At 41.5% G+C, this 144179-nt stretch overlaps 2 protein-coding genes across 6 annotated transcripts; one reads left to right on the forward strand and one right to left on the reverse strand.

The window, feature by feature from the left end:
• Nucleotides 1-10300: 10300 nt before the first annotated feature.
• On the reverse strand, nt 10301-72458 carry BLNK (B cell linker). Of its 5 annotated transcripts, XM_063102766.1 has the most exons (17): nt 72421-72458; nt 63618-63692; nt 60086-60135; nt 49048-49088; nt 46576-46732; nt 45331-45494; nt 39634-39715; nt 38073-38144; nt 32067-32139; nt 30421-30448; nt 29581-29623; nt 27350-27434; nt 26865-26896; nt 23873-23949; nt 22945-23028; nt 14378-14533; nt 10301-10643 (listed from the first exon to the last, which is right to left on the reverse strand). In XM_063102766.1, the coding sequence occupies exons 1-17, from the start codon at nt 72456-72458 to the stop codon at nt 10524-10526; spliced, it is 1377 nt and encodes a 458-aa protein (XP_062958836.1). In that variant the 3' UTR covers nt 10301-10523. The 5 variants fall into 5 exon arrangements, with proteins under 5 accessions (XP_062958836.1, XP_062958837.1, XP_062958838.1 ...); XM_063102767.1 differs by lacking the exon at nt 38073-38144; XM_063102768.1 differs by lacking the exon at nt 14378-14533.
• Nucleotides 72459-112840: 40382 nt separating this feature from the next.
• On the forward strand, nt 112841-141904 carry DNTT (DNA nucleotidylexotransferase). The gene is made up of 11 exons (XM_063103258.1): nt 112841-113043; nt 124036-124210; nt 124917-125045; nt 126183-126353; nt 127434-127505; nt 128065-128188; nt 131394-131526; nt 132631-132736; nt 135785-136030; nt 139839-139922; nt 141818-141904. The coding sequence occupies exons 1-11, from the start codon at nt 112841-112843 to the stop codon at nt 141902-141904; spliced, it is 1530 nt and encodes a 509-aa protein (XP_062959328.1).
• The last annotated feature ends 2275 nt before the right edge of the window (nt 141905-144179 follow it).

Here is a 144179-nt window from a genome sequence, read left to right on the forward strand (position 1 = left end):
TAAATAACTTAGGTTTGTAGGCCATATATAGCCTCTGTTGTAACTACTCAACTCTCATAATGCAGAAGCAGCCATTTACCATATGTATATGAATACGTGTGGTTGTGTTTTAATACAGCTAATTTACGAAAACAGGCAGTGGGTTGGATTTGGTCCACCAGCTATAGTTTATCAACCAATGCTTGAGTTCCCTCAAGGGTCTGCTCATAGAATGGGATTTTTGTTAAAAAACACAGGTTTGATACAGTTTATGATGTACACCATCTGTGTAAAAGTTACAGAGTATAAAAACTAAAATTTATGTATGTAAAGTTGCCAGGGTAGATGTGTTTGTGTAAAAATGCAGATAATATAATGAAAATGATTAGTAGGTGAAGTAGATAGGTTATTTGTGTGCTAAGAGTAATGCAGTTTGTGGAGGGATTAAAAATGAGATAAAGCAGAAGAGCTGTGAGAAGTAAAAGTCTAGGTTAGATGGGAAATAGAGATTAGTTGTTTTAGTGATTTGAAATAGCTAAGGAAAAGTAATAGTTCTTGGGATGGGAGAGAATGAAGGTGAGATGAAAACAAAATATTATTTATTAATTCCATACAGGTAACCCTGTTTTTTAAAAAATAAGATTCCTTTTCATCATTGACATCTGCTTACTTAACTTGGGATATACCACATTTAGGTTATTGGCTCTATTCTTTGCCTTAGCAGCTTGTTAGGATCCTTGTTCTTAGCAAAGTATCTTGATTCCATAGGGGATGTCATCCAGCAAAACTTGCAGGGGAGATTTTTCAGGGCATCTTGTTATATTTGAGTGTGGCATTAGAAAATTTTCTGGAGAATAGAAATGGTTGATTTTGATCAAGTTCATTAATTTATATATAATTAGTATCTTGAAAGATAATTTGATGATGTCATCTTTGAGTCACTTTTTGACTAGTTCTCTAACAGGGCTTCTGTTAATCAATGCCTCTACATTTAAGAATCTTCTTTCTTTAAAAAGAGAATATAATTATTGCAACAGCATAAACTTTTGAGTAAATAGTATAGGAAAAATATACATCAGTTTTAAAAATCATGATTTCCTAAAATCTAAGATGTCAAGTACTTAATTTAAATGTTCTTTCTTAGTAAAGATGTTTTTTATGTGCTAAAAGAATTCTTCCATAATAATTCAGAGTACTTCAACCAAAAAGAAAGGGTTATGTTCAGGCTGCAGCTCTTGAAATGCTTCTTTCAGTTAAGGAGTGAAACATTGATACCTGCAATTTCATAAGTTATTGCTAATGTAAAAGGATTGGAAAGAAAAATGAAAGTGAAATTTAGGAGACACTGAAATGCTGCTTGCAGATGACTTGATTTCAATATCTTGAAAAATCCAAAGGAGTACACTGAAAATTAGCTTCCCTGAACAGTTAATACCAGTCAACTGGGAAACAATAAAAGAAGACCCAGAGCCACAAAATAATACGGGTTGTATGAAGCTACCAAAAGATCTAACCTAACTGGGAGATACCCAGTATTTCTGGGTGGAAGACTGTATACCCATTTGGCAGGATGCATTTTCCACAGCTTTGTTCCCCCCACTGGTACTCGTGCCTCCCAAAGCAGGGCTGCTCTGCAGGGAGGATCTGGCTGGGACATTCAACGGAGAGCTGATTCTCTATTAATCCTCCATTCTCTGCAACCTCCTGCCCCGTAGCACAAAGGCACAAAGGTTCTATTCAGGGGAGGATTGGGGTGAGCTTCAAAGACTTTCAACACATTGCTCATTACAAGGGGACTGTATTAGGATTCTCCAGAGAGACAGAACCTATAGGAGATACTGTGGATATAGATAGAGGTATAGATATAGATATATGAGAGGATTTATTAAGGGAATTGGCTTGTGTGATTATGGAGGCTGAGAAATCCCACAAGTTGTCTGCAAGCTGGGATGCTGGTGATGTGGCTCAGTCCAAGTCCAAAAGCCTCAGAACCAAGGAAGCCAACAGTGTAACTCTCAATCCCAGGCTGAAGGGCTGAGAATTTTGAGGGCCTCTGGTGCAAGTGCTAGAGTCCACAGGTCTGAGAGTTGGTGTTCTGATGTCCAAGGGCAGAAGAAGGGTGTCTCAGCTCCAGGAGTGAGAGGGAGAGGAAATTCACCTTTCCTCTGCCTTTTTGTATTATGCAGGCCCCTAGCGGATTGGATGGTGCCTCAATCACATTGAGGGCAGATCTTCCCCACTCGGTCCACCAAATCACACACCAGTATCCAATGGAAATACCCTCAAAGACACACCCAGAAATAATGCTTTACCATCTCTCTAGGTATTCCTTAATCTAGTCAAGTTGATGCCTAAAATTAACTGTCATAGCGGCTGATTTTATTTGGAACAGACTGAAGCAGTTTATACCCCAGAGTATTTTTGAAAACTAAAGAGCAATCAGCTAGCAATAAGTGGTGGCTGACAGTTGTGGTCACTTCAATAGATAACCAGCTAGAAGCTTAAAGACAGGATTACAGACAGAAAGAGCCTGGATAAAACCACAGACATCCCAAGTGTTCAGGAAGAGTATGTGCATGCTTAAAGCTACAATCTCAGGGAGTGACCAGAGAGGTAAGTTCTAAGCTGCAAGTCCTTGGATGAATGCAGAGCAAACTTGTAGAAATCCCTAAGTAGTGAAAGCACACAGATCCAGCGGTAAAAGGTATAAACCTTACTGATCTGGGGAGCTTAAGCACAACCTTTGACCAATCAGTGGCTGGCCACTAAATGCTGCTGACTTAGGAGCAACCCTAGGAAGTCTGACTTGCTAAAATATAGAAATGCAGGGGCAAAAAGTTAAGCAATAACATTAGAGACTGTACACTGGAAGAGATAGACTTCATGAATTAGTGCAGCCAAGTCACTAAATAAAAACAATGTCTGGGATGGGAGAGGAGGATAAGTACGCGGAGATCCTATAATATCTTACCTAAAATGCCCAGTTTCAACACATAAGATATCCAAAAGTCAGAAAAGTGACCCATAGACACAGAAAAAATAGGCAAAAGAAACTTCTTTTGAGGGGTACCAGATGTAGGATAAGTGTTCTAAATACATTCAAAGAACTAAAGGAAATCACATTTAAAGAATTGGAAAGTATGGCAGTGCCTCATCAAATAGAGCACATAAAGCAATAAAAATTATTAAAAAGAACCAAATGAAAATTCTGTAGTTAAAAAGCAAAAAAAAAAAAAAAAAAGGTTTATGACATGTAGAAGTAAAATGTATAATAGTAATACAAAGGCAGGGAGGGCGGAATGGAGGTATACTGTCTTGTTTGAGTATAGACTGCGATAAGTCAAAGATGTATACCCTAGAACAAACATTTTTTTAAAAAGTGTAGCTACTAAGTCAATATTGAAGATAGAATAGATTTTCAAACCTCAATCCTCCAGAAAGCACAAAGCAACAACAACAAAAACAGGTGGAAAAATATAGACAACAAATAGATGGTAGATTTAAATCCAGTTATGTGAAGGTACTTCAAAAGTTCACGGAAAGATTTGTATTATATATTTTTTTGTTTGCTTTTTTTTTGGTAGCTGGCCAGTATGGGGATCTGAACCCTTGACCTTGCTGTGATTTGCATTATCTTTCCATTCTAGTTGTCCCCAAATTTTCTGAGGTACCCTTGTATCAGTAATTATATTAAATGTAAACGGTATAAACACATCCACTAAGAGGCAGAAATTGAGAGGTTTAAAAATGTAAACTTCAGAACAAAATATACCAGGGATAAAGAGGAATATCTCAGTGATAAAGAGATCCATTCATAAAGAAGATATGACAATCATAAAGGTCTATGCATATAATAGAAAAGCTTCAAAATACATGAAGCAAAACTGACAGAACTACAGAGAGAAATCAACAAATCCACAATTATAGTTAGGCATTTTAACACTCTCAGTAGCTGACAGAACAACTAGGCAAAAAATCAGTAAAGACCTAGAAGACTTGAGCAATAGTATCAAACAACTTGAAGTAAATGACATTTATAGAATATTCCACCCAAGAATAGCAAATGTGCCTTTACAAAGTGCATAAGAAACATCCACTAGATTATTACAATTTTCAATAAATTTAAAAGGATTGAATTCATGCAGAGTATGTTTTCCATCCACAGGAGAATTCAATTAAAAATCAGTTTAAGAAAAGTATTTGGAAAATTCCCAAATATTTTCACATTAAACAGCACTCTTCTAATTAACCAATGTGGTAAAGAAGAAATCACAAAGGGAATTTGGAAATATTTTGAACTGACTGAAAATGAGAAAACTATAAAAATTTGTTGTATGTCACTAAAGCTATGCTTGGGGAGAAATTTTCAGCCTCGAATACTTATATTAGAAAATAATAAAGTTTTAAACTCAATTATGTAAGTTTCCATCTTAAGGAAGTATGTAAAGAAGAGCAAATTAAACCCAAAATAACTAGAAAGAAGGAAATAATAAAAGTATCTGTGGAAATCAGTGAGTAGAAAACAGATAGACAATAGAGAAAATTAATGAAACAAAAACCTGGCTGTTTGGAAACATCACGACAAATGATAAACCTTTAGCTAGGATGATCAAGAGAAAAAGAGGAAGTGAATACCAATATCAGGAGTGAAGGCAATATTACAACAAATCATGCAGCTCTTATAAGGTTTATATTACAATATTATCATCACTTTTATGGCAGTAAATTTGGTGTCCTAGTTGAAATAGACAAATTCCTTGAAAGACACAAATTAACAAAACACATAGAAGAAATAGAAAATCACAATAACCTATATCTATTAAAGAAATTGAATTCACAATTAAAAACCTTCACACAAAACTACAGCCCAGATGGCTTTGTTGGTAAAGTCTATCAAACATAGTAGGAAGAAATAGTATCAATATTACCCAAATTCTTTCAGAAAATAGAGAAGAGAGCCTTTCTCCTGTCATTTTATGAGTCCAGCATTATCCTGATACTAAAATCTGACAAAACAGACATTTCAAGAAAACTACAGCCCAGTGTCCCTTATAAATGTAAATGCAAAAATTCTTAACACTATATTAGCAAATCAAATTTAGCAGTATATAAAATGAATGACATATAGTTAAATAGGGTTTACTCAAGGAGAGCAAAATAAAGTATTTGTAATACATATATCTGTCAAAGGACTTGTATTTAGAAAATATATTCTTACCACTTAATAAAAAGAAGACAACCCACTTTTTTTAGATGGGCAAAAGATTTGAACAGACACTTCAAAAAAGAAGTGAAAGAAGACATGAAACGATGCTCAATATCATTAGTCATCAAGAAAATGCTAATTAAAACCACGAGATAGTCCTACATACCTGGTAGAATGACTAAAATTTAAAGACTGACAATGTCAAGTGCTGATTAGGATGTTTAGCAACTGAACTCTCATGCATTACTGGTGTCACTGTAAAATCTTTCATTCACTTTGGAAACATTTTAGCAGTTTCTTATAAAGTTAAACATGCAATTTCCAGGATTACCACTCCTAGGTATTTACCCAAGAGGAATGAAAACATAGGTCCACACAAAGACTTCTGCAGAAATGTTCATAACAGCTCATCCATTTAGCCCCAAACTTCCTGGAAAACAACCAAATTCCCATCAACAAGTGAGTGAAGAAACAAATTGATATCTGAGGGGTCTTCAAAAAATTGATGGAAACATTTGTATTATCCTTTAATTCTATTTTTCCATGAACTTTTTGAAGTGCCCTAATATATCCATATGATGGAATACTACTCAGCTATGAAAAGGAATAAACTAGTTATACACATAATGATACAGATGAATCTTAAAAACACGATGCTAACCTCCAAGTCCTGGAGTGTCCTTTTCTAGATTTTCTTCCTTTTCCCTTCTTGATGCCATCGTACTAGTCTACAGCCTCAGCACTCAGGCATGGATTAATCCAATGGCCACTCAGCCTCCAGCCTCTCCATTTTCAACTACATCCCTTTACTGTCAGAAAAATCTTCGTAAAACACTACTATTTTATGTCATCATGAAAACCAAACAAAAATGAAAATCAGTAGCCGTGTTAACATTTAATACATTCTTTTAATGCCCAGCCCTTCCCCCAGTCTCCAGAAGAATACTTTCTAAGATTTCTTACCAATTACAGTAACTTTTCCTCATATTAATGTCTGTATGTGAATGTAAGTTCTCTGGCTTGTTCTGACATTCTCTTCAAGGAATTGCCTTTGAGACTCTTGTCTTAGTAATACATGGCTAAGAATGTAAATAGGTCAACTCTTCAGACTTTTCTCCCTTAGTCAGAGGCACTTCCATTCTTAAAGTTAGCCGGGCTTGAAACAATGCAATTGGTATGGATTTATCTTTCTCCTCTGTCCCCCATATGCAGTCAATTAACTTTACCGTGTTTATCCTTAGACATTTCCCTTCTGTTTCTTTATAGGACCCTGGTCACTACCATAGTTTAAGCCCACATCTCACAGCAGATTTACTGTGATAATCTTCAAATTGTGTACTTTACCTGTAGACTTCCAGTGAGGCATTTGAGACTTCAGCTATATGGTCTTTACTATTTCTTGAGACCTACTTTGTCTGTGTATTTGTATATATTATTCTCACAAGAACTCTGCAAGGAAAATGAGAAAGCAAGCTCACTGAGTAACTTGTCCATGGTCATATAGCTAATAAGGGTCAGAGCCAGCAGGATTAAAACCTAGGCCTAAGTGGCCCATTTATAGGTAAGAGGCAGATAACAGATAAGATTTTTTTTTTTATTTCTACATTTGTTTGGGAGAAAAAGGGTGAGATATTGCAGTTGAGATAAGTTACGTACTTAGTAGTTAGTTACTTTTATTCTACTTACATTTTTTTTTCTTCAAGGATTTTTCTAATTGTAGGCCATTATTTTACAATAATTCCTAGATAAAATCCTGTTTGATATTTTTATAAAATGTCTGATTTTAAAAGATATTTGAGTGGCTATTTGAAATACCTTCAAGGACTTCAGATTCTTTATCTCTGCATTTCATGTGCCTGACATACATACTGACAAAAACACCACAGGGTCAATAAATGTTAGCTGGTTGAATAAAATAATAATGAACCCTTCTGAACTTTTTCAGTTTTTAATACACCCATTTAACAACCCATGGGGCAGGCTGCATTATCATCTCTGTTTTACAAATGGAGAAACCAAGACAAATAACGTGCCTAAATTCATACAACCTGTTACTGGTGACGCTGGGATTAGAACTGAGGCGACTTACTCCAAAGCCCCCGTGCTAAACTACAGAAATATCCCAATTCTCATCTAATGAAAGAATTGCTTTTAGGGTCATTCCTCGTTAGTAGAATAGTATGTTCATCTTGATACATCATAGTTTAAAAAGAATGTAGGGCAAAGGTCCTTAGCCTTGGATCTTTGGACCCTTGGTCCATGGATAAACCTTAAGGGCCCAGGAATCTCATGAAATTTGATGTGAGATTTTGTGTATATACATAATGCATTTTTTTCCTTGGGGCAAAGGCCCATAGCTCTCATCAGATTCTCAAAGAATTTTGCAACTATTAAAGATTAAGCACCACAGATGTAGAGAAAATATTTTGGGATTTTCCTGAGACACAATTAAAATGATTAAATGTTCAAAAATATTTATAAGTGGGTTTATTTGAGGAGTTATCCACAGATTGCTTTTTATCTCTGCAAAGAAGTTTTTGGTGAGGGGACTAGGAATTAATGTTCATTAGACACAATTAAATGTCTGGCACTTACCATATGCTAGCTTATTCTAACTCATATCATTACCAGAAAGATAGTTTTACAAATGTAGAAACTGAGGCTTAGAGTGGTAAGAAACATGCCCAATAACATACTGATAAATGGTAAATCTAGGATACCAAGACCTGTCTGAATCTGAATCCAGTACTGGCTTACCTTGTGGTTAGATACAACCACTAAGTTTCAAGGGCATTCTGTGCAACTAACCTTGCTGTGAGGCAGGTCTTTTAGCGGTTTCCATGCAACGTTACCTAGAAATAGAGGCTGAGTTATATTGAACGTTAAGATCATTTGAATGATAGGAATTTAGTGCTGTAAGATAATGTCTCATGGCTTTGTTTTACTTCACTGCAGTTTGTTCTCTGGGACTCCCTTTTAGACAAGCCTGTCCCAGTTGTAGTAAGAGTAGTTTAGCTCCCAGAGTGCAGGGTCTCTAAACCACTGTCCTGGCTAACCTGTAGCACAATTCAGGCTTCTGATGGCCACAGGCCTAGCCTTCCCATTGCTGTTGTCCACTTGAACAAACTTGGACAGTCTTTCTTCTCCCAGAATGGATCAGTCCATTCATAAGGGCACAGTCCTTACAAGCTAATCACCTCTAAAGGCCTCACCTTTCAAATACAATAATTGGATTTCCCACCCTCTTAACACTGTCACAATGGGGTCAAGTTTCCAATACATGAACTTTTGGGGGACACATTTGACCCTTTGCAGTTGGATTGGGTATTTCTGCAAACATTGGGGAAGAGAGGATCCCTCAGCAGAGAATAACTTATCTCCCAAAAGTTCTCCCAGCTTCTGCTCCAACAAATCTACCTCAGCAGCACTGAATATCAACTGACTGGATTAGTATAATCTTATGGCTATGCTCCTTCACCAAATAGGCCACCTGGGGGATAAGAGTGGGGATGGAGTGAAAGAGGTTGTTATGGAGCCAGAGTCACTGTGGTAGCAGAAGGAATTAATGAGGATTTACATAAGTAGAAAATAATTCCATAGAACACTGAGAAAAACTGATAGTTCTAGAGAGCTGATACTTCATACTACAAAGGGATGCTCTGCTTTACAAAAGATTATTCCCGTTGCCTTTAAATTGTGAAGTATCCTTTCTAGTACGTTCTAAATGATTCTATTGTTTTCCTAAAAGGCGAAAAAAGCTTTCCATATAAAATTTCCAAAATCTATATATACCTGATTTCATTGTTAAAAAAATATATTTACATAAAAATTATACTAGTTTCCTAGGACTGTCATAACAAAGTACCACAAACTGGGTGGCTTAGAAATTTATTGCCTCCCAGTTCTGGATGCTTTAAGTCCAAAATCAAGGTGTTAGAAGGGCAATGCTCCCTCTGAAATCTGCAGAGGAATTCGTCCTTGCCTCTCCCTAGCTTTTGATGGTTGGTTGGCAATCTTTGGCGCTCCTAGGCTTGTAGATGCCTCACTCCAGTCCCCCATCTTTACATGGCATTCTCCATGGGTGTCTCCCCACATAGTCTTCCCTCTGTGCCTGTCTGTGTCTGTGTCCAAATTTCCTCTTTTTATAAGGACACTAGTCACTGGATTAGGGCCCACCCTAATGACCTCATCTTAATTTGATTACATCTGTAAAGACTCCATTTCCAAATAAGTTCACATTCTGAGGTACAGGAGTTTAGGACTTCAACATATCTTTTTAGGGCGAGGAGACACAATTTAACCCATAACGTAGGTAGTAATCATGAAAGTACATGACATTTAAAAATACAATTATCTTTACAAGTGAGTTTGTGAGTTACTCTGAAGCGATTGCCTTCTAGCCTTTCAAAGTACATTCAGAGATTATCTTATTCAGTGATTAAGTGTGTTCCTCATTTAATCATTAGACTTAGCTACATTATCATTTCAGTGCTGTCTAAAGTACAGTGGGAAAAAAAGCTTTGATATGACAAAGTAGAATACATATTTGGGATGATCTAGGACCTTGGATATGGCTGCTTACAGTGGTATCTCTTTTATTCCCTAGTGTCATCAATGTCTGCTTTTCTGCCCTTTTTCTGTGGGATGTTTCCCTAGAAACTGGCTTTTAGTCTAGTTTTGCCTTCATCCCACTCTGAACCTCATATCAAGTTTAGGTTTCATTTAATAGCTTTGCAGATCAAAGAGGGTATATCTTTAATAAGCAAAGCTAACAACATAATCCCCAACAAGAACTTCTAGAAAGTTCATATCCATATACATTGCATGGTTGGGAGCACTCACAAAAAGAAGCCTTTACATCCCCCTTGTCTGTACTTGCAAATATCATGTGTTATCTATAATAGTTTATTTTCTACACATTAAAATTTTAACCAAGAAATAATTGTTAAGCATTGACATTAGTGCAACAGTGACCATTGTGGGGGCCTAAATTTCTAGCAGTATCGTTTTATCCAATAGTATTTTCTTATTTTGAAAATAGGGTGTTATTTTTTTACATGATTGAAAATACTTTACACCTGTTTCTTTTAAATAAAGACATTTATTTGGGGAATATTAATATCTCACCAGATATTAACAGCTCATTGGGTCACAAATAGGTAGAACAAGTCCATGTGAGCTTCTCATAAAGACATGGATGACCACCTCAATAGCTGCCTCCATCTTCTATTTTATTGCTGTGATTCATAATCCAAAATATGAAGCTTTGAGACTTTTCTCAAAAAGAGAAACTTGGGGAAAATGTCTGAAGCAATGATATTGACCTCCTTTTTTTTCTTTATGAAACTGTAACTGCATATTTCAGTCTTGTGGAATATTTTGTGTTATTCTGACTGTCAATAAGAACCAGGGGATTATGTTGATGATTCCTGATGATTTCAGCAACGCTTCCAAAGTACTAGAGGAAGAAAACAGATAAATTAAACATTGGTGTTTATGTTATATTCAATCTCCACTCCTCCTATCTTCTCCCACTTTCTCAAATTAGTAAAGGTTATTAGGTCCCAGATGACATTCTGCCCCTAAAAGTTTAGTTTAACAAAGGCTATAATCTTTGAGGTGGCAGATTCTGGACTTTCCTATATTCAGTAATATTAAAAACACACTGCCTCCATTATATAAAAACATATAAAAAACATAGCCTATAAAAAAACATAGCCTCCATTAGCATAACAACTTAGAGAAATTACTTCATTGAGTTATGATGTAATATTTTAATATTTGCTTTTTACTTAGTGTCAATGTGAAATATATAATAAATTTTTCTGCCTTCTTTACAAAACATAGATTATCCATTATGTTGCTCATATCTTAAATATAAGGACTAAGGTAATAAATTAGCCTTTATTCTTTATTAGTACCAGGAAGAAGTTATTTCCTAGACATATTTATGTTTTGGTTTTGGTTTTTGTTTTCTGCCTAATTAATAATAAAATTTCATGCTAGGCTCTCACTATACATATTTACTTTTCCATGTTTTAATCTATGTTGTCTTAATTAAAGGTTATGACAAATTTTGTTCTGAAAAATGATCAAAGTTTTAAATGAAAGATAAAATAAATGAAATAAAATACATTGAGTATACAAAAGTGCTACAAGTTTACAATGATAAAATAAGTGCATTTAGAATAATTTTTTAAAGTGATTGTTTTGCAACAGTGCCATGAATTTAGCAATCATTATCAATTATTTTATTATCTTTTAAAATTTTTCAGATAAAGACAAACATCTGGAACAAAAATTTTAAAAAGCCTTTATTAATTGTTTGGATGGCTTCCAAATATCTACAAATTGAATAAAACAAAATATTCAGAATATTGGCCAACTTTTTCAAATGAAATTCCAGTTTTCTTTTAGGCTATCTGAATATTAGGTCAGGAAGCAGAGGTGAGAGACAGGGACCTGAAAATACCTTTAGTCTATATTCCTTACTTTCTCTTCGATTATTCAGTCCTCTTTCAATTGCCAATGAAATTCTTTTAAGATAAATACCATAAGACATTCTGTTTGCCATAGCATGTTGTTAAACCAAATGCAGTTGGAAGTTAAATTTATAGACTAAAGACCCAGGAAATGAAATAGCACAACCTCACTGAAGTGGATTCCAACAAAAGAGTGTGTTTTGAACCCAGGAAGCATAGGAGATAGTTACTATACTTACACAAACAAATATCTCACTCTGTCCATCTACTTACTGAATTTTTTTTTTAGTATTACCTTGTTGTAGTGTTTGGGGATTGAAATATTTACAGTAGGGAGTGGTGTCGAAGCATAGTTATGATTTAATTGAAAGAAGAAATGGCATGTTAGTTGCAGTTTTCCTTTAGTTCTTTTTTTCTGCTTACATTAATTCAGTATATTTGAGATATTCATACATGGACAGAAAAAAACGTTTAATAACTCAAAATCTCATGGCCAATAAAATAAAGCAGATGGCTGTCCAAACAGTAAAATTACTCAATACTGTATCACACAATGCCAAAACAGCTGCATAGAAAGTTAAAAAGTTAATCAATTGGTTATTTTTTCTACCCATATACACACAAACACAAATATAGATACATGGACCTTAAAAGAAAATCCACATGGTTGACATCATGTAACCAAAATTTTCATTTTCCATTCAGATATTCAGAATATGGGAGACATAATTGTCTTATTATGGATAATTTAAGTATGAGTTTTAATTGACTGTCAGTACTTCCAGTTGGTATTATAATAATACACTGTACTACTTATTTTGATATCCATAGGCTGGATACGTTGGGAGTAGGGTAAAGTTCTGATTTATTAATTCTGAGAAAGGGATGAAGACTCATTAGGCCAAGAGGAATCCCTATTTATCAGAGTTTTCTTTAGCAAAACAAGGAAGTCCAAAGCCCTTCTGATAGCTCAGAATTGATGTAAGAAAATTTCAGGACCTCTAAATAGGACAGCTCCCTCACCCAACCTTTAACCTCTTATAGAAGAGCTAGAGAATTAGATCCCTGGGGAGGCTTCAGGATGAAACCATCCCTCCAGTGTCACTGTGTCCTACCAGTATCATCACCATCTTCGACCACTGATTACCACTGAGGAAGATTTTTTTTAAAAAGATAAAGCTTTCAGTGAGAATGAAGGTTTTTATGAGTAGGAAAAGCAGGCAGTTCTTGACCCACGTTTGGTCTGGATCAGTGTTCTCAGATTCATATGCCATCACATGGATGAGCCTTGAGGACATTATGCTAAGTGAAATAAGCCATTCATAAAGGACAAATACTGTATAATTCCACTTATATGAGGTACATAAGGTACTTAAAGTACCTAAAGTACTTGAATTCATAAAAATAGAAAGTAGAATGGTGGTTGCCAGGGGCTGGAGGGATGGGGGAAATGGAGCTGTTGTTCAATGGATATAGAGTTTCAGTTCTGCAAGATGATAAAGTTCTGGAGATCTGTTTCACAACAATGTAAGCATACTTAACCATTTTTAAGTGTACAGTTCAGTACTGTTACGATGGTAAGTTCTATACGTGTTTTTTCCACCACAATTTTTTTAAAAAGCAAAATAAAGAACATATAAGATCTTTTCAGTTTGTTTTACCAATACTATTCTCCTGCCTGTAATCACTCAATCAACAAATCAATTCATTCATTTAATAAGTATTTATTGAGTATCCACTAAAGCCAGCCATTGTGCTCTGGTTCTGGAAATACAGAGATGAACACAAGTCCCTGGCCTTATCCAAGGGAGAAAACAGACACTTCAACAATTATGACACTTTCTAGCAATTCAAACACTTTCTAGCAAGTGTTGGGTTAGGAATGGGTGTAGCTTTTTCTTAAGGAATCTTAAAAATAAGTATTTCTTAATGTGAACTTTGTCTATGCTATTTTCTCTGCTTAGATTGTTCTTTCTGCTTGTCCACTCATTCTCTCCAATTTTTGTCCTACCTATTCAAATTCAACCCATTGTTTAAGACCAGAACAAGTATCACTCCCTTTCTGACCATTCATGGATCACTCCAGCTCATATTTTGGGGTTCATTTATAGGAATAGGCTGGCTAAACTGAGATATGATAAGCATTGAGTTTGGTCAAGATTAAAGAGGCTTCAAAGTTAATATTTGGCTAATATTTAAGATCCAGGTGATGGTATTTGTTTGTTTTTTATTGCTGCAGTCCCATAAGCTCATTCTGGTCCAAGGGCTACAGTCTAATGTTTCAACTCAAGTTTCTGCATCTCTTCTGGGTCCTTCCCAGGCCACCTACCTTTGTACCTGAGTTGTGATTATAGGTCTTGACTTGGGGGCTCTGGGCCCTGACCTTGATTCGTACAATCTTAATTCTACTTGACATTTCAACCTGACTAATATGTACCCCTGGACTAAAATCCTGGGTCAGATGGATCCTATTAAGGAACAGATGAAGGAATTAGAATGTACATCACACCATTCTTTCCTCTTTTTTGTTTTCTCATAGGATATATTGCCCAAATATAATATTTTATCTTGTTCTCTATTTACGACATGTATGCAGCCTAGGACTGAGTACTCTTGTATCCTTTCCTTTCATCGCTAGCACCTAATACAGTATGACGTCATTGGGTTCAATACATAGTTATGGATTTAAATTAAAAGAGAAATTACTGACCTCTTCACCGTTTTTCTTTCTGCCCAAAGCGTACTGTTTTGTTGCTTCAATAAATCGCACAGGAATATTATATACTCTCTTATTAAAGGATACAACTAATGTATACGGCTGTTTGGAATCATGGCCAGAGCTTTTCCGAATAAGAAATGATCCATCCTGTTTAATAAAAGAAAAGCATAATTGTGGTTAGTATTACTTATATGTTTATAGGTTAGAAATCAGTTTATGAAGAATATATATTCAAAAGGTGATTATTTAGCTGCATGATTTTTATTATTGATTAGAGTTTGTTTTATTCTTTTTCAGCAAAATGTATACTCATAGAAAATTCTGAGTGAGGTCAATGCTAGCTTTTTGATGTGTTAAATAAGGTATTGTGTTTATAGGACTGAGAAATATGTAAAGGGACACACAAACCTAGAGGACACTCTTGAACTAGGAACCATGTCTACTAGTTGTCTATGAGTAAAAAAATGTATTAAACAAATTTCATTCAAAAGTCCTGTAAGAAGAAAATGGAGATTAGAAAAAACTTTTAGCTGAAGAAAATCCTCTCCCCAAACAACTTTAATTAAAGCAGGAAAAAAACCTGTAATATAAAACTCCAAATTTCATTAAATATTTTATAAAAATACTCTAGAATCATAAATTCAAAAATTATGGACAAAAAGCAGGAAGAACAAATGTGACAAATGTTGATCAAACTCAGGAAAGAAACTGAAGAAAAAGACTAACCAGGGAGGGTATAGAAAAATGGCCAACTAGAGGTGTCTAGTGCTTGTCCCCCACACAGAAAGAGACCAAAGCAATAGACCATAGAGAGCAGAGCAAGGCACCCTGCCTCTGACTTTCTCTCTCTCCCTCCAGGGACCAGCTTTGAGTGAAGCAGAGAAAAGGTAAGCTGGAAAAACCCAAGCTATTTCCACTGCCACCACAAACACCAGCAATCCGTGCCACAGAAGAGTCCCCCATCTTCATAAGCCCCAGCTGCATGGCCTCATAGTAGAAGCCCAAGGAAAGCAACTCCCACCCTCCCAACCTGAGTGCCTACAGTATAGTGCCATCTTGAAACTGATCCCCCTGCTAAAGTGTGTCTCCACATAGGCCTCTACAGAGCTGCCAGGCCTGGCTGATCCTTTGCAGTCTTACTCCAGACAACATCTGGGCTGGTGGCCCTCCATAGAGTTGCTAGTCCCTGCTGCACTGGTGCATGCGTACCCATTGCCTGACAGCAGACTAGATAGTGGTGTTGCCCCCATCTTGTCCTCTATGAGGTTGTTGGGCCCTCCTGCACCCCTTAAGTCCTGCTCCAGGCTAGAGAGCTGATCGGGTGGCCCTCCATGGAGCTGCCAGGCCCTGCTGCACCTGTGCATGCCTGATCTCTGCTTGAAAGTGGATCAGGTAGTAGCTCTGCCTCCACCTGGTGACCCTCCACAGAGCTGGTGGGACCTGCTACACCTGTGTGCACCTGCTTCCTGCTTGACAGCAGATCAGGTGGTGGCTTTGCCTCCTCGGGCAGGCCTCCATAGAGCCACCTGGCCCTGCTGCACCTGCACTGCCAGATCCTGCCCAGGCAGTGTCATCCACTCCTCTGACAGGCCTTAACAGAGCCACTTGACCCCCCCCAACCTGCACCTAGGCTCACCTGTATCCAGAACAAAAGCTGGTTAGGCAGTGCACCACCCCCTGGGAGAGAGAACCTCAGTGCTGCCTGCCTATACCTTGCCTGATACCTGGTTGGGCAGTGACTCTTGCCTCAGAGAGACTGCCAAACAGCCAGTTAGCCCTCTGCATCCACACATGCCTGGCCCAAAAATCTGCCTGGTGTTTCTGACTTAGCAATACAAAGTCAGTGTTGACACAAACTTCCACAGTCTAGGCCACAGGCATTTGCAGACATAGCCAAAGAGGATTATAACCAAAGAAACTGTACAGAGGTTATGCTACTGAGTCCACCCAAAACCAAACCCAATGCAACATATCCAACACTAGGACCAAATATAGGAAAAAGTCATTTCTACATAATTTACTCTATAATATTGGGAAAAGCAATTACTCCATTAGATGCACAGATATCAGTGTAGGGAAACAAGAAACATGCAAAAGCAAGGAAACATGACACACCCAAAGGAATACAATAAGTTTCTAGTAACATGTCAAAGAAAGGGATGCTTATGAAATGTCTGTAAAGGAATAACCATTTTAAGGAAACTCAACAAGATACAAGAGAACACAGACAAACAATTCAGTGAAATAAGGAAACAATTTGTGATCTGAGTGAGAAATTTAACAAAGAGGTAGATGTCAATATAAAAAAACCAAACAAACAGAAATCTTGGAGTTGAAGAATTCAATGAATGAAATAAAAAAATACAATTGAGAGCTTCAGCAAAAGACTAGATAAAGCAGAAGAGAGGCTTTTTGAACTTGAAGCAGATCTTTTGAAATTGCCTAGTCAGAGGGAAAAAAAGAAATAAGAATGAAGAAAGCCTATGAGACATATGGGATACCATTAAGCAAACACATTTTCAAATAATAGGTGTTCCAATGGGAGAAGAGATGAAGAAAAGCACAGAAACCCTATTTAATGAAATAATAGCTGGAAACTTCTGAAGTATTAGAAGAGATATGGACATTTGGATTCAGGAGCTGCAAAGGTCCCAATTAGGCTGAACCCAAAAAAATCATCTCCAAGGCACATCATAATCAAGTTGTCAAAAGTCTAGGACAAAGAGAGAATTCTAAAAGCTTCAAGAGAAAAGCATCAAGTCACATATTAGAGAATCCCCATTAGACTATCAGCAGATTTCTCAACAGAAACCTTGTAGGCCAGGAGAAAATGGGATTATATATTCGAAGTCCTGAAAGAAAATAACCATCAGCCAAGAATACTTTATCCAGCAAAGCTATCCTTCAGAAACAAGGGAGAAATAAAGACCTTTTCAGGCAAGCAACAGCTGAGGGAATTCATCACTACTAGACCAGACTTACAAGAAATGCTTAAGGAAGTGCAACAACCAGAAATGAAAAGGCAATAATTACTGTTGTTAAAACATGAAAAAATACAAAACTCACCTGTAGAGGTAAATCTGTAATTCTAATTCAGAACACCCCAATGAGGTAATAATGGTGCTATGTAAATCCTTCAATCCTCTAGTATGAAGATTTAAATCAAAATAGTCAAAAAAACAACAATAGCCACAATTAGTAGCTAAGGAACATACAATAGATATAAACATAAATTTAGGCAACAAAAATACAATTTGGGAGGGGTAAGTACAGAGTATTTTCATGAAACCAAAGTTAATTTGCTATTAGCGTAAATTTTTTGTTATAACTACAAGACTCTTTACATTAGCCCTAAGGTAATCACAAAAAAAGAAATTACAGCAGACACACAAATGAGAAAGAGAAAACAAAGCTTAGCACCACAGAAAACCACCAATCCACAGAGGTAAATAACAAGCAAAAAAGAAAGGAACTAAGGATATACAAAACCAAAAAATGGCAGGAACAAGTTCTCACATATCAGTAATAACCTTCAGTGTAAATGTATTAAACTCTCCAATTAAAAGATATAGAGTGGCTGAATAAATAAAGAAACAAGACTCAACAATCTGCTGCCTACAAGAGACTCACCTAACTATTACAGACAAAAATAGACTGAAAGTGAAGGGCTGGAGAAAGTTATTCCATGCGAACAGAAACCAAAAATAGCAGAGTAGCCATACTTATATCACATAAAATAGACTTTATACAAAAAACTATTAAAAAAAAGACAAAGATGGTCATTATATAATGATAAAGGAATCAATTCAGCAGTAGGATATAGCAATTGTTAATAGATATGCACCCAACACCAAAACACCCATATATATAAAGCAAACATTATTAGACCTAGTGGGAGAGAGAGATTGCAATTCAATAATAGTAGGGGACTTTAACATCCCACTTTCAGAATAAATAGATCAGCTAGACAGAAAATAAAGAAACATCTGGCTTAAACTGCACCATAGGCCAAATAGACCTTACAGACATTTACAGAACATTCCATCCAGCAGCTGCAGAATACACATTCTTCCCAACTGCACATGGAACATTCTCCAGGATATGCCAGGCCACAAAATGATTCTACACAAATTTTAAAAAATAGAGAACATATCAATTATCTTTTCAGACCCCAATGGTATAAAACTAGAAATCAGCTAAAAGAAAAACTTTGGAAACTTTCCAAATACATGGAAATTAAACAATATGCTCCAAAACAACCAATGGATTAATGAAAAAATTTAAAGGGAAATTTAAAAATTCCTTGACACAACAAAAATGGAAACACAGCACATCAAAAACCTATGGGATATGGCAAAAGCAATTCTAAGAGGAAGGTTTATAGCAATAAATGCTAATATCAGAAAAAAGAAAAATTTCTCATAAACAACCTAACAATGGACCTAAAAGAACTAGAAAAACAACAACAAACTAAACCCAAAATTGGCAGAAGGAAAGAAATTATAAAGCTCAGAGCAGAATAAATGAAATAGAAACTAAAACAAACAACAAAAAACAATTGAAAAGATTGGTGAAACAAAGAGTTGGTTTTTTGAAAAAAAACCAAATTGACAAACCCTTAGCTAGACTAACCAAGGAAGAGAAAGAGAAGATTCACATAAATAAAATCAAACATGAAAAAGGAGACATTACAACTGATGACACAGACATACAGAGGATCATAAGAGACTATTATGAACAGCTATAGACCAACAAATTTGATAACATAGAAGAAGTGGATAAATTCCCAGACAAATATAATCTACCAAGTTTAAATTATAAAGAAATAGAAAATCTGAACAGACCAATAACAAGTGAGGATATTGAATCAGTAATACAGAGTCTTCCATTAAGGAAAAGCCCAGGGCCTGATGGCTTTGCTGCTGAATTTTACCAAACATTTAATGAAGAACTAATACCATTTCTCTCCATATTATTTCAAAAAATTGAGACAGAGGGAATACTTCCCAATTCATTTTATGAGGCCAGCTTTCCTCTGATTGCAAAACCAGACAAAAACACAACAAAAAAGAAAATTACAGGCCAATATCCCTTATGAACATAAATGCAAAAATTCTCAACAAGATACTTGCAAACAGAATCCAACAGCACATTAAAAAGGTCATTCACTATGGTCAAGTGGGATTTATCCCAGGGATGCAGGGATGGTTTAACATACACAAATCAGTAAATGTATACACCACATTAACAGAAAGAAAGACAAAAACCATATCATCATTTCAATTGGTGCAGAAAAAGCATTTGACAAAATTCAACATTCCTTCATGATAAAAACTGTTAACAAACCAGGTATTGAACGTCTGTACCTCAATTTGATAAAGGCTGTATATGAGAAATCCACAGGTAACATCATACTGAATAGGAAAAAGCTGAAAGCTTTCCTTCTTAGATCAAGAACAAGACAAGATGCCCACTTCCACCACTTCTATTCAACACAGTATTGGAAGTCCTAGCCAGAGCAATTAGACAAGAGAAAGAAATAGAATGCATCCAAATTGAAAAAAAGGAAGTCAAACTGTCCGTTTGCAGATGACATGATCTTATGTATAGAAAACTCTGAAGACTCCACCAAAAAACTGTTCGAGCTAGTAAACAAATTCAGTAAAGTTGCAGGAAACAAAATAAAAAAGTCAGTAGCATTTCTATATCCTAATAGTGAACTATCTGAAAAAGAAGTCAAGAAAACAATTCCTTTTACAATGACTACAAAAACATTAGATACTTAGGAATGAACTTAACCAAGGAGGTGAAAGACCTCTGCAATGAAAAGTATAAAACTTTGAAGAAAGAAATTGAAGAGGACATAAATGGAAAGATATCCCATGTTTATGGATTGGAAGAGTAAAAGTGACCTACAGATTTAATGCAATCCCTATCAAAATGCCAATGACATTCTTCACTGAAATAGAAAAAAACCATCCTAAAATTCATATAAAACCAAAAAGACCCTGAATAGCCAAAGCATTCCTGAAAATAACAAAGCTGGAGGCATCATACTACCTGACTTCAAATTATAATACAAAGCTATAACCCAAACTGCATGGTATGGCAGAAAAACAGACACATAGACCAATGGAACAGAATAGAGAGCTCAGGAATAAATTCATGCACTTTCAGCTAATGATCTTTGACAAAGGTGCCACAAATAGATATTGGGGAAAAGACAGCCTCTTTCAGGAAACAATGCTGAGAAAACTGGATATCCACATGCAGAAGAATGAGACTAGGCCCCTACCTCTCACCATATACAAAAATCAAGTCAAATGGATTAAATATTTAAATGTAAAAACACCAAACTATGAAACTACTAGAAGAAAACATAGGGAAAATGATCCACAATATGGGGCTGGGAAAGGATTTTTAAATAAGACTTCAAAAGCACAAGTAGTAAAAGCAAAAATAGGCAAGTGGGATTGCATCAAACTAAAAAGCTTTTTGTGTATCAAAGGAAGCTGTTAACAGAGTAGTGACAACCTACAGAATGGTAGAAAATATTTGCAGACTATACATCTGACAAGGGGTTAATATCAAGAATATATAAGGAATTTAACAGCAAAAAAACACCCAGTTGAGAAATGGGCAAAGGATCATAACAGACAGTTCTGAAAAGAAGACATACAAATAGCCAACGGGCATGTGAAAAAATGCTCAACATCACTAAACATTAGGGAAATGCAAATCAATACAACAATGAGATACCACTTCACTCCTGTTAGAATGACTATTATCAAAATGACGAAAGCAAGCGTTGGCAAGGATGTGGAGAAAAGGGAACACTTGTACTCTCTTGGTGGGAGTGTAGACTAGCACAGCCATTATGGAAAGCAATATGGAGGCTCCTAGAAACATTAAAAATAGAACTATCATATGATCCAGTAATCCCACTACTAGGTGTATGCCCAAAGGAAATGAAGTCAGCATGTCAAAGAGATATCTGCACTCCCATGTTTATTGCAGCACAATTTACAATAGCCAAGATACAGAATCAACCAAAGTGTCCAACAATGAATGAATGGATAAAAAAATGTGGTATATCTACACAATGGAATACTATGCAGCCATAAAAAAGAGTAAAATCCTGTCATTTGCAGCAACATGGATGGACTTGGAGGTCATTATGGTAAGTGAAATAAGCCAGGCTCAGAAAGACATATACCACATCATCTCATTCATATGTGGAATCTTAAAAAAAAATTATATTATTGAAACAGAAAGTAGAACAGTGGTTACCAGGGACTAGGGAGGGGAGGGGGGAAAGGAAAACAGGGAGAGGTTGGCCAACAGGTACAAAGTTACAATTAGATAGGAGGAATAAGTTCTGATGTTCTATTGCACAGTAGCGTGACTATGGTTAGCAGTTAAGTTTTGTATATTACATAGGAGAGCTAAAAGAGAGGCTTTTGAATGTTTTCACCACAAAGAAATGATAAATGCACGAAGTGATGGCGACATTAACTACCCTGACCCAAACATCATACAACATAGGTAAGTATAAAAACATCAGATTTTTGCCCATAAGCATGTATAATACAACATGTCAATTAAAATATTTTTAAAAGGACCAATCTATCTTGGAAATGAAGAAACAAAAAGTCTGCAGAGCCTTCAGACTAAAGGATTGAATTACATATAAGGTCAGGAAAATAACATTAGCATCAGACTTCTCAAGAGCACCATACAGACAAGACAACACAGAGACACAACATTTTCAAAAACTCATGCTAAGGATTTGTATCTAGCCAAGGTTTCCTCCAAGTATCAGATTATGAAAAAACAGTTTTGAATTTGCAAGAAAGAACTCAAGGAATAATGTAAACACAGTCCTTCCTGAGCGTCTATTACAGTTAAGCTTCATCACGCAAAGCACACAACTGGGGAAGCCATCCAAAGGACTGATCGAAAACCTTAATATGTTTCATTAATAGCTAGGACTCAAATGGGGGTAGGGAAGAACACTATGTAAATGTTATATATTCTGACAAAATAGGGTGCTGCTAAAAACACAATGAGAAGAGAAGGGAGAAAAAAAGTGACAAGTGGCACTTTAATATTGGATTGTCCAAACTGTCCCCAGTGATTCCCTACATGATTGGGGTTGGGCTCTCCAAAAATTTATTTCCAGGTATTTTTTGCCCTCTCGATGCAAATCTTTAATCCCATGCATAGATCCGAAATAGCCTGTCACTGCTCACTCCTGGATGAAGCTCACGTGACACCACGCCTTCCAGAGATCTCCCCTCAAGCCTTCTCTCCCACTGTTTAGAGAGCAGTGGAGCCTGTGGATCCTTGCAGAGATGAAAGGACAAATAGAAATGAGATGGAGGAACAAAGAGGGAGATGCCTGAAGGAAAGTCGGAAATTAAAGTTTCTCCTGAGTAACTAAAGGAAAAATATCCCTGCAATAAATTGTTGCAACTATTTAATTAGCATGTTATCAGGATGACAACTGTGCCTATTATAGGCTGAGGGCAAAATATGGGATTTGGAAATGACCAGACCTTGTTTGATCTCTGCAAGGCCTCTTCAGCAGACTTTCGATCACAGGCACCAACATACCATGGCTTGCAGTGAAGGTCAGCTTCCTGTGAAATGGAGGGCACTGTTATGCATGAGTTGGTCCTTAAATGACTCTGTAACTTCTGTGCATTAGAAACAAAAGCCCATCTTCCATTACCAAGACAGGCCTAACTACATTGGGACCAATAATTTGGAAATAAGTTTATGCTTCCTTTGATCAACCACAAGGATTTATATTATTGACTTTTTTTCTTATTTGGCCTTAGCTGCTAAACTTAGTACTTGAATCTAACTAAGTCCTGCTAGGTTCCTGAACCATTTATTTATTTCTCCTAAATAAGTCATAATCTCCCTTTCCATTAGGCTTTTATTGTTGTTCTTTGTGGAGTGTTTTGTAATTTCCAAATTGTTTTTATGAATGTTATTTTGTTTGACTTTTGCAAATAAATGTACATGCCTTCCTTGAGGATACATTTCTATTTTACATTTTTACATATATTTTTACATAGCTTAGAGACACTTGCACACAGAGTCTCTTTTCAAACTGTGCTGTCTTATATTTTTTTTAATATCGTGAGCCTCCCCAGATCTATTCTGAGGAAATCACAGAGTTTAAGTAAAATATATGTAAGAGGAAGAACAATAAAAACAACACATTTCCTTGCTAGTTTTGAAGAAACACTAATTGTTATTCAAGGAATCTGGAATACAAATTGGAATAAACAAAGCAAGGTCTAAGTCAATGAAAAAAATTGGGCATACTATACCCATCAGTAAATGACAACCACAAACTGACTTAAAATACAGAGTCTATTTTTAGGCTTCCCTCCAAACTTTCTTCTCAGAAGACATGCCCTTTCCTGCAGTTTACTGGTAACAATTGAGTGACATCAAGAGTTCGTTTCATACCTGTTCTGAAATAGTGGAATTAGATGAAAACGTGGGTAAGGGTCCATTCACAGTTGGGCTTCCCCCTTCTGGAAATCCTAAAAGGGATTTGAAAAGTCAATTAATCTTTACTATTTCCTGAGCAGATACTATGCCTACACCAACACTGTGCTAGGTGCTACAGGGGACACACCCCCCAAAAAAATCCCTAAGGAAATGGTTTTCAAAGTGTGGTCCAAGGTCCAAGAATCCTCAAGATCCTTTCAGGGGTTTCAAGAGGACTTTTCTTTTCCAATAACCTATTTCTGTGAAGCCCAGTTTTCCTCACCTATTTTAACCAGAAAAAGATATTACAACAGAGTAATGTAGAAAGAGATATGAGAACCCAGCAGTCTCTGTTACTCTGGATATTAAAAAGATTTACGAAATGTAAAACAATGCCACTTTTCCCACTTAATTGTTTTTGTTTGGAAAATATAGTTATTTTTCATAAAAATGTTATTTATGTTAACATTTAATGAGTTTAGTGTTATTTTTAAATAGGCTAACAAATGTTTTAAATGTTTCAGTTTAAATTCTTAATACACTAAATATAAATAGAAAGAAACATATAAACCAAAGGTCTTTGGGTCTGCAGTGATTTTAAGAGTATGAGAGTGGTCCCAAGACCAAAACATTTGAGAATCATTGCCTTAAGGCATAAACACCCTCAAGGAATTTACAGTCTAAATGTGGAGACATGTGGAAAAAAGAGAACACTTAGGTCATTCATTCTTTCATTCTTGTGTGCCTGCGATGGATCAAGGCATTGGGGATAAACAGCAGTCCACAGAACAGCAAAATATTCTGCCCTCCGAAGCTTAAATTTTAATGGGCTGAGATAGGCAATAAAGAGATAAGTAAATATATATGTAATATTAGAGTCATAAATGCTGTGGAGAAAAATAAAGCGGGGAAGGAAGGTCTCAGTGAGGTGGCACTTGGGTAAGATCTGCAGGTGGAGAGGAAGGAGACATGTGGATAGCTCAGTGAAGAATGTTCCAAGTAGTGGGAACAGTGACAGCAAGGGCCTGGCATATTTGAGGAATAGCAAGGGGGCCATTGTGCCTGGACTACAGTGAGAAAAGGGGAGCAGAATAAGGGATGAAGTCAGACAGGAGGCAATGAGGGGACTAGATTTATAGGACCTGGTAGGCCATTAACATGACTTGAACTTGAACAAACATGATATGGGAAGCTTTGGGAGAATTTTGAACACAGGAGTAACATGATCTGCCTGTCTTTTAACAGGTTCACTCTGGCTGCTGGACTGGAAATAAAGGGGGCAAGATCAGAGAGGAGAGGCCAGTTCGGTGATCTTGCAGGAGATGATGGTGGAGGGACAAATCACAGCAGTGGAAGAAGTGAGAGTGGTTTGATTTCAGATATATTTTTTGTTTTGTTTTGGTGGCTGGCTGGTACGGGGATCTGAACCCTTGACCTTAGTGTTATCAGCACCCCGCTCTAACCAAGTGAGCTAACTGGCCAGCCCCGATTCCAGATATATTTAGAAGGAATAGCTGAAAGGTGTGTGAAGAAAGGAAGTGAGGAGTCAAGGGTGACTCGGAGGTGTTTGACCAGAGCAATCAGAGTTTCCCTTTACCAAGGCAGGGGAGTCTGCAGGAGACACAGGTTTGGACGAACTAAGTGCTTCAGATAATAGTGCCCTGGGTTTTCAAAGAAGGCAGCCACTGATGCCACAGAAGAGGGCAGCAAGGGCTTGTCAGGCCCAGCAAAGACGGTCCTAAAGCAGGGGTGTATTGTAACAGGTGAGCGTGGTGGTCAGGCTTTCCCAAAGCACACAACAATACAGGGTGGTTGGTGGTATCTGTAGTTTTGGTGGTCAGGGGAGTACCCATGGCTAACATGCTCTGAGCAATCAACATGTGCCAGGCCTGTTCTGTTTTCAACATGTTAGCTCATTTAGTCCTCACAGCAACTCCTTGTGGGAGGTGCTATTATACCCCAGTTTACAGATGAGACCTTCCCAGCCTTCCCCACCTAAAGTACTGCCGTCACTGCCTCCATGGCCCTCTGCCACACATCTCCCCCCAACCCTGCTTTATTTTCTTTTATAGCACTTTAGCATTTACCGGATATATGATATTTATCTCTGTGTTTATTTTTACTGCCTTCCCCAATAGAATACAAGCTTTGTGTGTTTTACTCATCCTTGTATCCCCTGTACCTGGAATAGTGCCTCGCACGTGGCCGAGGATCAATAACAATTAAAAGAATGACTTGGGTTGAAAAACAATAAAAGGTGTAATAAAGGTTTTTAAATAATGAAAAATAAATTTCTACAGCAAAATCATTTTTATTTTGTGTTGTCAGAATTAAAAAAACTATTCAGTAAAAGTTTAACTAAAGATGAATCAAAAATGTTATTAAAACCTAAAAAAGCAATTTATGTTCGTAAAAATGCACATACTTTTTTCACATATGACAATTATTCTGTTTATTTAAATGGATTTAACCTTGATTATTTTGGAATATGTTCCAAATTACCCATGTAAAGGAGAGTTTTTTCTTTTTCTTTTTTTTTTTTCTCCCCTAAATTGAGTAGAAAGCAAATTAAGATTTGGGCACTTATGTTCTGTGAGGCTGACTTAACTGATTCATATATTTTTAGGTTGACGTTTTTCCGGGGGAAAATTATCCAGATATTTGCCATATCTTCTTTTCAGGGTATTTTTTGTAGATATATTTTGTGATCATTAAAATATATTTTATAGTTAATTTAAATAGCTATCATTTATGGAGGATCTTCTATGTACCAAGCAGTATAACAGGTACTTCCCATATGTTGTTTTACTTAATGTTCTTGACCCCATTTTACAGATGAGAAAACAAGCAAGAGAGGATACTGAGATCATGCAGCTCGAAGTGACAGTGTCGTCGTATCAGAATCTAGGTCTATCAGACACTAAGATCCAGCCTTAACCACTACTCTTCATGACTTCATTGTACTTACTTGGCAGAGGTACAGGCTTTTGATGGATTTGTCTGAAAGGAAGAATTTCATATTAATTAAAGGACAAAGCACAATATGAATAAGTCTGACTTTTTGTTTACACTGAAGATGCTCTGAACAGGTGCATCACAAAGGAATCAATACGAATGGCCAATAAAACACATCTAAAGAAAGAAGAGGCACCAAAACCTTAAAGATAAGTAAGATCGTTCCCTTTAGTTTTGAAGAAGGAGATGCCTTGACTAAAGTGTTAAATCTTAGTTAAGTCCAATAATTAACCCAAAAGTAGGTCTCTGCAAAAGACCTAAAACTCTATGCAGTTCTTTTAAAGCTACTTGACATCTTTTTACATTTAATTGCAAAGCAATGAAATATTGAATTTTTACCAAATACTACAAGCCAGTATCACTGTGCAGTGTAACAATACATATGTTAATTCCTGCAGCAATAAGAAGAAACTTATTTTGAAAGGAAAAGATTCTTACTTCTGGGCAGGAGGAAACACTGGTGACTGTACGGATTCTTGTCTGTGACTAGACCCTCGGTGGCGTTCAGCAGGTATAGGTTTTTCTGGATTAGGAAAATTCTCATTTTAGGATAAGAGTGGAATGTCTGTCCTTACTCCAAAACCCAGCAACATTAGCCAAGAAGAACCAGTTTTGGTCAGACATCTCCCCAGGAACATGGCATTTACCAGGAAGTCATCGGTTTGTGCACTTGTCAGTCTGCTGATGTGATTGTGCTATTAGACCAGGACTCCCCACTCAGCAGTGTTACAGGTACACCCCACCACCTCTACATTCATCCTCTGGCAATGTACATATGGACTGAACCCATGGGGCCTGGATTTTTAAGTGTGTGAGGCCAGGTGGGAGCCACAAGATGAGCAAGGTTCAGCCACCCTCTGAACAATTCACCTCTACTTCCTATGAAGACTCCACACAGGTGTTATAATGCCCTGGTGTGTCTCGATGAGTCATAAGGCATGGTATAAGTAATTTCTTACTGATCAGGGTTTGTGAGTGATCTATTTTTTTTGAAAAATTATTTGGATCAAATTCAACATTATCCCCATGATAATGTTAATCTCACTTGCATTTCACAGAAAATAAGCATAAACCTGAAATGTTAGAAATTTATGTTGAAGCCCATCATGAATGAACTATACTGCTGAATCATTAATAAATATGATGACAAATTTGGTCTGGGGTATGCCCATGGGTGAGTCTACTGCATAGAAGAAAGGTTGAGATCCTAAAAGGAATAAAAGTAGTAAGAACTCAAAGATTTTAATGAATGGTAAGATAGACTTCAGGATTTTTTGTAGTTCCTTAACATTTGGAAGCCTTGAACCTCTAAAGATCATATTTCAAATTTGTGGCAAGTTACTTTGAGCTGCCATGTTAGCATTTCATTCATGACTTTGAACAAAAAAAACCCCTGGTAATTTCAGGAGAAACAATGAACACAGTATGTCCCAACAGCCTTTGAGCTCTGACCACACCTGCTTTGCCTCTGCTTCAAGGCTTCCTTCCTAGGTGAGAAGAAGAGGTCACTTTCTTGCTTTGGGTTGGATGGCATGAGTATAAAAGAGGAGGCATGCCATGTTCCTGCACTGGGAGCCCTTTGAGAAGGAGGACACCTGAGCAGCAGGAGACATGCAATAAGCTTCTTCTCAGCTGGTTTTTGGAGACTCCTGAAGCCAGGGAGTTTGCACAGGGTTGTACTTACTTCCTACAGAGGCTTGGAGGCCGTGAGGTTACTATCCCTCTATGCTCCCTGCTTAGCAGGCATGAGAGACTGCAAGGAATGGAAGGACAGGAAGACAACAGCATTGACGAAAAGACAGGAGAAAGCAAAATGGCAGTAAAGGAATAATGGCCTCAGAAATAGCCTGGGGGGAAAATGTGGGACTCAGGCTGGCAAACCTAATGGAGCAATTAAAGCAGAGGTGAGCTGTAGTGCACACACAGCAAAGATCCATCACCCTTTGTCAGAAAAACCAGAATGCTTTATGTAGCTATGCCCCCCATTAACTCATGAAATGCTGAGAAGAAGACTAAGTTTATAACACTGCCTACTTTCAAATGTGGAATTCGATGGGTGCAGGACCAGAGCTTCTATATATAATGTTTTAAGTGCTGATATTATGGATGATTCTTCTTTCTGATTTTTTTCCCCAGTGTTTTCCAAATACAATTTTTTTTTCTAAATGGAAAAGTTCTGAATATATGTAAGGTTTTGAAGTTCTAATAAGATAAGAGAAGAAGAGTATTTGAAGATGTACTAAGACAGACGTTTGAACTTTGAAAACTTAGCCAAAGAATTTGTTCAAATAAACAAATTTAAAAAATTTTTATTAACTTAAGAAAGCTATTAGTTCTAAGACATGTGAATGGCTCTAAATTAGTCTTTAGATCTATGCAGGGCCATGGCACCATGTCTTGGCAAGTCGCACCTGTCTACAAACAGGCAGACTTTTGGCATGTAGACTATAGCCTACTGCAAAGATACTACCCAGTGAGCTCAGGTTCTGAGCTCACCTGGCTACCCACTCCTCATTGTAAAGTGAAAGACTATTTTGTTTAGAAAACTGAGTTTCATATTACAATTGCCTTATAAATAATGAAGGAAATTTAGAAACATATTTATATACAAATCCTTAATTAAAATAACTTTTAGAGGATATGTGCATCCTTCAAAATAATAGATTTACCTTCACAAACACTTGATGCATTCTGTTGAGAGGCAACTGGAGTCTGTATAAAAAAAAAAAGGCAAGGATATTCAATAGAGCAAAATGTGGAAATAAAAGTCAAAGTAATATTATTAAAACAAATATTTTGGGAGAACTTTTCTTTGAAACTTAGCTACTCTTTCAAATACAACAATAATTAAAACACACAGACCCCAGCCCAACCTTTGCATCAAGTAACAACTGATTGGAAGTGCCTCATGGAAGGAGCAGTGTCATCTTGGTATGGGGACCTCCCTGCTCCATCAACAGGGTTGATGGATACTTTGACCCCCAGCAGCTGCAGGACAGTAGTGCTTGTGCAGTGGGCATTCAGCATCTGGCTTTGGTCTCATGGCTCCACCTTCTGTGTGTTTGCTAAGTGATTGTAAATGTCAGGCTCCAGAATAGGTACCAGGTCCAGGTGGGCTTCCCAGTGGGGTGTCCTGGCCAGAATCTGAGTTTGGTCAGGCCTGCAAGAATGTATGCCTGATACACAATGGTCTGCTATTAGCACCTGGGTCAGCAGGCAGGGAGTGGACACAGGGGCTTTCCCTGGGGAGTCAGGAAGCCTGGCCTCCCCTCTGATCTGCCAAACCCGGTCAGTAAAGTCGCCAGGGTCAAATGAGGCCGAGCTCTTCCTACACAGCGTCTTCCCAGCTACCTGAGGATTTGAAGTTTCTCTTGGACCATCTGGGTAGCAACTTCGGCTGCTAAGATTGCTGTGTTCACCATAGCTGGGAGCAATTTTAACTTTAAATAAGTGGATAAGAATAAGCATTGCAGGAAATATGAAGCACTTTAAATGCAAAATTAACTTACTGTCTTCAGTGGTGCAGCTGGTTTTTTCCTGGAGAATAAAAAGAGATTAGCTTTGTTAAAACAGAACAAAGACAAAGTGGAGCTATCATTTTACTCAAATTTAAACTAGAATAAAGCAAGTGATAGGTGTGCGCAGGAAGACTATCCTTGAAGGTGGAGAGGGATGGAAGTAGGATTTAGTTATGATCCTCCTAGCCTCAGATAAAGTCCACTGACAGATGGGGAAGGGTTAATTGGGGATGAACAGGAGCACCAGTTGCTAGGGAGTCAGCAGAACTGAGCTCTTGTTCCACTCTTGCTACTAATTACTCGGTGACCTTGGCCTCTTTCTCTTGGCTGTGAGGCAAGCCTGAGCTTTGGTTTCCTCATCTGTAAAATGAGGGCCAGAGTCAGTGTTTTCAAAGCATGTGTGTAGAGCCCTTCTCTTCCCCAGCAGCACCCTGGCTACTGCCTGGGGGCAGAGGGTGGAGATAAGAGGGCAGCTGCTGAGCAGGCTGCGCAGGTGACAGTGGTAGCTGGCATCTCTCCACGTCACCCTCTGCCCTGCTTCTAGGTGACTATTCTCTACTAGACTTCTGTGAAGGATTTCATTCAAACCAAGAGATCCAAGACCAAAACAAATTTGAAAACCATTGTGATTTGTGGTCCTGAAGGTGCTTGCCTGCACTATCATTAGGGTTTGTCTTGGCTCCGATAGACACTGGAATCTAATATTGCTAACGTTCTATGCTTCTCTCCTATGTTTATTTTAATGCTCTCTCTCTCTCTCTCTCTCTCTCTCTTTCTCTCTCTCTCGCTTTGTTTTTGTTTAGCGCTGAAGTATGGGTAAGATTACTAACAACTTCCCAGTGCCTATAAGATGCCTGGCATAGGATTAGGCTCTTCACAATTATTTAAACCTTACAGTGACCCTTCAAAATGACTATCATTATCACATGTTAGAGATGAGGAAACTGAGGCTCAGAGAGACTAAGTAACATACCCAAAGTGATAAAACTGAGCCACGAGAGAAGTGTGCAGAGTTTTGGTGACTAAGCCCGTGAGACTGGCTTCCTTTGATTTACACAGAGGCAGAATTAGCATTATAACAAGGCAGACCAACTTTAGATACATTTAAACATGTTTTTAAAATAGGCTATCAAGCCAACATAATTTTATGGGGTCACTGTTTGTAATACTAACACATTACAATACTCACTGGCAATTTACAAAGCCCTTTTTAAATTCAGTAAGAAAAAATAACTCTCACTTTTGAAAGGAACCTCAGAAGAGTTGCTTTGAGCACCCTAGTGTACGCTGCAAATGGTATATACATTTCTTTACAGGACACTAACTACTTGAAAGAGAAGCCAAGGAGTAGAAAGTAGAGATGAAACCTGCCTGAGGGTCTCAAAATTATTCAGATGCTGGAGCTTCTGAAAGTTGGGGTGTCTTGGGGAACCCGATGAACTCAACATTTAACTAAAACTTTATGGGAGGAAAGATTCCTAATTTTCAGTTTCAGCAGGGAACCTGCACTCCTGGTCCAACCTACAGCCTGCCATGGGGGTGGAGGAGAACTTTTGGTGACAGTCAACAGGGCAGTAGGAGTTTGTCATCCCATCCACTCGGATCTTGCAAAACTGCTTCCTACAACAGGTACTTACCCGGCCCTCGGCAGTGGGGATGGCGCGGCTGGGGAAGAAGGTGACTTGGATTCCCAGGCCCCGCTGTTTCGACCTGCACAAACATGCACAGGTCAGTCCCCAGGTCCTGAACGTGGGGCTGATGGTCACAGGGAGGCTGGCCTTTCTGGCAGGCTCAGAAATATGTGCACATATTTACATATTATTTTTGTTGCTTTCAGTTAAGTATATATAGGTAGTCATATTGAAGCTATTAGGGAAAATCCGTGGGCAAAGAGGATGACACATTTTTAAAATGTCAGTGTATAAGCTCATATCTAGGATGTGGATTAGGGATTTCATGTTACCATTTCCAAAGGACCTTCTCCTTATCCCCATGTGAGCCCCCTGATTCTGAGGGCTCAGTGAGAGCCCCACAAGGGTTCCTTTGGAAGGGAGACAAGAGCTCACACTTGCATCTCTGGACACCACACAAATGTGCACACCAGAGGGGCCTCAAGATAAAGGCTCAAACCTGCCACCCCTGACACATACCTGTACACACTGCTCATTCGGAACCACACTTAACTATAGTATATGCACCTGACTTCACATCCAAGGCTATTCACTCAGTCATCTCCCAGTTTGCAGAGCCTTTGCCCAGTGCATGAATGGACAAATTGGGACAAGTGGCAGGCTACTGCCTAGATCTCATCTACTGAAGATATAGAAGGGACCCAGAGGGTCTTGTCCCCTGCACCCAGTCTCCCCTCCCCCTACCTGAAGATAGGAGCCAGACAATCACTAAGAGGAGGAAGTGAGAGGGAGGCAGGATAGGTGTTCATGGCACAGGTAGAGGGTAGGCTTGGAGGGGAGGGGCCAGAGCTGAGCCAGCCCCCTCAGCATCCCTGGCTGCCTCTCAGGCAGAGGCTTGCCTGCTTGGACATTGTCACTCGGTGAGACCAAGGATCTCTTGATAAGGCTCTTTGTTGAATTAAACTGAACTGAATAAATATTTTATTAAGAACCTACTATGTTTATAAGTCCACAATTCGTAATGGACTTATAGGGGATACTCTTTAAGTATAGGTTGGACCTGCTGCCCTTGGTATATATTGTTTTAGATCGTGAGATAGAGCACACATAAGTAAGCAATGAAGTGATAATCAGTTGCCAAGAATTACTGACAACCTGGTACGTGCAAAGCATGTGAAGGCACCATGTTAGAGGTTGAGGATGAGGCAAAGAAGGACAGAAGCCTCTGCCCTCTCAAAATTGATAACAGGGAGGACGTGCACCCTCATGTCATCTCATCCAGACACAAACAGGAAAAGGGGCCTCAAAAAGTATTAAAACTAGAGATCATAAAGTTCATTCTCACGTGCTTTGCTAGAGAGAGAACCCCAGGCTTCCCCTCAGAGCCCTTTGACTGTGGAGGGTAAGTCTCCCTGAACACTAAATGAGAGAGTGGGAGGTATTGATTCCCTATGGCCACCTTCCCCAGCAATGCCACCTCCAAGGTAACTCCTACTTGCATGTCACCTGACCTAGATGTGATTTTTATGAACATCTTGGAAAAGAGACTACATTTGGAATGTTTACATTTCACCTGACAGTAAACTGGAATGTCATCTGAATATGGAGGATGAGTCCAGCTGTGTTTAATTAGCTAGTGTGTCAAATTGAATACTTAAGATTGACACTGTGGGCTGGCCTGAGCATAACATCTTTGTCAGAGCCACTGCCTGGCTTTTCTGCTAAGCTTTCCTTTCCTTCATATCGCCAAACAGTCTGCCAACTTCTTTCCTCTTTTCCTCCCCATAAATAACTTCTGGTGATCAGAGGAGAGAGATGGCATCCGAGCTCTCCTCTATGGTGGCACAGTACAAGTGCTGGTGGAAAAACCTATGGTCTTGCATCAGGAAGGACAGGATTCAAATTATTTCTCTGCCACCAAATTGGCTGGGTGACCTCTTACAAGCCACTGTGCCTCAGGTTCCCCTGTGTGAAATGGGGACACCACTACCTACCTTTCCTAACTCGATTATTGTAGTAAGATAATAGGGCAACTTCAAAAATGTAAAGAATTAGCCAAATATAAGATAATATTTCTGAGAAGAGATTAAAAGTATTTGAGGGTCAAAAACATTATGCTAAGTGAAAGGAGCCAGATGTAAAAGACTACATGTTGTATAATTCCATCTATAGGAAATATCTAGAAAAGGCAAGTTTACAACAACAGAATACTTATCAGTGGCTGCCTGGAGCTGGGGGTGGGAACAGCATGGACTACTAATGGGCTTAAGGAATCTTTTGGGGTTGGGTTGGGCATGGAAATTGTGTAAAACTGGATTGTAGTGATGGTTATATAATGTATTACTACAAATGTAATGGTTTTCAAAAATCATTGAATTGTACACATGGGGGGGTGAGTTTTATAATATGTAAATTATAATTCATTAAAGATCGCAGTAAGTATAATTATTATTGTCTTTGTTTTACTGTCTTGTTATCAACCACCACAGTATCTCTAGGTATCAGGCACTGTGCCAGGTCCTTTAAATGTGCCATCTCTAAGCCTCACATGATATCGACCAGAGCAAGCTGAGGCTCAGCGAGGCCAGATGGCAGGGCTGGGTTTAAACCAAGGTTATCTGAGTGTAGAGCCCAGGCAGGCACTTTCCTCTCCAGCCAGCACCTCGTAGTGTTACTTTGTTTGGGGGCATGGTTCACACGTCAGATTCACTTCCTGCTTCTCCTTTATGTGGGGCAGGTAAGCGAAACAGAGGGGTGATTTTGTGGATGCCCATGGGATAATGGAGAATTCCTCAGTTTCATGGGCCAGTAGCCCCCCAGCATCTCTGGGACCAAACCCAGACCCAGGGGCATGGCTGGGGTAGGACAACCCCAGCAGGGGCATACCTGGTCCTTACTGCCAGTTCCCTTGCTTTCTAAAAAGCTGAATTCTTGATTGAACTACTCCCAGAGAAATTGAGAATGTGATAGAAGAAAATGTATGCAAAGGCATAATAGTAAAAGAAAAATCAGCTTCATTTTAACTGTACTGAGCAGCACACTTGGTAGTGCTGGATTTAACACTGCCATTTTATAAGTGTGATTCATATATTTACTCATTTAATTCTCACAATACCCCAAGGTGTAGGTGCCATTTTCCTGAGATTTCAGAGGAAGAAACTAAGAAACAGAGAGATTACTCTTCTTGCTCAAAGTCTGGCACCTAAAAGGGTAAGGGCCAGGAAACCTGGGCTTTGGAGTGTGGCCTAAGTCCATGCTGCTGTTCTTCTTAGCATGAACCACGAAGGGGAGGGCAGAGTCTGCCACTCACCTGATTCACTATGGAATCCTTGGCAAGCACCTTACTGGCTACCAAAGAACCCAAAGCAATATTAACCAGAGGCAGTTGACTTGGTGGGGTACTTTGACAGAAACACAAACCAGAAACCTTGGCACTTTTTTGATGCCCATCGGGGGACTACCTGAAGACTTTAAAGCATCGTGGACAGTCATTCCAAGACCCAGGCAAGTAGTCTGATCATTCCTTTTATAAAAATCATCTCTGAAAATTCTGCTTGTACATTCAGAACAGTCCGACTGTTCAGGTGTGTCCCTCTCAAATTCTCACATCTTTCTTACTCCTGTACTTCCTCCCACTTGTGTGTAACTATCACATAACCAGAGCATTATTTTCCTGTTTAGATTTGGTTTCTTCATCTGATGCCTTTAGTATTAAAATACAGCTACGCTAGGTTAATAACAAACTAATGCAGTGGGCTAATGCTGTCATGATGATTCTTTAAATATAACCAGTGTTTGGGGTCCACCCGCCCTCTCAACCAACTGACCCATCCACAATCTCAGCACCTCTTCTGAGCCAGGTCCTGGGTTAGGCCCTGGAAACACAGCTGTGAGCAAGACATGGAGCTGAGAGTCTTATAGAGAAGACAGAAGTCTCAGGAGGAGTCAAGGAATAAAAAGCATGTGCAGAGCATTATAGGAGTGTATGCCGTGGGGATTTATCCCAGTGTGGGGTCAGCGAAGGCCTCCTGAGCAAGTGACATTGAAGGCATGGTCTTCAAGGAGCTTGCAATGCACTTAGGGAGATTAGATTGAGACACTGAAAGTAATTAGGGAATAGGTATGGGCTAAGTATAAGTGGGAAGAGACTTCTGGCAAAGGACAGTTCTTTGAGGGATGCAGAAACCAGAGGAGGCTTGCTGGAGGTGGAAGCCTCAAAGCTGGGGCTTGAAGGGTGAGTAGAATTTGGTGTCATAAAAGTGAGCATACAAAGACCAAAAAGCAGTACCAATGAGAAACAGGCTGATTGGAGTATTGGGTGTGTTTTAGGAAGAAGAGATCCTTGTAAGGCAGGCAGAGTTTTTAAAGATGCAAACATCAGAGATTATTAAACTATTTATCTGAAGGAGGGTTTAGGCCTTTATTGTTTGTTTCAAATGTTAAATGTTTTCTGTTCCAGTAATAACAGCCTATATGCTGAGTTATCATGAGTCAGGAGTCTCCATTTCAGCTGGGACCAAAGCAACCTTGCCATGACATTTTAGGTGGGTATGTTAAAAGGCGTTCCCAGGAGATAAAACGAGCTGGCTAAGGTGGCTCTGACCCCCACTCTCCAAATATAAAGAGCCTGTGGCTTCCAAGGGTGAAGATAAGTAACACAAGAACTTGTGAGGAAGGTGAACAGTTTCACAGGAAATGAGTCTAGGAAATGACTAAAAAATACTTTTCTTTCACTTTCTCTCTAGGCAGCCTGTCCCTAGAAGCAGAACACAGCCTGCGCACGCGGGTGCGCATATAGGGGTGTGTGTGTGTGTGTGTGTGTGTGTGTGCGTGTGCGTGTGCGTGTGCGTGTGTGTGTGTGTGTGTGTGTGTGTGTGTGCGCGTGTGTGTGCCAGTGAGAGACAGAGGGACACACTCAGGCCTCTCTGTGTTGTTAAGAGGGTGGTGGTGTGGGTCCCACTCACCATGTCTGGCCTCAGCCTGGGGGTTGCCAAAACCTACAGGAGACAAGTGGGAACCACTGGATGCCTATGGTTTGGGTAGGAGTGACATGGTAAAAACTCACTTTGTAAAAGGATGAAGCTGTCAACGTCTGGAGGAGTTCAGAAGCTTAGTCTTAGTTACTGAGGAGAGCGCAAGAGGTGGGGGTGTGGCTAACGAGTGCTGCTGACAAGACAGTGCTAAAATGAAGAAAGCCTGGGCCAGGGTGGTGGCAGCTAAAATGGAAGAGCAAAGGCTTTGGAAAGAGACATGTGGCTGGGAGGCTGACAGGCATAGAGGAATAGGGATGCCAGTAGGGTAGGGAGGTGATGAGCTTAGAGTTTGGTGATGGATGTATTGAACTCCAGGCAGTGGGAATGCCAAGGTGTTCAAAAGGGAAGTCAAGTCAGAGTTGGACATCAGGAGTTACCAGTTTAGACACGTGAAGTGAAGCCAGAAGAATAGATCCCCAAAGAAATGAAAAATAATTCTCTTTACTGAGCACTCGCTGCATGCCAGGCACTGTGTTCAGTTTCCCATTTGCAATTTCAGTATTCTCCTGTCACAGGGTAGGGGCTGTTATCTCCATTTACAGATGAGAAAATCTGATGCTTGGAGAGTGAAGTGCAAGCCCAAGGTGGTTCAGCTAGTAACTGGAGCACTGGGATTCCAACCCAGGTCAGTCTGGCTCAGACCCCAAGCTCTTAACCACCAAGAGATCCCCAAAGAAGGACTGAGGGCTGAGACCGGGGGACATGCTCAGTCAGGGAGGGGAGATGAAGGAGAGGCCAGCAAAATGCCCAGCTAGATAGGTTAAAGACCGGGATTTATTGCAGAGGCCAAAAGGCATGGAGGTGAGGGTCCCTTCAACACAGATGCCACTAGACAGTGGGTGAGGATGAGGTTAGGCCTTCTTTTCCCATTTATTAAGAAAATTGGAAATACAAGTGATTATTTCTTTATATTTGATCTGAATCATTTACCCTATTCGGAATAAATTAAAAACCAAACCAAATCAAGCATATACTTTACCTGAAGTTGTCCCTGGAGGAGAGGCCGGCTTTGAGGAGTTGTTTGGCTTGGTTGACCTATTCACCATGGGAGCTTAAACACACAATATATACACGTATAGGGATTACAGATACATTCCACGGAGGGAAATTCACACTTAGGGAAAAATGATGGATCAGACCAGAGAATTTGCAAAGAATGGGAGACATTAAACACACGAACCATGAAAAGGAGACTTCTCAGAAGAAACATCTTTAGAATGAAAATATAAATGATTAAAGGAATAATCAAATTATTTTTGACAGAGATTTTGTTAAAGTGAACACTGGCTTGGACTTTCACTTGCCAAATGAAGTCTAGGAGATGAAAGAGGTTTTTTTTTTTTTTTTTATCAGAAGCGTATTAAGCCTAATAGTGGAAGGACCGAATTAATAGCTCCACCTGCCCTGCTACATATAATGCACACAATTTCTCTTGGATTTTGTAGATACTTGGAGGGGTAAGGAGGAAATGTGTATTTGTTGTTTCATTGTAATGGGTGGCTTGGGAATTCGGGTGGGTCTTGACACTGTTGGTGTCAAGGGTGTTTAGGGAGTGCAGGAGAGAGTTGCTACACGATGGCAGAGTGAAAACTGAGTACTGCTGCCTTGGAGTTGAGTTTATTAAACGAGTGATGTCACCTGAATCCCCCTATCCAGAGTGAACATACACTGTTTCCATGCATGATCTGGCGGTATGTGGCACTGCCTTTTTTAGATAATTCATTTGTAATAGCATTTGTTATCCCATGAAGGGTTTACAAACAAAATGTTTCTCATAGGCCCGAGATACCACTAAATTTTAAGAACCAGGATGCAGAGCATACTTTACTCTTTTATTTTTTCAGTCCTCTGCAGAAATTGTTCCTGGTGCAATATCTGTGAGACCAACATACTGACTTTCTGAGTACAGTAGTCCCCCCCTATCTGTGAAGGATACGTTGCAAGATCCTCCACTGGATGCCTGCAACCATGGATAGTACCAAACCCTATGTACAGTATGTTTTTTCCTGTGCATACATACTGTACAGCATGGATACGCTGGACAAAGGGATGATTCACGTCCCGGGTGTGATGAAGCAGGACAGCACACGATTTCATCAAGCTATTCAGAATGGCATACAATTGAAAACTTATGAATTGTTTATTTCTAGAACTTTCCATTTAATAATTTCAGACTGTGGTTGACTTCAGGTAACTGAAACTGCAGAAAAATTAAACCATGGATAAAGGGGGACTACTGTTTTAGGTTTTATGAGAAATCCATTCTAAGCAAGGGCAGCTGCAGATAAGATCCCAGGGACTTTTGTAATTTCAGACAGTAGAATTAAATCACAGAAGAGGAAGTAGGAGGGGAAGGGCTGTGAGAAACAGGGATGGGTCGCTAACTGATGCTCTGGGCCAGAGAAGCCGATGCTGTGGCCACAGAGGAGAGAGTCCTGGGCACTGTTATGTGTGAGCACCTAGTGCACACTACCAAATAGTCGTGTATGTCCCGATCAACTGCTAGGAGTTTTCAGGTGCTTAAAACTGCAAACTCATACCTGTTTCCGATGGGAGTGAACTGCTTTCTGTGGGATGAATGTAGTTTTCATCATTTTCTTCTACAGGGACCACATAATCGGCCTAAAGGAAGTATAGAAATGAGTGAAGAGAATGCTGTACCTTTGTAGTTGACTGTATGAATGGAAGTGATTTTTTAGAAAAGCTTTATTAAGATATAATTAACATACCATTAAATAACACTGTATAAAGTATACAATTTGGTGGTGGTTAGTATATTCACAGAGTTGCACAACTATCACCACAATCTAATTTTAGAAAAATTTTATCACCCCGGAAAGGAACCTTGTACCTATTAGCCACTCACCCCCACCCATTCCCTCCCATGACTTAGTCAACCACTAATCTACTTTCTGTCTCTAGAGATTTGCCCATTCTGGACATTGCATATAAATGGAATCACACAATGTGTAATCTTTTGTGACTTCTTTCACTTAGCACAATGTTTTCAAAGTTCTTCCATGTTGTGGTATGTAGTATGTATCGCTACTTCATTCTTTTTTACAGCCAAATAATATTCCATTGCATGAATATACCACATTTTCTTTATCCATTTATCAGGTGATGGACATTTGGGTTGTTTTCATTTTTTGGCTGTTATGAATAAGGCTGCTATGATCATCCATGTACATGTTTTTGAGTAGACATACACTTTTGGGGGAATATACCTAGGGGTGGAATTGCTGGGTCATATTTTAGTTCTATATTTAACAGTTTGAGGAACTGCCAAACTGTTTTCCAAAGTGGCTGTAACATTTTTCATTCCCACCAGAGATGTATTAGGATTCCAGTTTCTCCACATGCTCACCAATACTTGTTATGGTCTGTCCTTTTTATTACAGCCATCCTGGCAAATATGAAGTGGTATCTCATTGGGTTTTGATTTGCATTTTCCTGATGGCTAATAATGTTGAGCATCTTTTCATGTGCTTATTGGCCATTTGTATACATTCTTTAGAGAGATATCTATTCAAATCCTTGCCCATTTTTAAGTTGTTTATATTTTTTATTGTTGAATTATAAGATTTCTTCATATGTTCTAGGTATAAGTCTCTTGTCGAACATTTTCTCCTATTCTATAGGTTGTCTTTTTACTTTCTTCACGGTACCATTTGTGGAAAAAAAAGTTTTAAATTTTGAAGTCCATTTTATCTGTTTTTTCTTCTGTTGCTTGTGCTTTTGGTGTTGTATCTGAGAAACCATTGCCTAATCCAAGGTATTGCCTAAATCCAGTAAAGATTTACCTATATTTCTTCTAAGATTTTTACAGTTTTAGCTCTTACATTTAGGTCTATGATCTGTTTTTAGTTAGTTTTTGTGTATGGTGTGAGATAGGGGTCCAATTTCATTCTTTTGAATGTGGATGTACAGTTTTCCCAGCATCATTTGTTTAAAAAAAAAAACCAAATGATTCTCTGTCGAACTGTCCTGGCACCTTTGTCAATAATCATTTAATCATAAATGTAGGGAGAGAGTTCCCAATAAGGTAGGTACCACCATCAGCTCCATTTTAAGATGAAGAAACTGAGACACACAGGCATTAAGAAGCTTGCTCAAGGTTTCACAATTAAAAAGTGGTAGAACCAGGACTTTAACCCAGACAGGTCAAGAATTCAACACCCATACCCTTACCCCCTGCATTCTAGTACCCTGCATCATTCCCCTTCTCTTTCTGTCCTATTTCTACTCTCTCTTTATTTAATTGCTATTTCTCACCTCTTTCTTTACCTCCAAACCTGGCCATGAGGCACCAGGTGGTTCTATTCACAAAATATCTCAATTTTGCTGTCATATTTAGAGATGATCTGGCTGAAGGGGATGATGCTTTAGAATCAGACAGACTGGGAGGACAATTTGCTTGGCTCTTTTCCAGTTGTATGAATTGGGATGGGGGTGTGGGGCAAATTGCTGGATCATCAGAAGTCTTCCAAGTACTTAGGAGATCAAGAGCCTCATTGAATTGAATTGAAATTGACTAACCCAATAACTGTGGCTGAGTTGAGGCTGACTTAGCAGCATTGGATAATGGGGATGTTGAGTGGCTGTGGTATCCCTGCAGGGCCCTTTTGGTTCCATAGGTCTGTCCCTCTGGCTTTTGGCCAGAGTGACACATTATCAGAGTCCAGCTTCTCATTTAGGGCCTAGTTCCTGTGAGTGGAGAGGCTGAGCCCCCAGGAGGCGTGCCCACCTCCTCAAAGCCTGTAGTTAAACAAAGTCCTCCAGTACCTTATATCTGAACACAGAACATTGTTATTGGCACTCAGCAATAATAACTGCATGGACATAGGGAAGTTGGAAGCACCATGACCCAACCAAAGCTTCCCTAGCCCTACTTCACCACTTCAGAATTTGTACTTTCCTCTGAATTCTCAAGTCTGTATTTGTTTTATTTTGCAGTAATTGATTACAGTAGATGTTTTATCTACGATGACTGGAATCTGACCTGTTTAGAATAACGATATTTCTGAAATTGAGATATTTTTATTCCAAGAGCAATGAAAGGAAAAAAAGACTTGAACCAATCACAACAAATTATATTTGTAGTGTCTGCTCTCCTCTCCCCATTAGAGGGTTTGAGGAGAGGGAATGCATAATGTTTATGTCCAGCATTGCAATTCAATTAAAGTTAAAGTTATCTGCCAAATAAGTAAATGATGAGGAGCCATCACAACTTATACCCTAGTAAGACGACCTTGGCACTGCTGCAATGCTTTAATATAAACCCCATTATCTATGAACAAATCACAAAAACTTGGCTGTAGTTACATCAATGACTGATCTTTTGAAGCCAGGTAGATTATTCTACTACCGTGACCTACACATATCAGAAAATCCTTCTTCAATTATAATAATTGAAAAATATAAATAAATGATTATTATAATAATCATATTAGATTAACTCCAGTGTCTAGATTTTTCAGTATTAAGGCACCTGTCATAGGTGTTTACATGGTTGCCTCCCCCCAGACCACAGATTTGAAAAATAGGAGTGCTAATGAATTAATCTTATTTTATTTTCCCATTGCCCCACACCCTGTTATTTGTCAAGAATCATATTAATTAGCTATTAAATGCTCACATATTTTCTTCTTCATTACAACCTGTGTGAACATTTAAAAGCTTTACATTCATTATTTTATTCTTACAATAATAACAATCCTCTAAATTAGGTATATTTACCCTGATTTTACTGATGAGGGATTTAAGGGAAGTTGACTAATCTATCCAAGGGTTACTTAAGACCCACAAGACTATAAGGACAGGTACCAGGTCTGCTTTGGGCACCACTGAAGCTCGGGGGCCCATGCAATGCCTGGCACATTTGTGTTGAATGAAGAGCTGGTCTCTCCTCACTGGATGCTGGAGAGGTGATGCAGGTTAGCCGTTTGGCACCCAAGTTCCAACATCTTATTATCTGGGTTCAAATGCTGGCTCTACTATTTACCTCTGTGACCTTGGACAAATTTTTCAACCCCTTTGCACCTTTGTTTCTTCATTTGTAAAATGGGGATGATAATAGTATATACTTCATAGGGTTGTTGTGAGGATTTGAGATAATACATACGAAGTGCTCAGCACACCAGCTGCCACACAGCATTCATCAGGTGTTAGCCACTCTCATCACTATAGCACAGATGTCCCTCCTACATGTCTTTGCCCCACCTTCAACTCTCTGCTTAGGCTATGCCTCAATATTTTGCCTACAACCCGTAGAGCAGAGCTAAGCATTTCTTACTTATGCTTGTACTTGACTTCTTTTTTTCCCATCTAGTGGTTCAGCCACATCTTAATGTCGGCCTCTGTTTTTTGTTTTTGTTTTTTAACCTTTCTTATCTTGACTCTCCATCTGCCTGTTCCAGAACGCGGCCTCCTCCGTATTTCCCCTTTCCCACTGGTGCAGATTGCCTGAGCCACCTCCATGGGCTGCTATTAGCAAAACTCTGCCTCGCCTCGCTGAGGTCTACTCAGTTCTTCACAGAAATGGAGAGCCTTACATAATCCACGGTATTCATTTGTATTCTGTGTCTGAATTTATATCTTCATATGGATTTGCCAAATGCTGATAGAATTTACAGTGAGGTCCTAGCAACTGATCTCCCCATCCTGTCCCCATTTAGCTTCTCCCTGCCACCTTATTCCCACCCATCACCTCTCAGACTGACAGAAGACTGAAGATTGACAGACCACACTTTCTCCCTCTAAATCTGCTGACTTTCTGAATTATATTGTCCCTAGAACAGGGGTCATAAATTCTAATGCATACAGGGGCAGGCAGTTGACAGTACTGGGGAGCATGTGCAGAGTAAGGGGTTGGGGGTATATGTATAGCATGAGTGCAGGGGCTATGACACATGGAAAAAGGAGCTAGGGATTTGCAGCTGAACTAGAGGGTTGCCATGAGGCTCAATTGCTTGGACTCCACAGCTGGCCCAGTGCTGCCAGGTCTTTAGTTTTCAGGAGAAACTAGAAAACTAAATTTTGTGAAAAATCTGCAATATGGTAGAAAGGAATCCAACATATGTTAATCCCTTCTGCGTGTCAGGCACTGTATTTAGTACTGTATAGATGATCTCTTATTAAATCCTCAAAATAACAGGAAGAAATGAAAATAGACTCAGAGAGGTTGTCTGGCTTGTCCAAAGTCACACAGCTAGAAGGATCAAAGCAGGGATTTGGGCCTAGATGCTCTATTTGCATTTAAAAGTCCCTCTTTTTCATCTCCCGCTGGGACACAAATTATACTAAAGTGGAAATGAAGATCATTTCACAACACGTACGTAAGCCATAGGTTTTTGTCACCTACAGGCATTTAGAAACAAGTTATTTCTTAGAGAAGCTGCAATCAGATTATGTCTGGTAATGGTTAAGAGTTGCCTTTAATGTTATTCTGTTTCTCCGACTGTTACACTTGTAGTATTATTCTAATAGCTATGCTTGAGGCCTTGTCTTTGTCCTCATTTAAAATGCAAGTACCTTTGGGAGCCATAACACATTAGGCTTTATCAGTCATGACTATAACAGTCTGAATGAGTTTACCTATTCATTCTCAAATAGAAGCAATACCATAGAAATTAGACTCATAAAAGCTAGGTGCTGACAGAGGGGAAATTGATGAGATAAGAGTTGGATCCCAGACAATCTAGGAAGGTGGGTCTCTGGATACCTTGGGGCTGGGAAAAGGGGGTGAGAAGCAAGAGCTGTCAGAAGTGAGGGGTCAGCTCCTCTACAGGCCGTGCAGGTTTCCATTTTATGTCTCGCTTCACCCTTCTGCATCTGAGAAGAGAAAAGTGGAGGAGCAGAGAGAAAAGAAGGTGGAGGAAAGAAAGCAGGTAGGAGCAGGGCAGAGAAGCAAAGAATCAAGATAGGGAAAGAGTGTCTTATGGAGGAAAGAAGAGTCACAGGAAACCAAGAGGAAGAGAAAGAGGGGATAAGGTGAGGGCACAGACCCAGTAATGACATCATACCATACATCTTGAGTAAATTACAATGCTTAAAATAAAGGCATAGATGCCATTTTTAGAGAAAATAAAATCCTTTCAGTGTAAGGGAGAGTCAGGGCAGTCAAGGAGCAGGGCATGGAAGAAGGAAGACTGGCCCTATATAGGCCGGAACATCCCAGTCCTTTACCCCTTCCCCTCTCTGTATCCTGGGATGCCTTCAGGTCAGATTTGCCTTACCTCATCCTCAGCGAGGTCTTTGGGTTTGGGTGGGACTTGCGGCTTCTGCAGAGAAGTGGGGGCCGGTAGAGTGGCGGCCAGCTTGGCTTTCACCGCAGGCCAGCTGGGCTTACAGGGAAGTGTCTTGCTGAAGGGTGGGGATGGCCTCTGGCTTGAGCGGTTGTCTTGAAAGGAACAAACAGAAAAACCCATAACCCAAAAGAGGTTCTGGATCATTCCCTGGATAGAGCCATGAGATCTAGAAAGTGTAAAACCACTGGCATCTAGGTAGCCACAAATGATCAGGGAATTCCTTAAAAGAACAAAGTGAAATGTTAGCAAAAAATTTCAATTGTCCATTGAGTTACATGATCAAAACCAGAAGAACGTCCCCATCAAAAACATCCTCCCAGGGGAGAGATGGAAATCCACAGGCTCAGGACGGCTGACGGCCCAACACTTCGCCAAACTAAGCGAAGGAAAGCAACGCGGGGTGTCAGGGGGGTGCTCCCAGATGGCAGTGAAAATGGGCCTAGAGACTTTGACGTGTAGGAACGCTCAGTCCTGATGCATCCACTAGCATCCCGGTGACCGTCAAGGACAAGCTTGCTCTCCTCACCTCTGGGGAACTTGGTCATGCGCTGAGACCAGAACTCAGACTTTCTGACAGACATTAAGGGGCACAGAGCCCTCGAGGCCAGACCTGAGCTGCGTGCATTTAACCTGTTGGCTAATTCCGGGTTCAGAGCTCCTGCGCCGCACCCCCGCCCCAGGTAAGAGCCCACAGTGTAGACCGGGCCCGGGGGCGGGGCTGTCTGGTGGGAGGAGCCGGGGGAGGGGCGTAGCCGCCCCTGGGGGCCTGGAAGGTCATCCTCGTCCTGCAGACTTCTCAAGGTTCCAGCACCTTGCGAACAGATGAGTCCCTAAGAGAAGTCGGTACTAATCTCAGGGCTGGCTTCCCATGGGACTCAGGGGTGCGGGGATGGGAGGGAGCGCAGCCATCAGAGGGTGCTCGTTTTATTAATTTCTGCCTGTTTTCAATGTTTCCGATTTAGGAAAGATACCTCTTCCCCTGGAGTGGGAACGCTTTGCAGCTCGGGCTCCATTACCTGTGAGTGCCCAGATGAGCGGTGGGAGGTGAGAGCGGGCAGGGGGCAGAGGGCCCTCGGCAGCGGCCGGGTTTGCCCCGCACCCTGCGGTCTCGGTCCGCCCCCCACGTCCCCGTGGGCCCGGAAGGCAGAGCCCCCGGGTGCGGGGCGGCCTCACCTGCGTACTCGCCCCTGGCCAAGGGCAGGGCCGGGTGCACCGTCCTCGTCTCCTGCTCGGCTGGAGGCGGCTCGTAGCTGTCGTCCCCGTTCTCCTCGGCGGGCATCACATACATCTCCGAGTCCGAGTGCTCGTCTGGGTTTTCATAGTCGCTGTCCTGCAAAGGCAGACACCCCGCTCAGCGACCCTGTCTGTGCTGCCCCAGGGGGTCGGAGCTGATCCCCCAGCGGAGTGGCGGGAAGCCCGGGCTCGGAGAGGCTGACTCCCAAGGGCAGGAGCTAGTAAGAGGAAAAGCTGGGGTGCCAAGGCCGGCCTTTCTGCCTCCAGAGTTCATCCCCTCCACGCGGCGCTGTCCTGCGGGAACCTGTGAGCTGTTCAACCCGAAGGCTGGCGAAAACTCTGGATGTGGACAAAGAACAATTGAAGGTAAAACATTTTTAAAAGACGGGAAAAGGATCCAATCAAATGGAATAACCGATAGGATTTATTTACCATGAATGCTGATGGTTAAGGAAAAACTAGGTTTAATAAGGAGAGGGCGAGGGATGCACAGGGATACCTAGATACCTTTGAGTTTTTTTTTTTTTTTTAAGCAGAGCTGGTAGGCCTCGGGGGGCTAGGCCTCAAAAGGACTCAGAGTTCATTCTTTCTTTTTGTTTTTTTAAATTTGAATTTTATTTAAGCTCATATTGAAAGTACACCGACGTGGTCTAAAGCTCAAGAAGTTTAGGAGGAAGTAAGGGGAAGGAAGTCTCCTTCCCAGCCTCTCCGCTCCCCTCCCCAAAGGCAGACAGTCACTAGCTGCTTGTACATGCTTTCCAGGGACAGTTGTGCACATAGTGTTCATGGGCACATGCATGTGGAGGAAGTATTTGACTCAGAGCAGGAGAGGTCTGCTGCCCCCACACGCTTCCTGCCACAAGGCAGGATCCATAAACGAATTTCCAGTGAATGGATGAGGCTCCTGCTTTTTGGCTTGTCGCTTTTCACTTGCAGTTTTATACAGGCAGGACTGGCAGCTTTAGTAACAAGCCTGGATTTCATTCCGTGTGCAGTGTGGATCCACTGGAGTAAACAATCGTGAGTGATGTTTATTCCAACTTTATTATAGCTGGTATCTTATTTTGGGTAGTTTGACTTTAGGGCAAGTCATTCCCTCCTCTCCACGCGGATTGCCTTTTGTGTTCTAAGTCTGCACTGTGTGCTCTTTTCATCCCACCAGCCAGCTCAATTTTCTTCTCTTCCTCTGGATGTGGACCAAATGGCTTCTTTTCTTTGGCTTCCGACGTGGCCCTATGCGTGTGGCCAGCAGGGGGCGCCGCTGCAGAGCTTCTAGAGGATCAGCGGCAGCTGGGCCCTGGGAGGAATTCGACGCCCAAGTGACTTCAGCCCTTCTCGTTTTTCTTTTTTTCTGGAGTTGAAGAAGGAGGAACTGCTGTCTCCTAAGACTGTATAAACTCCAGGTAGTGTACACAGGCTGGAGCTGGGCTCAGGCTCAATTCTTGGCACTGGACTGGGGGTCTGGGTTCTGCTGGCCACTGAGTAACCGAGTGGTGGTGGGTCAGTCATTTTCATTCTCTTGGCCTCAGTTTCCTTATCTGTGAAATGGGTGTGTGGTTGTAAGGAGGCCTTCTTGGATCTCTTCCAGATCTAAAACTCACAGATTGGAGCAGGCTGACATTCTGGATGAATTTGATGTAAGTGAGGAATAATTATTGTGAAGTGTTTAAGATGTCTTGTCCTTACCAGTCTCAGCCCAAGAGAGAAGTGACTGCAGGGGCCCTGCAAATTGCAGAGCCACGTTAAAGAGGTTGACAGTTAATTCTGATACATCAGCCCCTAATGTCATCATTCCAGGTCTCTCTCTTTCTCATCCTCCTGGATCCCAGAGCTTACTAATGTTCTCTTGGTCACAGCAAGCACCTTGGTGGTTAAGAGCCAGGTTCTGAGATCTGAGTGCCTGGGTTTGAATTTTGGAACTGCAAGTTACTTAAATGTTCCATGCCTTGGTCCTGAAGGACCCACAATGTGCCAGGCATGAACTCTTTAGTTGTTAGTTTGTTTAGAGCTTCTGGACAGGGGTCAGGCAGTGATAGGACACTGGGGAGTTTAGGGCAGAGGCATTTGCCAACTGATATAGAAATACTTAAACATTTTAACACCTGTTTTGGCTGTGCTGGTTAGTACTGTGAATACCAGCACTGAAAATGGGGATAAGAATATCTAATTTATAGGGCTGGGGTAAGGATTAAATGAGGTAATGTGTGTAAAGTGCTTGGCCTGGCCACATAGTGACTGCTGGGTCAAGCCAGCCATTATGAGATTGCTGCTTCCTTGTCTGTAGGTGGCCCAACCCTGCCCTCTCTCCTCTGTCATGTACAGCTGACCACCAGCATGTAATTCAGAAACAAGCTCTTAAAAAGGCCTTCCACGGGGCATGGTAACTTCCTGGTCCCGGGAGCAAATACTTACGAAGTCATCTGACCACTGCTCCTCTTCATCAGCAGGGCTCTCTGAAATGGCAGGTGGAAAACAATGTACAAGCATGAATCTCAGCTGGCCAGCTCCAGCCTGCCCACAGACACCCCACACCTGCCTTCCCTTCCTTTGGGCATCCTGGTGCCATTTACTTGACCTTGAATGGTTACGACAATCATATGTTCATTTACTTTTGATTCCTTTTTAAAAAAAAATTAATTCTCACAACATACAGAAAAGTTGCACTGGGCAGAGCAATCTGATCCATGTTTTTCTTTGTCAAGGAACATTTCTGAGACCTTATGGTAACCCAATAGGGGACCTGCAATTCATACCATGTGGCTTCTAAGGATTTCTTTGAACCAATATATAGATGGTGTAGTAGCACTGGACAGGGAGTCAGATAGACCTAAAGTCTCACCTAGCCTCTGTTCCTAATTAGTTGGAGAGCACGGGCAGGACACCTAACATCTCTGTTCCTCAGTTTCCAGATATATAACTTCTGTGATTCTCTTTGGCTCTACCTTTGACTTTTTTTTTTTTTTTCTTTTTTACTGAAATCAAACAAACAAACAAAAAACCATTTTATCCGGTGCTTTACTACATGCCTGGCAATATTATTAGAGCTTTGCACTCATTTAGCCATCTCAAAAGGCTTGTGAGGACACTGAGGCCTAGGGCAGGTGAGTCATGTGCCCAAGGGCAGATAGTAAATGGCAGAGCTGGGTGTTGAAGCCTGCAGGTTGGCTTCAAAGCTTATGCTCTGAATTCCAACTCCAAGCTGCCTCATTGTCTTTGAGCTCCAGGGGGCAGGCACTGTCCTAGGCTCTGCAGGGAATATAAAAATGGAAATGACAGGCCATGGTCCTTAAGTAGCTTACGAACTTAAAGAATAAAATAGGTCTGAATTATGATAGCCCAAGAGAATACTGACCTTTTCTCTTTCACAACACATTTAGAATATGAGAAGCTTGGCATCTATCCCATCATATAAACTGACCTTAGATGTTAAATGGGATTCACTCTGCTGTGTAGGAAATCAACCAGACACAGGCTACATGGCAGAGTGGCTCCTCCGACTCACCATAGAGGTTCCCAGCTCACCTGCCAGCCCACTAAGCAGCCCAGTGGATGGTCCCCCAATTCCCCAATTCCTCAGAACCTCAACAGAACTTTTTTTTTTTTTTTTACCATTTCTACCCCTGACCACTGACTCCAGCTCCAGGTAGGTTCCACAGAGACACCAGCAAAGGAATCATGGAGGTGGAATGGGGTTGGGAAGGAGGTCTTTGGATCACAGTGGCCACATTTTAGGCACTAACAGTGGTAGCGCCCTCTTGGGAAAAACATGATAGGTGCTAAGAAGGAGTCTTACTCTACAAGCCAAATACTGGTCAAACTTTGACACCAACAGACAGTAATTCTTAATGAATTATTCTTTGGGTTGATTTGTACTGAATTATAATGTGTTGGGGTTTGCCAAGAAACTAGAAGAGTGGGTAGATAAATCCTCTTCCCACTATGATTATCTGGCACAATGGGGAAGTGTTTCTAATACCTTAAGTTTGGTGATAATTGAAAGTCAACACTTAAGGTGGCAAGATGTTTTTGTTCCAACCACTGAAATAGAAACCTTTATGTAATGCCTTTATGAAACACACTTCCTGCCTTGGTAAACTGTATTTGCTGAGCCTTTCTCGGGGCTTACTTTATGATCAGTTACTAGTGAAAGTAGTTGCAGCAGTCATCTAACTAGTTTTTCTGTCTCCGTTATCTTCTCCAACTCACCTGACCTACTATGTCTAATTATCTTCTTCAAATAAAGGCTGGACATGCTGCTCCTTTACTGAAGAGTCACCAGTGACTCCATATGGAATAAAGTTGAGGTTCTCTGTCAACATGTTCAGATGTCCACCTTTGTCCGCCATCGACTCCTCCACTGCAGTCTCTCCTGCCCGCTTATAGTAATACTTAACAGGCTCTTTCTCCCTCTGTGCCCTGCTGGTAGTTCTCTGCTCTGCTCATACTGTTGCCCCTGCTCGCCACCCTTTGTCCATGGAAATCCCTGTGTCCCACCTCTGTAAAGTCTTCCCCAGTTCCTCTTGTCTTAATCAATCACCCCTTCCTCTGGGTCCTCTTAGATGCTGCCAGCACCTTGACGCCACATGTATTTCATTCTGTCAACTATGATTAAGTTGCTCGTGTCTGTCTGCACTGAAAAGCGAGGCCTGTATCATTTATATTTGCATCTGGATTGCGTTTTGCATTTGTCATCCATGCATTAGTAAAAGTATGAACTAATAAGTGAGTCGAGCAAATGAAAATCACTTCCTATGTGCTGAGTGCTACGTGTTATAAAAGTATATCCTTACCATAGCACTGTGAGGTAGGTGCTATTATCATGTCTATTGTACAGTCGAGAAAACTGGGCCTAAGAGAGGTTGCAAAACCTGCCTGAGGCCACACGGCTAGTGAGTACAGAGGCTGGACTGGAGGCCAGGCTGTCTGTGTTGGCTCCTGCATCTGAAATCTCAGGTGCCCTGCCTGGCCCTCCACTGAGCAATCAGATAAACCCAGGAGGACCGAGAACCACCCAATCCAGGCATCTTGGCACATGGAGGCAGAAAAGAGAAAAAGCATCATGTGGTAGAGGCTATTTGATGGTGCCTGACTCACCCCCAGCTAAATTCATCTTCTGGTCCCAAGGGCAAGTCACAGTGTCATACTCATAAAGTCACAACCTTGCAGGCAACCACCCAGACTGAGAAGCATGACAGTTCAAAGTACTAGATCCAAAGTAGTGGCTGGTTTTCCTGTATCTCAGGGAGTTTCTTAAAATGTGCAAGTAGAGTTTTCAGAAGTAGGCTCTCTGTGTTCAAACCCCGGCTCTGCTCTTTACTAGCTGCCTGGCTTTGGATCAACAATTTAATATTTAAAGCTTAATTTCCTCACCTATAAAACAAGGATAAGAATAATGCCTGCCTCATGTTTTTGTGAGAATAAAGTGATGTAATACACATGAATTTCTTAGCAAAGCCTGGCACACAGTAAATGCTTTATTAATGTTATTGTTATCTTGGACACAGCGAATGACTCAATAAACCCTCAGAACACCACCAATACTAATTCACTTCAACGGCAATCACACAGTATGGCTGCCACCAAGAAGTGGATCCAAAAAAGTCTCTATTGTGGTTGGTAAAATCCTGGGGAGGGTAAGTTCAAGTTTAATAATGGGCCAGGAGGTTTAGTTTGGTGTGTATGATTGTGAGGCCCCTAACAGGAAGCTGAGATCCAGGTCAGGCTTCCTTGTTAGGCAAAGCCTTTCCTGTGGTGTTGTTTCCCTGGTCTAGGCCTTATGCTCTATTTACCATGTCATAATCCCATGCCACACAGTAGAGGGACTCTCCCCTTGCCTGGCTCTGGCTTCAAGATCCATCCGGCCCTCCCCAACCTGTGGACACAGCACCCAGCACTAGGAGGCACATGAAAATAACCATGATGGCTCCAGCTCAGTGCCTGCTCCAGGCCAGGACTCACAGGGGTTTGAGCTTGGGCTCTGGGGTCAGCCTCCCTAACTCAGAATCCTGATTTGGCCATTTGCAAGCATTATGATCTTAGCCAAATAGCTTAACCTCTGGGCCTCAGTTTCCTCATCACTAAAATGGACATTATTGATAGAGTCTCATAGAGTTTTAAGAGAGTGAAAATGAAATTAGCTATGAAGTGCTTAGGAGAGTATCTGACGTAGCATAGGAGCTCAAAGAATGTTAGCTGTCACAGTTAATTTACATTCTCTGCAATTCTCAGAACAACCTAAGGGATAGGTATGAAGGTATTTCAAAAAGTTCATGGAAAATAGAATTAAAAGATAATACGGATCTTTTCATGAACTTTTAAAAGACCCTTGGTATTCTTATCTCCAGATCAGGAATCAGAGGCTCAGAGAACTGCTTTAAGTGCACACAGTGCTTGGGGGTCAAAGCCAGGATTCCAGCCCAGGCCTAAAGGACCCCAAAGTCCAAGGTCTCTTCACACAGCTATCCTATATAATGGAGATGAAGACCTAGGGACCAGAAGAACTAGATGTAGGACAATTCAGGGCAGTATAACATTTCTTGATAAATGTCCCTGCACCTGGGATTGTTGTCAGGTGCTGGGAAAGTTCAGAGAAGGGGGTTGCTCACAGAGAGCTGGAAGGTCGCATGATGCTGTGTGCTAGAGGTGGGACAGATGGGGCCTGCAGGAGGAGCAGGATTCTGGCAAGAGAATGAAGAAAGACAGCGTCCTCCATCAGCTGAGAGAGGGGCTTGTGTGTTGGCCCCAGAAGCAGGGCTTAGCCGAGGGACTGGAGGGTGGCCACAAGGAGGCAGATGTGCACAGAATGAACAAGCTGTGCTGGAGAGGGACAGGAGGCACCACTGATGGTCAAGCAAAGCTAGATGCACTGCGAGCCCGGGGGCTCCCCCCACAGTGGACACTGCAGGCTCCAGTGACAAGTAGAGAGAGGGGAGCTGATGAGGATGGTGTTTGAGGGACTTGGGCATGCAGAGATGTGGGCTGAACCAAACGGGGAGGGGTTTGAAAAGGGGAAGGGGTGGCTGGAAGAACAGCAATGGGCTCTGTGGTGACGGCTCGGGCAAAGGGGTGAAGGTGCAGGTGTAAATCCATCCCCTTGGGTCTGGGTCACCTGCAGTGCCAGAGGCCCTGGGGCAGATGTGGGTGGCGTCTCAGCGTGTGTGACACACAGCCTCAGTTGTGGCCCTGATTCTGCTGTGGGTCACCAGGCCCTGCCCATCTCTCCCATCACAGAGCTGGTAGTGGCACGCAGGGAGCCAGTGGGATGACCACAGGGGGACAAGGAAAGAGGAAAGGGGACAAGGAAAGAGGGAAGGTGGGCTGCTGCAGTGGTGGGAACAGATACAGGGAGGAGAGAAAGCAGAAATACAGAGGCTGCGGGGAGGGAGTGGGAGGCCAGTCCCACCAGGTACAGAGCAGGGAAGAGACAAGGACGTGATCTAGTGTGGGGAGCTGAGGACAAGGCCCAGATCCAAGCTCGCTGTAAGAGGTGTTTTGAGTCTAAATACTGAACACCTTAGAACCCTCTGTATGTTTATGTATCCCTTCAGAGGGTTATTAACAGACAGTAATATGGGACATAGTCCTGGCTCGGCCATCACTTCACTGTGTAACCTTGGGCAGTCACTTTGCCTTTCTGGTCTCTAGTTATCCCTTAAATGAGAAGCTTGGATTGGGCAAGTCTTTCCAAGCTTTAGAATACCTTCAAGTCCAAGTGTCATTTCCCTCTCCTTAGTTCCATGTGGCAGGACTGATGTTGAGCACAGCTTTCCCCATGTCAGCTTTGCCAGCACCATCAGGGTAGAGTGTAATCAGGAGCTAGGAAATCAGGTGCATGCTGGCTCCACCGAGGACACCAGGGCAAGGGCAAAAGCAATGTTGTATCTCACTTCTCTAGTGGACAAAGGATTGTTACGCACACCCTGTGCCTTTGTGGTAGGCATTTACTGAAGAATCCCTGTCCAAGTAACTTCCCCTGCCCTGGGGTCTTTTTTGTGTGAGTGAGTTGTCCCCACCCCTATAATTGCTCTGTTCTCCCTGCATGACAACAGTGACCAGAGGATAAGAGTGGAAGGTGGACCTCTGCGGGATATCACAACTGCCCCTGGATATCAGAACCCAAAGGTACAAAAAGAAAAGACTTGTTCAATTCCAACCCCTCAGGGGTTTATGGAGTGACCAGTGGGGCTTCTGCAATGACCTCAGCAGATCCTGGGGCGCCACGAGTGGTCTCCCTGTCTCCTCCATCTGGAGCCAGATCTTAAACTACAAAGATGCAGGAGGCTGTTCAACTGTGAAAGGTCAGGAACTGGGAAACAGATTCTGGTGTTAATTTTAGGGGTTCTGGTACCTTCAGAATGATAAGAAAAGGTCTCAGAAGTGTGTAAACATCTCGGCTTGGAGAAGTGTGTAAACATCTCAGCTCAGAAGTGTGTAAACATCTCAGCTTGGGTCCAGAGGAGGACCAGTGGAATGGGAGCCTGGGGTGGGTTTTCCTCTTAGTGGGCAGGTTGCTTAATGTCCTTGAGATGCATTTTCCTCATCTACACAGCAAGACAGTAATTTCTATATAATGGTGCTAATGGGAAGGTTAAATGAGATATATGTGTAAGGAGTTTAGCATAATGTCCAGCACAGAGTGAATACTCAAAAGGTTTTGGATAGCTTCCCTTCCTTCAGCAGTGCCAGCTGCTGGGGGTAATACACTCTGCTCAGTGGACCATGAGGTCCTTGTGGGCAATGTTGCCTCTTCAGAGATGAAGACAGAGTCGCTGGGCATGAACTGAAAGCACCAGGCTCCACCCTGGCCCCATCTGCATCCCTGGGGAGGTCCAGGCTTCCGTTCTTTGTGCAATGACAACCTCTGGGGTGTTGGCCCTTTTCATCCTCTGCTCTCTGAAGATCAACATCACCCAGGTCAACACACTCCTGGCTTAGAGGGTTTGGAGGAGCCATTTGCTTCCAGGACTGGAAAGAGGACATAATTCCAGCATCTGGGGGAAATGGGTCAGGCTTTTTCAGGAGCCTCGGGTGGCCCAAGTCCCCACAGGCCTCCAGAGAGCACTTGACTGGCCTCCCAGGCTCAGGAGGTCTGGTGGGCTCAGGTCTCCACACACTGGGATCTCTGTCCTTGAAGAATCAATGGTTTGGGGGGGGGAGGGGTGTGGGGGCTGACTTCTGAGGCCCTGGGCTTGCACAGGGACCTCAAGGCTCAGGGGAAGCATCTGGAAATGCTCCTGGGACACGAGTTGTTGGGGAGGGGGAGAAGAGCAGGGAGGATACTGACTGCAGGTAGTGATGGTGGTTTTGCCAAAAGGACCATTTCTGGGGATTGAGTATAAGAGCAGGGGAGACTGTGCCAGGTCCTATTGGTCTGGTGAAGCAATAGGGTGAGTTTCTGAGATACTGGAACTTCGGTGGATTTGGAGATCTACTTCTCTTTCAGTTCAGGAGAAGCAATGAGGACAGAGATGGTGGTTTATAGCAGGGTTTCTCAAACTTAATATACATGCAAATGCCCTGGAGCTCTTGTTGAATACAATTCTGATCCATTAGTCCTACAGTGGGGCCAAGATTCTGCATTGCTAACAGGCTCCCAGGTGATGCTGATGTTGCCAGGCTGGGGACCCCACTTTGAGCATCAAAGGCTTAGAAGACTCAGCTGGGCCATGTTTCTGTGTTCCAAGAGAGATTAAGTACAAGTGTATTGATGTCAAGACTATTTGAGGGCTTTCAGGGAAGAGAGCAGGTACCTGAGGTCAAGAAAGAAAACGCTTCTGAGCACTAGAGAGATTGGAAGATGCAAATTCCTAAAGCCAAGGAATGTTAGGAGAGGCTTGCTTCATCACTGAGCCCAGGCCTCCAAGGAGTGGAGAGTATTAGCATTGGAGGGGACCTAACCTATCCTGCAGTTCAGTTCGCATGACATAGACAGAGAGCAGAATGAGCTGTCCACAGTTACACAGCTAGTCAGTGGTTAGACATTAAAGGACCTTGTATGTGGGCTCAGTGGTTTGCAATTCCTCTAGTTGGCGATGTAGAGCCATGAAAACATTTAAACAAAGGAGTGGCACAAATAGGACTATATTTCAGAACAGTTCTCTGGTGGAGGTTGAGAGGACCGCATGTGATTAAGAATTAAGAAGACTAGTTAGAGGCTTCTGTGCTAGCACAAGCAAGAGATGATGAGGGCTTGAGCAAGTGGACAGTTGAGCATGAGGGGATGGTCCACAGAGGTGTCCATCCTAAAATCAGATTTGTCAGTGCACTTATGTTTCCAAAAATTGACTCTGAGCTCCTAGCATTTGTGTGCAGTGTCTCTAATGCTGTTGGCTCATCTACAAAGTGACAAATATTCCTGCACATTTGTCCCTGAGGACTTGAATTAAATGTCACCACCTCAGAGCCACTTTCTCTGACCACCTGTGTTGTCCCCACCTGTAGAGGGTTAGAAATCTTGGTTCTCATTTGCTTTTAGAATAGGGTTTTTAGGTAAATGCATACATAGGACAAAAGCCCTTGGGTAGGAGGCCACAGCCTACAGCCAGAGGGCAACAGCCCATCTAATCAACTGATCACTGCATAGGTATGGGATTGTATACTTTAATGATTTTAGAGCTAACAGGTGGATGTCATACCGATCCTGTTAAGAGATTTTAAGAATTGCTGAAGGGAAAGATGTGAAAAAAATGTTTTCTAGGGGCAAGCTGTCTGTTGGTGGAAACTTTAGAGATAATTAAACTTAGATTTTATCATAAGAATGCAACTTTTGCTTATATCATTTAAGGAGAGGTTATACTTTAGATAAAGAGGGCAGTTTGACCAACTTAGCTTTTCACTAATTGTACTTTGGAATGTCACATTGTTAATTTTACTGATGTTACTAGTTTCCATTGTTTAAGCTGTACTTAGCCATAGATAACTTTTGTAACACTGCCCATGTCTTTGTGTCCTTTGTAATAATTGAATCAACTGATTTTTCTGTGAAAATTCCTTAACAATAAAAAACAGAAGCTAACTTTGAATCAGGGCTGTACTCAGTTTCTCCTTCTAACAGAGGAGCTGCTGAGGTGCAGTCCCTTCGGGCTTCTCATCGCATTCATGGCGCTTTGAGTAATCCTTTTTTCGTCTCCGTTACACGGTGAGAAGTGTAACACCCACCCCACAGTGATTCTCTATCACTGCACATGGCCATTTTCCTTCATAGCAACTGCCATGCTTGGTAAGTTTACCTGTCTGCAATAACTCCTCACTAGTCATTAAGCACTTTAAGGCCAGGGACTATATTTTGTTCCCGCTCCATATCAAGCACAGTTAGAGTCACACAGGACACACCAGTGAAATAGTCATTCTTCAGTATCTGAGGAGGCCTGGTTCCAGGACCCCCCATGGATAGCAAAATCCACAGATGCTGAAGTCCCTGATATAAAATGATGTAGTATTTGCATATAACTTATGCACATCCTCCCTTATACTTTAAATCATCTCTAGATTACTTATAATACCTAATGCAATGTAAATGCTACATAAGTGGTTGTTATACTGTATTGTTTAGGGGGTGATGACAAGGAAAAAAGTCTGTCAATGTTCAGTGCAGCTGCAACCGTCCATTTTTTTCCCAGAATATTTTCTATCCACAGTTGGTTGAGTCCACAGAGATGGAACCTGCTGGTATAGAGAGCCAGTTGTAGTTGTTGAATGAATCAAAGAATGTGTGGAAAAAAGCACTTGGAAATTTTTTTTTTTTTTTTGGTGGCTGGCTGGTGCTGGAATCCATACCCACGACCTTGGTGTTAAACATTGCGCTCTAACCAACTGAACTAGCCAGCCAGCCCCACCTGGATATGTTTATCCTAGAGAAGAAACCACTCAAATGACCTAGTTTCTTAATTCTATCCTTTGGCATTGCACAGAACAACTCTATGTCTACTTTCTTTAATACTTAAAGACTTGTACTATGTGGCCAACAGGATAGATGTAGAAACCACAAGGAAATGGATTGTATCTATATCCAGTCAGTGCTGTCACTTGACCAGGCAGGCTTGGGAAACCACCACAGGAGGTGTCCAAGCAGAAACTGGGCTTCCTTTGTGCGGGTACATGGTGGTGGGGCAGGGTTTAAGCCCTGGATTGGGATGTTAGACTACAAGACCACTGGGCTTCCCTTTAAACCTGAGACTCCACGAGTCCATAATTTTCCCATCAAACCCATTTAGCTATATAATAGAATTAGTCTTCTTTTTCTTTCTTAGAACCTGGAAGGAAGAATGTTTTTGTTCTCATTTGTTAAATAAGCAGCTTTCCTGACTTATTGACTTATTGATTAGGTAAGTCTTTTTTAGTTCCAAACCAAACAGGAGTCCCCTGATCAACTATCTAAACTCGCTGACTGATTCACAGACTGAGGTCAATAAATACTCTGTAACTTAATGAGTTATAGAAAGTGGTCCAGTGGGTCTGGGAGCAGACTTGGGTATGTTGATTAACATTTCTTAGTGTGATAAGATTCTATTGGTGCCCAAGAGGGACTCAATTATCTGATTTATGACTATCTTTATCAGTGGCAGAAAAAGGAAAATAAAATAGTAATCATCATTTAAGATTATGATTTGGTTTTAGCTGTCGCCCTATAGAGGAAGAAACATCAACAATGTCTGTGGCCCTGTGGTTTTCATTGAGGGCTGTATAGATCAGCCCATGTTTGGGAAATCTTTATATACTTAATGCAATAGAGAGAGATTTTTGACTTATCCTCGCACAGTAGCTGCTCCAGAAAAAGCAAGTGTGCTGGATATTTTACTTTGTTGACCACTGCCATAAACACCACCAATCTCCCTCTCCCTGCCAAAGTTGGTTCTAGTTGGAGTGAAGTTGCAGGCTAAACTCAGAGAGGATTGAGTAACCATGTGCCATCAGTAATTTATTGCCCCCACCCCTTCAACAACCCTCAACTATCGATTTAAACAACTTTTTTTTTTATTGAGGAAGGCTTCCCTTTTCCACTTCCTCCACATCCTCCCACCTTGTATTAAATTAGGAAATGCTGCTGTGCATGTCTGTAAAACCCTGTGCTTCCCTTGCTGTACTGACTTGTAATTACTTTTTACATCATAAGTCTTCCCTTCTAGCCTATACATTCTGTGAGTGTGGAGACTATATCTAACTTGTTTAGCACTGTATTTCTACCTAAGACCTTGTATGTGCCCGCCTCACGAAGCTGTTTAATAAATGTTGGATAAGTAGATGGATAGACAGATGGATAGATAGATGGGTGACTCCTACACCCCCACTATAGTCATAAGCCTAATAGATTTGGTCATTCTTGAAATTAGGGTAGGCACCTTTCATTTTCAAATGAATAGAACATATATCTCTTTCCATGAACATGAACATGAATGAAAATATGAACATTAAATTAGTTGAGTCAGTTAAAGTATCTGAGAAATACTCTTACCTAAAGCATAGTCCCTTCGAGGAACGCTTGGAGGTGCTCTGACTTTTAGCCTATAAATAATAACCATTAGACATATGGTCAGTGGGTAGAACAACTCTTGTAAAGGCCAGTAATAAAAGCTGATATAGAGATAACAGACAGACAACTAATAGAATAATGGCTCCTTTTGGACCCGTCACATGGCGAGATTTAATGTGTTATAAATGTAGTGAAGACATCAGTCAGAGGTTCCCAACCTCTCCCCATCTCCCCAGTGCATGATGCAGCTATGACTTGGCAAAGACAAGTCAGGTGTTGAAGGGCTCCAAGAGGTCAGCATACTGGTGAGCACAGCATTCAAGGAAGATAAAGTGCTGATTGACTGATAGGAAGGTGAGAGAAGATGAACTACACTTTAATGATTTACAAGTGCTTTAAGTAACAGGAAAAAGATCAGCACTTTGGTCACAGGTTGGGCAGAAATTACTTTTGTACCATTTTACAAAATGTCAAATAACTGAGCAGTGAGTGTCTCAAGACTGAGGATTGTGATATTGAGTTTATTTAGAAGTCAAATTGTTTCAGGTGCTCTCAAAAAGACTTTAATATCTTTATGCACATATAAAATGTGCTGAATATTTACAGTCATTCTCCACTCATTAAAATAGTAAAATCAAAATTACATTTTAAAAAAGTATCCCAAATTTTATGCTTTTTCTGACAACACCTCCCCTTCCATTATTTGAAATGTGTAAGATTTACAGTAAATTATTATTTTAATAATAATGATCCATTTTATTTCAGAATGATTTACATAATGAAATTTAAAATATGTGTTAAACAAAACATATCCAATAGCCTTTATTTACTAAGATATCATTGTAAAGATTTATTTATTAAAATTTATTTATTAAGATTTATTTATTTATTTAGTAAGATATCATAGAAGCCATGTGTGGGGTAACCATTATAACCATTATACTTATTTCATTTCTTTAAAAAATTTGTCTGATTAAAACACTCATGCAAGAACCTTACAACCATAATCGTAATTCTGTAAAAAAAATAATACTTATACTTGTATAGAAATTCTGTGGTTTTTTTCCTATAAGCTGTTCTATCTATTGTTTCATTCAGATTTCATCACAAGCCAGCAGGGTGTTCTGGGAAGATATTACCATTAGATCTATGCCAAGGTCCAGAGAGAGAGATTGTCCAAGGTGTTGCAGGGAAGAAAAACCAAAACAAAACTGGATCTGGTGCCCAGGTCAGTTCATGGAACAGTAAAGTTTCAAAAAACACAAACCAGCTATTATCTACCATTACCATGATTTCATAAAAGAAAAGAAAGACTATTTTAACATCCTAAAATGTAAGAACATTATCTCAGAATAAAGGACAGATTCAGTAAAGGACTTTATTCCTGGTGAGTGTTCAGTGTTGGCCAGGAATAAAGGGTGTGGTTTGAGCTTTACTTAGTGCCCACCAATCCCCAGCACTTCAAGGTCCTCATTTTCTCATGCGGCCATGGACAGTGAAAGCTTAGTCATGGTCTTGTGTTAGGGAACCAGTGTGTTCTACTGTGTTTCCTCCTTTCAAGGTAGCACCTTTTGCCTGGCTTTGAGTGAGAGCTGAACTACAGGTTACTTTCAATGAAAAGGCCCTTGATGTCACCCAGGTTAATAACTATGGTGGTCATATTTTCCAGGCTGGGAAGAAACATGGTTTGTCAAGTAAAAGTGCTTTGGGGGACAAGGGAAGAATTTTTGAAAGAGAAATTGTCAGAAAAACTTTGAGCTCCATGGCAGCTGTAAATATGACTACCTGTAGAGTAGAGAGACATTTTATGCAGAGGCTGCATATCATTGAGAACCGGTGTATTATAAACTATAGAAATGATCCCTGAAAGTATAGTCTTAAGAACCGGTGTATTATAAAACTGGCAACTGTGGGATAATTAATCTAGAATTGCTAGTAATTGTAACAACGAGTTGCAGGGTTCCTTCATAGAGAATGATATTCTATATGTATCAGAAATAATAAATGACAATAATCACACACCTCTCCCAGTCATAGGATGGAACAAGCAGACAAATTCCCCTCTTTCTTAAGATGACTACTGCCCCACAAGCAGAAGACTATTTTAACTGTTTTATGATGATCTCTAATACAGAGACTCAATTACATTTTATAGTCTAAAAATACTACCCAAATTCATACTTGATTTCTCACTTTTAAGTTTAGCAAAGATCAAAAAGAATGAAGATACTGTTGTAAAGGCGTAGAGAAATACACTTTTATTCACTATTGTTAGTTCAAAATTTGGGGAGGGAAATTTGGTAGCAGCAATCAAAATTTCAAGGACATAACTCCTTTCTATTCAGAAATTTCATTTCAGGAATTTACTGGTTTACTCAGAGTCTACAAAAGATATTTATGGAGGTATTATTTGTGACATTTAAACTGAAAGAAATGGCCAGAGAATTTTGATAGATGTTACTGAATTTCCCTCCAAACATGTTGAACCAGTTTACACTCACACCACCTCCCCCCTTAAAAAATGTCCATCAATATATAGCTGGTTAATTGAATTATAAGACTTATAATATACTATTAATCAGCTGTTCAAAGAAGAATATAGTTTATTTTTACATACTAACAAAGAAAGATGTCCATAAAATAGCATTAAGTAAAACCCACAAAGCAAGTTGGTAGAATGGCATATGTAGCCAAATGAAAATGTATGTGTGCATATATGTGTGTATAGGTATGTACTATGTCAGTGTATGTATGTGTGTGTATAAACATATATGTGTACTCATAGATATACAGTATATACTGAACTCACTCATGACAGTGTCTGTTTCTGGGGAATATGTTAAGGTTGGTACATAAAGAAGTGGGAGATTCTGACTTCATACAATTCTGAACTCTTTGATCTTGCCTTTCCTGGTGAATCTGTATTACTTTCAAATGAAATTGTAACAGAATACTATTTCCCCTTTCCTCTTAGATTTTGAGTGGCAAATGCAGGTATGTACAATTTCTATTCTCTTTTTAAAAAAATAGTTTGAAAATTTTTGTTGTACAAGAAGTTTAGGATTCTAGCTTTTTCTTTCCAAGTGCCAATTGAAAACATCATTTTAAAGCAATAATTGGAAAAGTAGAAATCAAAATATGGAGAACAGATATGGCATCCTAAAGAACTAGGGCTGTGTTTTGTAGTTTCTCATTTGGATTTCTCTGAGCATATCCTGGTGCTTCTTAGCTAAATGGTTATAGAGCTGATTTTCCTGCTTTGGAGTTTGTTAGGCACCTTGAATGAGCATATCTCACCTTTCCTGCAGCGAGAAGGAAAATCAAAGTTCCCTGAGTACTGCACCATGTTCCCAGAATGTGGACCTAACCACCATGGATTCTGGTCATTAGTGAGAAAGGGCTGCATGCTAAAGAGGTTGCGACTTGCTGGGTAACAGAGCGCTTTACTGTTCTTTCACTTAGCACAGGCTGACTTATTTTATATAATTAAGTATCTAAACAGAGTCTAACTTACTTTTTGATTTTATTCATTATTCCACCTTCATTGTTCTTAATATCATGGACCATCTTTTGAAGCTGCCTATAAGAAAAAAAATTACACGCAAAATATTAATAACCAGGCTGATTTTTAAAAAAGTCTTCTACCCTTTTTGAATACAAAAAAGAAAGAAAAAACCCTACAACAAAACCTCCAAATAGCATGAGTTGTATTGTACTTAATTAAGTTGACCATCTGCTCCTTGAATAAAGGGAAAGCATGACTATTTCTATGAGGAATGTGGTCACTGGGCCATGTCCCCATCTGCTGGGGTGCCTGGGCCAGTCTTAGTCTGTGAAGAAAGGAATTTTGATTCCCGGATCTGTCTCTGAGGAGACATGAGAAGCAAAAGTCCTCTGATCCTATCATAAGCCTCACTGTTTGTCCTTTACTGTCCTTACAACATCCGTATTGCAAGGGTGGGTCTACTCTGAGGACACAGCATAGGCTGGTATCAGTCCCAAGATTTCTTTTACTTTACTAGAGAAAATCTAGAAAAATCATCATTTAAAAGTGATACATGCACAGAAGCCATAAAGAAAATGATTAATGAATCTGATTGCATAGATATTTGACATTTCTGTAGAATAAAAAGTAATATGTACAAAATCAAACGATAAATGACATGCTAGAGGGAATATTTGTAACACATAATAATAATAAAAAGGAATACATGTCTCGATTTATAAAATAATCTTATACTCCATAAGAAAAAGATGAACAATTCAATAGAAAAATGAGCAAAAGATATGAACACATAACTAACAGAAATAAATACAAGTGGAATAAATACCAATGGAAAGATATTTAATATCACTTATATTTAAACAAATCTAAATTAAAACAACATTGAGAGATCATTGTTTTGCCTATCAGACAGGTAAAATTTAACACATGTGATAATACCTAGTATTGGTAAGGGTTCAAGAAATACAGATATTGCTGGGATGGTAAATTGTTACAATCAATGTCTGTCAAAATTTAAAATGCCCATGCCTTTTGACCCAGCAATTCCACTGCTTTTTGTATTTGCCTTATGAACATGGTCACAAAACTATGCTATTATATACGTATAAGCAAGTCTGTTGTAGCATTATGTGTAAGAACTCTAATCCTCCCTGATTGCACCCCCCCAAAAACCCTGAAATCCTTTTTTAAAAAAAGAAATATACATCTGTATTGCTGATTAAAAAATACCCTGAGAGATATTGTTAAGTATTAAAAAATGAGGGAGGAGGAGAAAGAAAAGAAGGAGGAAGGAAAGTTCAAAATAGCGTGTATCACATGCTGTCTTTGTGGGGAAAGAAAGGATATATACATACATACACACATGTGCTGGTTATGTGCATAACTTTTTAGAAGGATATGCAAGAAAGTTTTTTTTTTTTTAAGATCTCATTTGGCTTTATTGAGATTCTAGAACTGGGCAACACTTTATTCCATAAAATAGAGTAAGTGTTCCTGCGAGAAGCTGTTAAAAGGCAGTTTTCAGAGCCAATAGAGTGTCTTTGGGCAAATTAGAAAAAGATGTCCCTGATTTTTGGGTGGATGCCGCCCAGTGCGAGGGAGCACCCTTGGTGAACAGAACAAGGATCAGTTTTAGCCCCCGCTTGTCCTCAGGGCTGGGCACCTTTGTGCAGGACACAGCCCAGTCAACTTCAGAGTGAGCATCTGGGGGCTGGGGGTGGGGGTGGGGCTTCTACTTTATAAAAAGGAGACTTTAACTTTTTAATTCTGATGAAGATTTTTTGATATTATTTAAATATTCAGAGCATGTGCATAATCACTTTTATTATCTGTATTATATACATACATTAAAAAAAACATTAACAGGGTGGGAATATAGGGCCATGTTTTATTTCTGACTTAAAAAACATATATAATAAAATTTCACATGGTTCTTCCTAAAAGAGTAGGATATTTGTATTCACCTTTCAGGCAAGCCTTTTCTTTGTTCTTAGAAAACTATTTGATTGGACCTGTTAGTAATGAAATGTGAAGCTTGTATATGGCCATTGTTCTTAGAGGAAAATAGTGATTTCCCCATAAACCTGAGAGCAGATTCTCTGACTCTGGGAGAGAGGCCTTCTGTTAGGTAATATGATTCATGGTGCATAGGTCTATGAAATTCTGTTGGTTGGGGGGATCTGGGAGAAATATTCCCTTGGCTCTGTATGGATTTAGAATGTATGCTGCAACGTATTGCTTTATGGTGTGGCTATGGAGAGGTTTAGCAGATGAGAGGACACTGATAGACGAACTCCACCTGCACTGGCCTGTCGGTGTCCTCCACTAAGTGTTAATTTAAGGCTAAATAATGCAACTATGCTGGGTTCTATTGTTATTGTTTTATTGAGGGCAGGCCATTGGGCATGTAGGGGCGGAGAGATATTTATTGGGTAGGGCATAGATGTTCCTACTCTCAGTCATCTTGGGAAATGGGAGATTCTCAAACATGAAATGGGAACTTAGATTGGGGGTTTGGGGGAGCCCCTTCTAGGTCTAGTGGCTGTTAGGAGCTAGAGTGCTGAAGAATGTGGGCAAACCGGAGGGACTTTCAATGGTGGGGGTGGGGAGATGGTGGGGTGGGCTGGTAGCCTCAAACCTGAGGCTGGGTCTCGGCCTCAGCTCTGAGAAGAGTCATACCCGGCACCATCGCTAGCTATTTTCAATGAGATAATTCCTCTCCACTCTCCTTGAATCTTCAGTCCTATTTGTCAGTGGTTGCAGCCCGCCATCGGTTGGGCTTTGGGGAAGGAGTGTTCCATTGGCATACAGGCTGGAGGGCAGAGGGGGGACAAGCTGCAGGGTGGAGTAGTAGGAGAAGAGAAACTTCTTTTAGGACATCCTTAAGGTTGCATTTTGGGGAGTTATCTACATAAGTAAGGGACCCAGTGAGGGGATCAAGTTCAAATGTGTGTGTCTGTGAGGAAGATCTGGTGCCAAGTCATTGTCATTTGGGTAATAAAGGAAATGCACCCACATTTTATATTACCCAGTTAGGGAGCTGGGCATATTGAATACATATGTGTAAGAGCTTGGCAAAGCTCAGAATTATGGGCTCAGTAGCAGAGCAAAAGGGACAGAATGAGAGAGCAGGGGGCCACCTCAGAGACACATGGAGGGTCCCTTGAATTGCCTCAGAACCCTACAATTTTCTGGAGTTTGCTCGTGTATATCTTATGCCAAACCCCTTTCTCCTCTTCCTGAGGAACTAGAGAATCTTTAAGATAGAGGAAAGAAGGGAATGAGAGATAAGGGGTCTGGGAGTGGGGAGAAAGAGATTGAGAGAGGTGAGACGGATTGGTTGGGAGGAAATTCAATAATACCAAAGGGAGAGAAGAGAGCGACCCTGGTTGTAAGCTAACTGCAACCAAACGGAGAGTCTTTAGCCTAAGTTAGTGCTTAACCAGGTTGTAGGGCAAAATGAGCCAGCAGTAAGGATGCGATCAGAAATTTGTCAAGAGGGGGATGGATACAAGCGGAGTAATAGGGAACCATGGGCAATTTATAGAAGTGACTTTGCTGTGGATGTAAACAGACAGATGTAAATTGTTGCAGAAGAGTTGCAATTTTGTCATTTGCTCAACTTGCCATTCGATGCTTCTTGGCATTTCCTAATTACTTTTTATTATAGATTATTATATAATAATTATACCATATAATTATATAATTACAGTAAATTGCTGAAGCATTTCATAAACTGTACTTTTTGTGTTTTCAAGTTTTCTTCTCTCTCAAAGTCTTGTTCACACAAATCCTGATGTCTGCAGACTGCTCCGTTACAGCTGCCAAACTTCTGCGACCTGGGAAAACACAATGACCTCCCCCCACCAAACCAGGAGGATGCTGTGATGCTCTTAGCTCATTTTATCACCTGTCACACACTGTGTGCTGCTGCTCTTTAGGACTGTCCATTTCATGTTGGAGCACTTTTTTTTTTCTCAATTACAACTTACAGTATATGCAATAGTAAAGGCATGTACAACTGTGCTGTTCCAGGAGAGGTTGCTGTTGATTTAAAGAGTAAGTGCTTTACTGAGACGAGCTGTGTGTAGGTAAAAGTAGGTAAGGCATAGAACAGCTTCACTGCGATTACCTCTTTCAGAGATATCCTTCTATGGTGGGGAGAAGGATAACAGGGTCACAATGTCCTAATATTTTAAAGTTGTAAAGAGACAGTCATGATCATGTAACAAAATAAAATGAAGAACAAAGTTTATCTAATACATGTTTTAAAAATCTATTAATACGTAATTTCTAACCAGTATGACATTTTGGCATTTAAAAATGGTAAGCAGGTGTATAAATAATTATAATAATTGTTATTATTTGTATAAACCAAATCAAATTTCATTTTCTCTCTTTTTTTTTAATGTTCAAGCTTTTGAATGAATGCCAATGAACTTAGTTATTTAACAATACTCCTAGTAGCATGACCCTGACTGAGCCTCAAAATCTAAATCTCTTAAGAGATTACATGATGTAGGGAGTGGAAAAATCATCACTTAAAAGTTACCAGCAGTTTTTTGCCTTCAAAGAAGTGGCTTACTTTAGAATCAGACCAGTGGTTCTCACATTTAACAGATCAAGGTCACCTGGAGGGGCCCCACTCCCAGAGTTTCTGATTGGGTAGTTGTGTGGTGGGGTTGGAGAATTTGCATTTCTAACAAGTTCCCAGGTGGTGCTGACACTACAGGTCAGGAGCATACCCTTTGAGCATAAGTGTGGTACATCGAACCTATTCCCACTGTGGGTTTTTTAGCTGTATCCGAGTAAAGCAAATACATATTTGGGAAAACTAACGTCCTTATGAACCCAAGTGCAAAGTTTTAGTCAAATAAGCTGAGTGGTCAGTTGGATAACATAATTTGGCCATGTGCTTTACTAGACTGTCATTCTTTATGGGACTCTTGGCTTTTCTCTGTATGAATTTAGACTACCCTGAGCCAGTATATTTTAATTTACATGCTTTCTTCTTGAGCCATAGTGTGCAAAAGCTGTGAGTGGAGATGAAGGAACTGCAGGCAAAGCATGAACCTCATATTTCGCAACAAGGCAGAATGGGACGGCACCTGCTTGGAGCAGAGGGCCCTGGCTGGGACCATTTTGCCTCTCCTAATAAGGTGCTGTAGCACTGACTAGCACGGGATGTAGGGTGTTGGCAGTAGTAAAAGCCCACATCCCTGCTGGCAGGGGATAGGCTGCCCTTGCTGTCAGTCTTCCTGCAAAGACTCCAACCTAGAAACAGGATGTAAGGAAAATGAGGATGTGATACCCAGGCCTTGGGCTTGGTACTGTGATGTTTCCTGTCTTTCTGGGGCCTCCTGGTTCTTGGTTCCTGGACTACAGGTTGAGTAGGCCTCTAGAAAAATTCCCATAAAGCAGAGGTGAGCTGGCACTTGATATGGTCTATGGTTGGGAGCAAAGCAGAGAGGGCCTGAAGAAGGGCCTAGCACGCTGGGCATAACCTTGTCTAGTAGCAAATATAAATCACTCTCTATGTTGTACTTCCCTTCCCTAAATTTATGTTCCCCAAATTTCAGTAAAGCCTTATTAATACTAAGTCTCCATTAGGACTATGGAGAAATAAGGGAAGGATCTGTGGCCAAAGGTGGAAGGAGCCCAAGAAATCCATATGGAGCCTAGAAGATGCCATCTGCACCACAGTGAGGAAGAAATGGCCCCAGAAAGAGTGGAATGTGGATCCAGAGGTAAGCAAGAGCCGGTGTGGAGCTATGGGATGTAAGCAGCCTCTGGGACTTCCAGAATCCCAGGGGTGGCAAATCTGGTAAGAGTGGGATGGAGTACTGCAATTTGAATGGCAAAAAATAACGTAACCCTTTTTCTTTTCTTTTTTGGAATCACAGATTAATAGTGGCTGCTTGCATACAGCTTTTGACTTTATAACTTTATTTTTGATTAATGTAATGTGAAAGAAGCCAATCTGACAAGGCTACATACTGTATTATCCCAACTCTATGACATTCTGGAAAAAGCAAAACTATGGAGATGGTAAAAAGAGCAGTGTTCGCCACAGGTTTGGGGGGAAGGAGGGATGAATGGGTGGAGGATAGGGGATTTTTAGGGCAACGAAACTATTTTGTATGATACCGTAATGGTGGGTACCTATAATACATGTTCATTGCATCACAATTTGAAAAGAAAAATACTAAAAATGTTACTCTTAATTCCACCCCCCCACTAATAATATTTAATTGAACAGCCTTCCAAATTTTTACTACCCACGTATAATATGTATAGATTTTACACAATTAAGGTGACCCTTGGCGTTTTGTAGTCTTCATTTTCCACTGCATATATCTCAAGCATTTTCATAGGTGAGCACTATCCTTAGGCTTTATGTATATCTTTCTTCCCCTTGCAAGCTGAGGGGCTTGTAAATAGCTGAAACTCTAATCCAGGTGGGTGTGACAGGAAGTGGTGGAACATCAGGACCCCGAAGCTTGAAGGAGGGAAGGGAGAAAGCCAGATCAGACCTGAGGAGACCAGGAGAGGCAAGTGCTGTGTGTGAATCAGTGTTGAATGCCTGGTTTCTGGAGCCTTGGACCAGGAGGCTTGTGCCTGAGGGACAGATGGTTCGAGATATTTCAGGTATTTTAGAGATCTTCAGGGCTTCCTCTTCCATCACAGGCCTAGAGGCCTGTTGAGACAGAATGGTCTCTGGTAACAGGCCTGAGGTGCCCTCCACAGGCTCGCTGCCCAGGGCCACGTCAGGATGCTGGTCCCTGCACCAGCACCCTGGCGGCTTTGGCTGCTCTAGCTGTGGCTAAGTTGGCCCCAGGTGTGACTGGACCTGCAGCTTTGGAAAATACAAGCAAAAAGCCTTGGTGGCATCTGTGTGATGTTAGATCTGCAGACTCACAGAATGCCAGAGCTGTGGAGGCTTGGGAGCCTCCACCCCAATGTCAAAGGATGTATGGAAAAGCCTAGGGACCCAGGAAGAGATCTGTCACACGAGTGGATTCACCACATAGAGTCTTCGCTAGAGCAACACCAAAAGCAAATGCGGGGTTGGAGTTGCAGCAGAGAAACCCCACCAGCATCATGTCTAGTGAAGCCATGAGAGAAGGACCACCATGGAGACCCCAGAATTGTAGAGCTACTGGTATGGAGCACCAGTCTGTGAGAGCTGAAGGATGGCTTCAGACCAGGAAAGCCATAGAAGTGGAGCTGCCCAAGGACTTGGCCACCCAACCCCTGCACCATCATGAAGAGAACATTGAACATGGAGTCAAGGTATGTGATTCTTCAGCTTTAAGATTTGATGCCTGTCCTGCTGGATTTCAGATTTGTTTAAGACCTGTTACCCCTTTCTTTTGGTCTATTTCTCCCTTTTCATATGGGAATATGTACCCTATGTTTGTGCCATTGTATCTTGAAAGTAGTAACTTGTTTTGATTTCACAGATGGGACTTGGGACTTTGGACTTTGGACCTTTGAGTTGAAACAAGTTAAGACCTTAGGGATAGAACGAATGTATTTACCTGTGAGAAGAACATGAATATTGGGGGCCAGGCATGGAGTGATATGGATTGAATTATGTCCCCCAAAGTCACTGAAGCTTAATCCCCACTGTAACTATTGAGGGTGGGAAATCCTATTATGATCATTGAAAGGTGGGGCCTTGAAGAGGTGATTAGATTGTAAGGCTCATGCCCTAGTTCATGGGTATAGTTCTGAGGGCTTTAAAAGGAGAGCGTATGAGAGTCTCTCTCTCTGCTCCACCATTTTCTGCCATGTGAGACCCCTGCATTGCTGTAAAGCCACCACCAAAGAACTCTCTCACTAGATGTGTTCCCTGGACTTTGGACTCCCAGCCTCGAAAACTAAACAATAAATATCATTTTCTTACAAAGTACCTGGTTCTAAGAATTTTGTTATAAGCAACAGAAATGGACTAATACAGGAACACTGGCAGGTGGGAGACCAGTATAGAGGCAACTCTGCCAGGCCCAAGCCCAAGGCTACGACAGTGGGGTACAAAGCAGTGGAATAAACTTAGGAGTGCCCTCAGGGCCTCAGCTGGGCAGAAGGAAAACTTGGTGGCTGCAGTGCCAACAGCTCTCAAAGAGGACATTGCTGAGACAAAGTGCCATGCTGGCCATATTGGAGCCTGAGGCAAAATAAATCAACAGTACTGATTCTGTCTTCATTTAAAATTTCAACATTTTGTTCATTTGGCATTAATTTTGATTTTAAAAATATTATATTAAATATTATTTATCTCGACTAATTTTGGGGAGTTCTTCCTTAAAGCTTAATGTCATGATTTCTTGTTTTATACATTTATTTGCCTTATTTATTCCACAGATATTGAGTGAGTGCACACTGACAAGTTGCATGCAGGATACAGCTCAACTGAATGCAAATCCTGCCTCTGGTAGAGCAGGAAAGAGGCCCCTTCCCCCACCTACCACACAACACATGGCCTGTGAGCAGCTAGAGGACAGATAGAGACAGACTGGAGGATTCTCTGAGTCACACAAAATATTTTCATTTTGGATAATTTCTGTTTTAAAGCTGAAGTCTTTGGCTACCAACCTGTCACTTTGAAACAAAACCCCACTTTGTAGTGACTTTTCCATTATTTGCATGCAGCAGAATTCCTCCACCCTTTCCACAGCCTCATCCAATTCTGGCCCCAGCTTCCTCATGCCTGCTCCTCCAGCCTGGGCTTCCTGTGGCGGTACTGATGTTATATTTAGATTTGCGAATTCAGCACCCGAGGCAGCTTCCTTCTAGATAGTGAGCTCATGGTGAAGCAGGCACAGAAGTTTTGACAATCTTTTCCATAGTGTGATAACCTGAGTAAGTCCCCCAAGGTTGAGTCTGCACCCTCCACCCCATTTTACAGATGTAGATACTGAGGCCCAGAAAGACCACAATGCATGTCTTAGACCATAGAGCTTTGAAATCCAGACTCCTAATTTTGCCTCTAATGAAGATAGTCACAGAAATTTGGAAGTGAGAGAGACTTTAGTTATATCTGGGCCAACCTCCTCTTGTACCAAGGGAGGAAATTAAATTATAGGGGAATTTTGCAATTGCCCAAGGTTCATTTAGTTGAGGACTCCCCCAGCTCTTTTTATCATTGCTTGTTCCTTCCCTTTCCACACATGGCTTGAGTCTCCTGCTAGAGGAGAAGCTTTTCTGTGGCAGGGAGGCAGCTTCCACATTCTTATGATGCAGCCCAGAGCCGTGATCATAACACAAGCCCATGAAGCCATTGCTGAAAGACTGTGTTGTACAAGCCAGTGGTCGGGCTGGGACAATCAACAACAACAGTAAAAGCCAGCATTTACTGAGCATGTATTACGTGCCAGACGCTTTGCATGCCTCATCTCATTGATCCCTCACAACCACCCTATGAGGTAGTCCTACTATTAGTCCCATTTTTTGGTGTATGATTAAAAAACACATAGCCTGAAATTTACCATCTTAACCATTTTTAACGGTACAGTTTAGTAGTTTGAAGTATATTCATAGTGTTGTGGTTATCCTCATTTTTATAGATAAGAAAATTTAGCTCAGAGAGGATAAGAGGATAAGTAATTTGCCCTGTCCTACAGCTAGTAAATGACAGAGATGGGATCCCAAATCAGCTCCAACTCCAGAGCCGTGTTCTCTACCCCCTCCGTTTAATAACGTCTGGGCACCTTCCTCTCTGTCCCTGGAATGGCTTCCAGTCCCTCTACTAGCCCAGCAGTCTATACTGGGGACACATGTGTCTTACCCCTGCCCTGCTTTTGGTCCCCAAAGTTAGACTTTGTGCTAGAGGGGAGAATGGGCTCTTAAGAGCCTGTTTCAGTCTTTAGGGAGGCAGAGAATAAAAAGAACGGAAGGTGGGGTGTGGTGAGGGGAGAGGTAGTGCATGCAGGTGGCAGGAAGGAATGTTGCAGGGACTCTCTGGGATCTGGAACATGCTCAGAAGGAGGGTGGCTGAGCAGAGCAGCTGGAGGGAGACCAGCACTATGTCCTCATGTGTCCTTCTCAACACCTGCAAGTCCGGCAGTAGAGGAACTGTGTACCTTATTCACAAGCATCTCACTACCAGTGTTGTTTCTTACTAACCACCTATTACCCATAGAAAGTAATTTGCAAGTTTCTTCAGGCCCTTCACACCCTACCATTGCTTTCTTTCTTTTTTCCTACCGAGATCTGCAAATATTTTTGTGGTAGTCTTTGGCACGTCTGAACTGCTGAGCTGGGTTAAAAGCAGACAGAAATTAGGCTGACTTGCACAAGCAGGAGAAGGGATGATTCCACTAATACCCTGTATCCTTGTAAAAATCCTGATGGGATTTACCCTCTCAGAGGCAGTTAGGTGTGGGACACATCATCCTGAGACTGATGAGATGGCAAGGAAACTATGCTACAGATCACCCAGTTCCAGGTATTTTGTTATCAGCAACAGAAATGGACTAATACAGTATTTTATGGTTATAAAGTTTTCTTTTCTGTAACTAAGCAAAGGCAACTCTCAGAAGATAAGGCCAGATCAGCTACAGCTGGGAATTCTATATTGACCTTCAGCAAGTCCACCTGGTGCCAGCCACCAACTGTGGCTTCAATTAGACAGAAAACAGACTCTGAGGACATTTTTCTCCCTCTTCTGCTATGAGAGGCCACATCAAAACCAGCCATGGCCAGTCTATGGTGTCTATGCAATACTAACACTTTTGTGCCTTATGATGGTACCTGTGGTTACTCACTGTGCACCTCCCCCATTAATAGTCATAGCATTTTTCTAGGTCCACTGAATATGTATGTAAACCCGATCCTAGGAGGCATAAATGCCAGCCTCCTGCCCTTCCTGGGAGGAGTGTTTATCATTGGCCCTGCTGAGGTCTGTGATCCCCGATCTGCAGATTGTTTTTTCTGGAAAATAAAGTCTCCCTTTTCTCTTTAGTGGATCCTGTCATCCTCTTTTGTTAACAAGAGCAAGTATTCAAACCCAGGTCTGCTTGATTCTAAAGTTCATATTCTTTCCAGTACAGCAAAAACACCTTTCAGGGACACCTCTTAAATTATACCACATTGGTGCTGTTTGCTTGGTCTATATGAAGCCCAACTCTGCTCTTTATAATTATAACTCACTCTCAGATGACATGAACTATTGTGGGAGCATTCTTTGAAAAATACATAGCAGCGTGATACCAAACATGCCTGAGTCAGCGTGGAATTCAAGTTTGGGCCTGGAAACATGCAACAGTCTGAAATACTGACAGCAGGAATTGTGTAGGCCTTCACTAGGGTTTCTGACTAGTAAGCTGGCTGCCTTTTAGTTTTGAAAAAAAGCTTAGAAAAAGCATAGAACACAGACTAAATAGAATGTTACATTAGTCAGTAAATTACACAGGGAGGGAGTAGAAAGGCGGCATGGCCTACTCTTCCTCCTTCCTCACAGGTGGATACAGAGGTCTAGGTCTAGAGTCAGCTCTGCTGGCGTGAGCTCCAATAGGTGATTTCACCTCTCTGGGCCTCTGCTGTCTTACCTGAGAAATAAAGGGGCTGGAGAGGTGGCCTAGCAGGTCCATGCAGGATGAACCTCCACACTTCTCTAGTGATGCCAGAGTCTCTACACATTGCAGGGGAAGCTGGCATGGCTGGGGTTGCTTGTGGAACCCGTGGCCAGCACTGGCTATGTAATTTCTGGATACCAATATAAAATGAAAATGCAGAGCCTCCTGTTCAAATTAAGAATTTTGGGACTACAACGGCAGAACATTCAACCAAGCGTGGGGCTCTTCTGAGCACAGAACCCTGTGTGACTTAATGGCCACATGCTAGGAAATGCAGAAGCCTGTGCTGTGCATACCCTATGTTGTGTGAAGGGATGAAATCTGGAGTAGGTCTGCAGTCCCCAGCCACCCTGCTGGGAGGCAGGGATGCCCCTGGGGTAATAACATCCTTCCTCAGAAAAGTGACCTGCAGAGAAGTGTGGCTCAGCAAGGGGACACCTCATGTCCCTTAGGCTAGCTTCCTTCCCCTCCTTTTGAAGAAAGCATTGACACAGCCGTGCTGGACTGAGGGAAGGGGTCTGTTTGGGGATGGCCTAGACCATAGTGCTGTAAAGGTATGTGAAAATATCATAGTAAGCAATCAGCCTGCAGGAGAAGCTGCCTGTGGACTTTCTTTCAGAAGGGAGGTGAAGGCAGGACAGGTAGGAGAAGGTGAGTCGGAGGAGGAGGAGCTGGGGCTTGTGGGAGGAGCTCTTTGGGGAGGAGATAGACTCAGCAGTGGAACAGAGTACGGGGAGGAAGGAAGGGCGGAAGGAAGACAAGCTTGCTCTGGACAGGCAGGGAACAGGGGATGGGAAAACAGGTGAGCCAGGAATAAGGAGGCTCGACACACAGTGAAGAGCTGTAACTCCCCCGGAGAGGGTCTGGCAACCCCGGGTCCCCAAATCAGCCCTGCACAAACACTCCTTCCCTAGAGCAGTGCTGGGGAGCCCTGAGGTCATGTGGAACCCAGAGGTCAGCAGCCAGTGTCACACTTCAGAGTCCCGGCTCCCTTGATCTGTAGGCAGAGACCTGGATGGGGGCTGGGATTCCACCCAATCAGCAAGTGGGGCCCATTTCTGGAGCAACAGGAGAGTCATCCTCTTCTCCCCTAATGGTGTGCTTGGTCCCTGGAGGCCTATGAAGCCCAGCTAGAATGTGGAATAAGGAAACTAAGACTGTCCCTGAGATCTTAAACATCAGCATCTCACAGAACACACACAGAGAAGCCAGGTCACCTTAAAGAAGCTGAATGGCTCCAGGTCTGTGAAATTTAAGGGGTAGCTGATGGAATGTAATCACAAATCTGGAGAAACAGTGTGTCTGTCCAATAGGGGGGCAGTGGCAGAGCCTCTGACCACTGTCCTGCAGAGGCAGAGTCTTGCACAAGTGGACTTAAAAGTTTTCCTGGCAAGGCTATATCTACCGTGGGCAAGAGCACCGCAGCCCCGTTACCTCAGAAGGATCTAGGATCACCTACAAGCCTTGAGCATCAGACTTTACAACAGACAGCAGCCCCATGCTGGCCTGGATCCCTTACTTACAAGGGTACTTCAAAAAGTTCATGGAAAAATGGGATTAAAAGATAATACAAATCCTTCCATGAATTTTTTGAAGTACCCTTGTATACCTCCTGTCGCCCTTCCTAATATGCATAAGAGAATCAGACAAACCGTTTTCTGAAATCTGGATAAGATCAAAACCAAGTTAAAGAGTCATTGGGTGGGGGGAAGGATAGATTGCTTCACATTAAAGCTGGAATAAACTCTTTAAAAGAAAGATTGCACCCTCAAAACCCACCTATCAGTTTCAAAAAAATATACACCATGGTGGAAGAATTGTTCCAGATCTGTGCCTCAAACACTGCCACAGAATTTTCAGATATGACTGGGAAGATGTTAAAGAATGGACAACAAATGCATATCATCTTCCTCTACCTCCTGCCTTGTATTTTATCCAGTGTCCTCAGGTAATGGACTCCCCGTGGACCTTGGATCAGACCCACAAGCCCATGGACTTCTTAACAGCTGTGTTATCACCTAATTTGCTTTTCTACTTGCAAAGGTAGAAACAGACTATTGCAAGATGACTTTATGTCTGGAAATCTTTTCCTGCTCTCATTTCTCTGTCCAGGGAGGAACAACATATACCTCAAAGACGCATGTGGTTTATAGAATCTAGTTTTGTTTGACACTAAAAATTTTTGTAGAAACCAACTCATTGAAACATAAGGCCAAGAACCTCTAGCCCTACCCTTTGGCAACCCCTCCCCCGAACCATCCCAGACAGAGGAAAATCAGTGTGATGCAAGTGGAAGCCACATCAATTGCAAAGGTATATATTATATATTCTACACTGTGCATAAATATTGTCACTATATGTACAAGGAAATGAATACGGTATGTGCTTCTTGTGCTAGAGAGAATTCATTCCACTTGGTCTGAGTGAGGGTTTCTCAACAGTGGCACTGTTGATATTTTGGGCCAGATAATTCTTTGCTGTGGGGACAGCACTGTACAGTGTAGGATGCTTAGCAGCATTCCTGGCATCTACCTACTAGATGTCAGTAACACCCTCCTCCCCAGTTGTGACAATCAAATTTTCCCACAGGAGCAAAATTGTCCCTAGTGGAAAATCACTCATCTAAATGATGTAACTATGTTTTGGTGGAGGCCAGGAAAGAATACTTTTATGGGGGGTTTGTTAAGCCAAAGAAAACCACCTAGTGTTTCAATTTTCCTATAATAAGCTATCTTTTAATTTCTTTTCTTTTTTCTTGCTCATGTTCTTTAACAGGCCCAGGTTCCTTGATATCATTACATGAGTGCGATAGTGAGGTCCTCTTTGAAAATGAACCAAACTAGTAAATTCTCCACAGAACAGATAAGGTTAAATTCATCTGTGAGGGGAAAATCCAAGAGGTTATTTGCAAATGTGTGCCCAGAGCCTTTGGTACCGGCCCGGTCTCCTCCAATTCACTGATCGAGGAGACAGGGCTGAAATGTAATTGTGATGCAGTTCTTGGGAACCTAATTAATTGTATCACAGTCCATTTGGAGACGGGTTGCATGACAAAGAAGGAGCTGTTCAGCCATGGTACACAGATGACCACTGGATCAACCAGGAGAGAGGGTACCTCAGACATGGATGCTGGCTTACGGTTTTCCTGGCATAGCCATGCCCAGAGCTGGGGAGAGAGTTTCTTTGAGTTTTCTTGGCTGATGACCCTGAAGTCCACTCTCATTAAGCAAATAATGTGATAATGTGGCACCTCTGTAGCTTGCTCACAAGGAGAAAGAGCCCTTGTTCAGCTGCTCTGAGTATTCCATTCATCGGTGTGACAGAAGATGGCCCAGTTGAGCAGATTCCCAGCTGGCATAACACAGGTAGGTGTTGTGAAGACAATGGGAAAGTAGACTGCCTGGGGACATCTACCTTATCTCTACCATTTGATGCTGTGCCCCTGTTTGCAGCTCCCTGCTCTTCTTGCCATTCCGGTTAAAGGGAGTTGGATCCATTAACGTGAGGAAGAAGAGAGACCGTAAATTGTCACTCATAATAGGTGAGTTGAGGTACTAGTTATTGTGTTTACTTCTTATTTACTTGTAATGACCAAGTGACAAATACCATTCTGGGTACTTCATCCCATGTTGTCTTACTTGGTCTTCACAAGAAGCCTGTGGGGAAGACATCTGTCATGTCACTTGAGGAAACCAAAGCTTAGAGAAGTTGAATGACTTCATGACCCTTAGCTAGTAACTGGCAATTGGACTTGGTCCCTTTGGGTTCTAATTGCATTCTAAATACATAAAGAAATATTTCCTGAGGGTAATGCAATTAAATGGTAGCCTTAGAGAATGTCACATATGTCAAACATGGTCTCTGTGCTTAATGGAACACTCAGCATCAGAGCTGAGAGGGGCTTTGGGAATAGTCTGGTCCAGACTCCTCATCAACAAAATGAGGAGTTTGGACCAGACAAACATAAGAAACATAGGGGAGATGAGGACCTATCCAGAATGGTGTAGAAGAAAGGGAAAGAAAAGGGCGTATATGGACGTGCCATAGAGGAACGCCTACAGGGTGTGGTAGGTGAGTGGGTATGAGTGGAGGTGCTGAGAGAAGGATGAGTCAGAGTTAGGTGATGACATCACTGACTGAAACAGGGAGGACCAGAGAGGAAGCTAGTGACAGAAAGGTGAAAAAAAGGTGAATTCATTTCTGAAGAATCGAATGTGAAAAGTCAAGGAACTGGAAGCTCCTCATGAAAATTTCAAGACTTGAGAAGGCAAGGCATATCCCAGAATATGTCAAATAATATCTCAGAGTGAAAGCCCTAGCAGTGGGACTGAGACACCCATGGCAGGTCTCTGTCATGCTCAACAGTTTTAATAGCACATAGATGAAGGCAGAGAAGGGATGTTTGCCATGTCAACAGTCCCTTCAAAGCTAAGTGCCACAGACGTCAGAATCAATAGACAAAATAGTCAAAATAGCTGGGAAGAATAAATGAAACTAACATGAAATTTATCAGAGATCAATGTAAAGTCCTCTGTTCATGTTCAGAAAATCAAACGCACAACTATAGAATTAACAGAGAATAACAACAGTAGTGATATTAATAACTACTCTTTAAAAAATCTACTGCGTGCCACGATCACTATGTGTCAGTTGCATCACAAAACAATTTATTTAATACTTACAGTAACCTTATGACATTGGTACTGTTTTTATTGTCTATGTCTTACAGTTGAAAAAACTGGGACCATGGAGATTAAGTCAACTTGCCTAAAGTCACACAAATTTTGGTTTGTCTAACGGAAAAATACCACACTCTTTAAACAATAAGATAAGAATTGGGAAGACCTGATTTGATCACACTTGTGTTAAAGACTTTTTTCTATTTGTAAAAATATATATGTGTTTGTGTGTGCTACAAAGAAAAATACACCTCCTGGTCCTTCTTTCTTCCTTCAGTCTCTTTTCAGCCCTGGGGATCTACACCCTGGATCAGCGTCATCCCGTTTAACTCTCTTGATAGATACTTCACTGTCTCTTTTTTTGTGACTAAGAATTTGAGCAAATATAAGCTTTGATAAGACTGAGAGTATAAGCATAGCTCTCCACTTATACTGTCATCTGGTGCCAAATAATTGCACAGTTAGGGAACCTTCTCAATTGGTGACAAACAGCCAGGAGAAGGGACACGAATCACAGGGGGCAAGTATTTCATCTATGTATTCCTCACCATCCCACCTAATTTCAGAAAAGATTTTAAATGATATTTGAACTCCGTTGTGTTTGCAATTTCATTTCTTTGAAAAGTTCCACATCAACAGTGTACATTTTACCAAAGCAGGCCAATTCTGTAAAGACAGCTGAGTAACCAAATGGGAAAAAAAAGAGTTACTTTTGTCTGAGCAGATGAGTGTAGTGTATGATTATCCATAATATAATTTTGGTTTTCTGTCCTGTAATCTATGATGGTATATTACCTATCAACTGCTCTGTGATTAAGCTGGACTTTGTCCCAGAGAGAGGGATCATAAAATAAATTAAGTTCTATTGCCTTTCTTTATTCAAATTCCCACCTGAATTTCCTGAAAGAGGTTCTAAGGCTTAGTCTAGCTCTAGGTTATGAAATATGTCTGAAAAGGACCTTTGAACCCTCTTGCTCATTTGAGAGAAGCCCTGATATCCATGCCTTGTTAGTTTCTTTGCCATGTTTCTCCTACCTCTCCTTCCCCTTCCCTTCTCACTGCTGTGCCCCAAGTCTAGGCCCACACCTCTAGATGCTTGAGTTACTTGAGTTATTTGAGTATCCCTGCCTCCAAGGTTCCCTCCCCCTCCAATCCATCTTGCCCACCTCCTGTAAGCCTGGTGGCATGACATCCTAACAGGGTGCCACCCATTCTGCAGCATCCTGTGGTTAGAGCCCTCACCGCCCTTTGTGATCTGGCCCCACCCTACACGTCCAACCTTCTGGTTGGAACTTCTGGTCCCACATCCCCCACTCTGCAGCTTCTGTTGGGCAGAAAACTATCCTCATCATCTCACAGATGGATCGAGCTCATACTCAGCTCTGCGTGTCAGTTTCTATATTTCCTCCCTCCCAGCACATAATGCTTTTCCTCCAATCCTCCAACTACTGTTACCTTATCTGCCTCTCAAAGCCCAGCTCTTGCAGCATCTTCTCCAGCTCTTCCAATTTTCTTCCTATACTCATTTAGTCACCTACTACTTCCATTGTTTTGTCCCTGCCACCCATGAGGTTGCAGCAACTTGAGACCAAGGGCAAGACCTTGGTGCCTTCTTGTCCCCCTCAGTGCCGATCACACGGCTGCACTCAAGAGCATGCTCTGGCAATGGCTGACTGCAGCCGATGGTGCCTACCAATCCCAGGTCATACTAGGTACAAACCCGTATTCTGACTGTGAATGGCTGTCTCTCCACCAATTCGAGACTAATTTCTCTTCGATTTTGTCTCAAAAACTATTATTCTCTAACTTCTGGTTATTTGTGATTACTTATCTGCTACATGTGTCACATCAGCCAATGAGAAATGGGTAAAGTTACAATATATAGTTGGAATATAAAACACTCCCTAAACATTTGAAAGTTCCAATCTGCGAAAGCCATGATGACGTTACAATGAAACAAAAAGACCTTAGAAAACAAAATTTGGGAAGTTGCCTTTTCCATAGCTCCTTGACTCACACCCCTGGGCCGCCCACTTCTGGTTTATTCTTTCTATGAGTTTTTTTTTATAGATAATTGTTACACTGACATGAAGGCATTGGAAATAAGTATATAATCCCCTCAATGCCCTTGTAATATACACACACAAAATAAACAAGACCATAAAACTACAATGAATGCAAATAATTACAACTATCCTCGAAATTGAATAGTAATTCATAACAAAATGTGCCCAGACTCCGTTTAGACAAACCGTTCCTTAGAAAAGTTTGTTGTGGTCAGACTCTGAAAGCTGGCTTTGGTAAAATCTAAGCCCTTGACTTTTCTGTTTTATTGTCTCTCCAGAGCTTTACACTTTGCTCTATCACTGGCAAAAGCCAGTTAGAACCGGCCCACTTGTTCTTACACATTGCTTTAAAAACTCAATCCACTTCCCTATAGCAAGTTCCACCCACTGCCTTAGAACTAGCAAAGTGTTCCAGGATTTCAGTATTTCTGAAACGCAGTAAGAGCATTGGGAGGAAAAAAGGAAAAGAAGGCAATGGATAAGTATTGGATGGGGAAAGTCTTACCTCAGCTTCTGACTGGCGGGGACAGTTATTTTATTAAGCTTGTCCATTCTTTTTGGTAATTGTAAGTGACACGAGTAACCATCCAGCCGTACCGTCAGTAGTTTCCGGCCCTCCTAGGGAGCAGCATGGTCAGCCTCGGCTCTCAAGGGTTCCAGTCACTCCAGTCTCATTTCTGAGAGCGCAGGCTGCTTGCAAACACCCTGCACTAGGGAGAAGTAAAACTCGCTCGAGCACATAATTCAAGTTTCATGTTTCTATGTAATCATGTGATCTGGGTAGCCAGCCAGCTTGGCTGATTATTCCACATTGTGTAAACTTTAATAGTGAAACCTATTGGGCATGCAAATTTCTGTCCAGCTGCTTTCTTTTATAATCGGATTTGTAACCAGGTCTGGACAAGCTTCTGGCTGGTCACTACTTCCTGTTTGTCCCAAACGCATATAGTCCCAGTTTTCACCAGGTGTCACTGGCAACTTCCTGGGTGCCAGGAAAAGAAGAATAATCAATTCCATCGGCATGTCTCTTGGGGACTTTCTGCTCATTTACATAAAGTCATGGATAAGCTTTTTCCACTTGTAGAAACATTATATGAAAGTGGCTTTTTCATACTGTCCTTCCCATATGTTTTTAAATAAAGATCAGGGTGGCAGTGACACAGTGGTAAGAGTTTACTCAGAGAATTAGAGACTCTCTTTTTCTGGTGCTCTGTTTAAAATAGGATAAGTATGGGCTGGCCGGTTAGTTGGTTAGGGCGTGGTGCTGATAACACTAGGGTCCCAGCCAGCCACCAGAAAAGGCGGGGGTGATGGGTGATTCCCTATGCAAGGTCACTTAGGTGTAGAGACAGGTGACCCAGGAAAGGGGAGAGATCTCCACCACAAAATGTGTGCCCTCTTCATTGGTGGTAGTCAGGAGTTACCTTGCTGATAGCCAGATGCTGTCAAACAAAACCAGGCTGTACCCAAAAGTCCACTGAGAACAAATCTAACAACTTCCCAGCAAAGCAATTCTGACATCAGGCCATTCTGAAGTCCTCCTAAAAATTGAGTGACTCCCCCCTCCCTGCCTTGTCCCCTCCTGCCTTGTGCACTACTCAGTTCAACCCCTCATCGGACCTGTGACATACCAGACATGGGTCATGCCAAGCAGGTGTGGGGGGGCTGGTGGGAGGGTACCACAGCTGCAGGGGCTGAATTCATCCAGAGAGGTCTACTTCCCTCCTGGAAGACTTTGCATTTCCTTCTACCTGATATGAAAAACGCTGATTTGTTTGTCATTTAGACAGCAGAAGGCAGTTTAGGGTCAGGGAAGAAGACAACGAGAGAAAGAAAAGAAATCCTTTTACCTGAATGTACTTTCCTGCAGTGTGCAGGAATACCCTGCTCACCTTTGTGAAGTAAAGTGCACATTTCCCACATTTATCAAGGGGACCAGTCCTCTCCTGGGTCAGATAACAGAGGGACAAAATCAGGGCTCCCAGTTAACTCTCCTGTTACAGACCTAAAGTCTGGCTGAAGATAGAGGGGAAAAGAGGAGTAGATGAGGGGAGGGAGGAGGAGGAAAAGGAGGAGTTGGAGGGGGAAAGCGGGAGGTGGCAGTGGCAATGGTAGAGGTGGAAACCGTAGATGGATTTCTTTCCTCCTGTGCCTCTTTGTACAAACAGAGGCTCTGTATTTCTCTAGGTAGCCTGGATTATTCACATTCAAGTGCTGCTTCTGAATTTCTGGTTGGACCAGATGTTCAGGAGCAGAATCTTCAGGGCTATTGAGGGGTGGGGCCCTTCTGCTTGGCCAGACCAGCAAGACAGCAGACAATCATTCATGAGAAGAAATGGGAGTGCTTGCCTCCTCCGATCATGCATTTTCCCCAACCTCACAGCTCAGTTTTCTTGCAGTATATCCTGAAGGAGCTCTAGACTCCTGACCCACCTCTCCCATAGTTTCTGACTGAAAGAAACAAGTAGACCAGGATGGTAAAGGCACATACAATGGTATCAAAGATCAGGAAAATCAGGCTCCGCTGAGTGGGAGGATGAGAGTCAGCTTGTTCCTTCTGAATTAGTGTAAAGTGCACCCCACTGGCCACTGACTTTTCTCTCCACCAACAACTGTGTTCAGCACCTGGGCCGGCAAATTATTTCCCCAGAGAAAAAGAGCAGGGGCAAGGGTTGCACTTCTGCTTTTTCTTTTTACAGCCGCTTGTCTTTCTTCTTTGTACTGCATTTAGCCTGACATGATGAAAACGAGAGTCCGCTTTTCCAGACTGGATGTTTTGCCCTATGTGGTGTGTAGCGTGTCAGCCTCATGTTCCAGGCAGGCCTGCCACAACAGCTTGGCAGCTGCCACTGGCTTACCAAGAAGGTCAACGCAAGGTTGGAAACTGACAACACGAAGTCTCAGCTGAAACTTGGTGTAAGAAATGAGACCACATAGCATGGCTCCTCAGCACATTCAGAGCAACAGACTGTGACAAGTGCTCAAGCTCAGCCACATGGCACAGTGGAAATTCATTAATCACTAGATTAACAGATGAGAAATGGACAATCCCAACCTTAAAGAAAATTTGGAATGCCCATACACTGCTGATAAAAGTATAAAGTGCAATCACTTTGGAAACAGTTTGGTATTATCTAATAAATTTGATGATATATATACCTGTGGCACAGCTTAGGACACAGATGTGGTAGATCACTCCTAATCATGTGTACCAAGGTCATGGGCAAGAGTTTTCATTGAAATGCTATTTCTAACAGAAACAAACAAACAATAACAACAAAAATCCAGCTCTGGAAATAACCCGATTTTTCATCAACAGGAGAATGAATGAATTAGTTGTGACATTCACCCAATGGTGTATTATTCAAAAGTGAAAATGGGTGAACTCCAACTGCATCAGAACAGATGCAGAACAAAACTAATTTGAGCAATAAAGGCAAGCTGAAGAAGCTCACAGAGCATGAGTAATCTAGACAATATGCTATTTAGGATACATACATACACGGTGAAACAAAGGAAGGAAGTGATAAAGGTAAAATTCAGGTGAGTGGTTACCAGGGAGCAAGACTGGAGTTAAGGGGCACACAGGGCTTCTAAGCAATGGCAGTATTTTATTTCTTAAGTTGAGTGGGGGGTATGAGTGTTCATTTTATTGTTATTATTTATGTCTTACACATATTATAGGGACTAATAGTTAACAAAAATAAATGAAAAAAGATCTGGTCTAGAATTATGGAACAAAGTCAAGACAGCCTCCCAAATCTAAGCTCTGTGAGATGATGGGCTTGAGAACAAGAAGACAGAATACCCTGGAGCTTGGGGACGAGACCCAGCCATCCCTGGTTTCTCTTGGGCTCTTTTCCTTGCATCTGTGGATGACAGTTACAACAATATGCCTGTTGAATGTCTTCTGAGTTTCCTGTACTGTGATGACATTCATTTTACATGTGAAAAAACTGATTCCTAAAAACATTAAGTAACTAGTCCAATGTTATTCCACTCATCAATGGAAGAGCTGGGATTCAAACCCAAGTCTGTCTCTGTCTGAGAGTGGACCAAGGGCAGAATGTCCACCAAACTAGAAATGTCTCTTGAGACCAAGCAATGAAACAGGCCATTCCATGCAGTAAAGCAAAGAATTTTATTAGAGGGTAACTTAAAGACAGGGTGATGGGTTGAGCAGATGATGACCCAAAGGCATATGCTAAGCTTCTCTGCACTATCTCCTAGCTGAGCTCAGGTTTATGTAAGCGGTTAGTAAACAGGCTTAATGTATCTAACTCCAAATGTTGATGCAGGTGGCCAGCACAGTTTAGTGCCAAAGCGGTACTTAATCATTCTGTTTTTAGAGTCCAGAAGGTTGTTCCTATCTATTGTTCTAACTCTCTTGCCCTTAATCACTGTACACTTAACAGGCAAAGCTCTCACAAAGACATAAATGGAAAGGGCTCAAGATGGAATCAGTTATGCTTACAGTCCCACAGTTGCCATAGTCTAAGCTGATAGTTCTGCATTGCAAGAGAGATCTTCTGTGATTCAGCAGACCGCCCTGCCCTGGCATCAAGGCATCAACTTAACCATGACCTTGGATGAGTCACTTAGTCTCTCCGTCAACTTCTCACCTTTAGAGGACAGGAGAAGGGATTTAAGGAGGGCTCAGGCTCCTTCTAACTTGGAATGTGGACACTGCCACTGTGCACAGAAATTGGGTAGCACCAGTAGGAACAGTCTCGGCGTTTCCAGAAAAGCAGTCTCTGCTTTTCCTTGTTAGACTGCTTTCCAAAGAGGGCCTCAGTGGCAGTGGCAGTTTACAGAGCCTTGGAGGTAGTCTAAGTCCTCACCAGGACTGGAGGTCAGCCACAGTTTACCCTGTCTGCTCTGCTACCCACCCTTGATTGCTCATCTCTTCCAGGGCCAGTTGAGGCAAACTGCCAAAGGCAGTCAGCAAGGTGTGACATTAGTACCATGCAGTCTGTGCAGGACTGTAACCTACTCCCATGATGCTCAGCCTCACACAACTCTGGGGGAGAGGCTACTATTGTCATTCTCTGAGATGTGAAGTCTGGGCCTCAGAAAAGTGACAAGACTTACTCAAGGCCACCCCATCTTCCTGACCCCTGAGCTAGGGCCCTTAACCCCCAAACCATTCACTTTCTTTTTATATTTTTTGAGCTGGCCCCTTTTCTTGGGGTGGGGGTGGGGTGGAGTGCATCCTGCAGCAGCAGCTGCCCTGGCAGCTTTCTAGTCCACGTGGACAAAGCAGCAAGAGATTTCTCTTGGTCAGGCCCCTGCCTGGTTTTCTCAGCCAGGACCAGTTAAGATCCTAGATCGAGGAAGGTTTGGGAGGAAGCTAAGGAGCTTGTGTAATCCAGGGGAGGAAAACATCAGAAGAGGCCAGGGAAAGGCAAAGACAGAAAAGGAAGTGTGGCAGATGCTGGTCGTGGTCTGTCTATTCTGCTCCTTCGTGGGGAGGAGGGGCAGGAAGGGAGAAAGAAGGAAGAAGAGAAGACATTTGTGGCTTGAGCACATAAGCAAAGCCCCTTTTAAGCTCAAGGCTTCACTTTCTGTGAGACAAATTAGTTCCCTATTTTATCTGTTCAATAGACTCAACAGTCTGCATGTCAAATTAATCTGGAGTGGGGGATCTGTGTTATTAGGAGAACGGCTCAGAAGAAAACAGTCTTTACTCACTGTATCAGCCCAAGCCCTGTAGGCAAGAACATTACAATAGCTTAATGCTGGGACAGATAACTCCTGGCCTATGCATCATCATCTCCTTCTCTCTAGCCTTCAGCTCTCAGAACTAATCTGCTAACAAGATTCTCCTTTGAAATACTTCTGCCTTCACCCTGCTGTCACTCAGCGTAGATGCTCACCGGGATCACTGATCAGCCTCTTGCTGCTTCTCTATAGCTAGATCCACCCCTATTCTCACCCCTACTTCGTGCTTCCAACTGCTGACCGTCTTTGAGGACTTCAGAGGCTTTTCCTTTCTTTTAGAACCAAGTATTAATGTCATTCCTGCCCCTCTGTCACTGAGTCTCCTTGATGATCCATTTTATTCCTCACTAATTCTCAACAGGTGATCATCCCTTTGGTCAGACTTGTCATCAAACACCCACTTCTCATCACTCACACAGCCTGGCCACTAGACAGAGACAGCAACCCAGAAACAGAGTGGGGGGCAGATACATGGGCTCATGGGATCAGTCAGGGGCCGTGTAGTTCCCATCAGTGAGGGCATGAGGAAGCCAGAGAGCCAAGGATGGAGAGGGAGAGTTCTCCATCTAGGGAACAGGTGCATCAGAGATGTGGAGAGTTGAGATAAGGCTCATGGCCTCCAAGAGTTGAGGTTAAATCTGCAAGGAGAAGTCCACAGCAGCAGATGCAGTGGCTGCTGATTATAGTTTTCTGTTACCTTTTATCTGATGAAGATTGACTAGTCTCCTAGTCTTCCTACCCAGGCAGTCCTTCTAGATCAAAGGGTCCCCAAACAAAAGCAGACTGGAGCAAATGGGGAGATGTTTCATAATCTTGGGTGGGATGACACAATATCATAAAGATGTCCATTATCTCCAATTTAATACTTAAGTTTAATGTAATCCCAATAAAAATAGCAATAGGATCTTCTCTCTCATGCCAGAGCTAGACAAGTTGATTCTAAAGTTCCTGTATAAAAATAAAAAGATGAGAAGAGCCAGGAAGAGAGCAAAACCCAGGGTCCTAGGTAGGATCTGAGGACAGCATCCTCCACCCAGAAGCAGGCAAGAGAGCATGCTGAAAACACTACTTCCATGTGGGTGGCCCACCACAGCCACTGCCACAGCCATGGCTCTGCAAAAATGGCTTGACACCACAGCAGTAGCCACAGCCACCATGCAGGCAGCCCACCAGAGACTCAACTTCATTGGCACAAGGAGACTTACCAGTGGAGACCAGAAAAAGAAGAGGATGTCTCTCTCTTCAAGCCCACTTCTGAGTAATAGAAGAAGCAACTGCTCTGTAAGATGACCAAATATCAACCTAGAGCTACTAGAAATATGAAAACCCAAGAAAATGTGACACCACCTAAAGAATACAGTAATTCTCAAATACTAGCCCCTACAGAGCAGGAAACACTTGAAATGACTGAAAAGGAACTCTGAGCAACAATTTTAAGGAAACTCACTGAGATACGAGAAGACTCAGTTAGACAATATAATGAACTGGAAAAAAATCCAGGATCCCAAGGAGGAAATTTACAAAGAGATTAATACCTTAAAAAAGAATGTAGCAGAACTCAAGGAACTGAAAGATTCATTCAGTGAAATAAAAAACGCAACTAACAGCTTAAGCAGCAGACTAGAACAAGCAGAAGAAAGATAGTCTTTTAGAAATAACCCAGGAGGACAAAAAAAAGGAAAAAAGAATTTTAAACAATGAAGAAAATCTAAGACAGCTAGCAGAAAACTGTAAGCACACAAATGTTCAAATTATGGGTGTTACAGAAGGAGAGGAGAAAGGAAAAGGTATAGTGAACCTTGTTCTGGCCTGCTGCTTAAGCTATTAGTTGTAATGTATTCTAAGAATGAAAATAACTGCAGAAAAAAAAATCTCAAACTTCGCCATCTTTATTTTTAGTAGTAAAATATGTACTATGATTTTTAGGTGATTTTTTGTTTATGGTACAAAAATATTAATAGGAATCAAGATTTTTGGTATGAGAGAAAAAATACAAATATAAAATAACAGAAGAAAAAATTCAGGAATGTTAAATTTAATTGAAAATATCTGAGCTCATAAGTTTCTAGCATTTAACGTTGAAAAGGCCTAGAAGCAATGACATTCCAGATTTTAAACACATGAAAAGGTGCTCAATCATGATTATATTAGGAAAAAAGACAGATTACTCACTAAGGGGAAAAGGGTTGATTTCAGGTCTGGGGTAAGGAAAGTGGGTGAGCCTGGACCGTCTTGTGCCAGAAAGCAAGGAGATGCTCAAAAGGACATAGGAGCAGATCCTTCAAGGGGGTTCCAGTGGCCAATTTTGGGAAATTTGAGTGAGCATCAAAAACAATAATGACTGTAATTTATTTTAAAACATTGAACAAATAGAAATCCACTAGTCCCTAATAATAAAACCAAAAAAAGCAAAGTTGGAGATAACTATTCCATCAACTCCTTAACTGGAAATTTAAAAAATTAAGTTAGTTGGAAATGTAAAAAAGAATGAAATATTTACTCTGATATTTTTAGGAGGAAGAAGAGAGCTAGCTAATAAGTGTAGAAAGAATGATAGAATTAGAAAATCACCAATTTGCAAGCTCAAATAAATAATTGGTTAAGGCAAAAATCATCAATTATTGCTCAAACCAGTAGGTGAAATGTTGGGGAACATCATATCCCAATGACATCACAAGGTACCAAAGTCTCATTCCAAAGACTGCAAGCTGACCCTTATAGCACTGAGATCTGGCTGTCCCTACCTTAATCGTATGATCAAATTCAGCACTATTCATATTGCTTCCTGATGTGATGCAAGTACATCTCACCTAGAGAACTCTTGCCACAAGTGTTTAATCCCAGTTTAGTCAACTTTTAGACTTGATTTCCAGTTTCTATAGAGTGTAATTATATATATTTAATCATCCAAACTAGGCCACTTTGGGGAGTGAAAGGGGACTCAGTTAACAATTGTGCCAGGACTACAGGTATAAACAGGCAAGGCATTCCTACACAAACTGGAATATGAGGTCCTGCTAAATTTGCAGGAAATAAAGGAGGTAGAGGAACAAGTTAAACAGCATTAAGAGGAAACAATAATAATAAAAATAATCTAGGTGTGGAAATTCAACAAGACAACCACTTGATCTTCTAAAAAAAAGAAGAAAAAGTGGAGGAAATGTTCTAAATTAATCACTCTCAAGAGCCATAGCAACCAAATGCAATGTGTGAACCTAAATTGGATATTCATTTCAAGAAACCAACTGTAGAAGGCATTTGGGAACAATTGGAGAAATGTTAGTATGCTCTGGATATTTGGTGGCATTAGGGAGTTGTTGTTCATGTTCTTAGGTATTATAATGGTATTGCAGTAATGTAGGAGAAAATCCTTATTAGGACGTTTTTGAGAGTTGCATGCTGATAGATTTAAGGTTTTAGTGTCATGATGTCTACAACTTACTTTCAAATGGTTCAGAGAAAAAATGTTAGCAATGATTGAAGCTGGATGATGGGTATATGGGTGTTCATTGTATCATACTTTCAACTTTTCTATATATTTGAAAATTTCATGTAAAAGTTTAAAAAATGGCAAGACTCCAAATGCCTCTAAGCCTCAATCCCTTCTAGAGAGCCATCAGGGACATTGGCACTGCCTGGTGCACCAGGCCTCCTTATCAATACTGTCTCTGTCAAGGACAGTCCCACTCAGGATAACCCTGGAATAGTCTTCATTCCCCATATATCACCCTAATCTTGATCATTAGTTCTAATTTCTTGTAGCCTACCCAAATCCCACTCACCTTCAAGGCCCACTTTCTCCCAGAAGCTTGTACCATTTCCTTCTGGTCCACTTGGGCCTCTACTCTGACCTTCTCCACCTCTTCCTTCTTGGACCACAGTTTTGACCTTTAGCCATAAGCCAACTCTATTATTTTTCGTAAGTGTATATTATCCTATTACCTTGATGAGATTATAAACATCCCAGTGAAAGGACTATATTCTATTTCTTTGATCTTTCTCTATAGTAAGTACAAAATTAGAATATTCATTATATATAATAAATACTTTCTGAGTTAAATGTAGTAGTTATTAAAAGACATCTGGAAAAAAGTAAAATAAAAAATAGTTGTGAGATGCAACTGCTGTTCAAACTCAGGAACAGGATGGATGTTAAGCATAATTGAAATTGTAATTGTTTTCTTCTATAGGAACGGAAACTATATGGTCATGGAAGTCTTATTTTTCAATCACAGAACTTCTCCCTGCTAAGCCTGGACATAGACTGAGTCCTTTTCAAAATGTGTCCAAGAAGTTACTGCTAAGTACTCAGAGCAGACACTCCTGCAGAAACCTACTTGCCCTCCCTGTCCTAAGAGAAGACTAAGGAATCAGACTTTTAACTCTCCTGGAACTCACCATCTGTCATTAACTCCAATGCTGCAGTCTCTTTCATATTGTCTCTGATCCCACATGTGCGTCTTGCTTACCTCCAAGCTCTAGTTCAAAGAAATCTATGGCTGCCCCAGGCTTCACCAACATTTCCTTCACTGTCATCCCTGAAACAGTCTCCTCTGGATGATGGTATCCCCTGCAGTAAGGGACCCAGATTACCCAGACTGCAAAGTGTCCTGAAATTGGACTACATTTCATGGCCCTGCATTCGATCATAATTTGTCAGATCTGTAATAGGCCTTAGAGAGAGTTGCCAGATTTAGCAAATAAAAATATAGGATGCCTAGTTAAATTTTAGATAAACAATGAATACTTCTTTAGCAAAAACATTTCCCAAATGTTACATATTTTGTTTGGCAAACTAAGATGAGGAAACCAAGGTCCAAAGAGTAAATTGACTTACAAATGTTCATTTTAGAGAAAGACCCCAAACCAGAAAAAAATAAGAGGAGAAAGAACTAAGATCTTCTTGCGCCCAAGCCATGCATAATGGTCTTTTTTACAAAGACAACAATGTCTGTGGTCAAGAAATATTGAATCAGAACAAGGAAACAGATTGCTTATGAAAATTCTGTACATGCTTTTCTATTAATTATTGAACCAAATAATTTAGGCCCCTAGGGTGAAATGGATTAAGGAAGTTCTCACATCTCCAACTTCAGGTTATCTGAGTGGAAGAATTCAAATTTCCTCTGAAGAAATGGCAAGTCAAGGATTGATGGAGTAGAAACATCAAAGAATGCATGGGGCAGCCTTGGAGTCATAATGAGAGGAGTGAATGGATCACTGACATCCTCCCAGGCCATGACTGCCTGACCTGTGTGATTTCAACATCCATCCTGCTCTTTTATACATGAGAAGACCCTGCATGTAAAATGTAACAAATATTTATAGGCCACTTTATATAAAGAAATCTTTATAGATATTCTATAACGTTACTATCTTCAAGTCAGTAAGCGAATGGCTACTACCCCGATAGAAAAGTCAGCGAAGAGCATAAAAGTTTAATTCATAATAGAAGAGGGACAAATGGCTGAGAAAGATGTAAACAAGCTCACAATCTCAGTAAACCAAAGAAACACAAATTAAAGCAAGTATAAGATACTTACTGAATTTTAAACTATTCAAGTAAACTTTTAAAAAGTGGTAATATTCAGGGTTGTCAAAGGTATTGATAAATGGACACTCTTCCCCATTCAGGGCAAGAGAAGACTACAAATGGATAGAAACATCCTAAAAGGCAATTTGGTAACATGTATCAGGATTCTTAAAATGACCATGTACTTAAAAATGGAAAATTTTAGAAATTTTTCCCAAGTGTAGAGTTATTTATAATAGTGCAGAATTAGAAATGATCTAAACATCCAATAACGTAATAACTTCATAAAATTATGAAATATCCATAAAATGGAATGCTCTGCAGCCACTAAAGTGTTTCAAATAATCTACGATGATTGGGAAAATCTTCACAATGGCAAGAGAAAAGTATGACCTGAAATTATTTATATAGTATGATTCAAATTTTATAATTACACTCACACACGAGTGAGAGAGAGAGGGAAGAAAACACACTGATATATTAAGAGTAATTATCTCTGGGTGATTATCATGTTTCCTTTAAAAATGTTCCTATATTCTAAATAGACCTTTGGTTTGCTTTTAAAATTAGGGTAAAGATTTAAAAGATACTTGCTGCCCAGGTAAATTACTACCTTGTATTAGTTTTGTAGGACTGCAATAACAAATTACCACAAAGTGGCTTAAAACAGCTGAAATTTATTCTCTTAGAATTCTGGAGGCCAAAAGTCCAAAATCCACGTGTCGGCAGGGCCGTGCTCCCTCTGCAGGCTCTAATGAAGAAGCCTTCCTAGCCTCTTCCAGCTCTTCGTGGCTTCAGTTTTTCCTTGACTTGTGCATGCATAACTCAGATCTCTGGCTCTGTCTTCTCATGACCTTCTCTCTTCTATCTTTGTCTCTTCTCTGTGAATCTCTTTTAAAGACACCTGTTATTGGATTTCGTATCCACCTACTTAATCCAGGGTGATCTCAAATTGAGACCCTTAACTTAATTACATTTGCAAAGACCGTTTTTCCAAAAAAAAGTCACAGTCACAGGTTCCAAGGGTTGGGGTGTGGACATATCTTTTGGACAGCTACCGTTCAACCCACTATACACCCTAAGATAATAGGGTATTTAGTCACTTGACTTAAAAATGCCAAATATGTATATATATATATGTACATTGAAAATATAAATTTGTATATATATTTATATATTTTTTTAAATATATAGATTTGTGTTTCATTTAGGACCTTTTAAACCATAAGTAGCAGAAAACCCAACTCAAGCTGAAATAAGTAAGAGAGGAAAGTTTTTACTTATCCAGCTGTCTTGGGACTGGGCAACCGACAGAGTTCAGGGTGCGAGCACTATGGTTAGAAGCATTTTTCACACTCTGAGCCTCTTGGCTAATTCTTTCCTTCAGGGTGGACAGCTGGCTCTGTCTCAGCAAGTTGCTGGAGCTAGCTCATACCATTTATTAAGAGACAATTGTTAAATTTTCAGGAAATTTGTGAACTTATTAACACAGCCAATATTGGGGGGGAAAATTGTATAAGATTACAATTAAATAAATTATATTAAAAACAAAGGTAATACTCAAAACGCATCTCTTCCTAGTTGTTTTATCACAGTTTACTACTGTCTTTGCTCTTGAGTCAATTTACGTCTCTCGCATCTCTCTGCAGTGGAATAACAGTGCATGACTGCTCCTTCCTTCCCAACTCCACATTCAGCGACATGATGGTGGAACTTGAAATCAGCCATGGTGGAAGTGTTATCACCACAGGAACAGGCAAATGCCACAGATCAGGACTTTTTTCTTTTTTGAGAGTCAGTTGTTAAAACATTCACCAACGCACCACCACTGGCTGCTCCAGCTCGCAGTCCCTCAGGTTCAGCACAGCAGGACGGAGGCTGCACCTCAAAAGTAGCGAGATTCACCCTGACAGGATAAAATGGTCACATCTCCATCTCTGAACAAACACCAAGGCCAGGGGAAAGTGATGCCCTATCCTCCATCCTGGAGCCGGGTCAGAGGCCCACCCAAGCCTATGTGTTTAGGGGGTTCCCCACATGAACCTCAGGAACTGTCGCTGGAAGAAGGGAGACATAGCTGCTGGGGGAACCTCATGGTGTACCCATGGCTGTTTGTAAAGCAGTAGCTTACACATAGTCTCAATCTCCCCTAACCCACCTCAAGGTCTCCTTCTTCCATTCATCTTGGACAAGAGGCACATGGCTCTGGACCAGCAAAGCTCCTGGTAAGTGGGGTGAGGTGGGCAGGCTCAGACCCAAGTCCTCTTTCCCACAATCTCCAGCCTTCCCATTTGGTGGGATGATGTCCCCCCTCCCCAAGTCCTGGGTTGGGCTGCTCACAGTTTGGCTCCAACTTAGACAAATGGTACATGCATTTCTATGTCCTGTAGGTTCCTCAGACTTTGAAAAAATGAATTTAAATTATTTCTTCCTTTGAGGGGTTACTAGGCAAGTGGAAGAGACATATTCAAACAAATAATTACAAAATGACATGAAGTGTGATTTCATAGCGATGCATCAAAGCTGTGCTGAGAGCTAGTGGGGGGGTAGGAAAATGAGGACAGGTCCCCAGAGAAGAGAACTTGAGAGCTGGATCTTTGCATACAAGTAGGATGCTCTCTGTGTGGCAAGAGGCACACAAAGGAGACTTTCTATTCCTGAGGGAACGATGTGAGTGATGGGACCACAAGGTCACCAGCTTCCTTTACTCTTCCTCTCTTTTTTCCCAACACTCTAGACACCTTAGGAAGGTTTCCTTTTCTCTCTTGCTCCCCTTTCCATTCTGAGCCAAAAATAGAACCCAAACATGGAAGCCACACAAAAGCACCGTTTGGTACACGGAGGACGAAGAACACCCAGGCTTTAAACTGAACGTGAAACAGCCTGGGTCATTGAAATGACCTGCAGCCACCTTGGAAATCTCCAGCTGCCTCTTCTGTCTCTTCAGGTGAAATCCATTTCTCTCCAAGCATATGCATTCAAAGCAAACAAGTTCTTCCTTTATCTTTTCTCTTTGGCTAAATTTCTGTATTGCCACAGACTCGTTTTCTATTTTTATTACGTGGACAGATGTTTCTCCAACAGTCTTTTGAGCCTGGGGACCAAAGCGCCATTTATAGCTGTGCTTCTACGGGAAAAAGTGCTTTCAAGTTCCAGACAACCAACTTACAAATAAATGATTGAACTCAACTGCTTTTAAACAATGAGCTTCCTGTAATGTTTTGCACACTTCAGTGCTAAGGGCTGGTGTGTGTGTGTGCTTTAAAACTTCTAAATATGGGCACCAGGTGTTGCATTTTCAGACTGACCAAGTGTAACTTTTTTTCCCTCTTAAAGCAACAGAATCATTTCTTTGGTGAACATACATCTGTTTAAAAGAAAACTTGGCAAAATAAACTGGGGCCAAAAAAAAAAAAAAAAAAAATATATATATATATATATATATATATATATCAGTACTGAAAATTTAGGTGGGAAAGATATATGTATATTTGTACAATATAAAAAAGAGGTTAAGGTTATTTTTAAAACCATGTTATTACAGATTAAGGCAAGTCTGCAAACACAGGGAGATATCAGAGATCAAAGCCACCTGCGCAGTTTGGTTTTACTTTGAGTCCAGCCACCCTAAGAGATCATCATGATGAGGTTTTTAGTCTGCTTCAAAGCCAGCCCAGATGAACAAAAATTAGAAAGCCATGCGGTGAAGACAGCACATAATCTGTCTTCCTGATAAGTTGATATCATCAGATAATGCATACATCAGAAGGGGTGACATGTAAATTGCTTTTTTGCATAGAAAGAAGGCTACTGGGCTCAACACTTGATTCATTTCACTCTCTCACCTCTTGATTCCTGTTTCTTTTCTACACCCTTGACTGATCTTCTCTCCTCAGTCTCTCTATTTCTCTCTCACTTCTTCTAACTATGGGGTATGACATGGTCAGAATGAATGCTCTTGAACTAAAGAAATTAATTTAACTATAGTTTTTTCTCTTTCAATCATTTATTTACTGCTGTTCATTCAAGATTCATATCCTTTGTATATACATTGGCATGATGAAGCATTTTACTCTGTAATAATTCGTGTGTTATTTTCTACATACTTAAATGGTAAGTATTTTCTTTTTTAGTAAGGTACTGGTAATTATCAAACTTTTAAAAAATTGCTTACACTTTTGAACAAGACCCAATATTCCATAGTGAGTAGGATTGGCTAAGTATTTTGTGGGATCCAGTATAAAATGAACATGTGAGGCACTTTGTTCAAAAATTAATAAAATTTTAAGACAGTGACTGCAGAGCATTAAACCCAACATGGAGCTCTTCTGAGTGTGTGGCCCTGTGTGACTGCACAGTCATGCACCCACAGAGCTGGACCTGCTGGGGGATGTTTATTAATGAGAGCACACACACACAGGCACAAGTACAATTCTCTAGGCTGGAATAGAATTAACCAAAAATTCACATTGAAAGTTAATCATGTGGACCTTCCCCACAAACAATGTGTAAACATCCTATGGTGATTTCCAATAGATTTCCTGAGAATTCACTTATTTTTGATAACTAACTCAGAGAAAATATTGTTGTAATTCATTACAGCACCTGGACCAACTGATGAATGGGATGTTTTGTGTGACCTGTTTTCAAATTTTTAGAACTTCATAGAATATACTCAAAATGTCCTAAACTTGGAAGGAATTTTGAAGTCATCTTTCCTCTGAGGATGGAAGTGTGTGTAATAATGTACGTGGAGGGGATTTGCAGCTGAGAACATGATCAATGATAGCCACTATATAGCATACTGATGGATGGATTGACCGAAGGGCTGTAAAGCCAGGTTTACAGCTAAGACAGGTTTCTCTGGTTCCAACAAATGAAATAATGGTCGTATTTTATTAAATGTCCCATAACTGCAATCGAATGATGGTTTCACCTTTTCCTGGTTCCATAGTCCCCCTTTTAGGCCCCCATCCAGTGTTCCCATCCCTTGTCCACCTGGACACCTTGCCTTCCCTTTGTAAAAATGGAGTCATCGTCCCATGTCCTTTCTTGCAAGCTTGGCAGGATATTAGTGGCATCTTCCCCTGCCCAGACTCTGTTGACTTCGAAGTGGGGAGGAGCATTTGTCTGTGGATGGGGACAGCTGGAGAGTTGCCCCTCTCCACCGGGATTGGTTGCAGATAGATACTACTGCATTTCCCAAGGGCAAACACAAGCCACCAGCACGAGATTTATACTTTTCCTCAATTGCCCACTCCTACCCTCGATCTAGACTCACATGAGCATAAGAAATAAATATCGTCTCTTTTAATCTTTACAACTCCTTGGTCACAAATGAGAAATTGGGGCTTGGAGAGGTTAAATAACTACTAATAAGAGGAGAGACTATGCTTGTGATCCAATCTGACCCTTACCATTATTGCATACTGCCCACAAAACTTTGCTAAAAATTAAAGTATAACAGAAAATTTTAATGTTTTCTAGGAAATAATTATATTTACATGATTGCAAATGAGTTCATTTACTCTCCCTATGGTTTGCCATATTTTCTATCCCTCTGCCGGCTCACTCTCAGGGGCTTCCTCTCCCTCAAAACCAAGTGGAGGATACGAATCTCCCAGTCACCCCTTCCCTTCCTACCACTACCTTCCCCACTCAGATGCTGTCAGAGATGAAAAAACTAAAAACAGAAAACCCAGCATACTTACATTCAAAGAGAAAGAAACTAACCATCTGCAGAGACGTTGGAAGGATTTCAAGGATGTTGAAACTTTCAGAAATCTAGACTTGCGTTGCATAAGTTAACTGGAAATGCTGTGCTGACTTGTGAAAATTCAATAACAACTGATGTGCCTATAGCCCTTTACAGTTTATAAAGCTCTTTTACATACACTGATGCACCTGAACTTCACAACCTACTGTGACATATTATTAGGCCCATTTTACAGAAGAGAAAATTGAGGCACAGAGCCGTTCCATGCATGATTCACCCACAATTAGTCAACATGAGATGTGATGTCAGGTTTTCTGACTTGGGAGCTCAGGCTCTTTCCACTCTCCCACGCAACTAATTTGTTGAACTCAGTTTTCAGATCAACGCACATTTATTTCTTCTTTTTCCAAGTGACAAGAGACATGATTCAGAAAGAGCTAAGAGCCTAGTCTAAAGTTCTGCAGCCTAGACATCTTCCCGCTGCCAGGTTTAGAAGACGTCGATCTTCACTTATTCTTCAAAACCTAAGTAGGTTTCAAATAAGTGGAGAAAATACAGATTATTTAATAAAAGAATATAGGGCAACTAGGAAGCTACTTGGGGGAAGAGAAACTTGGATCCCATACCTCGCTTGGTACATAAAAATAAATTTTCAGTGGATTAAAGATTTAAATGTGAAAATAAAATCATAAAAAACTAGAAGAGAACATGGGATTCTGCTCCCCACCCTTGCCATGTTTAGAAACTCTGAGTGGGAAAGGGCTAAGTAAGACACGAAACATGGAAGTTATAAAACACAAGTCTGATATGTCTGACTACATTTTTAAAAATCTGCATGTTTAAAAAGCAGTGCCATTTACCACATCAAAAGTCAGAGAAAAAATTGAGGCAGATATTTGCAGCCTATATGCAGTGAGAAGGCTAATCTTGTGGTGTATAAACAAATCCCACAAATCAAGACAAACGCAACACACCCAATAGAAAAATATGCAGAAGGTGGATGGTTGATGGAAATACATGTAGCCCTTAAATAAATGGAAAGACGTACAACCTCACTCACATTGAGGGAAAATCAAATGAAAACTCCACTGAAATACCTTTTCCCACGTCATATTTGCAAAGATCCTGAAGTTTGATAACACGCTGTGTGTCGAGTGTGAGAAAATGGGCCATCACTCTCTGGTGTGTAATCTGAGTGTAAATTGGTATATCCTCAATGGAGAGCAATTTGAAGATTGGCAATATCTATAAACATTTAAATGCACGTGTAGAGGATTTAAGCAAATCCTCTAAGTACTTGACATCAGAGTTCTATCAAGTGTAAATGATGGAACCTGGACTTGACTCCAAATCCCATGCTATTTGTATAGCCCCAACACTGGAGTACCACGAGGTCAGAGCAGCCTCTACCTACACATTAAACAGACATTCAATAAGTACTTGTGAGTGCAAGTAACACCTTTAATTTTTTTAATAGACTTTATTACAGCAGTCTTAGGTTCACAGCAAAATTGAGAGGAGGGTACAGAGATTTCCCATATATTCCCTGCCCCACACATGCACAGCCTCCCCCGTTATCAACACCCCCCCATCAAAGAGGGACATTTGTTACAATGGATGAACCTACACTGACACATCATCATCAACACCCAGAGTCCATAGTTTACATCAGGGTTCTCTCTTGTGTTGTACATTACATGTATAATGACATGTACCCACCATTATAGTATCATACAGAGTAGTTTCACTGCCCTAAAAATCCTCTGGGCTCCACCTATTCATTCCTCAACACCTTTAATTTTCATGATAAACTGGAAGAAAAGTATTTAATTATGCATATTTTATGTATGAAGAGACTGTGCCTCAGAGAGGTTAAGTTTCTTGTCCAAGGCCACACAGCTGCTAAGTGGCAAAGCCAGACTCAAAGCCAGGGCCAGCCTCTTTCCCTACAGAATGGATGCCTCCAGTGGGTGCCTCTGCCCTGTTGATTCTGCCGTCTAGAACCCCAAAGGCTCTGTGGGAGGAGGGACCTGTGTTACGTGATACTGACATCAAAATTTGCTGCTCAAATGATTAGTATAATAATCAGCCTGATGCTAGCCTTTGCAGATAAAGAGGATACTGCCCTTTTTCTACACAAAGGAAAAAAAATTACAAAGCAGAAAATGAAGCAGTGAAGGCTAAAAAGAAGATTATTAAAATCTGATATTAAGTAATTTATCCACAATACAATACTTTATACCTTCTCCAACAGGGACTTTGCTTTACAACCCAGAGACCATTTAAGATAGAAAATACTGACACCAAATGGTGACAAGTAGAACTTTCACACCCAGGGCAATAAAGCATTGGAAGTGAAGCTTGGCTCTATCTGGTCAGCTTGGGGAAAAACTGCAAAATTTCTAGGCAAATTGGTTTGTCAATGGCATCACTGGCGGGTTTCATTTTGCAGCATTTCCCACCCGTGAATATCAGCATTTGCTCCTAAGAAGCTGGTATTCTTTCTCTGCCACCAGAATCCCACACCATGCCAGAGGCTGCCCACTGCTAGCCTGTGCTTCTAAGGCCTAGTTTACACTTCCGTGTCTACAGTGTTTTTATGTGTATATCCACATGGGCACATATGAATAAATGTATGCGTGTGTATATTTTTAAGCTCATGTATCAGAACAAAAGGTAAACATACCTTACCTTGTGTACAAGAAAATGCGACTTTTATTTGTCTATAGAAAAGCTGATTTTCTTCTTTCTGGGATATGGAAAAAGAACCAAAGTTTAGCCTCATCTGACCATTTCAGTCCAATCCAATAATTTCAACTGTCCCATTAGGTAACCCAGTTTCTTCTACTAGGATAACTCCAGGAGATATAACATCTTTCAGAGTTCTATCCCCTTCCCCCATCATGGCACCTGGGGATGTGGGAGAAACTTGTGGCTATTTGTCTTTTGGCACTGGGGAACACTATCAATATCAATATCAATGCCAAATATCAATAGAGAGTGGGTAAGGAGTCTATGCCTCTATACCTTTTCAGCTTTATATAAAGAACAAAGTAGAGTTATCTATCTCAGCAATGCTCAACATGTATTCTAAACCAGTGGTTTCTCAGCCTTGACAGCACAGGAAGATAACTATGGAGCTTGTAAAAAAACACAGATTCCCAGCCTCATCCCCACTCTCAGATTCTGATTCTTATTTCTATTAGTCTGGGGTGGAGCCTGGTCACTGATAATTTAGAAGCTCAGGCAGTTCTATTGTGCAGTCAATGTTGTGAACCAAATTTCTAGGTAGAGAACAAATGTTTATGAGGCAATGTATCCATGTAACAAGCAGTGTTTTGTTTGTTTTTGTGTTTTTATTCATTGCTATGGGCTGAATGTTTGTGTTCCCCCCAAAATTCACATGTTGAAGCCCTAATCCCCAATGTGATAGTATTTGAGGTGAGGCCTTTGGGAGATGATTTGGGGGAGCCCTCGTGAATGGGATTAGTGTACCTATAAGAAGAGACACAAGAGAGATGATCTCTGTCTCTAACATGTGAAGATACATCAAGAAGGTGGCCATCTGCAAACCAGGAAGAGAGCCCTCACCAGGAACCAGCGTGACCAGCACTTTGATCTTGAATTTACACTTCAGAACTGTGAGAAACAAATTTCTCTTGGTTAAGCCACCCTACCTTATGGTAATTTTGTTGTAGCAGCCTGAACAGACTAAGACACCCATGTGACCCAGGAGACTAATGTATGAAATTTATCCAGTTTTCCTCTAAGAGCTTCTTGGATTTTCCTGCAACTCTTCCCTGTTCCTCCCGGTGTCCTCCTGCCTAGCTGTCTGAAGAAAATCTCTTTCTTCCAGAGAAGTTCTTTCTGCTGGATCCTCTTCTGACTTTTCTGACAGAGCTGAAACTTACTAGTGCTACATAGGTTTACTTCCTCTGAGACTAAGTAACCCCCTATCTCAGAGACCTTTTGAAAGGAGCCAGGCTATCACACAGTAACTTCTAGTCTATATATAAGGGTACTTCAAAAATTTTGTGGAGAAGTACAATTGAAAGAATACAAATATTTCCATGAACTTTTTGAAGTACCCTTATATAAGTTAAAACATTTTGGTTAAGTATAATCACACCATTTAGCACATAACTATAAAGTAGTGATTTCACAATTTTAAAGCATAGAGTGTATTTTTTTTGGTTACTTTTAGAAAAAAAAAAACAATTGCTCACAAACCTTTATTTAAAAAGATCACTATATTGAAAGTGAGTCTCTGCTTGCCCTCCAAATTATTCTCATTGAGAAACACACATTAAAAATAAATTTATCAAAATTTGTTGCATTAAGAACTGAGTTTCATACCATATTCACAATGTGAAATTTTTTTCTGCTGGGCCATTGAACTCCTTTTTCCTCCCAGGTGGTGATAAAAGACTTTCACTTCCTGGCAAGGAATAAGAGGTTTTTGGCTGCATCCCCAGTAAAACCAGCTTTAGAGAAATGGTTTGGCACAACCACTTGTGGGCCTGAACTTTCCTCTTCCACGCATTAGGGTTGTGTCGTTGACAGAATTCTTGTTGCTGTCTGTGGATGGAAGCAGAAATGGTGTTCTTAAGGCTGTAATTAGGGACTGTCATCTATGTACAAGGACATGTACTAGGCCTTTTAGGGCATACAAAGAGGTGGAGGACCTTCTCCTTGCCTTGAAGGAAGTTATTATATAAATGGGAAGATTGCCGGACTTGTCCACATAAAGAAGGTGGTTAGGGGCTGAAGGCAATCAAAATAGCATAAGTAGCAGAGGTGTGTCTTTAGGGTGAGTTTCCAGGAATCTGGCAATGAGATGGGGATTTGTGTGCAGAAGTTTATTGGGGATGCCCTGGGGATCAACACCTATAGGGAGTGAAGAAAGGAGACGGACAGAGGGAAGAGTTGAACTACAATAGGATCACAGCACAGGCCTCAGCCAATCAATCTAATAGGATGCTCTGGAGCCAGGGAGGCCCTCAGAATGGTCACCCCTTGAAACAAAATGGCCTGGCCTTCACAACCTCCCCCCACCATTGGCCAATAATAGGATGTGGACGGTCCCAGGGAGGGGCCTGACCTGAGGCAGCATGGCTCTCTTCGTCAGTGAGACATCAGCTACCAACACTCCCAACAGTAGAGTGAATGAGGGCCCCTGTCCTGAATTCTGGCACATTTATCCTCTAGTCTCCATGCCTACCACCACTAGTCTCTTTCAGGTCTTTGTTCAAATGTCACATCCTCAGTAAAGCCTTCTTGGATCAGCTTAGTTAAAATTGCCTCCCCATCCCCATCCTGGCATGCCCTATCCTCTTTATTTTTCTACAAGGCACTTACCACCATCTGACCTGCTCTAGTTTATTTAATAACTTTATGTGTCTGTTTCATTCTAATAGAATGTAAATTCCATGAGGACAGGAATTGTGTGGTTTATTCATTCTGTATTTCTGTTGCCTAGAATAGTGCCTGGAACATAGGAGGCACAAGATAAATGTTGAATGAACGAATGGCTGCAGTTTAAGCTTCCGTCAGTTCTCTCTCAGCTATTTGCAGTAGTGTCCCAGCTGGAGTCACAGCTTCAGATCTCCACATTTCCAAGGTGTCCCTTTCTAGATTGCCCTACATAGTATTGCCAAACTGACCTGCTGTGGCCCTGTATGGGTCCTGCCCGTGTCCTGTTTGAAAGCTCTCTGTGGCTCCCCAGTACCAGCTCAGTCTCTCAGTGCTCTCCCAAGTCTGGCCCAAACCTAACTTCACTCTGTTTCCCTGAGACCTATCTTCCGGTCTGCCCAAATCCTATGCATCCCTCCTGGCCCCTGATGGCCCCCTCCTCTCCAAGTGCCTTTCCTGCCACCCCCACCCCTCCCTCCTCTGGGTCCCTCCAGCAGAAGAGTGTAGGAGGGGCAAATTATGTCTTCCAGGGTGTTCTGAAGAGTGACAACGAGGAGAAATGGTCAAGCACTTCCCAAAGCCTAACGTCTTTACAGATGACCATTGTTACTAGTGCATCGTAATTATATTATACGCATTCTGAAGGCTAGAGCTAAAGAATTGAGCTGAATTCTCCAGTTTACCGGTGATAAAGCTGATCTAGTGACTGATTACAGTGGTGTGTTGGAGCCAGCTAGTGCCAGCTAGCAAGAACCAGTGGTTAAATGCTCTGGAACTCTGGGAGCTGGTGGTAAACATTCACACACCCTACCACCTAACTGACCCCTGTGCCTATTTCTCAGTTAATTCAGAGAGGAGAGAGATGTGCTTAACTGGTTACCTCAGAAGATGATAAGGATCTGATGACAGAGGTGGAGGAGCAGTTTGGGGAGTGATGACCAGGAGTCTGTTTCAGGCATTTTGAGTAAGATTTTTTAAGTGGACTGTAAATGCATCTGGTGCTCAAGAGAGAGGGATGGGCTGGAGATAAAGATTTGGGAATCACGGGATATTGGCAGGACTAGAGGACTTTCTCCCCAGGTACCCAGGGGCCGCGGCTGACTCCCCCCAACCAACGACCAACAGCAGCTGTCATCCCCCCTCAGGCTCACAGTCTCCTGTCCCACTTGCATCTTATTGCAATTATCTTCCAGTTTTCTAAGGCATCATTTTATCACATTCTGCCTTTGTTGGAACACCTTCAACAGCTCCCAATTCTTTGCAAATAAAACCTCAGCTCTCCTATTCAAATATTTCCTCGAGGCAAACACCTGGGCTTTCTCACTTCTGTGCCTGATAGTTATGCTGCGGCCCACCCTTTTGTACACAGCTGGAGTTTAATAAGTATTTTTGAATAAAGATTAAAAGTCTCAAGTAAGCTACTGTTTCCATCAATTCCCTTGATGTAGCTGTCATATCTCACCTCATGGATAAAGATGAAACCCTGTTAAAACTAAAATACAGAATTTTCTTGTACTTATTAGGCACCCAGGATATATAGCTATCAATTGCTTCTCAGTGGTAAGAAGAAAACTTTCCAAGTTTTTTTTTTCATTTAAGAAACTGTACACATTTTCCCTGCAAGGCGGTTGTAAGCTTCAGAAGACACTTGCTGCCAAGAACCAAACACAGCTGTTCGGTCAACAGAGGAAACCGGTGCTCAGTAGAAATCAAACCAAAACAAAACCCTGCCTGCACATTTGAGGGTGGCAAAGATCCCAGATCTACAGATTGCAATGAATAGATGATACAAGATATTCAATATAAAAGAAAATAAAACTGCCGGAAACAGAAGTTTTCTCTCTCAAACTGATTTCCTCCAATGTGCACAGAGAACACCAATAGGACTCCTAAGGATAAAAATAATTTTCTTGACGGGAAGAGGCCCACTTCTCCACTAAACCAAGCAAAACCTGAAATCCTCTCCTTTCTTTTCTTCCTCATACGCTTGTGCTCAATAAAGTTCTCTAGGAACGATTCATGTAGTTACTGAATATCACCCAAATGGAAAAAAAATCAGTGTTAAACTCAGAAGAGCAGCAGTGCATGGGAACATCAGGGTATCAGGGTGGTGGCCAGTGATCAGGTGTGTTGTTTCTTCACAGCCATCTCACCTAACCAGGCAGGGACATGGGTCATGTCTGCCAGCACGTGGGAGTGTCAGGGCAAAGGGGGACAGGACAGCAACTGAGCCCCACAGTAAGGCAGGTAGTTTTCATGTGATCTTATTCACCACTTACAATGCTATGAAGTTGGCATTATGATTGTCATTTTACAAATTGAAGGCTGAGAATCCCACAGGTTAAGGAAATTACCCAAGTTCTAGTAAGCCCCGGCACTGGTTGCTTGCCAAGCACCTGGTAAGTGCCAGGTGGTTCAGTCTCGTCTAACCCCAGAGTCAACAACATCACAGGTGCATTCAACAGGGTGCTACAGGTGTCCTACAAAACAGACAAACAAGATGCAAGCAAGTTGGCAACACATTGGGTTAGAGAAATTTTAGTGCATGGATCCTCAAAGCCCTGAATGTTCTAAAACAGGTTGTATGAGTTTGTCTGGTTTCCCTAAACTTAATTCACTACAGAACTTTATGTTTGGCTTGGGGCACTTCATGGGACTAGAATTCCCTGGAATCCATGTTGGAAATCAGTGAGGACAGCCTTCCAGTCTCACTGAAATCCGGGGTCTGTTCTCGAGTGGACCTGATGACACTTTTGGAAGGGTCTAGAGAAAGAAAAGGCCATTGGGAATGACTCTGATAGAAATAAGGTGTATGGACACACAGAGAAGGGGTGGGGGACAAGGAAGCATGTAAAGCTGCACAACCATGCCAATTGTCTGGTTGGGGCCATTGTCGGACTCCTGCCCACATGGCCAATTATATTGCTAAAACAATTCATTATTAAAGCCAAAACATTTCATTATTTTAGTTACACTGAATTTTCCATTTGTATTTTCAGGGCTAGGGCTCACAGACCCTTCAAACCCATTGTACAGGCTGGGTCATACACCCCTCACATGCAGGTCCGTAAGCTAGGTAGTTGGGAAAGATCCCGGGAGCTATTGGCTCAGTCCTCTGCAGTAGCAGCAGAAGTAGCAGCAGCAGAAGCAGCATTGGCGGTGGCCTCTCGGGGCATCCCAGGGTGCTTGCAGCAACAGCCTCCCCTTGGCCCCCCAAGGGTAGGGGGTCCTGTGGATCAGAGCCACTTGTCATTTATATAAGTCATAACCCAGGACACCTGGGTGCACATGCGCACTTACATTAGACGATAACCAAGGAACACCTGGGCGCATCTGCATATTTGCATAAAATGCTCAGCAAGATTCTGAACACCTGAGGGGCCCTGACTTTTTTCCTTCACTTTCCCTACAAGGCACCTGAGCTATTATCACAGCAATGAACAGTCTGAGCACTTGTCACTCACCAGTTCTTTCGAAAGTGCTTATTTGGTCCTCATAACCAACCTATAAGGTAGAAATCATTATAGCCCCCATTGCACAGATGAGGAAAGTGAGGCAAAGAGAGGTTTGTAACTTGCCCAAGGTCACACAGCTCATAAATGTCTAAGTGTCGAATTCAGGTAGTCTGGCTCCTTAACACCTCTATTCTACTTGCTCTTATTGAAGACATTTAGTTGGGAAGGTGTGGGGAGGAGAGGGGGAGGGGTCATGGCAGAAGATTCATATCATAATTGCCCAAACAGTATAAAAGCTTGATAATAATAATATCAACTTACATTTGAATTCGAGTTTATTCTGCAAGCATTTATTGGTGCTACCTTACCAGGTATGGTGCTAGGTGCTGGGGATTCAGCTGTGAATACAACAGGACTTACAGTCCAATGGTAGGTACACACAGGGATTAGATCATTACAGCACAAGATGCTCTTATGGGCAGGGAGGCACAGAAGACTGGGAGCAGGAAAGGAACCTAACCCAGACTTAGGACAGATCTTTGACACTTTATAAAGGACTTGCCTCTCTAGATGATGCTTGCAAGGAGGAACAGTCGGTATGGAGGTATTTCAGGGGGACAAGAACTTCTTGTCACAGGACCGCACCAATAGTTTGAAATTTTAGGAAGGCCCTGGAATGACCTGACCACTGCACAGTGTGTTCCTCCTTTTGGAGCTCCTCCTCCAGGAAGTGCAGGGCTCAGGGGCCTCCCTGCTCTCTGCCCAGATTTAATGCAGATGTAGTAATACCCCCTTAATTGGGAGTCTCCACAGCCATCAGCCAGCAATTAGATTGATTGTGAGTGTGGCAGGAACAGGAATGCTACCCCCAAATCCCATGTACTCCCCTGAATTTCCCAGCCCTGCTGCAGTTAAGTGGGACCACATGACTAGTTCTGGCCCATGGGTTATGACCAGCAGTAATGTGTATCATTTCTGAGGCAAAGTGTTTGATTACTGATAGGAGACCCCTCCAGTGTTCTCTTTCCTGCCACAATGATCAAGACAGCTTCACAGTCCAGGTGGTGCAGGTACAAAAATGTGAAACCTTCACCAGCTTGAGTCTTGAGTGGAGCAGAACTCTCCACCAATAAGTAGCATGAAAGAAAATTAACTTTTGATGTGTTAAGACACTGCGATTTGGAGGTTATTGACCAATATACTTGACCCAGGGAGTGCTCAATAGCCAATGCAAATAGCTCCACAAAATGATGGCATAGTAAGAAGAAATTAATTAATTCCTGCTATTAGTAGCAATGCCAATGGGAATAACAATTGATTTTTGTATAGTGTTTCATAACTGTGTTTCTAGCATGAGTCACATGATATCACTGGAAAGGACCCTCTGAGGCAAAAAAAGAGACTTAGAAGCCACAAATTCCATCCCCAAAGTCGGTTTCAGTAAGTTATCTAATTCAGGTGGAATTACTAAGCCCCTTCTTTTCCTCAGCACAAGAATCCTACTTCAGTGGAGTCTTGCCTGGCAATAAGACATGACATTTACATAAAATGAGTTCTTCCCTCAGCCCTGTGCATGCTGTAGTTATCAGAAAACATGTCCAATTGCTATTTAGCTTACTTGGAGTAACCTTACTGCCTTTGAATCATAGCTTTTCACTAAGGTCACATGGTGTCAACTCAAGGTAATCTTTTTTAAAAAGGAATTTGTTTTCATGGTTACAAATATAATTTGTGTTTATTGTAGAACATTTGTAAAACACAGAAAAACACAAATATGTAAACTGAAATCATGCATAAACACAACAACCTGTAATATCCACTGATGTAATGTTAGGCTCGCCATATATCTTTCTATCACCATATATCATATATCCGTCAAAACTGGTATCATACAAGAACTACTGTTTTGTAAACTGACTTTATAAGTATTAGATTATAAATATTTACCCCCATTATTTAATAGTCTCATATGACATGATTTAGGTGTAGTATTCTGTTATACTTTATCAACCCCTGTTGTTAGACATTCGTGTTGTTTCTAAGTCTTCCCCGTACAGATAATGTTGTGATAAACATCTTGGTACATACATCTTTTGTGCCTCTCTTTCCTAAAAAATGGAAATGTTGGGTCAAGGGATTTGGATATCTTACAGATTTTTTCACAGTGTTGTCAAATTTGCCTTTAGAAAGAGTATGCCTCCAGCAGTGTAGGTGAGTCCTCATTTTCTACACCCTCGCTTTCATTGGACATTGTACCAGCCAGTGTCCAGTTAGGAAAAACAGAAAGCATACTTGGTATTTCAACAGAGAGAATTTAATATAGGGAATTGGGTTAACAGACATTGAAGGGCTCAAAGAACAAAAATAGGACTGAGATAACTCAGAGAGAGTAACCACATGTTACTCAGGGAAAGCATGTCCCACCCCTAGGACTAAGGCAACAAAGAGATGGAGCTGGGATTGTTGAAGGCTGGAAGTTTGGAGCAGAAGTCCCCATGGAGCTGGAATATAGATCTCTGACGAGGGGGTGCTGCCAGTTGCTGCTAGTGCTATAGAAGTTGATAGGAAAAGCCACGCAGAGCTGGGACTCAAACTTTTGAGGAGACGTTGTCTGGCTGGTGTTGGTACCTCTGAAGCGCACAATGAGGCTGGGTCTGGTTGTGCTGAAAAAGAAAACAAAAAACAAAAAAGCTAAGGACTAGAACCAATTACTGCCGCTAGAGTGAAGACGATTACCATTGAGAAAATCCTGACAGCGGCAAGCAAACAGAAAGGGTCAAGTCCTTTTCCTGTTTCCAGACTTGCAGTCTCCCTCTAGTGCCCCCTATTGGCAGAGCCTCGCATAGAGTTGGCTGACAAATGAGAAATAGGATTTGCACAGTCCGAGCCCGACCTCATGGAACCCATCAGAGACAGGTAAATTTGGAGCTTAAAGACCTAATAACCAGACAGGCATCATCACATTTTAAGGTTTTGTCAGTAACTTTTTCAATATCAGTGATTCAGAAGCAAATTAAATATGACATGGATTAATAGGATATTTTGATGACTTAATAGTTTTACAAAACATGTAGACTTGATTTCAGGTTGAACTGGGAGGACTTTCTAAAAAAAAAAAAAACAATACACAACTTGCTACCAACTGACATTTATTTAAAGTGCTTCTTCTGTGTCAAGCACTCTGCTCAGCAGGTTACGTAGGCCATCTCAGTCTCCTTTTACAGATGGGGAAACCCGAAGCTTAGAGAAGTTAAGCAAGATGCTCAAGGTCACAGCTTCAAAGCAATGGAGATGGAAGTTTTATGAGCAGCCCAAGTTCTCAGCCACATCTCTGTACCACCTCCGCATTCCTTTACTGTGTAGGTGGCATGCCTTTACCCTTAGGTGGCTAGGACCTAGGAATGAAAACAACCCCAGACTCTTGCTAGAATCCTTTGCTCTCTCCTTGCTGCGGCATCACGTGGTAAAGACTGCATTCTGACATGAGCTTTCAGCACTTCAGCAACCAAACACCTAACAGCAAGAGATGAAATGGACTCTCATCCCCAAATTTTGATATCTAGCAAGCAATCAGAGCATCCTGGAATCTCAGAGCTGCAATAAAAGTCCTTACCAGATGTTCGAATGCCTTCTTTAACATTTCAATAAACAATTATTCAGCATCTGTTTGAACATCACACAAAGCAGCTCTTTCTATATTTTTAGATGGCTATAGTTACTAAACAGTTATCATTTACAGAGAGCTGGAATATATTACTCTACGACTTCTACCTGAAGCTTTGCAAATGCTTAAAGGCAGCTATCACATCACTCTTCCCCTGGTGTTGTGGTGAGGTGCTCGTGTGCTTTTGGAGGTAGCAAATGTCTCAAATAATAAGGCAAAGTAGGTGAGCAAAGCTCAGATTTGTTATTGGGGAAGACACATATAAAGAAATTTTCTTGGTGGTTAAGAGCACAGCTTTTAAAATCAGACAGATCTGAGTTTAAATCCTAGCTCAATCACTTCCTAGTTATGACCACTTACTAGCTGTTAAGTGACCTTAAGCAAGTAGTTTAGCCACAGGGGAATGGTAGTACCTACCTGACAATGGTGGTGTGAGGATTCAATCAGCTCAGGCTTGTAGGTGCTTGCCTTGGCCACATAGCAGATGTTCAGGAAATGAGATCTACACACTGTGTTGATGAAACACATGAATTTCACTTTGCATATAAAGTTACAAAACTGTCTCTTTATGACAGTGGTTGTCATTTAAAGGTCATTTTAATCCCATCCCAAAAGATCTATTTTGGGGTTATGTAATAGACTACTCTCTGGAAAACCTCAGTCCACTGAAAAAAACTTAGATATTTAGCATTTGGAGCCAGAAGAACTGAATACAAGATCTGGATTGGCCCCTTATTCTACGATTTTGAGTAATTGCCTGAGCTTTGGTTTTCTCATTTATAAAATGCATCCACATAGGAAACATGGTAAATGCCCACCACAAAGTACTATGGAGCAATTAGAAGATCTGAAAAACATAGTTCTGAGTGAAAATACGGTTGTTGTAGAAGGAGAAATGTAACAATGCCATTTATGTAAAATCAAAACAACCACACGCAGCATATAACACCCATGCAGACAATAGACATCCAATGTGTGTAATGATTGTCTGAGAGGAAGAGAACGCAAGTGAGTTGGGAGGTTAAAAAGGGATCAATAATAAAGACAGTGGAGGGGACTCAACACATTTAGAAATAAAAAGATAAATCATATGGAAACAGGGATGCTTTTTGACCTTCCTCACAAGGTTATTCTGAGAGTTGATGAGATTATGCACATGAAAACAAAAGTTAATTTGCTGTTTTTATTATGCTCTCCATATTGGACAAATGAACTGAACAGAGATAAAAATTCCCCACTGCTCTTCAGCAGGAAGCTGTTGGCAGGGCAGCACCCAGGAAGCCCTGCCCAAGCTTCAGAGCCTGCTGGTGAGATGACATCAAAGCCCTTCTGCAGGAGGGTGGAAGACTCCCCTCACTTCTGGAGACACCACTTGGTGGCACAGCAAAGGCAATACAGCCTCTTTCCATGGATCTGCTGCCAATGGCCCACTCAGGCCCTCGGAAGAAGAGACCCAGGCAGATGGGTACCTCGATGGCCTCCACTTCTCATGACATCAAATTTCAAGATTTGGTCCTCTTCATTTTGGAGAAGAAAATGGGTACCACTCGCAGAGCATTCCTCATGGAGCTGGCCCGAAGAAAAGGGTTCAGGGTTGACAATGAGCTCAGGTAGGATATCATGATCTCACTTTGTGAATATCAGGGGCTTTGTGAACAGCTTCTTTGGAACCCAAGGAACCTGTGTTTTCTTCTACAATATGGAAGAGGTGGTGCTCCCACTGGGAGAGCAGCAGACCTGAAATCAAAGAAAAAAATTTGAGCCAATTAGTTAAGAGAAACGAGATGAGTGGGGACTGAATGCAATTATATATAATTCATATATATTAAAAACTAGGTGACACAAACAGATAAGATACATTTTGTGGGTTGTTTTTGTTTTTTTGTTTTGTTTTTGCCTTTCACTATTATGAGATTAATTATCTAGGGGTGACCAACAGAAACCTAGTTGGAAAGTTTAATGCTGAAGACATTAAATGCTGAAGACATTATGGAAAAAACTACAAGAAACCTGCATGAAAAGACATTTTGATTTTAAGAGTAGTCTTTGATATTTGAAAAGAAAACTGACAAGCATTTCTTGATGAAGAAATGTCAGCTTTAACATGTTGGGAAGACATATTTCAAAAACCAATAATGAGATATGTTAATTTTCATCATAATTCACATGACACTGACTTTTTATTTTTCTTTCTTTTTTTTTTTTTAATTTTTTTGCTAAAATGCCCCATTCAGAAATTCCTGGGTTTTCCAGGGTCTTTCTCCCATCTGATTTCTCTTTACATGGTCTCCTTTTCTTCCTACCTGCCTCTTTTTTTTTTTTTTTTTCTTTTTAACCTCGTACAGCTACCCTCAATCCTATTTCAATTTCCTAATATCTTTTCCACGAAATCCTAGATTTCGTCTAATTGTTGAGTCTGCCTAATCTTACAGATTTACAAAAAAATGTTAGTGTTGGGGGTGGGGGTGGAGGGAGATTATACAGGGAAAGAGGCCCAAGAGCATAAATTTTAAAAAGAAATTTTAAAAGAGAAATGAAAAACCTAGCAAGTATGGAACTGCTTTTTGTGGTAAAGAAACTTGGCAAGGGCCAGCCAGAGAGGCAACAGCCAGATGGTAAAGGTACCACTTACACGGAAAGCCCTCTGTTGAAACGGTCAAGCTTCTTCTTGCAAGGGCCCCTGATGCAGTTACAGACATAGCAATGAGTACGTACATGGTGGCTGAGGCAGGTACCAAGGGTGACAATGGGAGGCAAGTTCTTTTGTTGGCAGGGGAGCCAAAGAGGCAGCTCCGTACGCCAGATGCCTGCTGCCAGGGACCAAGCCCAGCTGCTCAGGCAACAGAGGAAACTGGTACACGGTAAGCAAACTGCTGCTTTGCATGTGACAGTGGCAAAGGTCCTAGGCCAGCAGCTCAGAAGACAATTAAACACTAATGTGCTCTATGGAGCAAAAATAAACCACAGGAAGTAGAAGTCCTAGCTCTCAAACGGAATTTCTGTGCATAGATATACAGACTTAATTGGAAAGGAAAATAAAAACTATTGTAGGGGAAAATCTCTAGATAGGAAATCTACAAATCCTGGCTGTCTTTCCCAGCCATGTGCTGTGGGGCAACTTCCCCTCTTTCCTCCCTGATTTGAGTTTCCTGATAAATGGTCTAGTCTATCTGATGTGGTCACCAAATGAAATGATGGATGTCAATGTGCTCTGATGAATTAAAACAGTTACACAAATCTGAAGTGTGATTATGTTCTTGTTAATTAGCTGGATCCATTGACCTTTACAGTAAAACCCTAAGGAGAGGCTTCTCTCTCCACAATATGAACTAGGTCAAATGATACCAACAAATAGAACAGAGACAGGAAGGAAACCCATCAAAATGTTAAAAGTGTTTATTTTTTGGGGGGGGAGGCAAGGAGTAGTAGGGAGAGATTATGGCTGTTTTTATTTTCTGTGTTTCCCAATTTTTTTTACAATAAGCATATACTTCAAAAATGAAAATAACAAAGAAAGCTGGTTTTTAAAAGACAGGATACTTCTCACCAGTGAAGGCTATTCCTCTCTTAGTATATTAAGATTCAAAGACAGAGGAACTAAGGAAAAGTAAAAGGAAAGAAAAATCCTCTGAAATTGGCAGCAATTTCCATAGTTCCTAGCACATTTTTTGGCTGCCAGGAGGATTAAATTTGAGAAAAAACCTGATTCCTGCTTTACCTGGGCCCAAATATACAGATTAAGAAGTGTTGTGCCTCAATGAATTGACTGGAGCACTTTCATTCTCTAGCATATGTGCATCATATTTGGATGGGGCTTTATTAATATTTATGCTATATTGCAAAAGACATGCTATTCAATGTGCCATAGGAAACTGGTTCTTAAAACATAAATCAGGGGAGGTGTCAAGTCCCTTGAGGCATTTTTGCACAGTTACAAAAAGAATACCGAATGACATTCCATTGCCAACATCTAAATTTTGAAAACAACATCTAAAATTTAGAGCTAATTCACAGGCTAGAACAGAATGATATTCTACTGCTTGTCACATTCTTATTTCATCCTGGGCTCCAATACACTGAGCTATTTTAAAACTTTATTCTATCATCAACCCTTCTCTAAAACATATTAGCTAAGTTTATTCTTTGTGTCTTGACCCAAATCATTCATTCTGAGGAAGAAAGAGCTGTGGCCAGAAAGGATGGTTCTCCGTGCTCACATCACCTAGCAGTTTAACACTTGCTAATTTCCATTGTCGAAGCAGCTGGAAACCCACCAGACACACTATTGTCTTGCCTGGTTCATAATTTATCTACAAAGGTACCATTTGAAGACATTGTCATTGATGAAAGTAAGATACAGCATCATGCCATCACCAATAAATTGTTTTGTTAGTACCCAGTCTGTACAGTATTTGTTGGGTTCTGGACATACAAAATAGTAGAAGGCATGAGTCCTGCAAGCAAGGACTTCATAATCAGACAGGAGAGTTAGGAATTGTACCTTTGCTGTCACCTAAATTTTAAAAAAGCCATGCCATATATTCTAAGTATGAACTAGTCTTCCTTTTAAAAAAAAAAAAAAAAAAAAAAAAAATTAGCATTTGCCTACCCACCCTTTTACTTTCAGCCTTCTTATATTAGTTTGGCTTAGTTATATCTAAACTGGCTGCTTGTGTTTTCCATCCATTCACTATATAATATTGGAATGCGTCTTCTGCCTCACTCATTATCCTGAAACTGTTGTCTCCAAAGTCCCTGGGAATCTTGTGATAGTAAAATCCATGGTTTTTCCACCTGAATGTTGACAAACTTTCTCCTTGACCAAACTCTAGCATGGCCTCTAGTGGTTGAAGGCGTGGCCCTAAGAGGGTCCCCTTTAAAACTCCTGCCTGAGAAAGCTCACCCTGCTAGGAGAATTTACTGTTTGTTTTAGCCAAAACCTGGCAGTGTGCAGATAAGCCCTTGAACCCCCTCTTGGAGCAGTTACTTTAGAAACTTGCAATTATAAATCCTTTCTCTGCCCCTTTGAGATGTAAATCTTCTAACACCCGAAACTGTCTTCCAAGGACCTGAGAGCCTTCTTGTCTCACTGAAATGCAAACATTCAGGGAGAGAATGTCACTTCCAGTCTCTGTGGGAGGGTAAGGGCCTGACTTCAGTGGACTCCCTGCTCTAACTTGCACCCAGAAGTTTACTTCTCCTCCAGATAAGCTCCAATTAACAAGCCCAGACGACCTAGTCACGTGGATCAATCCCCTACGCCCCTCAGCGTCTTGCCCCTACACACACCAGCCTTTAAAGTCTCCTTCCTTTTGTTGACATGAAGTTGAGTTCAGTTCATGCTGAACCCTCTTCCCTTTTGCAATTGTTATCAGTGAATAAAACAGTCCTTACCACTTGAAGGGAAGCTTACCAGCTTTATCTTTGACAATGTTCTACCACTTCAAATCTGTGGTGTCTAAAATCAAAATATCCAAAGTCATTGTTTGCAAAGTAAACAGAACACCAGATGAACAAGACCAGTAACCTGCTCTAGGAAATAAGATGTCCAGCTGGCCCCTTCCAGGTCTAATGTCCAGCACGTCTTCACTGGTTTTTCTCCCCTTTTTTTTCCCTCCCTCTTTCCCCCCTACCTTGAATGCCTTCTCCCTACTCCTGTTGGTGGGCTCCATTGCCTAGGGTAGGCTCCCCCCACCCTCCCTGGGCTTTGTTCTTCATGTCACCCCATTACCCCTCCCTGACTCCAGGAGACCTGTGTAGCTTTCATCCGCAGACTCTAAAGGATTTTCTTATGCATAATAGTCTTCAGGAAATATTTGCTCAGAAAATGATTTATCTGGAGAATATGAAACGAACTCAAGGAAATTGTGTTTACCAAGAGTAATTTTTATAATTAAAACATTTTTTTCTACAGTGCATGAGTATTACTTTTATAATCAGCAGCATAATAAAGACTTTATTTTTGTAAATTCAACAGCATGGAATGTAAACTGTAGTCTTGCTCTGGTCCAGGTTACTTTCTATTTCAAAATTGGTGGGCTTTAAATTAGTGAAAATTTTTATAATCTTGTTTAAGGTGGGCCAAAAAATTAAGGCAAAACTCTCTAAGTCATAAGTATTGCAGGGCTGAAAATAGAAACCTGTTTTTATTGGTGCTAGGAATAGTGTGAGATAAAACCAAATAAAATGGCTTGATTTTTCTGTTTCAAGGATTCTGAAACAGATCTGTTGCTAAGGGAAATTGGCAAGAGGGTTTTAAAACTGCAAACAGCTCAGTTTAACTGTAAATGACTATTTAAAGTCATTGTTTGCAAAATAATTCCTACAACAGATGGGAAGAATCGGGAATGACCTCTCCTGGGAAAGAAAACAGTTTTAAAGACAAAGATAAAAGTAGGTGACCATCCAATCGGCCTGGGAAAGTTAGGAGGGGGGGGGTGGGGTCTGTGTCCAGACAGGGAAGGATGACTGCCACTTTCTTCATGGAGGGTCTTCTGATTATACCAAGAGGCAGGACCAACTAAGAAAAGAAAGGCAGGAGGAGCAGGGAAACTGGGTAACTGAGAGAAAAATTTCTGAACTGAGATTTGTGAGTTAATCCCATAACCCAGGGCTTTCTGGATATGCGAGTGCCACGTTCATAATTCTTGTAATATCTTTTACCACATGTATTTATTATACACTTTAATGTGTTTCTTTTAATTGTCCCTAAATTGAATCATTAAAAGAAATTTACCTTTGCCCTAAGGAATAATATCCATAAAAACCATTGTCTAACATGCATCATTTAAAAATATAGATATTAATAAACGCATAGGCTTTTTAAATGCTCCATTGTGAACCCCCTACAGTGATCTCATGTACCAGCAGAGACAGGAGGACCAAACTGGAAAACATGGCTGTAATTAAGCTCAAATGCCAGCATGGGGATCAAATCTAGGCTGGGAAGTTCAAGAGATCTTTTTCTATAGCACCATTTCTCAAAGTGAAGTTTTTGGGCCGTGGGATGGTTTTAAAATATGGTTGTTCCCCTGGAGAGGCTGGGACTATTTTTCTTTTCCTTGCCTCTGGGAAGGCTAGTGACTGCTTCAGCCAATAGGGTACAGTGAAGTGACACTGTGTGACTTTTGAGGGTGGGTCATTTGAGGCCATGAGGCCTGCTCCCTAGAACACTTGCTCTGGGACTACAGAGCCTCACGTGAGAGGAGTTCCCTTTTAGAGAGACCATGTAAAGGTGCTCAGGTGGACAGTGAATGCTAAGCCCAGCCTCCAGCCATCTTTGCCAAGGTCCCAGGATGTGGAACCATGCAGACCATCAGCACCTCACCAGCACCATACACTGCAGCAGGATCACCCTGACCCACAGAATTGTGAAATATAATTAAGTTGTTGCCTTTTTAAGCTATTAAATTTGGGATTGTTGGTTATGTACCAGTAGAGAACTAGAACAGACTGATTATATCAGAATCACTAATGAAACTGGTCGAAATGCATGTTCCTGGACCTCAGGTGCAATTTAGATGATCTGAATTCTGGTAATGGGGCTCAGGAATCTGAATTTTAACCATGTGTTGAGTGCCAGGTATGGTTATAACCCAGCAACAATGCCACTGTCTTTGCCCTCAGGGACACCAAGGACCAAGCCAAGCACGCGACAGTCATCACTAGTTGAAGGAGACTCTGATTCTTCCTCCCTATAGGAAGCTGAGGGACAAATCCTAGTTCAGAATTGCTATAATTGGTTCAAGGCCTCCCAAACTTAGCAAGACATTAGTGACTGGTCATGGCAAAGAAACTAGGTGTACTTAAAGAATTGAATCCACTGATATTTCAGGAATCGTCATCTCAGCAGCATCTCGGGGTCTTTGGAAGAGGTTGAAGGAGGCTACTGAGGGTTTCTTCACTTGATAAGGAAGCCCAGGGCTCCACCAGCAAGGCAGACACTACCTCAGCGCCATCCCAGATTTATTTGTCCTTGAAAATGACATTCGTTTGTATTTTTTCTCTAAGTAGAAAAGTGATGACAGATAGTTCATGACAAAAAATGGGAAAAGTATTTCAAACAAAAAAATAAACTTCCCTCAGGGGTCTAACTACAGTCTGGTAGAACGTTAAGAGGTTGCTTGAATCAGGCACACCTGGGTTTGAATCTTGGTTTCATGTAACGTCTCCAGGTCTTGCATTTCTCATTGGAAATTATATTGCCCTCCTCATAAGGCTGCTGTGAGGATTAAGTAAGAATATATACGTGTGTGTCTGCAGTTATATTTTTGCTAATGGTCTGAAGTATTTCTTTCTAGTCTTTTTCTTTTGCACATATCAGTACACTTGTCCCTTGGTATCCTCGGGGGACAGGTTCCAGGACTCCCTAAAATTCCAATATCTGTGGATGCTCAAGTCCCTGATATAAAATGGTGTAGTATTTGCACGTCTTCCCATATAATCTATGCACGTCCTCTGATAGTCTTTAAATCATCTCTACGTTACTTATAATAACTAATACAATGTAAATGTTATGTAAATAGTTGTTATGCTGTGGTTTTTTATTTGTATTATTTTTTATTGTTATATTGTGATTTAAAAATTTTTTTTCCAAATATTTTCAATCCAGGATTGGTTGAATCCATGGAGCCTGTGGATACAGAGGGCCAACTGTATTTATAGTTGGCCCTCTGTAGAGGCAAGGCTATGTCCAGAGGAATTCTAGGTGAGGAGACATGGTGGTAGAGCAGGGTGGTACGAGTGGATGGCAAGGGGCCTGAATTTGACCAAACCCAGAGCCCAGAGAGCCTGATAGCCTCCCTGTGGCTTGTCCGTCTTAGCATGTTGCTATGGCATCTGTTCTTTCAGATTTTTCTGGGACAGCTCTACATGTCATGCAGTATTACTGTAACCCATATGATATTGTATATAAAAGAGGAAACATAAATTCTATGTGGCAGCAGCAGGGGCAATGTGTCTAATAGCGTTATATAGGTAGTGTTATTCCGTTTATATTTCTGCCCTTTGGAGGAAATTGGTTTTCTTATTATCATGATACCCAACCAGATGTGATTTCTTCTGCAGAAAGGAGGGAAGTGAGCAGCTGCCTCCATGGCCACAGAACAAGCACAAAGTCACAGATCATCAGCTCACAGATGGTCAAGAACACAGGCTTTGCATTAAAACAGACCTAGGATCAAATCCCTGCTCCACCAGTTATTAGATGGGTAGGATTTTTAATGTCTCTAAGGCACTCTCTTTCATTTTTGGATGGAGATAATACCTACCTCAAAGCATTATTGATAATTAAATGAGGTAATACATGAAATGTGCCTACCTAGTATTTGGCACATATAAATATTCCTATATTATTAATATTTTCAATATTGGAGTGCTCAGAGTGAAAACCAGTGTACTAGCAAATAGACAAAGAGCTGCTATAAACACAGTAATAAGAAGTTGTCAGCAGAGCACACTAGAGGCAGCGAGTCTCCTTAGTAATACTGTTTGGTAAAGGCTCAGAACTGAAAGAGAACGAATGCACAGTCAGAGACTAAATTGTCTGCCAGGGGCCAATGACAACCCCAACGCAAGGAAACACATCGCAGCCCAGAAGCACGAGGCCACATGGAGAGGATCAGCTAAACTCAGGCAGCACAGGAAGATGGAATACAAAGACTGGTCCAAACAGAGATTATTCTCTAAATCTGTATTTCTTAAACTATTTGTGGTGAAGGACCAGTTTTCAAAAAATTTGCTGCAGACCAACCAATGCCTCTATTAAAAAAAAACACAGTAAAACTATTGCGGTGATACCAAATGACAATTAAAGTTTCTAAATGCTGACTTACAATTTTTGTACTTACCTTGTCGGGAACCAGGGACAAGCAATACTGAACTCTGAGCAGGACTGGCTTGAGAGGTTTTGTTTGATTGATTTTTTTGATGTTTTTTTTGTGGGCTTGTTATTATTGTTGTTTTGTTTTGTTTTGCTTGCCAGTTGCTTAATGAGCAGGAATTGGAAATTTAAATCAGTCTTCCTTCATATGATGTACAGCCTGCCAACCACAAATTTGCTTATATTAACTGAGAAATGTATGTGGTTCCCATTCAATAGTGTGAGCTCGGACGTCCCATGCCGTCCTGGGGAATCCCAGTAGAAGAGGCAGTGGGGGGTGATAAGAGAGTGGACGGATGGTGAGGGGCCCAAATTTTGCAATTGAGCCCCAGCCCTTCTCCCTCTGAGGTTTAGACAAAATCCTATTTATTATAATAATAGTAAATATTAATATATCTAATATTATTATAATAAATAATGTACAATAAATATGATAATAAAATAATAATGTTTCCCTCCAAATGGCAGAAATATAGATAAAATAACATTTTCTATATAAGCCTATTAATCCTTTTTATTGTCCTCTTAAAGTCTTGACATAAAAAACTTTTCAAGAAGTTTATTATGAAGAATTTTGGGAATAATTTGGACCTAGAATAGGGAAGCAGTTACCCATCTTCCCTCAACCCTTGTCAAATGTTGTTTTACCATGATGTATTTCGGCCTGGGCCTACTGCATGTCCTACCACTCAGATAGTCTCAGCTGTGACCTCCAGCCCCCACCTCTCTCTCAGCATCAGCCTCAGATCACAACTGTCAACTGGATATTTTCATTGGGATCTCCTGCCATCCTTCAAATGCAGCAAGCCTGAAATAAACATCTATCCCACTGCCCTACCCCTTTCTTCAGAGATGTGACTCCCTAAATCCCTTATTTCTACCAAAGGTGCTATTACTTTATTGACAGATATGCTACAGTAATATTTGGCTCTATTCTCTGCTTCATCTTTTATAGGTGAGCTAATGCCAGATGTCCATCATATTTCTCCTTTGCCTTCCTTTTTAGTGCTATAGGAGCCAGGCTGGGTTAAAATGATCTCACACTTGGTCTATTATTTCATCCTCTTAACCCTCCCATCTATCACTCTCCCTTCCAAATTGCTGGGTGTACCAGGTTAGTCTTTTAAAATAACACTGTGATGTTGTCAGTGTTCTGCTTACAAAAGCCTTCATGGCTCCACAATACCAGAAAATAAGATCCAACCTCCTCAACCATGTCTAAGACCTTCTATAACGTGGTTGTCCCTACCGACTCAGCCACGTCTACCACCACTGCATGCCTCGTGTCTTGTCACAACTCACGTCATTAACCGTATGTTTCACGTAAGATACTAATGTTCAGAAACTTCCTTTTTCTTCTTTGGTACCCACCCTTCTCTGACCACCACCCTCACCACCACCAGGAACCTAGGGCTGTGCATATAATAGAGAACCAAAAAACATCCAATAAATTAAAGAGTCAATCAGAAAAAAAAAAAAAAAAAAAAAGACAGAAAGAAGAAATCAAGGAAGTGAAAGAGAAAATATTTTTTTTTCTCTTAAATGCCAGTGTTTAAGAGATGCCATTTTCTGTTAAATGCTGTTTGCTCTTGCTATTTCCCAGATTTATAGACTATTTGAACAGAAAGGGTTTGAAAAATTACTGAGTCCAGTGATATGATGCTGGCCATGGAGACTTGTTAAAAATTAGAAATGACTACCTGACCCAGAAAAGATAATCAAAAAGGTTAAATATCATTAACCACCTGTGTGACCTTCAGCATGCCCCTTAACCTCTCTGTTCTTGTTTTCTCATTTTTAAAGGGTAAATAATATAGCACTTATTTGAGGAGCTATGTAAGTGTTAGTAAGGCGATGTATGTAAAGTACTTGAACAGCGCCTAAAACACAGTAAGTGTTCGGTAGTCGTTAGGGAAAAGATCTCTGCCTGTCTTACATCACAGGATTGTGCTTTGAAAAACATGTGAAGCAAAATTTCCCAAAGGCTGGTCACAACCTATTAATGGGTTGTGAAATCAATTTAGTGGGATATTGCTATGGTCTGAATGTTTGTCTGCCCATGAAACCTAATAACCAAAGTGATGGTATTAGAAGGTGGGGCCTTGGGGAAGTGATAAGGTCGTGAGGGCTCCACCCTGGGGAATGAGATTATAAAAGAGGCCCCAGAGAGCTAGCTTCCTTTTTCAACATGTGAGGGCACATAGCAGGTGCCATCTATGAGAAATGGGCCCTCACCAGACACCAAATGTGCTGGTGCCTAGATCTTACACAAGGGTACTTCAAAAAGTTTGTGGAAAAATAGGATAGAAAGATAATATGAGTCTTTCCACAAACTTTTTGAAGTACCCTCATACTTCCCCACCTTTAGAACTGTGAGCAATAAATTTCTGTTGTTTATAAAGTACCCAGTCTAAGGTATTTTGTTCTAACAGCTTGAAGGCACTAAGACAGATAAGCGTCTCTACATCCATTCCTATTTCTATTCTTATTTTGGGTCATAATATAAAATGTATTTTTAACTCTGGATCACAGTCAAGCAAGTTTGAAAGCCAGTGGATTAAAGTTCTCCACAAATAAAAACAAAATGGTGCAGCAACACCACCCATGGAGTGCTAGGTGCTGCTTGAAGAATGGCTTTATCTTCTGTCTTCTCTAGACCTTAGTTCTCCATTGACACCACAACACTCGCTAGTGCTGTGTCAATTTTTCTTGCATCTTGCAGTGATTCTGTCACCCACATTGTGGCAGAGAACAACTCGGGTTCAGACGTTCTGCAGTGGCTTCAGGGACAGAAAGTAAGAGCCAGCTCGCGGCTAGAGCTCCTCGATGTCTCCTGGCTGATAGAATGCATGAGAGCAGGGAAACCGGTGGAGATGACGGGAAAACACCAGCTTGTCGTGAGTGTCATGGTGGTGATTTTCATTGCCCTTTGCTTGATGGTTAAGAACATGAGCGTTAGAATCAACAGACCTGGATAAACTCTAGATTCTCTTCCTTGCTTCTGAGCTTCCGTTTCCTGCTCTACAGTCTGAGGTCACAATCATGCCTACCTCATGGGATGGTCATGAAGATTAGAATAACATACATGTAAAGCACTTATCACAGTGACTGATACTCAGTAGGTACTAAATAAAAAATGGTAGCTATTTTTGTGAACATGTTTATACACAAATATTTCAAAATATTTAAGACTTGATGTTCTGGCAGCCAGAATAGTGGAGGGTTCCTGTTTTTGTTCTTACTATGATTATTCAGAAAGGAAAAAAAATAAGGTTAAGTTCTCAATTCCAAATCCTTGACGAACAGCGGTAGACCCTTGGGCAGAGGGCCTGGAGCGTAATTACATAAGTTCACAGAAAAGGAAAATGGTATTTAATTGGTGGTATTCTTTCACGTTTTTTCCCCTTGATTTCAAAAGTAATACATGTTCATAATAGAAAATTAAAATATTAGAGATGTCTATAACATAAAATTTAAGTATCCTATAGTTTTATTCTTCTTCCAGACAACTGCCATCAAACTGCCACCAATGTTTTTCTTCATACCTATCTATTGTTATTCCTATCAATTGTTATTAAAATGGATGCTTATGCATTTGTTTAGGTGAAAAGAGACTATTCAGCTAGTCCCAACCCAGGCCCCCAGAAGACTCTGCCACTTGCTGCACAGAAGATCTCCCCATATGCGTGTCAGAGAAGAACCACGTTAAACAACTGTAACCACATGTTCACGGTAATGGGGCTTTACAACAACACCCAGAGAAAATGAAAGGTTCGAAGCTTCTTTGCATGAATGTACAAGTTAAATTATTAATTTTTCTGAAAATATGGGGAATTTTTCCCAAATCTACCCATCCCCCTACCCTTATCTCTGGTCCTTCTCTCTGTCCAGAATGGGTCTGCTTCTTTCATGGAAATGGACAAATACATTTGGATTATATTCTTTAGAGAGGGTAGATTACTATTTATTGAGAGTGGTCATTTACAGGCACCACACTGATCAAAAGCAAATATTCTGAAAAATTAAATATGGTCATTAGTCCAAAACGTAGTAAGAACAAATAGAAATGGTAATAATGAATCAACAGCTTTTGCTGGGAAACCACAAGACAGAGAGTCAGCAGACCTGGATTCTAGTCTCTTTGATATTAACTAGCTTGGGTAAGTCACTTCCTCTCACTGAGCCTCAGTTTCCTCACCCATTCAATAAGAAATTAGCTAATTCGTCTCTAAAGCCCTACCCAAGCCTGAAGTTTGGTAACTGTGTTTCAAATGTCCCTAACAAGCCCACAATTGCTTGTCCCCTAGTTAGGGGTCAGCTGGATAAAACATGCTGTAGTATATCACACAAAAAGCTTCTCATTTCTAGACTTCCAGCCCCACATGTGCGAGGAAGACCAGGAAATTGTAGCTACTGGGCTTGCTGGGCATGATGTCACACAGCTGCAGCTGCTTCCTCCTCTCCTAGAAATGCAAACACGCACTCCCTCAAATGACCCTGGCCTTGGGTCTGTGTGACCTCTGATTACAGCCATTCATTTAACAAGCCTCTCTCTGTTAGGTGTTGACTGTGTTTCAAGTACATGCTAAGAAACAGGGATGCCCAGTGATCAAGGCCGAACCCTGGCCACAGACTAGTGGGGAAGATAGCAAAGAGGGAAGGATCGTGCTGAGTCATGACTAGCAGGATGCAGTGAGCACCAGATCATTTCTTGGTTAAATCATTCACGAATATCTAACAGCAGCATCTTTTCATTTCAACCCCATTCAATCCCACAAGGGAGGGCTGCAAAGGTACCGGAGACCCCATCTTGACTCTGGCTGAGGGGCTCAAAAACAGACCTTTTGCTTATCTGGTTATATTCTTCAGGATGCCTTTGAGATACTGGCTGAAAATTATGAGTTTAGAGAAAATGAAGACTCCTATCTGGCATTTAAGAGAGCAGCTTCTGTACTGAAATCTCTGCCATTCACAATCATCAGCATGAGGGACACAGAAGGAATTCCCTGCCTGGGGGACAATGTGAAGTGTGTCATAGAGGTAAGGGTGAAATGGGATTTGTTCCACCTCCTAATAGGTAGGTAGCTAGAGAAGGGGAGAGAGAGATAGAGAGAGAGAGATAGAGAGAGAGAGAGAGAGAGGCAAATAAGTCATGAATACCACATCTACATAATTGACAAGAAAATCTGTTATCTGCCCCCGTCATGTCGGTGTGGGTGTGTATATCTCTCTATCAAGACATATATAGATATATGTAGACATAGGTATACAGAGAGAGATAGATGCAATATGTATAAATCATACCCCAATTTATCACAGGTGGAGCTGCATGGGGCCAGCTAGCAGAACTCTCCCTTATTGTTATTAATCATAGTGAAAAACTCAAGGGACCTAAAAGCTTGATAGCAGGGGAATGATGTAACTTCAAACACAGGCTATGTGGAGAACCTCAGCTCCACTCAGGGGACATCGTCTCCAGAACAGTGCTGGGTGTGACATGTGGTGGCTCTGATTCTGCATCTCCACCTGTGTGTTCCAGGAAGAGAGCCAAGGGCAGTGTTTATTTATTTAATGATATTTAAGGATTCCCCAGCAAGGCAAGGTGGTTATCCGGCAGTGAGTATCAGTATAGTCAAGAGGAAGGTGAATTATTCAAGGAAAATGATCCCAAATCCACTCAGAGGAGGGTGGGCTCTGAGCCAAACATCAAAAAGGCTGGAACATGGATTAGCTTTTCAGTGAGTCCAAAATTAACTTGCTCAGTAAAAAAGTCCTCTCATTTCAGCAAGTTTGCATCCATTGAAAAGAAAAATATCACACATATTTGGACATACTTTTTTCAGTGAACATTTTGCTGTGAGGTTCTATACATTTGGACCCTAATCGTTCTGTATGTTTGTCCCTGAAGATTATAAAGTTGTCTTTGTATATATGATGAGCTAAGATTTTCAAGATTACAGGGAAATATCTTGTTTTCTCCATATCAGCTAGGGAAACATGCTGCATGCAACAGCTATGCATTTTATGAAAAATCAAACTACTAGATCCACAAATTTGAGAGTCTCAGACTGTGATTGCACAACATCATTAATTTAAAATATTTTTTAACTGTTCGTGTAGGAAATCATTGAAGATGGAGAAAGTTCTGAAGTTAAAAATGTGTTAAATGATGAACGATATCAGTCCTTCAAGGTAAGTGATTTTACATATGTTTATTGAAAATGGTTAGGCCTAAAACGTGGCTCTGAGAGGAGTGCAACCTTGGAGTGTAAATAGACTGGGGTTTAAGTCTGGCTCTGCATTTATCAGCTGTGTAATGGTGGAGAATTTATATAACCTGCGTGTGAATTTATATAACCTACGCCCCTCTCTAAAATGTGAGGGAAGATATGCAGAGCATGATCACGTGCAAGAGACTCTAGGCAAATGGGAGAGCCTGATCGGGATAAGTTATCATGCATCAAAAGCACAGGCAAGCCATCAGTTAGGCGGTACATGAGCCCTACACAGATGCTTGAGCCTTTCCCTCACTTGTTTCATTTTGTATAATAACACATGTCTCAAAAGGACTCCCCTGAAATAAAAAGACCTCTGGAAAATTACTATCTCCCATCTGCTTGTTATATTCAGGAGAAACTGGGTCAGAGATTTGCTTATACTTTTTTTCATTGCCTGAGACCTTGTAAAGTACCACTTCATTGTCATAATGATTATTTTAGAAACTAATGGCATGCCTTTCCCTCCGTGTCAGCTCTTTACTTCTGTATTTGGAGTGGGGTTGAAGACATCTGAGAGATGGTTCAGGATGGGTTTCAGAACTCTGAGTACAATAAGGTCGGACAAAAGCCTGAAATTTACACGAATGCAGAAAGCAGGTAAATTGTGTCTCCTAAAAATCATTGCTGCTATGGGCTGTGGTAAAGATCTGAGTCAGTTACACGTTGGCTCCAATCTGGGTGAGTTAGGACACTTTTTTGGTGTCAGTTGAGGCTTGGTTCCAAATCCTGGCTCCAACGCTTTCCAGCTGTGTGATCTTGAGCAAATTAGTTAAAAATCTTTAGGCTTAGTTACTTCATCTGTAAAAGAGAGATAACATTACTACTTATTTTCTGAATAAATCAAAGAATTCAGGCAAAGCCCTTAGCACTGTGTCTGGCACAGAGTAAAGCTGCTCTTCATGGTGGCTGTTATTATTCCTTTATCCAGATGTTAGACTAGGTTGCACTGGGGATCTGGTTCTTACTGACTCTACTAGACATTTGGGCGTCGCCTGTCTCCCTGAGTAAGAGACATGGGTGAGGAGTCAAGAATAGAAGGAAGTCAACATGGAAGATTGGGGAGTAAAGAACACTTGAACAAACTAGAGTTGTTGACTGGCACAGATGTGAATGTGCTTTAGAAACTGTAAAACACCAGGAAAATAGGAGGGAAATGGTAGAAGTCTAGATACAGGGTTGATTTACCCAACTAGGACTCAAACCTGAGAAGAGAAGACGGTGGGGAGACACAAAGCTGTTATTACCCATCTGAAAGCCTGGCTGGGCTTCCCAGAGCTTGAAGGTGGCTTGATCACTTCCATTTATGGAGGGTCCCTGAAAATTGTTTAAAAATAAAAATTGCCAATACATGGGGTCAAAAAAAAAATTGTGCGTGTTTTAAATGTTTACTTTTAACATGCAATAGAAATACAATATAATTATTATTTGAAAGGGAGTCACAGTCACAGTCCCCAGAAATATGGCTTTTGGAGTTACAGAGAATGATGAAATCATCAAAATTTTTAGTGGTATGTAAGTAAGGGACTTTTCTATCAGAGGAGGCCAGGAAAAAAAAGGAAACAGCTGTCTTGTGTTTAAGTGATGACAGAAACAACAGCAACAACAAAACTGGCAAGAGCAGAGGAAGCAAATAAGATCGTGGTGGGTACCATCAGTGATACGACAGAAGACCCCTATTCGTCTTTTGTAAAGTTGCTAACTTCTGAGAGATGGCTAAGAAGCAGGATATGCACAGAAAATAAAGTCGGGATGCCACACAGAAAACAAAAGTCTAAGAGAAAAAAGACTCTTCTTAAATTTATATTTTGGGCTCCTAAAATTGCACATTTAATAATCATGATTTATACCAGCTCTAGAGATGCCATTAAAAAGAAGTTTACATAAATGTTAAATATAAACGGCAAGTAAATGGTTGGGATGACAGTAAGCACTCTAAACACTTAGAAACTGGGAGGCAGTGTAGTGTTTCACCTGTCAAATGATGTCAAGTGCTCTCAGGATCTAAGGAGCTTCCAATTCCCTAGTTTCATAAACTGGATTTTTCCTCTTCCATTGGGCAATTCCAACCCAGTGAATGAAGCAGCTATTACTCACTTAATCTATCATGATTACCATCAGAGTATTGAATGCTTTGCATTCTATGTAGAAATCAAGGAATGCCTTCCCATCATACTTATACCCCCCCCCAAAACTTGTCATATGCAAGAAGCATGACAATGAATGGAATTGGTAGTGGGACTGTCTTAGAATACTGCAAAGGGTAAGCTAATTGAATATGCTGAAAGTATGATTCATGGGTCAGATGGAAAACCTTATCCAGTTTTATTTATAATTGTACTTGATCACAGTTCCCCGAAGCCTGAGCATTCACATGCCACATTTGTCTTGAAAAGTCAGTTTCTGAAATACAGCAGCAAAACTCAACATTACGCAGTGTGACAGGTTTTTGTAATAAGTTACCTGCCCTGCTATACCGAAAAGGAAAGCCAATTAGATTGCTTTCGTGCATATCAACAAATCATTATAGTACCTCCGTGTTCTTTCCTGATATCTGCACATTTTCTTAAAGAAATAGTTATTAACCATGACTTTGGTTTATGTACTCAGCACTGAATAAGCACAAGAGTTTTATGGTCACTAAGTGAATTGTACTTTGAATATCAGTCATGATAACAATGTCTGCATTAGAGCCTAATGGAACACTGCTTTTTGGATCAAACTCCCCACATTCACAAAAATGACCATGTTGCAATAGAAAAGGTGGCTTCTTACAAAAAAAAGGAGAGAGAGAGAGAGAGAGAGAGAGAAAGTGTCAATACTGACATAAAGAGAGTAGTGTTCCACAAGCAGTGTGGATCGGTATTGGACACGATTTATAGGTGTATTCACGGTCTTGGGGTGAGAAACAAGGACCAATAGGTTTACTCTGTGTTATTTCAGAGGGCCAGGATAGGTCAGGCTGCAGGGAAGTAGACTTAGGCTTATCAAAAGAAAGAACTGCCCAAACAGAATTTACAATTAGGAAATGGGCTGCTTCCGGAGGTATCAGAGCTCCCTGTTGTTAGAAAGATTGAAGCAGAATTCTTGGGGATCCTAGAAAGGAGAGCAGTGTCTTGTATTATAGCATAATTAGATGCCCCCCAGGCTCTGTGGATCTCCCCACCCAGTGCATCTCCCTCCAATCCTTCATCCTGTTTCTCAGGGATAAACCTCCAATTTCCTTTACTCCTTCCTCCCCCTGCACTGCTCAGTGGAAGTAACCACGTCATTAACTCTTCATCATAAGGACTCTGTCTGAGTTTTCATTTATTGGTGGTGGTCACACCAAAACTACCCGAGACATTTTCTACCTTGCTTTAGACACAAACCTACTCTCTTCCTATTCTTGACTTTAATTTTTTAATCAATCCATCACCTTCCAACCCTAAATTCTCCCATCCCAAATCTTTATGCATTACCTTTTTTAAATCGTAGGGCATAGCTTACTGATCAAGAAGGCTGGTTCTTCTGTAGGAAATCAGATTTGAACAATTTGGATTCCAGAAGGATATATGATATTGTCTCTTTCTTAGTCAGGAAATTGTAAGGCTCTCAACCAGAAAGCAACAAGCCATTGTTACCATGAAAAATTCACAACCAAATGAATTATATGGACTACTATTTTGTCTCTATGGAAACAGAATTTGGTATTGATGCCTGTGGCCTTGTCAGTCCTATCTTGGGGCAGAATCCCCTCCCACTGAGGGTGGGTTGTCTCACATGGGTGTCACTCTCTCCATTAACCTGTCAAATGGTCCCTCAGGATTCCTCTATTATGAAGACCTTGTCAGCTGTGTGACCAGGGCAGAAGCAGAGGCGGTCAGTGTGCTGGTTAAAGAGGCTGTCTGGGCCTTTCTTCCTGATGCCTTCGTCACCATGACAGGAGGTTTCCGGAGGTAAATAATGCAGGTTGCTTGGCCTCCCCTGCTTTAACACCATCAGTGACTCCCTGTCACATACAGGCTTCTGAAACAGCACAAAAGGCCTTTTGGGATCTGGTGCCAGCCCCTCTCTGCAGCTTTCTCTCCTGCTCCTCATGTTTCATTTCCGCAACCTCAAATGGCTTGTCGTTCCCTGCATACACAGAGCTTTTTCTTGTCTCTGTGACTTTGCTCAGTTGGACTTTTCTGCTTGGACTGCAGTTCCTCAAATTGTCACCCAGCTGACTTCTCTTCATCCTTTAAGACTCAATTTAGATGCCACCTCCTCCGAAAGCCTTCCTTGATTGCCTCTTCCTCCAGGCTGGGCTAGAGACTCTCTTCCGTGCTTCCCGGACACCTCCCAAGCACTTATTGCACAGCATTACAACCATTGTTCCTGCATGCACTCTTCCCACTAAGCTTTTAGAGCCTACTGCTCAGCGAGATCAGGGCAAGATGCCTGGCACACAAGAGGTGCTTGAGAAATCTTGGTTGAATGAATGAAGGAAGGAACTCTTCACAGAGATGTGTGCAGTTGTTGGGTATTGAGGCTTCCATTGCAGAAAGGGATTCTTTCCCTCCCACACTGTCCTCCACCTCTCCCTCTGGCCCTCCTATCTGCTGGCCATTGGCTGTTCTGACAAGCCAGGTATAGGGCAAGGGAGAGAGTGGGAGAAGATCGAACCTAAGAAAATGCCCTTAGTCTATGTCATAATTCTAAGAGTGCTACATTATATTATGTGAATACAGTTCTTGGTTTGCTTGTCGTCAAACTTGTCTCCGTGTGTGTGCATACATGTGCGCGCATGTGGGAATGTGTGTGTGTATGAGAAATAATCTTCTTTGTTATTTTTTGCTCACATGTACATAATCATATGCATACTATATATGACTTTTTCTGTGTCAAATTTATTTTGCAAGGAATAGAGTTGTGAAATCAAGTATATTTCATTTTTAAAAATGTCATGAGTATTTTGTGCTGCAAACCTGAAGCATAGCGCATAGAAACAAAAGTGATTTTTAAGAACTGAGGGCTAAAAATATAATTGATTTCCATTTTATACTATTTTTTTAAATTAGGGGTAAGAAGATTGGGCATGATGTAGATTTTTTAATTACCAGCCCAGGATCAACAGAGGAAGAAGAACAACTTTTACATAAAGTGATAAACTTATGGGAAAAGAAGGTAAGAAGAAAGATCAAAAATAAATACTTGCACACTCAAGCATTATATTAACACAGTTGAATTTTGCATATTATTTACCTTGTAATTGTGTAATGACCATGTAACCAATTCTCAATTATTTGCAATAGTTTATACAAAGCCATATGACCCGCAATGAGACTCACCTGCTTTGGGTCCTAGAGTATGTTATGAATGTGTATCTTGTTTATTTACATTTACCCAATTATCAAAGGGGCCTAGGGCAGCTATGCATCTGTATTCAACATGCAAAGGCATTAAAGCATGCCACCCCCCGCCCCCCCAAAAAAGAACATGCACTGTAGAGACCTAGGAAATGTGATCAGGGAAAGCTGCAAGTTTAGGTAGGGCAGGGCTGATAAGACTGAGATAAAATCCATCTGAGAGGTGTTGCTATTGCCTTGAATTCTATGCTGGTCAATTACCACCTTGACTTTGTGCTGAGTTAGGAAGAAGGCAACTAATCAGAGCAAGCTGGGCCCAGCAGAGGTCATGGCTCAGAAGCCCCCACCCACTGAGGAGGTTAGACGTGCAACAGGCAGCCTATTGCCCTTAGTGAAGGAAGCTAATCTAAACTAAGCTAACCCTGCAGCCAGAGCCACCTGCAGGGTCCTGACTCCACTGAGAGCTCCACTCCCCAGAGAGAGCAGAGGACCCTGCTCTAGGGATCTGTAGACCCTGGTGGGCTGAGGATGCTGGAGCTGGTGTGTTTCAGGCACAACTTCATCCTTCCTGAGTGGTTAGCATCTGTTGGGTTTGGACCAACCTCACTGATATGCCAGAGAGAGACCCCAGATGAAGTGAAAATATGAACTAGAAACACTCAACCCCAGGCTATGAGCACTGCAAGTGAAGATCCAACTTTGGAACCAGATCCAAATCCACCTATGAGGCTATCAAGTCTCTTCTGTCCCTCTCAGGAGAATGGAAACAGGGTGGCCGGGGGCCTGAGAGTGAACGTAATAGGCCAGTCCAGGAGAAGGAAGGACAAGGAAGAGTCAGCTACACTGGCCCGCTGCTCTGCTCAAGCAGGAAAGATGAAAGATTGTCATTGACAGGCAAGGAGCACAACCCATGGACCTTGCTGGCCGAGGCCTGGGTGGACAGCGGCTGCCTGGCTCCCTGCTGAGGGGCCCCTGCAACAGTGGACCTATTTGTCCTTGGTTTATAGGCAATCCCTCCACATGCTGAGACTATTCAAGACTGGGATGGGGGAAGGATGGCACTGGGGCCTCTCCCATTGGTCCTTCCTTGTCTCGAGGCAGTTGTGCTGCTGGTCCCCAAGCAGAGATGAGCATTTTATATGCAGGTACCGCCGTGGAGGCTGATGTTAAGCATGTGGATTTGAGATTTGGGATTTAAAAGCACAGCCCTGCCATTTACTGGCTGTATGCCCTTGAAATGAGTTCCTTAATCTTTCCAAGCTTCACTTTCCTCATCTGTGAAACAGGGAAAACAAGCCATCTGAATACACAGACAGGAGCGATAAGTTCAAGGGATGCTCCCAACACCCTGCAAAATGCAAGACAAACCCAACCACCAGCCAAGTGCCACCACCATGTGGCCGTAGCACAAACACAGTTCACAATTAGGAAGCCCGCTTTGTGGATGTTTTTAAAAGAGCGGTGGGTGTTGTTGCATATTTGGCTTCCATATGAGACTTGTTAATGTTTTAATAGTTGGTTTTCAGAGTTACGTAATTGAAATGTACACAAAGGCTGTCACACTGTACTCGTTTTAGCAAGTTTCATTAAGAAGCAGAATTGTGTTTCTTGAGCTGGTTATGAGAGGTCCCCTAGGACAACATAACCCCCACCCCCGTGCCAGGCTCTTCCTGACATCAGTACTCCGCCCCCCCACCCCCCCACCACTTCAAATGGTGTTTGCTGTTCCTGATATCTTTCTTCCTCCTCCGAGGCAAGCAAGGGTGAAGAGTTCCCTCTTCTGAGATCAGCAAAAGAAAAAATATCTTCTCAAGTTGAAACAATGGCTCTTGGGGGGTTGCAGAAGAAATGCAAAGCATGTCTAATCACAATAATAAATGAACCAGTGGTGCTCCAAGTGTGGTCCCTGGTCCAGCAGCATCAGCAGCACCTGGGAACCTGTTAGAAATGCACATTCTTGCCTCTCCCGTCTCCCACCGGATCACTCTGGGGACAGGGCCCTGCCAACAGTGCTTTAGCAAACCTTCCAAATGCTTCTGATGATAAAATTTGAGAACGCCTGACCTAAACATTGCATGATAACAAATCACACACCCCAGCAGCTATGATTACATTATTTGAGGGTTATTTGCTCTTGTAGTCGCCACTCAAGATTTAGCAGTTAATTGCATGTTCCTGCCTCTCCCTTCCCCACTTCTGTCCTGTGCCCTGAGGAACTCCCATGGAGCAGACACACTGGTGGATGGCAACGCGCTTGGGCATGCCTTAAAATCACTTGTGAACTTTCTGAGTAGGCAACTTTAGATGAAACGTGTATCACTAACTTTACCCACTTTCTCCAAGGCAGCAGAAAACAATCTCTCATGAGCAAGAGCATCCCAAATGCTGTCTAGAAATAGCACGTCATCCCACCCAAAGTGGGGCTCAGCCTTCAGCCACAACCCTTTGGACCACTTAAACCCGGCCATCGGTATAATATAAAGGGGCACTAACTCAAAGCAGCTCCCACCCCCAACCCCCAGAAACATCATGGCTTTTTGTTTATGGTTGGTTTGTTTTTAAAGAAGTGAGGAGAGTTGCTGAGCTCTGGCTGAGGTTCAGAAGTGAAGAGAGGGATTCTCTTGCAGTTTTGCCATTAAGTGGCTTTGGCTCAGCCTCTCTAATGGCCAAATTCCTTTTCTGCAGAGAGAGGATAATACAGCCACTTCCTCAGCTTCCTCTCCTGGTGCTGCCACGTGGGCTCTCAATGCAAGGACAGACACCCACGTTCTGCTCAAATCTGTAAAGATTCCATTAGGAGCCCAGTATGAAATCACAGACCTTCTCCATCAGAAACTCTTCCTGATGTTGTTCTGTTGCTTTTCAGGGATTACTTTTATACCATGACCTTGTAGAGTCAACATTTGAAAAGCTCAAGTTGCCTAGCAGGAATGTGGATGCTTTGGATCATTTTCAAAAGTGCTTTCTGATTTTAAAATTGGACCATCAGAGAGTGGACAGTGACAAGTCCAGCCAGCAGGAAGGAAAGACCTGGAAGGCCATCCGGGTGGACCTGGTCATGTGCCCCTATGAGTGCCGTGCCTTCGCCCTGCTGGGGTGGACTGGCTCCCCGGTAAGTGCTACATGGACCCATGTGTTAGCTCTCTGAAAGACATACGCTAGGTGTACCAGGGCCCAGGAAAGAGATGATGGCAGCAGAGGTGGAGTGACAAGGGAGGGGGCAGTGCCCAGAAACCTCTAAATCAGGGCATTGCAACTGCACATGGTCAAGGGAGACAGATTGACTTAGAACAGTTATTCTCCATGTATGGTCCCAGACAGGCAGCAGTAGTCTCACCTAGGAACAGGTGAGACATGTAAATTCTCCACCCCACCCCAGACCTACTGAATCAGAAACTCTGGGGGTGGTGCCTAGCAATTTGTGCTTTGAAAAAGCCCTCCAGGTGATTCTGAAGCAGTATCACCTGGAGGTGATACTGTGGTATCTCAAGTATGAAGCAGAGAAACCAGCGGGGTGGTTAAGAGCACAGGTTGGGTTCATCCCAGACCTGGTCAGAAGCCCCTGCTCTGCCTCCTACCAGCTGGGTGATCTTGGACAAGTTCCCTATGTTCTGGAAGACTCGGTTTTCCCACCAGGAAAATAAGGACGATGACCTCAGCTACCTCCCTGCATTGCAGAGATTCAGCAAGATGACGCTCTCAAAGCCTCAGCACCATGCCAGGAATGTGGTCAGGGCTGAATGACGAAGGGCAGCTCCCAGTCCCATCATTATCAATTCACAGGAGATGGCACTGAGGTTCGAGTGCTGTGAGCCTGTGCTCCACCCTCCAAACTAAGCACCCCACACTGTTTCTCCTCTTTCCCCAAGTAGCTGGCTGTTGCTTTGAGTGAAATGAGTTCTTGGAGGGTTTTATATGAATGAAGGACATAACACGAATTAATTGTTCTCAACCTTGAGTTGAATGTCAGGTTGCTTTGGGCTGAAGTTATTTCAGGACAGCATCTTAGTACTGGGATTTTTTACCCTTAATCAAAAATGTTGACTGGCAATTAAACGCATCTTTCATTCTTAAAAAAAAAGTGGAAAAACTAATGAAACAATACACCATAAATGTGATTTGTCTGATATACACAAATCTTTAGGAACACAGAGTATTCTGAGAAAGAGGAAATTTCCAAAAAGCAGTCCATGTTCATGCCAGGTCATGCCAGTTAGGAATCACTGGCTGAACTGGTTGCCCTCTGCCCTCTTTGTTTTTAAGATGGACCTGTTTTCAGCACATTCTAGTCTCTTCTCAGAATTCTCAGTAATAGGCGCTATTGGTTCTGCAGGGCACTGGCAGAACACTAAGCTGTTAAACTTTTTAGCTGGGTAACTTTAAACAAACTATTTAACCTCTTTGAGCCTCAGTTGTCCCATCTGTACTGGGAGTTACAGTGGTGCCCACCTCATAGAGTTGCTGCCTGGGTTACATGAGATGTTGTATGTGTTTAGATGTGATAAAAGCTCAGCAAATGGTAGGTACTTGTGTCATTATCTCTGTGTCCCACCTGTGTGACCACTGAATGTGGTGTGTTTTGTCGGCCTGAAATGGCTTCAGTTTGAAGCTCTGTCCCCAGGGGACATATGTTGGTGGATGACTAGGATTGGTCTAGTCTAAATTCTTGTAGGTTTAGAAATTCCATTTTACCCTTTTGCTCAAAGACATCAGGGCCTGGGAAATGTTCTCAAGATAATCTAGGTTATCTATTAATCTCACCTCAGCTTGGGTTTATTAATTTACCAGGCTGTCTGATTTACTGAGCTCACAAAGCTTCCCTATTATCTTTGTGGGCTGAAGATGTTCTGAGCAGGGCCAATCCACAGGAACACATTAAGCTGAAATTTTCTAAAGCCATTCAGGTATGGTATGATTTCTGGACTGGGTACAGAGTTCATTAGTTAAAAATCAAAAGGAACTTCTGTTTTCCCCTGAACCATGTTTTCTCAAAATAGATCTGCTTAGCTTGTCAATGTCACTTTATTTGCTGGGATTCTTTCAAGAGTATTATTTGTGTTTATGTCAGATGTTCAGAGGATATCATTGATAGGATTACTGCCATGGCCTTTCTAACTGGTCTCCTGCTTCTGCCCTAGCCCCCTACAGCCATGTGATCCTGTTAAAACATGTCAGACCATGTCACTTTCCTGTTCAAACCTTGCAGGGACTCCCCCTTAACTCAGAGTAAGTGCCAAAGGTCTTACACTGGCCTAGAAAGCCCTGCATGACCTGCCCCCCTGCCCCATCTTACCTCTCTGAACTGTCCTACTGTTCTCTCCCTAAACAGGCCAGGCATGCTCAGCCCTAAGTCCTCTGTCTATCTATTCCGTCTGCCTGGGATTCTCTTCCCCCAGAGTTCACTTGGCTAGTTCCTTCACCTTCTTCAAGTCCTTGTTCAAATCCCCCTCCGCAATGAGGCCTGCCATGACCACCCTATTTAATAAGTCCATAGCACTTACCTTTGAATATATCAGGTAATTTACTTACTTATTCTGTCACTGTGTACTGTCTATGTCCCTGCTAGAATAAGCTCCACCAGGAAAGACATCTTTGTTTTGTTCACTTTTATAATCCAGGCACCCAGAACATACCTGGTACTCAGTAAATATTTGTCGAGTCAATATTATTACTCTCCAGATGAAAGACATTGTAATTCCTAGCAGTCTATGGGAAAATGCTCCTGAGGCTTTAGCAGAGGAGTCCAGGAATACATCTCTCACTTTAACTTCTCAGGGCTGGGAGCCAAGGGCAATCCCTCACTGTCCCCATTCACCCTTCCCCCCAGCTCCAGCCTCTCTCCACCTACCCCCAACACACAGTGTAGCAGCCATTGCTCAGCCAAGTGCTTGGAGGAGGGGAGGAGAGAGGCCCAGGGCTGAGGGGAGGGAGGCGGTGTGCTGGACAACACTCCTGTACTTTCACAGACCTACAGCTACCACACTCAGACTCTGCTTCACCCTGTTCTTCCACAACCCTGGCTCCCTCTCCACCCCGTTATAAAGGTCTTGTGGTTGGAAAGTCTGTCTTCTCAGCCCACCCTGCCCAGTTTTCCTATAATAGGAAATCGTTCTTCGCCACTAGAGGGCGCAATTATCCCAGGCTCTCTCCTTAATCCCTCAGGGTAAGGACAAAATTTCTAAATCTGTGGTTTTCTCAGAAAAATTGGCCTCAGTGACAAAGTTATTTATGGTCCTCCTTTTCCAAGGTTTTCCTGTTCTCTGCCTTAGGTTTCAGGTTTTCCTCCCTGCAGCCTCAGAGCCCACTCCTGATCATGGGAGATGTCATTCTGGGACAGGTGACTCAGACCATCAGTTACACCGAATCTCAGGTTGAGAGAGAGGGGACCTTAGTCATGCATGTCCTCCATTTTTCTGTTTGACCAACCAAGATTTAGAGAGGCTGGGTGACTTGCCAAGAGATGCACAGCTAGGTAGGGACAAAATCCAGGCTGGAATGGGTCCCCTAACTTCTCATCCTTTTTACAATAATAACCAAAAAAAAAAAAAAAAAAAGACAAAGGATTATTTATCCAGCATTTACTCTGGCTCAGGTATTACTGTGGACTAAGTGTTTACACTAGCCATTTATTCATTCAACAAACATTTGCCATACATCGCCTACATGCCAGGCACTATTTGGTGAGGGAACGGGGTTACAGACAAAACAATCAGGTTCCTATTCTCACGGAGCTGACATTCTTGTACACTCAGGGACCCGCCAAGCTCTGTTATCAGAGCACTTCGTCCTGGGGAAGAAAATCCCTTTGAGAATGTTTAGTGGAGATAGATCTTTCACTAGAGGGACTTCAGTCTCTCTAAACACCTAATACTGAAGACATTCTACTTCATAGTAATTTATGTTAATTATCTCTTGTCCAGCAGTTTGAGCGAGACCTCAGACGCTATGCCACGCATGAGCGAAAGATGAGACTGGATAACCACGCTTTATATGACAAAACCAAGGTAACATTTTCTTCCTGAAATGGGATACTTTGATCCTCACCCCCAAGGCTGGCTCCCTGAGCACTTTTCCTGAACTGATTTAGTGTCCAGGTACAGTTTCCTTTGCTATGACTGTCCTGTTCCCAGCTGGTCACAGTTGAGGGCAGCTGGAAAGATCCCCACAGGCTTATACTCCTACTTGGCCGGGAATGGACCACCGCAGCTTTTGACTCAAAGATAATGAGCCAGTTGGGCCTCCAGAACCAGTCTAGTGGTGAACATTAATTGAGTCTGGTATATCCTTGTTTGCAATGAGTAAGTCCAAAGAAAACCAAGGTTCCCTCCAAATCACAAATGCCACTGGAATACCCCTCACGTGCAGGGGCAGTAGCATTTTGAGTGACGATGTAGGTCCTTACTGAGAGTCTCCTGCAAGAATGACAGCAACAGGGCTGCCCTGAGATGTAGGTGAGCTCCCAGCTGAGCTTACTCCCCAGCTGTGTGACTCTTTTGGCATGTTAGCCTTACTGTGGTCACAATCCAATTTGTGCCTCTGCAAAATCATAAATTGCTATATGAATTATGAAGAGTCAAAGATTCAGTTGTGAAATCCATGAGTGCCAAGGTATACTGTTCTTACAATGGTGAAGGACACCAAACTAGGCTCCAAGGGGAAAGAAGACACAAAATAACCAGAAATAACAGTCCTTGCCTTCTAGGAACTTACAGTTTAAATGAGGTATATTTAGTTAGAGCTATCTCCGTTGCAAGTGTTAGAAACTGAACCCAAAAATGGCATAGGTGAAAAAGGGAACTTGGGTTATATACAGCTTATATATCCAAGAGTAAGTTGGCTCCAGGTGCTCAGGCCGCCTTCTTTCAGTGTTGGTTTCATTCTCAGGCAGGGTTTTCCCATGAGTCCCATTCTCTTGGTTACTCCAACAGAGAAGGGCCTCTTTCCTCTCAGTTCCAGCAGGAATCCTAGCTGATGCTCATTGGCCAGGCCTGGGTCATGTGCCCATCCCTGAACCCATCACTATAGCTCTGATTGGCCAGGCTTGGGTCGTGTGCTTCCCTTTGGAGGTAGGAGTAGCTCCACCTGACCCTCGTGGACTGAGATAGAGAGGGGTAGTTCACCTCCCCCTGCAAAAAAAAAAAAAAAAAAAAAAAATCAAGGTGCTGCTCGCAGAAGGAGGGGGCTGTGGATACTGGCAGGACAGCCTCAGATGCTGAGCATGTGTGTGGAGGCAGATTCACACAACACGATTTAGGAGCACTTACAAATTGACACACAATAAATAGCTCAGTGTAGTCAAGTACATTCTATGTGTCCAGCACTGTGCTATAAACAAAAAGGGATGAAAGGGAAGTGGTGCTTGGTCTTAAAGAGATCATGGGGCAGGAGCCTGGTGGCGCTGGCGGAAGGTGTGGAAGGCTGGAGGAGAAGCCAGCATGTATAGGTACATATAATTACCAGCAGACCATAACTCTGGTTGCACATTGGAATGACCCAGAGCTTTTAAACAGACTGATGACAAAACCTCCCCTGAGGTTCTGTTTTCATTAGACAGTTGTGTGGCTCAAGCTTCGATGATTTTTGAAAAAACTCCAAGTGGTTCTAGTGCACAGCTGTGGTTAAGGACTACAGACACATAGGGAAAACATCCAAATGCCTTTTGCTGACCATGTAAGGCTGTCATGATTTAACCTTAATTCATTTAGTACCTGATTTTTGGGTAGGGAAAATGTAAAAATTACAGAAGTCAGTTAAGATGACTTATACTCAAAAGCAGAGAATTACATTTTGGCAATCATTTGTTCAGACAAGACAGTTTTACGAGTAGTACTTTCACTGCGTCCGCACTGAGATGCTTAGGAAAATATCTGAATGTACGTATTTCTTGTTATGCTTTCAGAGGATATTTCTCAAAGCAGAAAGTGAAGAAGAAATTTTTGCACATCTGGGATTGGATTACATTGAACCATGGGAAAGAAATGCCTAGGAAAAAGTTGTCAACATTTTTTCCTGCCTTATTTTTCAGGTTAAATAAATTATGCTTCATATTAGTAAAAGATGCCTTAGGAGAGAGTTCAGGATTCTTTAGGTCTTATTGAAATGCAGATTGTTACTAGAAATAAATAGCTTTAGAAACATGATAAGGCGCCACCTGGTGATGAGTTATGTTCTGCTAGACCATTTGCATGACTGCTGCTTAGCATTCACAGTACATTTTTCAATAGGAATGGTGTTGTCCTTAGTGGCTTATCCACGGAAGCTCATCCAAGCCCACTCTGCCCACAGTGTAGCTGAAGTGCTGTGTGTTGCCAATAAAAATGGGAGGAAACATGATGGTGGAGCTTCTTTTCTTCGCTCAAATATTATAAAATATTTTAAAACACAAAGTAACAAAGTGGAAAAATAAAGAGTTTATGATGTATCTTGAGGGAACAACAGGTTTAATTAGAAGATGCAGGGATTCCCAAGAGAACTCAGGGTCCTTTCTGGAGCTTTGGAGGAAGGGCACTGACTCTTGATTGGTTCAGCTCAGTTCAAATCCTGCTCCTCCCTGGTCACCATGGATCTGGGTCCCTAGGTGTCCCCGCACAAGGCCACAGAAGGGATGTAGTCCGACAGCTTTCACTCAGAAGAAAGTTCAGTTTCCTAAACGACTGAAGAAATATCTCCCTTTTTTTTCCATCTTGGAGTTTCTCTGTGGATCTTAGTAGCTCAGTCTCTGTCAGGAAGACAAACTCTCTTGGTCCCCTCATCTCAGGGCACCCAAGGCAAGGAGGCAGCCCTGCTGGAGGCAGCCTTTGGAATTCCCAGGCTCCAGACCCATTCTGAACTCATGCTTCCTGCAAGGGGACACATACACTACGCCTTGAAGGGGCCTGAAAAGCCATCTGTTCCAACTCCTTCGGTGTCCTCAGCCTGCTGAAGAGCTGGGAGGTCCTGTGACGACTCTCCTTCCTTCTTTCCAGGCCTTTCAGGGAAGAGGAGATTGGGAGATCCAGGTCCCCATCGAGAAGTGCAGTGACCCCGGAATGCACAGGGAAAGAGACTCCTTCCCTTCCTGGAGTTAGAACCTGGGGGCGGGTGGCATATTAGTTAATATTGCCAACAATTCAGCATAACAAACTGTCCCAAAACCCAATGGCTTTAAGACAACACAGACCCACACAATGGCTGGGTGTCAGGCTGATCCAGCTGGGCTCAGCCTCCTCCTGTGACCAGTGGGCCAGCCCAGGCATATCCTTCTCATGATGACAGCATAGACACTAGGGCAAGCAAACCCAAGTGTGTAAGCTCTTTTCCAGACTCTTTCCATGTCTAATATCCAGTGGCCAAAGCATGTCACATATCTAAGTCTTGAGGAACGGAGAATTGTGCCCTGCCACAGCAGGAGAATATCACAAAGTCATATGGCGAAGGGCATGGATGCAGGGAGGGGTGAAGAACTGGGTCCGTGAATGCAAGCTACTTCCGAGACACCACCTCTTCCACCAGAGAAACAACATCCTCTGAGTCCACTGAGGAGTCAGCCAGGAGCTCAGGCCTCCTGGGGATGCAGGGCGTGCTGAATCGCAGAAAAGGGTGGGCAGGGATTAATGTCCAAAATCCAGATCTATTCATGATATCAGCCTCCCTCAGAGGAGAGGCCTGGAAAGAAGAAAAGAAAATGAACAACAAAATGACCATGCCAGAGATCAGTGGCCGGTTGGCACCACAGCAGGAGAGCTGGCACCTGGAGGAGAGTAATCGCCCAGCCAGGTAAAGACAGTGTAGACTTAGAAACTCCAGGGAAGATTCCTGAGGGCTGGGAAGGCTAAAGGTGACTTCACAGAGGACAGACCTGAGCAGGTTTTGAAAAATGGGAGGGTTTGCAGCTACATCGCAGTTCAAACACAGAGGCGGGGGAAGGTACACCGTGTTCTGCGGACAGGGAATGGGACAGCTGAGCCAGAGTTTTTGTGGTCTTTTTTTTTTTTTTTTTTTTTTTTAATGAACTTCTAGAAATGAATTTATCAAGCACACTGAAAACCTGAAAGGGAGAAAAGTTCGTGTTATGTTTGGCAGAGGTCAAAAACTGGCAGCCCACAAGCCAAACACAGCCCATGGATGTGTTTTGTTTGGTTTCACTGTGTTTTAGGACTTTTTTGAATTAGTGGCCCGTTTTTGAAATTTGATAGAGTATACATTAAAAAAAAAAAAAGATTTAGGGCTTCTCTCGGAAGACAAAAGAAATGGCAACGAGAGGCTCCCCCCACATGGCATCG

This window comes from Cynocephalus volans, chromosome 7 (genome assembly GCF_027409185.1).
Source record: "Cynocephalus volans isolate mCynVol1 chromosome 7, mCynVol1.pri, whole genome shotgun sequence".
Taxonomy (NCBI): Eukaryota; Metazoa; Chordata; class Mammalia; order Dermoptera; family Cynocephalidae; genus Cynocephalus; species Cynocephalus volans.

Excerpts from the sequence above, each read along its gene's own strand:
- BLNK (XM_063102766.1), bottom strand. The coding sequence starts at position 72,458 with ATGGAAAAGATTGTCAAAACTTCTGTGCCTGCTTCACC. Across the intron at positions 49,089-60,085 it reads TCGAAGGGACTATGCTTTAG|AGAGCCCTGCTGATGAAGAG; the intron begins GTAAGAGTATTT and ends CTGCCATTTCAG. Across the intron at positions 23,950-26,864 it reads AAAGCCTGTACCTCTGCCAA|GATTTCCAGAAGGGGGAAGC; the intron begins GTAAGTACAATG and ends AATCCCTTTTAG.
- DNTT (XM_063103258.1), top strand. The coding sequence starts at position 112,841 with ATGGATCTGCTGCCAATGGCCCACTCAGGCCCTCGGAAGAAGAGACCC. Across the intron at positions 125,046-126,182 it reads ACTGTAACCACATGTTCACG|GATGCCTTTGAGATACTGGC; the intron begins GTAATGGGGCTT and ends TATATTCTTCAG. Across the intron at positions 126,354-127,433 it reads ATGTGAAGTGTGTCATAGAG|GAAATCATTGAAGATGGAGA; the intron begins GTAAGGGTGAAA and ends CTGTTCGTGTAG.